Below are 143251 nucleotides of genomic sequence, written 5' to 3'. Positions count from 1 at the left end.
CGAACCTTTGAACCAGCTACATTCTTACAAAATGCAAAAAAACTTTCAACCCCCCCAAACCTCAAAAGTTAAAATCACCACCACCACCAAAACCCCAGAAAAGGTTCTTTGTTTGTTTTTAATCAATTCCTACACTAAGAACATGAGAATTTTGATAGGCATGGGAGGTGGGAAAAAATAATTTTGGGTATGGGAAGACTGAAAAAAGGGTCTAGAGCTGGAAGGGATCTCAGATAGCATCTGTCCCTTTATTTTATTTTATTTTATTTTATTTTATTTTATTTTATTTTTGTCTCAGTAACAACTCTAAGACAAAAGGGCAAAAGCTAAGCAAATGAGATTAAGTGACTCTCAGGGTCACATTACTTGGAAGATCTGAAGTCATATTTGGAACCAGCCCTTCTAACTTCAGGTCTGGTTCTCTATCTACTAAACCACCTGGCTGCTCCTAGCCTCCTTGTTTTACAGAGTAAACTGAGACCCAATAAGGCTAAATGATTTGCCCAAAGACACATGGGTAGTAAGAAGCAGAGCTAGTATTCACACCCAAGTCCCCTGATGGCACATTCTTTGTGGGTGGACTGCTACAACGGGTAGCTTAAGGTAGTGAGAAGGAGTATGAGGAGGAGAGTGAAAGTATCAGGAGCCCCAAGAGGAAATAAAGAGAGAAGGAGGAAGATAGCCAAGGAAGTATTTGACAACTTTGAAATTTTGCTGAGGATTAACTCTGAATACACACACACACACACACACACACACACACACACACACACACACACACACACACACACACACACACAGTAAATTGCCTCTTTTCCCCATCCTCTAGGTTTCTTCTTGTCCCTAACTTACCTGCATCATTGAACATGAGCCTGACAGAGGTTTTTGATTCTTACCTTCTGCTTTCCATGGGTTCCAGCTTGGGCTGGCCTGGATTTGTATCCATGCTCAACATCTCCCTGCCTCTGGAAAGGTCTACTGAAATTGCATCTGTGAGTTCTTACATTTTCATGCCAAATAAGGAAGATTTACTGCTAATTCCTGAACCAGACTTCCTTGCCAACTGACACACCCATCTCTTTTTTTCGGATGGGGTGGAGAGAGTTGGGTGATGGAGGTCATCTGGTTATCGCCTGTTTTTTTCCCCATCTATAAATCAGAATCCCCGCTCTGGATTGACAATGATTAGAACTGATCCTGAGAATTTTTAAACAAATTATTTTCTTTAGATCCTGTGTCCAGCCAAGGTCACTCCAGGGATCATCAGAATTTCACTAATTTGGCCCTAACCTAGACTGTCTCCTAGGAACATAAGAACACACACACACACACACACACACACACACAAATACACATATATACAACTAGTAAGTAGAATCTTAATTTATTGTATACAATGCCTATATACAGTTATGCACACATGTGTAGACATATACACATACGTATGTATATATAATGAGAGAGAAAGGGAGGTGGGGAGGGAGAGGAAGAGAGAAAGGGGGGAGAGCAAGGAGAGGGAGAAAGAGAAGGAGAGAAAGAAGGAGATGGAGAAGAAGAAGGAGAGAGATGGAGAAGAAGAGGAAAAAGGGAGAAGGAGAGAGAATGAGAGGGAGAAGAGGAAGGAGAGAGAGGGAGAAGGAGAGGGAGAATGCAAAGAGGAAGAAGGAAAGAAAGAGGGAGGAAAGGGAGAGAGAGAGTTCACATCTAGGTCTCTATAGAAAAGCAAAAAGGTCCTTCGCTCCCAAGCAAGCACTCAGGCTAACAACACATCAAAGATATTGATGGATTTGATTTTACCTGACAGAAAATGCAAAACAAAGACAACCAAACCCAAGAACTTTGAAGGCAATTCTCCCTCATGGACTCACAAATTCAAGGCTGGAAGGGAACTTAGAAGTCATCCAGTCAAACTCCCTCATTTTAAAGATGGAGAAAGTTGATGTCAGAGAGGTTAAATTATTTACCCAATATCATACAGATAGTAAAGGGGCAGAATTAGTATTTGAACTCAGATCCTATGGCTCTTTTTTCTATAACCCTTTACACTGACCATGCTGCCTTCTCGTGAGCCCTGTTTTCCCCAGCGATCTATATGATCCTCTAGCCTTATAGTATTACTCAAATGTCTAAACTTCTCTAGAAAATGAAAGTCTTGAAATTGTTACCTTTGACTCCCCCAAACCTGTCGGTCTACCTAAACTTCAAATAACAATATTAATAAATATTCATATGGCACTTTAAAGTTTAAAAAGTACTTTATACACAGAATCTTATTGGATCTTCACAACAACACAGGGAGGCAAGTGCTAATATTTTCCTTATCTAATAAATTGGGATATTGAGAGTAAGAGAAGTGAAATGACTTGCCTAGTAAATAAGTAGAATCTGAATTAGGATCTTCTTGACTCCAAGTCCAGTACTAATGAAAAACAAGATTTTAGTCCTTTTCTCTACTCAGGCAACATCAAGTGAGGCTGAAGAAGATTAAAATGTAAGTGAGAAATATTTAATAAAATAGAATCACAATAGAACATAATATGTTTTTCTAAGTCAATATGCACCTACAGGGATCCTTAGGTACAATCTGTTGTCCTTTAGTCTTTTTCAGTGGTGTCTTACTCTTCATGGCCCCATTTGGGGTTTTCTTGGCAAAGACACAGTAGGGGTTTGCTATTTCCTTCTCCAGATCATTTAAGAGACAAGAAAATCAAGATAGTGTAAGTGACTTGCCCAGAGTCACACAGCTACTGTCAGAAGCTGGATAACTTAAGCCTTCCTGACTCCAAGCCCAGTGCTTTATTCACTGTACCACCTCACTACCCCAAGTACAGTTTAGAGGCTCATCACTACTCCAAATCATAGCTCTATCTCTTGTTCCTCTGGTTCTAGTTCTTACACAGTCCTTGAATTCCTCTACTTGGTCCCAGAAATCTTCCTCTTTTCTATGATCACTGTACTAATGACGGACAAAGTCCGGGTTTGTACTGCCAGATTGAGGTTCCATCTTTTGCTGTTCCTCAAATTCCACTCTTGGGTGGACTTCAAGGTTCCCTTCATCCGTCCCGCAACTTGTCCAACTGATGAGGTGAAGAGGGATGAAGAGATTTGCCCCATGTCTCACAGCCCGAGATCGGCAAAGCGCCGTCTCAGACTAAGACTGGCTGGCTCCAAGTGCAGCGTTCTCAGCCCTGTGTCCCTAACAGAGCGGACACTTCCTCAGGTGCTTCTCAATTACTGGCTTTAGAAGAGGGGGAAGGGGACCCGATACAAATAGTTATGTAGTAGAGATAACACCAAAACATTTATGTTGATTCAAAGCCGTGGTATTCCCTATTCTTCTCTGCAATTACGCCCCACACTCCCCTCTCACGGACATAAAGACCCATGCGCGCACGCGCACGCGCACGCACATGCACATTCTTTGTTCTGAGCCTCTCCTAACTAAGCTCACCCAGCTGGATGGTCCCGCAGGGAGTTCTAGACCAGCTGCAGGTACAGTCTATGGCAGCTGGGCTCTGGAAAGAATTGCCCCAGAGCCCCAAGTCCTTCAAGCAGACTAGGAATAGTATAATCAGACTGGATTGTTACAGCAGTATTTCATGAGACTAACAAGAAACAGAGGCAGGCTTTGAAAGAGAATCTTGGGGAGATAATAATGAAATTGGTGATGAATCAGGCTCAAAGACTCTATTGTTTGCAGTCTTGCTAGTCTTCCAGAATAAAGGCGGCTTGTCCTTTGAGCCCATCCACTAGTCCTTCGTGGTTCCCGGTAGCTACTAGTTCCCACTTAGAGGCATGGCTTTCACCCTTCTCCTTATCTCTAGTCTCATTTCTCTATGATGCAGCAACAAAAGAGTTGTGGTTAGCCCATCCCTTTTAGAAATGCACACCTAACTGGATTATCTTTTCCTTAGTTAATTTTTAAAAACAGCATGGGATTAGCCTTTTGTTCCCTGGCTGAGTTCAACACACTTTCCCCTTGAGTGCTCCCATTTAGCTCTGGTAATGTTCTCTACCTGAATATGTTTCCTTATTGAGAGCAAAGGCCCAAATAAGAATTGGGATAAACAGGGTTTATTGGCAGAGGTGGAGTCTATGAGTGGGGAACATTATCGGACTTGAATAATATATGGGTTAATTTTACTGAACTGATTTTCTTTCTTTTTTCTTCATTTCAGAGGAAAGCTTATTGGGTAGGGAAATAAGGAAGAATATATTTGGAAATAAATGGGATGTAAAGGCATATTTAAAAATTGGGTCGATAACTGCTTGATCACATGTGTCAATGGAAATATGATTGGGATTAGAGACCCTAAATGATCACCCTAGTGCAAATATCAATAATATGGAAATAGGACTTGACCAAAGACACATATAAAACCCATTGGAATTTTATGTCGGATATGGGAGGGAGTAGAGGGGAGGGGAGGGAAAGAACATGATTTTTGTAATCCTGGGAAAATGCTCTAAATTAATCAGTTAAATAAAATTAAAAAAATAAATAAAATAAAAATTGGGTATATACTGATGCAGAATGAAATAAGCAGAACCAGGAGATCATTATACTCAGTAACTGCAATATTCTGGGATGATCAAATGTTATAGACTTCTCTACTAACAGCAATATAATGATTCAGGACACTTCTGAGGGATCTATGAAGAAGACTGCTCTCCACCTCCAGAGAAAGAACTGTGGGAGGAAAAATGTGAAGAGAACATATGATTTATCATTTATTTGGACATATGTTTTGAGAGTTTGGTTCTGTAAGATTATTCTCTTACAAAAAATAAAAAATATGGAAATATGTTTTGTGTGATAACACATGCATAACCCAGAAAAATAAAGAATGAAATGAAATAGCATAAAAGAAAACTAAGAAGCAAGAATTATAAATTCTGAATAACTCCTACCTCATCTGCTTATAGCCACCCTACAAGTTTACATAATAACTCGGGAAATATTCTAAGAATTACAGTTACCCAAAATTGTACCTCCTGGTGATTCAGTTAGACTTTATAGCTTCTACAATGCCTACCACAATGCTATACAAATAGTAGTAATTTAATTAATATTTGCTAAATTGAATTGATTTGAGCCAGTGGAGGGGACCCTGGGATATGGACACACCTAACTTTTTGGAAGAGGCGTGGCACTTGAGAAGCAGAAACACTTCATCTCACAAATAAACATTGAATTCCAACTTCTAGACCTTTTATGAGCCTCTTTCAGGGTTTCTTAACTTGAGATTCATGTATTTTTTTAATAAAAAATATTTTGATTTTTTCCCCAGGAACTCAGCTGATGGTTTATGGTCATGAATGCAACCATACAAAAACATACGTTATGAAAAACACCACACTGATACAGAGTAATGTATTTCAATAAAATCCACATTCCCTCTAAAGTATTATTGAAGGAAGAATATCTCTGAGTTGAATAGCCCTATGTAGAGTATCTTTGGGAGCGCGGAGACTCTCTGGGCTGAGCAGAAGAAGCTGGGAGCTTCATGCCTAATCACATTGATAGGAAATGAGGTCTCTGGTCACAGGCTGGGACAACTAAGAGCTGAGATCCTCCCTGCAAGTAAAAAATTCAGGAGGAAAGAAAGGATCTAGGGATTTATTTTTTTTAGTCTTAAAATTTTTTTTATTTAATTAATTAATTCAAATTATTTTTCCATGGTTCCATGATTCATGTTCTTTCTCTCCCCTCCTCCCACCCCCTCCCATAGCCAATGAGCAATTCCACTAGGTTTTACATGTGTCATTGAGGATCTAGGAATTTATCAAGATTCCATAGCCTACTAATTACCTCAGAGAATGGCTGTGAGAGACCAACTCTGACAACCAGAAAGCACTGTGAAACTTGAGTCATTGTGATGAGATGTGACAGGGTGATGGAGGATGCAAAGTATTCCAGCCCAGAGGCCTTGGATTTGACACTTACTCCATCTGTCATCTTGGGTGAGTCACCTAATTTCTCTTAGATCTGCTTTCCTCATCTGATTGAAAACAAAACAAAACAAAAAACCAATCTGAGAAAAAAGTTTCTTTTCTCTCCACTTCATAGAGTTATTGTAAGAAGAATGCTTTATAAATCTCAATGGGCTTTATTTTATAAACCTTAGGAACATTTCCATAGGAAAACAAAGCATCAACACTGTCTCCAAATCATGAAGTTCATTCTTGGTGGCCCCTTCTCTACTTTTCTTTCTGCTTTAGGACATCCCTTCTGTCATTGGCCCCCAATACACCACAGGTTAGGAGTGGCCCAAACAATGGCTTGTGTTCTGTGTTTCCTCAGCATTCCAATATTTCTTCTCAGAAAAAATCATTTATTCCTGAGTGTGGCATTTTGCCTGATCTGGACTTGGGAAATAATTTCTGTCCCTTGACTAAAAAAAGATGTGGGGAGGGTAGCTGGGTAGCTCAGTGGATTGAGATCCAGGTGTAGAGATGGGAGGTCCTAGGTTCAAATCTTGCCTCAGCCACTTGCTAACTGTGTGACCCTGGGCAAGTAAGTTAACTCCCATTGCCTAGCCCTTACCACTCGTCTGTCTTGGAGCCAATACACAGTATTGATTCCAAGATGGAAGGTAAGGGTTTAAAAAAATTTTTTTTGCTGAATTCAGCCAGTAAGTTGTAGTAGGTTCAAGAACTCCAGCTAGGGCCTCTGAAATTATACCCTGCTTTGACCCTGAATAAATATTGAAGATGTTAGCACAGATCAGCAGTCAGTTTAGTCCTTAAGGACAGGTGCATTTTGTTTCCTTCCTTCTTCAAGTTTTTTCATTGTACAGGCCAAATACCAAGCATCACCTCTATGGAGTTGACAACACTCATCTAAATTCTTAGGTTATCCAGTTCCCTGAATTCTATGGCTAGGGCTTGGGTTTGAATTCCAGGACTAAAATTCTAAAAGGCAAGACCTACTCCTGATACCAGTGGTTGATAAACTGATAGTGGATTCTTCCCAGTCAAAAAGTGAAAATATAAAATTTTTAATCTAAAAAATGGAAAAGTACCAAATTTATCCCAGAAAAAAAGATTTCTTCCTCTGCAAATGGATTTTTAAGTGCTTATCTTGTTATATTATTTGTGTTCTTAAGGCAATCAAGTTTTTTCCCATTAGGGTTTAGTCAGCTGAATATAAAAGTAAAAAAAAATATATCCTTGAATTCATATATTGACAAATTAGGGAGAGCAGAGGTCAATTAATTGGGCACTAGAAAGTGAATAAATTAAAAATCCTCAAATGAAAACTAAATTAGAGATCCTAAAAATCAAAGGAGAAAATAATAAAATTAAAAGTCAAAGAACTATTGAACTAATAAATAAGACTAGAAACTGGTACTTTGAAAAAACAAATAAAATAGACAAAGTACTGGTCAATCTAATTTAAAAAAGGAAAGAAGAAAAGCAAATTAACAGTACCATAGATGAAAAGGGGGATCTCACCTCCAATGAAGAGGAAATTAAGGTAATCATTAAAAACTACTTTGCCCAATTATATGGCAATAAATAAGCCAATCTAAGCAATATGGATGAATATTACAAAAATGTAAATTGCCTAGACTAACAGAAGAAGAAATAGAATTCTTAAATAATCCCATATCAGAAAATGAAATCCAACAAGCCATCAAAGAACTTCCTAAGAAAAAATCCCCAAGGCCTGACGGATTCACCAGTGAATTCTATCAAACATTCAAAGAACAATTAATCCAAATATTATACAATTTGACACTATTTGATACTATTTGACAATTTGATACTATTTGACAGAATAAGCAAAGAAGGAGTTTTACCAAATTCCTTTTATGACACAAACATGGTACTGATTCCAAAGCCAGTCAGGGCAAAATAAGAGAAAGAAAACTACAGACAAATCTCCTTAATGAATATAGATCCAAAAATCTTAAATAGGATACTAGCAAAAAGACTCCAGCAAGTGATCACAAGGGTTATTCACTATGACCAGGTAGGATTCATAGGAATGCAAGGATGGTTCAATATTAGGAAAACCATCCACATAATTGACCATATCAACAAGCAAACCAACACAAATCACATTATTATATCAATAGATGCAGAAAAAGCCTTTGACAAAATGCAACATTCATTCCTACTGAAAACACTAGAAAGCATAGGAATAGAAGGGCCTTTCCTAAAAATAATAAACAGTATATATCTAAAACCATCAGCAAACATCATCTGCAATGGGGACAAACTAGAATTCTTCCCAATAAGATCAGGAGTGAAACAAGGATGCCCATTATCACCACTATTATTTAACATTGTACTAGAAACACTAACAGTAGCAATTGGGGGGGGGGGAGAAATTGAAGGTATTAAAATAGGCAATGAGGAGACCAAGCTATCACTCTTTGCAGATGATATCATGGTCCAATTAAAGAATCCTAGAGAATCAACTAAAAAGCTAGTCAAAATAACCAATAACTTGAGCAAAGTTGTGGGATACAAAATAAACCCAACTAAGTTATCAGCATTTCTATATATTTCCAACACATCTCAGCAGCAAGAATTAGAAAGAAAAATTCCATTTAAAACCACCCTAGATAATATAAAATACTTAGGAATCTATCTGCTGAGACAAACACAGGAACTATATGAACACAACTGTAAAACACTCTCCACACAATTAAAACTAGATCTAAACAATTGGAAAAACATTGATTGCTCATGGGTGGGATGAGCTAACATAATAAAAATGATAATCTTACCCAAATTAATTTACTTATTTAGTGCCATACCCATTGAACTACAAAAAAACTTTTTTACTGAATTAGAAAAGAACATAACAAAGTTCATTTAGAAGAACAAAAGATCAAGGATATCCAGGGAAATCATGAAAAAAAAATGAAAAGGAAGGAGGACTTGCAGTCCCAGATCTCAAACTATACTATAAAATGGTGGTTATCAAAACAATTTGGTACTGGCTAAGAGACAGAAAGGAGGATCAGTGGAATAGACTTGGGGTAAGTGACCTCAGTAAGACTATCTATGATAAGCCCAAAGATCTCAGTTTTTAGGACCAAAATCCACTATTTGATAAAAACTGCTGAGAAAATTAGAAGATTGTATGGGAGAGATTGGGTTTGGATCCAAATCTCACACCCTACACCAAAATAAACTCAGAATGGGTGAATGACCTGAATATAAAGAAGGAAACTATAAGCAAATTAGGTGAATACAGAATAGTATACATGTCAGATCTTTGGGAAAGAAAAGGCTTTAAAACCAAGCAAGAGTTAGAAAAAAATTACAAAATGTAAAATAAATAATTTTGATTACATTTAATTAAAAAGGTTTTGTACAAACAAAATCAATGCAACCAAAATTAGAAGGGAAGCAACAAATTGAGAAAAAAATCTTCATAACAAAAATCTCTGACAAAGGTCTAATTACTCAGATTTATAAAGAACTAAATCAATTGTACAAAAAAAATCAAGCCAATCTCCAATAGATAAATGGGCATGGGATATGAATAGGCAATTTTCAAATAAAGAAATCAAAACTATTAATAAGCACATGAAAAAGTGTTCTAAATCTCTGATAATCAGAGAAATGCAAATCAAAACAACTCTGAGGTATCACCTCACACCTAGCAGATTGGCTAACATGACAGCAAAAGAAAGTAATGAATGTTGGAGGGGATGTGGCAAAGTTGGGGCATTAATTTATTGCTGGTGGAGTTGTGAATTGATCCAACCATTCTGGAGAGCAATTTGGAACTATGCCCAAAGGGCGATAAAAGACTGTTTTTCTTTTGACCCAGCCATAGCACTGCTAGGTTTGTACCCCAAAGAGATAATAAGGAAAAAGACTTGTACAAGAATATTCATAGCTACGCTCTTTGTGGTGGTCAAAAATTGGGAAATGAGGGGATGCCCTTCAATTGGGGAATGGCTGAACAAATTGTGGTATATGTTGGTGATGGAATACTATTGTGCTCAAAGGAATAATAAAGTGGAGGAATTCCATGTGAACTGGTACAACCTCCAGGAAGTGATGCAGAGCGAAAGGAGCAGAACCAGGAAAACATTGTAAGCAGAGACTGATAGTACAATTGAATGTAATGGACTTCTCCATTAGTGGCAATGCAGTGATCCTTAACACTCTGGAGGGATCTACAAGAAAGAACACTATCCACATTCAGAGGAAAAACTGTGGGAGCAGAAACACGGAAGAAAAACAACTGCTCGATTACATGGGTTGAGGGGAATATGACTGTAGACTCTAAATGATCATCCTAGTGCAATCATCAACAACATGGAAATTGGTTTTGATCAAGGACACATATAAAACCCAGTGGAATTGTGCGTCAGTTATGGGAAGGAGTGGGGGGAGGGGGGAGAGAGGGAAAGAATATGATTCTTGTAACCAAGGAATAATGTTCTAAATTGACTAAATACATTTTTCAAAAAAAGTAAAAAAAAATGTTTTTCCTTCTGAAAGAAAGTTTTTCTGTCCTTTAGCTCTAGACAAATTAGAAGGCAGACAAGACAGACAGATAAAAGAGAATCTTCTTTCCCATTTTGCAAAAATTTGTCATTATAAAACAAACACTAAATTTATTACCTAAATGTAATTTTTGGATGTGAATTTCTGAAATGTGTTTGAATGTTTTCTATAAAAACTGAAGTATTTTAGTAAAATTTGAGGTAATTCTGAGGAATTTGTTTTAAGAAAAGAATGAGATTAGAATTGTAAAAGTTACAGGAAAACAACACTTAGATTTTTTTATCAGACTATAAAAGAAGAATAAGAAAGATCCATTTTTAAAAAAGGTTTAATAAAAGTACGCTGTAGGAATTAATAGAGAAAGAAGAAGTAGGTTTTAAGCAATTATAGTTTGAAAGTAAAAGGTATTTGGAGTTTTCCAAAGAAAAGTTTGAGGGATTCTTTTGATCTCTTGAGATGAGAAAGATATGAGAAACATTATGTGATTAATCTTTATTATATGGAAACTATAGTAATAAAATTGCAGCAGGAAATCGCCAGGCTTCAAAGCAGGGGGCTGGGAATACAAGACTGCCATGGAGAGTCTATCCCTCTCTCTTGCTTAGGCTTAAATCTAAAAAGCCTGAGGAACAAGTGAGAGTTGGGGCTATCTGGTGAACATAAAAGAAATTGGTATGAGGTTTTTGGTAGTGATGCAAAAGGAAATAAAGAGAACGATATGGAGAGCCCACAATCTTTGAAACTAAGTTAATTTATAACAATAGGTTTTAAATTTTAGAGCTCTGTCAACTTTCTGCCTTTGGGGGAATTTTTTTTTCTTGAAATTTTTAAATGTTACAATTAGTGATTAAAGATCCAGGTTTGCTTTAGATGGAATTTTGTTCTGAAACTAAATAGGACAGCCACGGTAAATTAGAAACTAATGCAAACTACATTTACTATTTGGCATTAAGACAATCATAGCTCAGAAAAAGCCAAGTTTAAAATCTGCTCTCAGATATTTGTTAATTGTATGATCTTAAGCAAATTATCTTACCTCTATTTATCTCAGTTTCCTGATCTGTAAATGGGTTGGTGACCCATCTCCCAGGGTCTTTGTACAAATCAAAATGATGTAATTATCCTGAAATGCTTAACACAAATGCTTGGTATGTGGTAAGTACTATGTAAGTGTTAACTTTTCTTATTGTTATTATTTTTTATTTAATTGAATTGAATTACTACATGTGAGGTAACTACACTGAGTTTTTAATGTGATTAGTATAATACTAAAGATGACAGAATCTATGTTTTTTATGTATGATAATTTAGAAATTCATTCAACTGAAGTAATGTCATTCAATGGTTAATAAGTTTTGTTCATTGATAATTGTGTCTTGCTGTGTTTCTAAATTTTCTTATATTGCAATTTTTGGAAATCCATTATATAAGAAATGCTGTTAAAAGATACTGCAATTGTACCATTGAAAAATTCTATTCTTTTAATCTGGATATTATGAAATTATTAAATTTTAAGCTTTTAGAGGTAATTGTTATGTTAAAACATTAAATATTTGAGTATATTTTAAAAGAAAAGAATAATAATTACTTTATGGGAGAGAGACAGAGACAGAAAGTGAGAAAGAGAAAAAGTTTGAAAAACCCTGAAAAAAATCTTATTTGTAAATTTGCTAGGTTTTCTTGGGACTATCTCTTTGGGGAAAATAACATCTTATCAGCCTATAAAAGAACTTGTGAATTGGTTACTGAGAAAGTAAGATGCCCTCATCCATTACAATACTCTTATAATGACTCGTACTGTGATTAACAAATCGTGTTGTTCTTAAATTAACTAATCAGGAGAAATTTTTACCAACCTTCACAAAATCCAAAAAGTTATAGCAGAGACACAACTACCAGGGCCAGGTGACCACTAGGGAAATCCCTCATCTTGGTTCACTTGGTTGCAGGGAAACAGCCTCTTTGTTACCCTTGGTAAATGGACACTTATTATCCTTTGCCTTACTCTCTTCAGGCTTTGCCTTAGTTGCACTAGACTTGATCTTAGCCAAAAGGCTAAGAAAAGTTTATGGCAGTATATATTACTGATATTGATTATAGTATAAATCTTATAGAATTAGTTTATAGGTAAGTGTTCTATAGGAGATGTGCTTCCAATGATCAAAGAGGAGGGAATTGAGAAAATCAAATTGATATCATCTCTATTTTTCTAATTGATTCTGTTCTGTATTACCACTGATATTTTGCATACTGCCTAAGTTACTTTTCTTTGTCTTTGAGTTAAGTTCAGAAACTTACCTTCCTTCTCCAAGTTAATTAAGTTTATAAATTCAGTTTTCCTGCTAATCACAGTTCTATTCTTGTGTCAAGCAGATCTGTTATCCCTGAAGGATGCAAGTGGATGCCGGGGAGGATGGTCTGTTATCTCTATTCTGGCTATTCTTCAAGAATGTCTGGTCTGGTATTGCTGTGATACTAATTAGCCATGTAGGTGGACACTACCAATAAACCTTCCATAATAACAAGAGAGCAGGGGGGTTGATGCTAGTCCTGTATTCTAAACTACCAACCATCTTGTTTCCCCATCTATGATGCTGCCTTCTAGCTTTTCGATGCTCCCCCTTTTGTTTGTAAAAATGACCTGTCTGCCTTTATTTAAGAATGTGTTTCTTGCTAAAGAGCTAAAGACTCCTTCCTTTCATTGATAAATTGAGTGTGCTCAGAGTTTTGTGTCTCAATTTACCTTAATTTTGATGTTAACAAAAATCTTACCAGGAATTTGGTGGGGGGCTAAGTAGTCATTGTGTATCTTTAGCTTTCCCTTTCTCTCCTGGGTCATTCTCCCTGTTTTCATCACCACCTCCCGTCCTCCCACACCATGGTCAGGCATCTGGTCCTTCTGACTTGAGAAGTTCCCTTCTGTTAGTGAGAAAAGCTATTAGATAATCTGACTCATGCTGAGTTGCTAGAGGCTTCCTTGCAAAGAGAAAGAACATGGAGGTACCACCAGCTTTGTGAAATGTTAGCAGTGGTATACTGTGCAAGTTTCTTAACATTTTGGGATCTGTTTTCTATCTCTTGGGTTCCTTCCAGAATCTAAAATTCAATCATCATTAATAAATATATAGTGTCTATTATGTGCTGTGAGGAGTGATAAAAGTAGAAAGATGTTTTATTCTAAGGGCATTGGGGAACCACTGAAGCTTTTTTAGCAAAGAAATTTCAAAGTCAAAGCTACAGGAATAATTACATTAGTAACTCTGTGGAGTATGGATTAGAGAAAAAAGAGCCTAGAGGCAGGAAGACTAGTAACTATTGTGATTATTGTGAATAGATTATTGTGATAGTCCAGGCGAAAGGAGATGAAAGCCTACACAAAGGTGGTGGCCATTTGAATGAAGAGACATGGACAGACATGAGAGAAGTTTAGTACATTAGTACAGCTAATGAGATTTGGTAACTGATTGTATATTGGGGTTCAAGGAGTGAGGATCAGACTGAAAAAAGGAAAACTCCTTATCTAATGTCACATTTTATTTACTGTACTATTTTAAACATTAAGATTTCAAATCACAGGGGGCAGCTGGGTAGCTCAGTGGATTGAGAACCAGGCCTAGAGATGGGAGATCCTAGGTTCAAATCTGGCCTCAGCCACTTCCTAGCTGTGTGACCCTGGGCAAGTCACTTGACCCCCATTGCCTAGCCCTTACCACTCTTCTGCCTTGGAGCCAATACACAGTATTGACTCCAAGATGGAAGGTAAGGGTTTAAAAAAAAAAAAGATTTCAAATCATAAATGAGGTTTATGTTTTCCTCTGCCTCTAATATTGATTTTTAAATATTTTAGCATTTTCCTGTTTTTGATATAAACTCCATACTATATTCCTTCAGTTACTTTATTCTTCTTTTTTGTGTCCTAATTTCCCCATATTCCCTCTAACATGTCATTTCTCTTTTCTATCATTTTAATCAATTTGAGAGGTTTGTGATGATATTTTAGAAATGCTTTAATTTGCATTTCTCTAACTGATAATGATTTAGAACATTTTTCATACCTTTGATTTCTTCTTCTGAAAACTGCCTGGTTATATCCTTTGACTATTTATTAATCAAATAATGACTCAAATTCTCATTATACTTGAGAGATGAAGCATTTATCAGAAAAACTGACTATATTTCTCCCCCAATATTCTGCTTTCCTTCTAATCTTGGCTACATCAGATTTATTTGTAAAACAATTAAAAAAATAAAAATCCAACTTTTTAGTTTAATGCAATCAAAATTATCCAATTGACATCTCACAATGTTATCTCATCTATTTATAAATTCTCATCCTTAAGTCTGACAAGTAATATGTTCTATGCCCTTCTAATTTATTTACTCTCTTTATGTCTAGCTCATGTATCTATTTTGACCTAATCATTGTTAACAGTGAAAAATATTGGTCTATACCTAGTTTCTGCCAGTCTGATTTCCAGTTTTCCCAGCGATTTTTACTACATAGTAAGTTCTTATGCTAAAAACTTAGATTTTGCAACACGAGGTCACTATAATAATTTGTGGTCATTTTTTTATCAGCAGTCATTTTGAAACTCCATTCTTAGGTAGAAATACTATGATGTAATATGATGGCAATTTGAAATGTTAAATAATTTTCACATCTCAGTCCTGGTTGACAGATGGAAAGTATTCATTCTTTTTTAAAAATATTTTTAAAATTCAGTTCTTCCCTTCCCACCTCACATCATCGAAGGTGTCATCTGGCAAAATATATAGATCATGCCTTTCACATCTCCATTTCTCAATTCCTTCTTTGTTGATGAACATTCACAAGTTATTCTACAAATATTAAATCTGTAGCTGCATATAATGTACTTTTGGTTCTGTTCATTTCACTCTGTTACCTCATGTAGTTGTTTCCAAGTTTTTAACAAATTAATCTACTCATTGTTTCTTAGGGCATAGTAGTATTCCATCACAATAATTTTAGCCAATTTCTAATTGATAGATATCCCCTTAATTTCCAGTTTTTTTGCCAACTACAAGGAGAGCTGCCATCATCTTTTGGAATATAGAGATTATTTTCCTTTTTACCTGATCTCCTAGGGAAATAGTATTTCTGAGCATAAGGAAATACACAGTTTTATAGTTCTCTGAGCATAATTCCAAAATGCTCTCCAAAATGGTTGGATCAGTTCACAGTTCCACCAACAGTATATTCGTGTCTCCACTTTTCCACAATCCTTCCAACATTTGTCATTTTGCCCTTTTGTTATTTTAAGCAATCTGATGGGTGTGACATGATACCTCAGAATTATTTTGTCTTGCCTTTTCTCAATCTGTAGTGATTTAGAACATTTTTCATGTACCCATATAAAGCTTTGATGTCTTTATTAAAAAACCATCTGTTTATATCTTTAGCCCCTCATTCTCTTATTCATGACCCCTATGATTATCTTATGTCTATATACAATCAAAATTTCCAAGGTGTCTATTCCAGGCTCTCTCATCTAGTCAGTTTTTGACACTGCCTCTAGAGTTTGTCCAGGGGATTCCTCTTTTGCATTGTGTTTCATTCCCAGAACAATGACAATTATTGCAAGTATCAAAAAAGACACTGTCCTGGTAGGGCTCTTCTCCCGCCACATTCCTGATTATGTAGTCCACCATTGATCTATATCCTCCCCTGATTACTTTCTCTCATCCCAATTGCCTCAAAATCCCTCCCTATTGCTGGTACCAATTGCCCCAAGAATTCTAACTCCACTTCTCTGGAGGTAGGAGTGGTGGATTTTTCAAGTACCAAATCCCCCAGGCCATTCCCAGCACAAAGTCTTCATCTCTCTTCACAGATCATCTCATTTCACTTATATGGGCATTCATCAGTAGAACCTTCTCCTGCCATTAAAGTAATATCTCCTCTCCCCACTTTTCAAATCCTTCCCTCCTCCTCATTCACTCTCCTAAAGACTCTTTTTCTGAAGCCATGGGGATCATCTTCACCTCATTGCTAGTCCTAGATTTGTCCTTGGCATATCACACATTCCTCTCTATTCCACTCCTCCTCTTGTTCCTTTCATGTGCACTCCCAGATTGTAATGTAATCCTACAAAGAAAATCATTTGATTCACCTAAAGGCAGTGTTGCCAGATAATGTTTTAGGTCCATTTTTTAAAAAGTTTATTTATTTAATTAATTAATTTTGAATATTTTTCCATGGTTACATAAATCATGTTCTTCCCTTTCCCTCCTCCCCCCCTCTCATAGCCAACAAGCAATTCCACTGGGTTTTACGTGTGTCATTGATCAAGACTTATTTCCATATTATTAGTATTTGCACTAGAGTGATCATTTAGAGTCTACATCTCCAATCTCCCCATCAAACCATGTGACCAAGCAGTTGTTTTTCTTCTGTGTTTCTACTCCCACAGTTCTTCCTCTGGATATGGATAGTGTTCTTTCTCATAAGTCCCTCCAAATTGTTCTGGATCACTGCATTGCTGCTAGTCCATTATATTTGATTATGCCACAGTGTGTTCGTCTCTGTGTATAATGTTCTCCTGGTTCTGCTCCTCTCACTCTGCATCAGTTCCTGGGGGTTGTTCCTGTTCACATGGGATTCCTCCAATTCATCATTTTTTATAGCACCATAATATTCCATCACCAACAGATACCACAATTTGCATTTTCCAATTTTTTGCCACCACAAAGAACGCATAGGCCCATTTCTTCACTTTTACTTCCACAGGTCTTCTGCCTTCACCTCTGTTTCTTGTGTACATTTAGAAAGAAATTTCTTTTTTTTTTTTAATATATTTTATTTGATCATTTCCAAGCATTATTCTTTAAAGACATAGATCATTTTCTTTTCCTCCCCCCACCCCCCATAGCCGACGCGTAAGTCCACTGGGCATTAGATGTTTTCTTGATTTGAACCCATTGCTTTGTTGATAGTATTTGCATTAGAGTGTTCATTTAGAGTCCATCCTCTGTCATGTCCCCTCAACCTCTGTATTCAGGCAGTTGCTTTTTCTCGGTGTTTCCACTCCCATAGTTTATCCTTTGCTTATGAATGGTGTTTTTTTCTCCTGGATCCCTGCAAGTTGCTCAGGGACATTACACCGCCACTAATGGAGAAGTCCATTACGTTCGATTATACCACAGTGTATTAGTCTCTGTGTACAATGTTCTCCTGGTTCTGCTCCTCTCGCTCTGCATCACTTCTTGGAGGTTGTTCCAGTCTCCATGGAACTTCTCCACTTTATTATTCCTTTTAGCACAATAGTATTCCATCACCAACATATACCACAGTTTGTTCAGCCATTCCCCAATTGATGGGCATCCCCTCGTTTTCCAGTTTTGGGCCACCACAAAGAGCGCAGCTATGAATATTTTTGTACAAGTCTTTGTGTCCATTATCTCTTTGGGGTACAGACCCAGCAGTGCTATGGCTGGGTCAAAGGGTAGATATTCTTTTGTCGCCCTTTGGGCATAGTTCCAAATTGCCCTCCAGAATGGTTGGATCATTTCACAGCTCCACCAGCAATGAATTAATGTCCCTATTTTGCCACATCCCCTCCAGCATTCATTACTTTCCTTTGCTGTTATGTTAGCCAATCTGCTAGGTGTGAGGTGATACCTCAGAGTTGTTTTGATTTGCATCTCTCTGATTATAAGAGATGTAGAACACTTCTTCATGTGCTTGTTAATAGTTTTGATTTCTTTATCTGAGAACTGCCTATCCATTTCCCTTGCCCATTTATCAATTGGAGAATGGCTTGATTTTTTGTACAATTGATTTAGCTCATTATAAATATGAGTAATTAAACCTTTGTCAGAGGTTTCTATGAAGATTTTTTCCCAATTTGTTGTTTCCCTTCTGATTTTAGTTATATTGGTTTTGTTTGTACAAAAGCTTTTTAGTTTGATGTAGTCAAAATTATTTATTTTACATTTTGTGATTCTTTCTATATCTTGCTTGGTTTTAAAGCCTTTCCCCTCCCAAAGGTCTGACATGTATACTATTCTATGTTTACCCAATTTACTTATGGTTTCCTTCTTTATGTTTAAGTCACTCACCCATTTTGAATTTATCTTGGTGTAGGGTGTGAGGTGTTGATCTATTCCTAGTCTCTCCCACACTGTCTTCCAATTTTCCCAGCAGTTTTTATCGAATAGTGGATTTTTGTCCCAAAAGCTGGGATCTTTGGGTTTATCGTATACTGTCTTGCTGAGGTCGCTTTCCCCCAGTCTATTCCACTGATCTTCCTTTCTGTTTCTTAGCCAGTACGAAATTGTTTTGATGACTGCTGCTTTGTAATATAGTTTTAGGTCAGGGACTGCAAGGCCCCCATCGTATGTGTTTTTTTTCATTATTTCCCTGGATATCCTTGATCTTTTGTTCTTCCAAATGAACTTTGTTATGGTTTTTTCTAAATCAGCGAAGAAGTATTTTGGTAGTTCAATGGGTATGGCACTAAATAGATAAATAAGTTTGGGTAGGATGGTCATTTTTATTATATTGGCTCGTCCTATCCATGAGCAGTTAATGTTTTTCCATTTGTTCAAGTCTAGTTTTAGTTGTGTGGCGAGTGTTTTGTAGTTGTGTTCATATAGTTCCTGTGTTTGTCTTGGGAGGTAGATTCCTAGGTATTTTATTTTGTCTAAGGTGATTTTGAATGGGATTTCTCTTTCTAGTTCTTGCTGCTGAGCTGTGTTGGAGATATATAGAAAAGCTGATGATTTATGTGGGTTTATTTTGTATCCTGCAACTTTGCTAAAGTTGTTGATTATTTCAATTAGCTTTTTGGTTGAATCTCTAGGATTCTTTAAGTAGACCATCATGTCATCCGCAAAGAGTGACAACTTGGTCTCCTCCTTGCCTATTTCGATGCCTTCAATTCCTTTATCTTCTCTAATTGCTACTGCTAGTGTTTCTAGTACAATGTCAAATAGTAGAGGTGATAATGGGCATCCTTGTTTCACTCCTGATCTTATTGGGAATGCATCTAGTTTATCCCCATTGCAGATGATATTAGCTGTTGGTTTTAGATATATACTGTTTATTATTTTTAGGAATGACCCTTCTATTCCTATGCTTTCTAGTGTTTTTAATAGGAATGGGTGTTGTATTTTATCAAAGGCTTTTTCTGCATCTATTGAGATAATCATGTGGTTCTTGCTAGTTTGCTTGTTGATGTGGTCAATTATGTGGATGGTTTTCCTAATGTTGAACCAGCCCTGCATCCCTGGTATGAATCCTACTTGATCATGGTGAATGATCCTTCTGATCACTTGCTGGAGTCTTTTTGCTAGTATCCTATTTAAGATTTTTGCATCTATATTCATTAGGGAGATTGGCCTATAGTTTTCTTTCTCTGTTTTTGACCTGCCTGGTTTTGGAATCAGTACCATGTTTGTGTCGTAAAAGGAGTTTGGTAGAACTCCCTCTTTGCTTATTATGTCAAATAGTTTGTGTAGTATTGGGATTAACTGTTCTCTGAATGATTGATAGAATTCACAGGTGAATCCATCAGGCCCTGGGGATTTTTTCTTAGGAACTTCTTTGATGGCTTGTTGGATTTCAATTTCTGATATGCGATTATTTAAGAATTCTATTTCCTCTTCTGTTAGTCTAGGCAGTTTGTATTTTTGTATATATTCATCCATTTCTCCTAAATTGGTGTATTTATTGCCATATAATTGGGCAAAGTAATTTCTAATGATTGCCGTAATTTCCTCTTCATCGGAGGTGCTGTCCCCCTTTTCATCTTTGATGCTGTGAATTTGCTTTTCTTCCTTCCTTTTTTTAATTAGATTGACCAGTACTTTGTCTATTTTGTTTGTTTTTTCAAAGTACCAGCTTCTTGTCTTATTTATTAAATCAATAGTTCTATCACTTTCAATTTTATTAATTTCTCCCTTAATTTTTAGGATTTCTAGTTTGGTTTTCTGCTGGGGGTTTTTAATTTGATCGCTTTTGAGTTTTTTCATTTGCATTTCCAATTGATTGATCTCTGCTCTCCCTTGTTTGTTAATATAAGCATTCAGGGATATGAATTTACCTCTGATTACCGCTTTGGCTGCATCCCAAAAGGTTTGAAAGGATGTTTCGCCATTGTCATTTTCCTCGATGAAATTATTAATTGTTTCTATGATTTCTTCTTTAACTAAACGGTTTTGGAGTATCATATTGTTTAATTTCCAATTGGTTTTAGATTTGGTTTTCCATGTACCATTACTAATCATTATTTTTATTGCCTTGTGATCTGAGAAGGCTGCATTCATTATTTCTGCTTTTTTGCATTTGTGTGCTATGTTTCTGTGACCTAATGTATGGTCAATTTTTGTGAATGTGCCATGTGGTGCTGAGAAGAAGGTGTATTCCTTTTTATCCCTATTTATTTTTCTCCATATGTCTATTAATTCTAATTTTTCTAAGATTTCATTCACTTCTTTTACCTCTTTCTTATTTATTTTTTGATTTGATTTATCTAAATTTGATAATGGTTGGTTTAAGTCTCCCACTAGTATGGTTTTATTGTCTATTTCTTCCTTCAATTCTCCTAGTTTCTCCATTAGAAATTTGGGTGCTATATTATTTGGTGCATACATGTTGATTAATGATATTTCCTCATTGTCTAGAGTCCCTTTTAACAAAATATAATTACCTTCCCTATCCCTTTTGATCAGGTCTATTTTTGCATTGGCTTTATCAGATATCATGATTACCACTCCTGCCTTCTTTCTATCAGTTGAGGCCCAGAAGGTCTTACTCCATCCTTTAATTCTGACCTTGTGGGTGTCAACCCGCCTCATGTGTGTTTCTTGAAGACAACATATGGTAGGGTTTTGGATTCTAATCCATTCTGCTATTCGTCTACGTTTTATGGGTGAGTTCATCCCATTCACGTTCAAAGTTATGATTGTCATTTGTGGACTCCCTGGCATTTTGATATCCTTCCCTAATTCTAACCTTTTCTTCTTCGGCTCTACCTTTTAGTCCAGTGATTTACTTTGAATCAGTCCCCCTTGTCCCCTCCCTTGATGTTTCCCTTTTTAGTCCCTCCCTTTTTGTTCCCTCCCCCTCCCCCCTCTCTTTCCCTCCCTTTTTTGTTCTCCCTCTCCCCCTCCCCCCCTTGGTTTTCCCTTCTCCTTACCCTTCTTGGGTAAGATAGAATTCAAGATCCCAATGGATCTGGATGTTTTTTCCCTCTCAGAGTTGATTTCTCTGAGATTGAGGTTTAAGTAAACCGCCCCCCTCTCTTCCTCTCCTTCTTATAGGAGTTTTCTTCCCCTCCCCTTCCCATGTGAATCTTTGTGTGAGAATGATTATTCTATTTGGTCTTTCTTTACCCCCTATTTATACATTACATTTTCCCCACATATTAGTATACATAGATTGATATAAATGTAGTCCTTATAGAAGAGAGTTTGAGTAAAAGAAGAAGATAACATTTTTCCCCTTTCCTTAATATTTACCTTTTCAGGTATTCCTTGCTCTTTGATATTCAGTATCAAACTTTCCACAGAGCTCTGGTCTTTTCTTTGCAAAAAGTTGGAAGTCTTCTATTTTGTTGAATGCCCATACTTTCCCTTGGAAGTATATAGTCAGTTTTGCTGGGTAGCTGATTCTTGGTTGGAGACCCAGCTCTCTTGCCTTTCTGAAGATCATGTTCCATGCCTTACGATCATTCAGAGTAGAACTTGCAAGGTCTTGTGTGACCCTGATTGGCATTCCTTTATATCTAAATTGTCTTTTTCTGGCTTCCTGTAGGATTTTTTCTTTTGTTTGATAGCTTTGGAATTTGGCAATTACATTCCTGGGAGTTGTCTTTTGGGGGTTTAGTGTAGAAGGTGTTCTGTGAGCTCTGTCAGTGACTGTATTGCCCCCTTGTTCTAGAATCTCTGGGCAATTTTCTTTGATTATATCTTGTATCACCATGTCCAGTTTGGTGTTTATTTCTGGCTTTTCTGGGAGTCCAATTATTCTTAAATTATCCCTTCTCCCTCTATTTTCCAGATCTATCACCTTGTCGGTGAGATATTTTATGTTCTCTTCTAATTTCTTGGTATTTTGGCTTTGCTTTATTAATTCTTGCTCTTTTACACGATCGTTGTCTTCCAGCTGCCTGATTCTGGCCTTTAAAGCCTGGTTTTCCTTTTCAGTTTCATCATACCGGTTTTGTAGATGCGTGAATTTCTTTTGCATTATTTCCAACTTTACCTCCCAGAAGGCTTCCATCTTTTTGGTCATTTCTGATTCAAATTCTTCATAGGTTTGTGGAGAGTTTCCATTTCCTTTGGAAGGTTTTGGAGCATTTTCTTGTATATTACCTTCTATCTGCTCTGTATTTTGTATTTTGGCTCCATAGAATGTGTCCAAAGTTGCCCCTTTCTTCTTATTTTTCTTGGTATTTGGGGGCTTCTGTGCTTCTGTGGAGTTTGCCATCTCTGAATGTGGAGGATTAGCTTTTCTTATCTCTGTCTGGTGTTCAGAGGCTTTAGTCCTGGGCAGATTGTCAGTTCTATGAGCTTTCCCTGGGTTAAACTGAATATGCCTCACTGGAACTGGAATGGAAGGGTCGGACCACGTTGCTTTCCGGAAGTTGCCTTCAGAATCGCTGTTTCATTGGCCTGTGGGGGGATGGGCTGCAGCTTCCCCAAGCTCCGAGGGCAGGGACTTTCACTGAGACTTGGATAGCAGGATCCAGCCCGTGAGGCTGTCTTGCTCCAGGCAGTGACTTTCACTGGGACTTGGATAGAAGGCCCTGAGGGTTGTTGTTCCAAGGACCCTGCTCTCTGAGCCAGGCCGGGCTGCGGCTTCCCGGAGCCTTGGACTCTGCGCTCCTACCCCTTAGGTCCGAGTGATCTCGGGTTCTGGCTTTTGAGGGGAGCCGTACCTTTTGATCTGCGTCCAGGTCCAGGAGGAGGGTTCCCAGGGTCTGTGCTGTTGATCGTTTTGAATTTCGGCGCCTTAGGAGCTTATAGTTTGAGATCGGTCGGGAAGGGTTTTCCGGAGATCTGAACTTTAACTTTCTCTAAGCCGCCATCTTAACCGGCAAGGGGAAGGAGAAAGAAATTTCTTATTGGTCTCTTTGCTATTAGTCTGTTGCTACTGCTATTGCTGTCCTTGACTACTGTATTTATTAACTTCTCTTGCCTTTCTGTTGTTTGGGGTATTCAAGCAACAAATAATCTCTTCAATTCAGGTTTTTTTTCTTAAAATGTTTCAAAAACCCTTTATTATTAAACATTCATATTTTCGCATTCATAATTAAACTCAGATTTGTACAGTAGATCACCCTGAGCTGTACCTTGAGCTCCATTGCTCTTTAGTACATATTATTCCATTCTTTCTTGAGTTTCCTAGTGGGTGTAAAATAGTCTTGCATTATTCAAATGTCCCTGTCTTTGTTTTTGAAGGTCTTTCTCCTGCTCCTTTACCAAACTTTTTGGTTTTGATGTAAGTTTTAATACTTAACTAGTCTCATTTTTTTTTTCTGGAGGAGATCTGTGAATTCTTTCAATTGGTATTTAATTTTCTACATTAAGAAGTTCTGGGAAGTTTTCTTTTATTATTTCCTGCATTAAGAAGTTAAAAGTTTTTTTTTTTCTCTGTTGTGTTCTGTGAGACTTGGTCCTTAGTTTGTTTATACATAGTCTGGCTTCAGGATAAGTATGTTGTATTTTTTTTGGCAGAATAATCACATTTTCTTTGAATGTTTTTATTTATGTTTCTCTTCCTCTGGAATACCTCATTTTTTTCACTCACTCACACACACACACACACACACACACACAGAGGAACACACATGTGCTGTCCTGTCCCATTCTCTTTGAGCAATTCAAAAAGATGTTATGCCGGTGCTATAGGTTTGTCCACCCAGCCTGAACTGAGGTACAAGTGCTCTGAAGTTGTCTGTCCTATCTGGCAGTTCAGAACTTTGTCTTACTGGTGCAATGGAGTTATTTGCCCTGGTACTAGCATTTAAGAGACTTGCTATGTTGGAACTATGGGGCTGTGGCTCCCAACAGGCTTTTGCTCCTAAAAAGTTACCACCTGCCACATTGTCTTGCTGTTGCTAACCCAGCTAATTGGATATAGTCTGTGTCCAAAATCTCCACTGCACTAGAAAAAGGAATGGAGCCTGGAATGTTGGCTTGGGTTTGTTGCAAGCTATATCCTGTGTGCCTGGTCCTTGATTCTGCTAGTATATAGTCTTATTCTTGGAAGTTTGGAAAGTGGGAGAAGAGGTGCTAAGTGAGCTCAAAGTCACTGAATGTCCAGTGATGGGATTTGTTTTTTTAACATTCTTAAGGAGACAGTCAAAATTGCTTTATATTTGGCAAATAATTTATGTTTTAGAGTAACTTGAGAGGTCAAGAAGATAAGAGAAAATATCTAATCATCAGTCCTACTATTCATGTGACCTGGGCAATTGACCTCTAATGAAGATGTCCATGTGAAAGGTCATAGGCTCCAGTGAAGTAATAACAATAAAATCAAATTAAAAACACTATGAAATTCCTCTCTCTGGGTCAGAACTGCATTTAAAAAATGGCCAGAAATCTGTGGAAATTCAGTGCCTAGGAATTCTGAAATCAGGTCAATTTCCAATAACTGTGCCTGGAAACAGTGAATCTCAGTCCTACTCTGTTGGACTTGTAGCAGGGGACAAAACCAGCATCCCCATTGGTCACTGTGTGAATAAATGTGACAGAAGTCCAACAATACATGTAGTCCACTCCATCCTAATAACCTGTCAAAGATAGCATTGGACCACATAGCTGCCCCATTAGGTTTTCTTTCTTAGATGGGATAATTATAGATAGACGATAATGCTATTTTGGTGAACAAATATGAGGATTCAGGCCTTTTTTAAATTTTCAGAATAGCTGATACCTGATATCTATCTAGCACTATGTAAGGTCCGGGGGTGGGGTGGGGCCCAGAGAGGAAGTAAGCAGGGGTTAGAAAAAGATTCACAAAACTATACAACACAATCTCTGTTCTCAGGATCTCTTCTTTAGGTGGAGACAAACCACATACAACCAAAAAGATAACAGTACTAGGGAGGAAATGCTAAGAGCCAAAGAGTAATTTTAATAAGTTTGGATAGGGATTTGGATTGTGGGTTGGTAAGAGAGAACTTTGTTGAGGAGATGATAATTAACCAACTCCTTTCTTTTACAGAGAAAGAAACTGAGGCTGCTAGTGGCCAAGTCAAGGCTAGAATTGTCTCACAGTTGGATGTTCTTTCCATCCTATCTCTGGTTTTATATTTTAACTGACACATTTCTAAATATTTGTAAAGACGGGTCTTCTGAAATACTCTGTTACCACTCCTAGATGTTCTTTTGGGATAGTGTCCTCATTTACTCTCTCTCTCCCTAACATTCCACTCTTAACCTATTTATGTTAGTAATATCACTCAAGAAATGCTAAGGAATTCAGTGTCAGAATAAAAGTAATCAATTCTTACATCCATAAAGCCCTTTAAGGTTTACCAAAAAAAAATATTCACAATAACTCTATTATGTCAATAGCTGAAGTATTATTATCTTCATATTTAGTGTTGAGGAAACTTCAGCTGTGAGAGATATCACACTATTTGTCCAGGGCCAAAAACTAGTATCAGAGGCAGCATTTGGATTAGGTCTTCTGATCCAAGTCTAAGACAACCACATTTAACTCTCTTGAAAACTAATTAGAGTGGACATCATTGTCCATTAAATACCTGATTCTTTCCATGGCATTCTATAGATCATTTGTTGGTCAGGCAAAATTCTTAAAGAGTAGGAACAGATGATTATAATAATCCATCAGGAAAAAACTTATCATCTATAACAAGACTGCTTAACTTTTTTCTTTTTTTGTGGCATAGATTCCTCTAGTAAAGCCCATGGATCTCTCTCTCTTTTATTTTGGTCTTAAAATTTTTTTATTTAATTAATTTAGAATATTTTTCTATGGTTAGATGATTCATGTTCTTTCCCTCCCTTCCTCCTACCCACCTCCAATAGCCAATGCACAATTCCATTGGATTTTACATGTGTCATTAATCAAGACTTATTTCCATATTATTACTTTTTGCATTAGGGTGATCATTTAGAGTCTACATCCCCAATCAACCCATGTACTTCCACAGTTCTTTCTCTGGATGTGGATAGTGTTCTTTCTCATAAGTCCCTCAGAATTGTCCTGGATCATTGCATTGCTGCTAGTAGAGAAGTTCACTACATTTGATTGTACCACAGTGTATTCATCTCTGTGTATAAGGTTCTCTTGGCTCTGCTCCTTTCACTCTGCATCACTTCCTGGAGGTTGTACCAGTCCCCATGGAATTCCTCCAGTGCATTATTCCTTTGAGCACAATAGTATCCCATCACCAATATATACCACAATTTGTTCAGCCATTCCCCAATCGAAGGACAGCCCCTCATTTTCCAGTTTTTTGCCACCACAAAGAGCATGGCTGTAAATATTTTTGTACAAGTCTTTTTCCTTACTATTTCTTTGGGGTATAAACCCAGCAATGGTATGGCTGGATCATAGGATAGAAAGTCTTTTACAGTCCTTTGGGCATAGCTCCAAATTGCCACCATGGATCTCTTCTTGAAGCGTTGACCAAGTGCCTTATCATCAATCCTCCCTGATATTTTTTTTCCCCTTGAACTCCTAGAACTTAGTGTATCAGTGATTTGTGAAGGGCCACCTAGGTGGCACAATGGATAGAGTACTGAGCCTGGAGTTGAGAGGACCTGAGTTCAAATTTGACCTCAGACACAGACAATTCCTAACTGTGGCTCTAGGCAAGTCACTGAACCTTATTTGCCTAGCCTTTGCTCTTCTGTCTCAAGAGTTGTTACCAGGAAAGAAGGTAAAGATTTTTTTAAAATCAGTGATTGTGAAAATGTGGAATATCTTGCTGTGCTGGACAATCTACCTTAACAGCTCTGAAACTAAACTTAAGAAAATGATAAATAGGAAGGCTAATAATGTAGATTAAACTTTAAAGTGTCTCATGGGTGCATCCCTCCCCCTCCTACCCCCAGGAGAGTTGGCTGTTAAACAATTTACCAGTATACCTTTAGAGTAACCATCCCATAAAGACTTTGAGGATGAGCTCATTAAATCATTCTGGAAGAGCCCCAAGAGGTCTTCTAGATCTCTCTGAACAACATCGCTGATAAATGGTGCTCCAGGTCTGTTTAAATATTCCCAGTGATGGGAAGTTCACTTCTTTGTGAGAAAAGCCATTCAGTCTAATGTTGAACAGCTCTAATTATTAGATAAGCTTTTCTCACATTGCAGGATGCCGGTGGTGTATACCCATTGGAAGTAAAAAACACCAACATTTGCCTCCTTGAACTCTGTGGTGCTGACCTGAAATGGTAATTAACTGGGGTAAAGCTAGGCTGTCAGTGAGTCTAGCCCTTGTTAGTCATGAGGTGAAGACAGCTCTCTAGGGGACCAAGGAGAGAGATGTTATTCCCCCACTGAACATCCATTTCCAGTGTTCTGCTATATCTATTTTGAGCTAAAATTCTTCCTCGCAATAATTTCTACCCACTGATCCTTATTCTGTCCTCTGGAACCACAGTGAATAAATCAACTCCCTTTTCTACAAGACTGAACATTCAGAATGTAAGAGAGAGTCAATAAGGGAGATGAATTTGTTTTCAAAAAAAATTTTTTTTGAATGTTGAATCATATCAGTCCTTTACAACTCTTTGACCCCAGGAAAGCTATCCTTCTGAACCTAATATAAAATACATTTCCTCCAATTGTCCCAGGACAGCCAGCAGTGTAGAAACAGGAGGTCCCCTTGAAATGGGGAGGGCCACTTTCCAAATAGATAACATTTCTCTTTAAATACAGGTTTCCTGTAGATGATAAGGGTGATCTCTAAAAGAAGGAAGATCTCATGCAAATGGAAGAATGTTCGTTATATATGAGAAAAAGTCCCTAACATACAACCTCTCCACATGAGGGAGGGTCTCTTACAGATAGAGGAGGGTCTCCTACAGATGAGGAGAATCCCTTCTAAATGATGGTCCTTTGTGGAGAGAAGGGAAAGGAACTATAATGTTCTAAAAATATTTATAGCAGCTCTTTGAAACAAACAAAAAAAAAACAAACTGGAAATTGAAGGGATGTCCATCAATTGGGGAATGGCTGAACAAGTTGTGATACATGATTGTAATGGAATACTATTGTGCCGTAAGAAGTGATAAACAAGATTATCACACACACACACATACACACACACACACACACACACACACACACACACACACACACATACATACAAATCCTAGAAAGACTTAGATGAAGTGATACAAAGTGAAGTGAACAGAACCTGGAGAAGGTTATACACAGTAACAGTAATAATGTATGATGATCAGCTATGAATGATTTAACTGTTATCAACAAGGTGAGGATCTAGAATAACTCCATGAAACTCAACAAAAAAGAATATCCACCACCATAGAAGGAATGTGTGAAGTGCAAATGCAAATTGAAACATACCTCTCTTCACTTTATTTCTTCCATGAATTATCTCTAGTGTAAGCAACATCTATCTTTTTTTCACATGATGAACAGAGAAACATGTATTATATAATAAAATACATACAACATACAAAATATGTATAAGCCTGTCTTCTTGGGGAGTGAGAAGAGGAAGAGGGAAGGAAAAATTCTTTTTTAAAAGTTTATTAATTTCTTGTTGAAAGGGAAGGTTTTAAAAAAGAAAGAGGGTTAAAGGTAATTATATTTAAAAAGAAAGCAAGAAAAGAACATTGATGAATCCCTTAAAAATGCAAAAGAGAGCAAAAGAAAATGTAGAATGGTATCCAGATAATTGAAGAAGTGTTGGAACTACCATTTTAAAATTGAAATATATATACATATATATATAGATATAGATATATATACATGTTTTTGAAACTGTAAAGAAAAAATAAAAAACAAGCTTCCTTCAATTAAAAGTGATTTATAGGGAAAATTCTTAAATTTAAGAGAGCAGACTTCTTTTAATTATATTGTTGTTTTTTTTAAACCCTTACCTTCTATCTTGGAATCAATACTGTGTATTGGCTCCAAGGCAGAAGAGTGGTAAGGGCTAGGCAATGGGGGTCAAGTGACTTGCCCAGGGTCACACAGCTGGGAAGTGTCTGAGGTCAAATTATATTGTTTTAATAGGGAAACTTGGAGCATCAAGGGGCACAGTGGATAGAGTGCTGGGCCTAGAATAAGAAAGATTCATTTTCCTAAGTTCAAATCTGGCCTCAGGTAAGTTACTTACTAACTATGTGATCCTGGGCCTGTCACTTAACTTTGCCTTAGTTTCCTCCTCATACAATAAGCTGGAAAAGGAAATGGCAAACCACTCCAGTATCTCTGCCAAGAAAATCCCAAATGGGGTCATGAAAAGTGTACAAATAGAAATTTGATACACCTGAACTACAATTACCCAGCAAACCTTTCCTATATGTCCTCACTTTGCATCCTTATGTTTTGGGAAATAAATTTGCTGAAAACCCCACCTTGGGGGCTTCTCTTGAGCTCTGCCTGCTCTCCCAGGTGTGTGGTCTGGGAAGCTTTTCTCTTTACTGAGGCTATTCTTTCCTGTGCTTCAAGTTATTATCATTAAATCTTATAAAAATAATACTTGGAGTATTTGGATATTAATTTTTAATCTTACAAGAGTTAGGTACAACTGAAATGACTGAATAGCAACAACAACAAAATTTAGGAAGACAACTTTTTTTAAAAACCCTGACCTTCCATCTTAGAATTGTTACTAAGTATTGGTTTCAAAGCAGAAGAGAGGTAAAGGCTGGACACTGGGGATTAAGTGAATTGTCCAGGGTCATACAGCAAGGAAGAATCTAAGGTAGACTGACTTTTTGAACCTATGAATTTCTGAACTGAACTTAAAGACAAAGAAATGGGATTTGGGGTAGTTATACAAAATATCAGTGATGACACAATGCAATTGATTAAAAAATTGAATCAGAATAAAAGTGTTTTTCTAAAAATCTTAATTTGTCTCCCTAACTAAATTTGAAAAAGGTCTTCTAACTAGCCAAGGGAGATGGAACTTAAGTTTTAACATTAAATAAAATCATGTAGTTTTACTAAAAGGATAACTTGAAGATGTTTTTTCAATTCCTATTAGTCAGGATTCAAACAAGCTGGTTATCTGGCCTTTTAGCCCAGGAGAAATAAGAGCCAGCAAATGGAGGAGGCGGGTGTAGGGGAAGGGGGAGCAAAAAGAAGGGTAGTCCTGCAGATGAAAAGTAACATCTGAAAAAGAATTCTTAAAGGACAGTATTTAAACAAAGGACAGTGTAATTATAATGCCAACCTTGGATCTGGAGGAGAGAGAAAAAAAATGCAATCCTTTTTCTACCTGGAAAGATGGAGGACTCTAGATGTGGGATGTTATAAACTACTGTCTGATGCCAAAATTACTATACCAGTTGGTTTTGCTTAACTTTTTTTCCTTGTTCTAAGGGAAGGCTTTCTGAGCCAAAGTTAGAAAGGGCAGTCAGAGTAAATACAGAAAAGATGGTGGTGTTAAAACAAAATAAATTTTTTGAAAGTTGATAGCTAGCATCAAGAGAAATAATTTTCTCAGGCAGAAGGCAGAAGATGGTCCTCTAAAATAAATATTAGTTAAATAAATCTCAGAGTTTTTGGCAATACCTACACTATCATCTCAAAAAAACAAAAATATTTTATCAGGCTAGCTGCTTAAGGTCCAATTATGTTCATTTTTTAATGGCAAAAAGATATGGAAAAACTATTAAAAACAGGCACTTGGACTTAAAAAAGAAAGGCAGGAACAATTATTACAGGGGAAAATAATCTTAACCTACATAATTCCTAAGGGCATCATTCTAAATTCAGCAAAAATAATCACTGAGGATCATAATTTATCAACAATTGAGAAGCTTTAATAAGTGCCTACTATGTGCCAAGAACTGTACACGTCTCTCTAAATCATTAAGAAAATGTTAACTATATTTTAGAAAGATTTTCATCACCCCTTCACCCTGTTTGGACATTTAAAAGGATACACTCAAGTTATCTAGATAATTCACCTGTGTAAAACTGGCAATTTTCCTGAATAATCAAAGGGCTGTTATAAATCTTGTTGATTCTTGAATTTCCTCATAACCTGTATGTCTGAATTACACTAGAAAAGGTGAGAGCTTGGTGCATGGATATTACCACTTATTTTTATCTCTGTATATACATCTTTTTTACCACTCCAGAATTTTTCATCTTATATATGAACATAAAGTTGAAAATCATTGGACTTACCAAAGTTAATAAAATTATTAAATTATAAGTTAATTGTTTAAATTACCATCCCTACTAGTATTTGAGATACCTCCTCTAATTCATTCAATCGTAATTCTAAACAATTGCCCCACACCAGCAAAACTACTCATTGGGAATGAAACCTACCTTGTCTTTTGGCCTTCCAAAAACTTGTTCTTCTTTGAGGAAAGAGAAATCCTTGCTCTTAACTGTTTTTTGAAGCTAATAGTTCGTTTTCAAATGGAATTACAAGGATATTTAGACAGTCTAAAATAATAAATTCTGGTTTGCCATTGGAACAAGTCATTTGCCCTATAAAAGAGATCCATTTACTGAATAAGAAGAATATCCAAAGAGCCCCTGTCAACATCTGTTGTTGACATCTTGATAATACTACAGCACCATTTTAAAGTGGCATGCAGATTATGTATATATTCTAAAGTCCACTCCATTGTTTGTGAATGGAAGTCCAAAGAAGCCTGATCAGAAGACCCTTAATCCATTTCAAAGATGCATATTATAATCACAGACCTCTTTACTGATTATTTATGTATTGTGAATACACTGCTAAAAATGTTTTAAAAGGATGGAAATCTGTTTTGTAAAACCAGTATTTGAAAAATAACATTTATATTTCAGGAGGATGAGAATAATCTTACCTATCTCAAAGAGGTGCTGTTTCCTGGTGCTTATGAAATCTATTATAAATCTTTTCAGGAAGAATATATGGAATCTGAAAATATGGAAAACACTGAGTGATGCTGTTATAGCCTGGGGGGAAAAAGTATGTTTTTATAATTAAAAAAACTAACATAGTCATGACTTGAGCATTTTGCCTGACAACATTTTTAATGATTTTGATATGATTATATATTAGTTAAAATTGTGTTATTTTAATGCAAATTTATTTTAGAGTACTGCCTTTTGGTTTTGTCATTATTGAGAAAATTATCTTATAAAAATTATTTCAGCTATTATTATGGATGAAAAATTCTGACAAATTAAGTTAGAATTTTGATCAAAACTAGAAATACAGAGTCCTGGTATTATAACTTTTCAAGGTAACTGACATACATTGTCATTATATATTACTATGGCTTTGGGAATTAAAGAAAAATTGGGCAATATTGTCAGATACTAAAAAAGCTTTGAAGGCCTTACACAGGTCAGGTAGTTGGCTCAGTAGATGGAGATATGGGCTTGGACTTGGAAAAACTCCTCTTTGTGAGTTCAAATTTGACCTCAGACACTTAATAACAGTGTGACCCTGGACAAATTGCTTAATCCTGTTTGCCTAATTTTCTTCATCTATAAGAGGAGCTGAAGAGGAAATGGAAAACCACTCCAGTATATTTGCCAAGAAAACACCCAAAAAGAGTCACAAAGAGTTAGAGATGGCTGAACAACAACTAAAATTCTAGGTAAATTATATTTACATCATTCCCTTGATTTACTAGTTTAGAAACTTTTTCAAAAGAGGAAATAAAGTTAGGATGGTATGAGCTTTTCTTGATTTTGCCATGGTTATTTTCTAAATCATAGATTTAGAACTAGAAGAGACTTTAAAAGTTTGATTCATCTCCCCTCCATGTATAACCTATATTGAATTGCTTACCAGCTCTGGGAAAGGGGAGGGAAGGAGACAATTTAGAATTGTATAACTTCAGAAAACTTATGTGGAAATTTGTTATTACATGTAATTGGTAAAAATTAAATATCTTTACAAATAATTCATGCCCTTCATTTTATGATAAATTCACTAACGATCTGAGAGATTAAACAATTAACCCAAGGTTACATAGATAATAAGGAGTAGAGTTGGGATTTGGTTCTTTTCCCATTAAACTGGCAAAAATAAACAAAAAGAGAAAAGCTCAGACATTTAGTAGCTATCCAAGAATTTTTAGCAGGAATTGAAGTCATGTCCAATGACCGACCTAGAGTTTACAGGTTCCATTTACCTTCTTTGAAAATCTGGGCATGTTCCCTTCTCTAATCCTACAACATATTCTCTATTCTCTGTGCTATTTCAATAATTACTGACCTCATCTGCCAGCTCTTTCAATATTGTATCATGAATTGTGCCTCATCTACAAGAGCAGATAGGTATTCTCTTTTTCTTTCACTATTATTTTTTTTTACCTTCCACCTTAGAATAAGTACTGTGTATTGGCTCCAAGGCAGAAGAGTGGTAAGGGCTAGGCAATGAGGGTTAAGTGACTTGCCCAGGGTCACACAGGAAGTGTCTGAGGCCAGATTTGAACCTAGGATCTCCTGTCTCTAGGTTTGGCTCTCAATTCGCTGAGCTACCCAGCTTCTCCCATGTCACTACGGTTAACATTCTGTCTTGGGTATAACTCTCTGTTATCCATTTTTGTTTTCTCCTCTGCCATCCCTAAGGCTCTGTTTTATCTTTGATAAACAGAGAAATAAAATTAATTGAGCATATCTTATCTGAAACAAAAGTTCTTTTCCTTCTTTGATCCTTTTTTCTTCAATGTAACTTTTCTCTAAAGCATATAATATTTGTTGTATTTTGTTTTCTTCACCAGCCTTAGTTCATTCTGAACTTGAGAATTTATGACACTATTTTTACAGGACTGAGCCACACATTCATATTTTTCCTCTGTTGCCTGTTTTTTCTTTTATCTCATATACTTGTTATTTTCAAATCTAAATTGATAAATGAATTCTTTGTACATCTACCATAGCCTTTAAGCAAATCTTACCTTTCCTCCTGACTCTGAATGATTTCTCTTTATAGGTTCAGAATTTTATTCTTGAGCATTTTCCACCTTTCCTGGACTGGCTTTCTTTCTATAATTTCAGCTCATTTGCAATCTTCTCCACTTATTTAGGAGTCCTGTTTAGTCTATTATTGGATTTTCTCTTCTTTTTTTAATCACAAAGTCTAAGAAGTAGTCTCTTCCCCAAAAGATTGCTTTCATCTCTGTCCAAGCAACCAGTCTCCTCATATGGGTAAGAATTAAATTAAGAATACAATTTCCCTTCATTGGTTCCTCCTCCTTTTAGGATTCCTAATTAAAATCCTTAACTGAAATACAATCAAAGAATGTCACACCTGGAAGTGATAGAAAATGGAGGCATTAGTAATTTGTCATGGTCAGTAAGTGATAGAGCTGGTTTCAAAACCAGGTCTTCCAAAGAGTAGTGGGAGTCCAATAGTCTTCCATTTACCTCTATCATAATATTCAAAGGTACAGCCTAATTAAAAGACATCTTGCAAGATTTGGAGACATGACATGAGTTCAAATCCTGTCTTAGATACTGAATAACTGTGTAACCTTGCAAAAATCACTTAAACTCTCAGGATCTGTTTCCTTATCCATAAAATAAGACTTTTACTCTCTTCCTCACAAAATAGTGAGGAAAGTGCTATATAAAATGTGAATTATTATCACTCTGTTAGTAGCTACAAGGTGTTGTCAGCTTCCCTGCTTTCCTTGTCCCCATCATAGTCAACCACTTGCAGTTATGTTCTCAGTTCCTTCTGTTTAGGGTAATTTACTGCTTGATAACTAATACCTTTTATCTGTTTGAACAGTGATGAAGGAAAAACCAATTGATGGATTATTGGACCACTCACTACTGGAAATCTTTGAGAAGTAAGGATAAATTGGAGGGTTTTTTTTTTCATTTGAATAAGTTTATTTAGTCAATTTAGAACATTATTCCTTCCTTACAATAAACACATTATTTCTCTCCCTCCCCTCCACCCACTCTTCCCACAGCTAATGTGCAATTTCATTGAGTATTACTCGTGTCCTTGAACAGAACCTATTTCCATGTTGTTGTTTACACTAGGATGTTCATTTAGAGTCTACATCCCCAACTATAACCTTTCGATCCATGTATTCAAGCAATTGTTTTTCTTCAGTGTTTTTACTCCCACAGTGTTTCCTCTGGATGTGGATAGTGGTTTTTCTTGTAGGTTCCTCCAAGTTGTTCAGGGTCATTGCATTGCCACTAATGGAGAAGTCCATTACATTCGATTGTACCACAGTGTATCAGTCTCTGTGTACAATGTTTTCCTGGTTCTGCTCCTTTCGCTCTGCATCACTTCCTGGAGGTTGTACCAGTCCCCATGGAATTCCTCCACTTTATTATTCCTTTGAGCACAATAGTATTCCATTACCAACATATGCCACAATTTGTTCAGCCATTCCCCAATTGAAGGGCATCCCCTCATTTTCCAATTTTTTGCCACCACAAAGAGCGCAGCTATGAATATTCTTGTACATGCCTTTTTCTTTATTACCTCTTTGGGGTAAAAACCCAGCAGTGCTATAGCTGGATCAAAGGGCAGACAGTCTTTTGTCGCCCTTTGGGCATAGTTCCAAATTTCCCTCCAGAATGGTTGGATCAATTCACAACTCCACCAGCAATGAATTAGTGTCCCTACTTTGCCACATCCCCTCCAGCATTCATTACTTTCCATAGCTGTCATGTTATCCAATCTGCTAGGTGTGAGGTGATACCTCAGAGTTGTTTTGATTTGCATCTCTCTGATTATAAGAGATTTAGAACACTTTTTCATGTGTTTATTAATGGTTTTGATTTCTTTGACTGAAAACTGCCTATTCATATCCCTTGCCCATTTATCAATTGGAAAATGGCTTAATTTTTTGTACAACTGGTTTAGCTCTTTATAAATTTGAATAATTAGACCTTTGTCAGAGGTTTTTGTAATGAAGATTGTTTCCCAATTTGTTGCTTCCCTTCTAATTTTGGATGCATTAGTTTCATTTGTGCAAAACCTTTTTGATTTGATGTAATCAAAATTATTGATTTTATATTTTGAGATTTTTTTCTAGCTCTTGCTTTGTTTTAAAGTCTTTCCTTTCCTAAAGATCTGACAGGTATACTATTCTGTGTTCACCTAATTTGCTTATAGTTTCCTTCTTTATATTCAGGTCATTCACCCATTCTGAGTTTATCTTGGTGTAGGGTGTGAGGTGTTGATTGAAACCTAATGTCTCCCATACTGTCTTCCAATTTCCCCAGCAGTTTTTATGAAATAGTGGGTTTTGGTCCAAAAAAACTGGGATCTTTGGGCCTATTATAGTCTTACTGAGGTCACTTACCCCAGGTCTATTCCCCTGATCCTCCTTTCTGTCTCTTAGCCAGTACCAAATTGTTTTGGTAACCATCATTTTATAATATAGTTTCAGATCTGGGACTGCAAGTCCTCCTTCCTTTTCATTTCTCTTTCATGATTTCCCTGGATATCCTTGATCTTTTGTTCTTCCAAATGAACTTTGTTATGTTTTTTTTTTTCTAATTCAGTAAAAAAGTTTTTTGGTAGTTCAATGGGTATGGCACTAAATAAATTAATTTGGGTAAGATTGTCATTTTTATTATGTTAGCTCGTCCCACTCATGAGCAATAAATGTTTTTCCAATTGTTTAGATCTAGTTTTAATTGTGTGGAGAGTGTTTTACAGTTGTGTTCATATAGTTCCTGTGTTTGTCTCGGCAGATAGATTCCTAAGCATTTTATATTGTCTAGGGTGATTTTAAGTGGAATTTCTCTTTCTAATTCTTGCTGCTGAAATGGATTGGAGATACACAGAAATGCTGATGACTTATTTGGGTTTATTTTGTATCCTGCAACTTTGCTAAAATTGTTGATTGTTTAGATTGGCTTTTTGGTTGATTCTGTAGGATTCTTTAATTGGACCATCATATCATCTGCTGTAAAGGGTGAAATTATGGCTGAGACTGAATGTATAATTAATTTAGGCACCAAGGATTTTATTTATAAAATTCCAATGAAAAACCCAAATAATAAAATACCCAAGTCAGCTGCCAAATTTTATGGTGATTTAATTGATATAGTGGAAAAGATTAAGAAGAAGGGAGAAGGAAAGAGTGAAGAATTTCTCCCCCTGCCTGGCTGGTACTAGGCGGAAAGATTTGAAGATCTAGAAAGTAAGGGTTTGGAGTGTGAAGGAGGAAAAAATCAACCTGAACTCCAAAAGGGGCTCAGCTGAGATGCCTGAACCTGAATCAGGTCAAGTACAAAACTCACCACCAAAACCCAGACACTAACTGCCACCACTCCCAAGATGTCGGAATGCCTAGCATGCTGCCAGCCATAGTCACCTCTCCAGGGAAAGAGGAAGGGACAGGAAGTGCTGTCCCTTATATGGAGGTTTTACACCATTTTTCTGCATCTCATCTGTACCAATGAGGACTTAGCTTGACTTAGGACAGCCCAGAGGTCTGTCCTTTATTCTGCACATGTCTGTTGAAGGCCATTCCTTAGATAATTAAATCTTGAGTTTGATGCAGACCTTCAAAATCTTGTTAAACTAAGAAGGGAGGAGAAATATGGTTTCCAAGACCTGATTCTGTAATTCCAAGTATCTCCATTGTTACTGATCAGGAAATAGCTAATCATATCTTCTAAAGAATGGTCTGATTAGGGTGGAATATTTTTAAAATTCACACTGCAAAGAATGATAGCCTGGTCTCCTCATTGTCTATTTTAATACCTTCAATTTCATTTTCTTCTCTAATTGCTCCTGCTAGTGTTTCTAGTACAATGTTAAATAATAAAGGTGATAATGGGCATCCTTGTTTCACTCCTGATCTTATTGGGAAGGCTTCTAGTTTATCCCCTTTGCAGATGATGTTGGCTGATGGTTTTAGATATATACTGCTTATTATTTTTAGGAAAGGTCCTTCTAATCCTATACTTTCTAGTGTTGTCGATAAGAATGGCTGTTGTATTTTATCAAAGGCTTTTTGTGCATCTATTGAGATAATCATGTGATTTTTGTCAGTTTGCTTGTTAATATGGTCAATTATGTGGATGATTTTCCTAATATGGAACCATCCTTGCATTCCTGGTATGAATCCTACCTGGTCATAGTGAATAACCCTTGTGATCACTTGCTGGAGTCATTTACTAGTATACTATTTAAGATTTTTGCATCTTTATTCATTAAGGAGATTGGTCTATAGTTTTCTTTCTCTGTTTTTGACCTGCCTGGCTTTCGGATCAGTACAATCTTTGTCATAAAATGAATTTGGTAGAACTCCTTCTTTTCTTATTCTGTCAAATAGTTTGTATACTATTGGGATTAATTGTTCTTTGAATGTTTGATAGAATTCATATTTGAATCCATCTGGACCTGGGGATTTTTTCTTAGGGAGTTCTTTGATGGCTTGTTCAATTTCTTTTTCTGATATGGGATTGTTTAGGTAATTTATTTCTTCCTCTGTTAGTCTAGGCAATTTATATTTTTGTAAATATTCATCCATATCACCTATATTGCCATATTTGTTGCCATATAATTGGGCATAGTAGTTTTTAATGATTGCCTTAATTTCCTCTTCATTAGAGGCGAGGTCTCCCTTTTCATCTTGGATACTGTCAGTTTGGTTTTCTTCTTTCCTTTTTTTTTTTAATTAGACTGACTAGTACTTTGTGTATTTTATTTGTTTTTCAAAGTACCAGCTTCTAGTCTTATTTATTAAATCAATAGTTCTTTGACTTTCAATTTTATTAATTTCTCCTTTGATTTTTAGGGTCTCTAATTTAATCTTCATCTGAGGATTTTATTTGTTCGCTTTCTAGTTTTTTAATTTGCATGCCCAATTCATTGACCTCTGCCCTTCTTAATTTGTTAATATATGAACTCAAGGATATAAATTTCCCCGAGTACTGCTTTGGCTGCATCCCATAGGTTTTGAAAGAATGTCTCATCATTGTCATTTTCTTCAATGAAGTTATGATTTCTATGATTTGTTCTTTAACCAGTTTTGGAGAATCATATTGTTTAATTTCCAGTTAATTTTTTATTTACCTCTCCATGTACCCTTACTAATTATTATTTTCATTGCATTGTAATCTGAGAAGGTTGCATTTATTATTTCTGCTCTTTTGCACTTGTTTGCAATATTTTTATACCCTAATACATGGTCAATTTTTGTGAATGTACCATGTGCTGCTGAAAAGGTATATTCTTTTTTGTCCCTATTTATTTTTCTCCACATATCTACTAACTCTAATTTTTCTAAGATTTCATTCACTTCTTACCTCTTTCTTATTTATTTTTGGTTTGATTTATCTAGTTTGTATAGAGGAAGGTTCAGGTCTCCCACTAGTATAGTTTTTCTATGTATTTCATCCTTGAGCTCCACTTTACAAATCTCCTTTACAAATTCGGATGCTATGTCATTTGATGCATACATGTTGAGTACAGATATTTCCTCGTTGTCTATACTGCCTTTTATCAGGATGTAATTACCTTCCCTATCTCTTTTAACTAGATTTATTTTTACTTTGGCCTTGTCAAATATCATGATTGCGACTCCTGCCTTCTTTTTATCAGTTGATGCCCAATATATTTGGCTCTATACTCTTACTTTCACCCTATGCATATCTACTTTCCTCATGTGTGTTTCTTATAGACAGCATATGGTAGGGTTTTGGATTCTAATTCACTCTGCTATTCACTTGCATTTTATGGGTGATTTCATTCCATTCACATTCAGAGTTATGATTACTAACTGTGTATTTCCCAACATTTTGATTTCTAATCATGGTCCTGCCTTTTCTTCTTTCACTATTTCCTTCTACACCAATGTTTGTTTTTAATCAGTCCCTCTAGTTTCCACCCTTATTTTATTTCCCTTTCTATGCCCTCACTTCTTATTCCCCCCCTAATTTTCCCTGTAGTTTTTCTAAAATTACCCCCCCACCCTCTCCCTCCCTTGTACTGCTTCCCTCCCCACCAGTCCATTTGTTACCCTTCTATTCCCATATAGGGCGCAAATCTTTTCTCTGCACTAATGGATTGGATTGTTCTTCCCTCTTTGGGTCAATTTTAGTGCATGTAAGAGTTGAGTATTTTCTATCTCCAACCTCTTTACCCTTCCAGTGTATTGATGTTTGCCCCCCTTCCACCATGAGCTTATTTGTGACATATAAATTTACCCCCTTTTGTTTCTTTTCCCATTTCTTTTGGTATTAACCTCTTTTTTTAGCTGCACTTGTATATATACACACATGTATATGTATTTATGCAGCCATATATCTATATAATTATTTATGTCTTGTCCTTTCATCCTATACAGTTTTTCACTGTTCCCTCTAAGTGTAATTCTTCTAGCTGCCCAGGTGATAACAACAGTTTTTAAGAGTTACCAATGACCTCTCTTCTTATAGGGATACATATCATTTTAACTTATTGAATCTTTAAAAAAGGGGGGGGCTGTTTATTTTGTTTTGTTTTTCTTTTTTCCCTTTTTAAAAAATTACCTTTTGATGATTCTCTTGAGTTCTGTGCTTGGGCATCAAATTTTCTGTTCAGGTCTGGTCTTTTCTTTACAAATTCTTGGAATTCTTCTATTTTGTTGAATGACCATACTTTCCCCTGTAAGAATATAGTCAGTTTTGTTGGCTAGTTGATTCTTGGTTGTAGACCTAATTCTCTTGCTTTCTGGAATATCATATTCCATGACTTTCAGTCCTTCAGTGTGGATGTAGCCAGATCCTGCATTATCCTCACTGTGGTTCCATGGTATCTGAACAACTTCTTCTTGGAAGCTTGTAATATCTTTTCTTTGGTCTGATAGTTCTTGAATTTGGCTATAACATTCCTGGGTGTTGTCCATTGGAGATTAAGTACAGGAGGTGATCTGTGGATTCTTTCAATCTCCACTTTTCCCTCTTGTTCTAGAATATTGGGGCAGTTTTCTTGAATAATTTCCTGTAGTATTGTCCATTGTGTCCTTTTTTTATGGTCTTCTGGTAGACCAATGATCCTTAAATTGTCTCTCCTCGAACGATTTTCTAAATCCTCTGTTTTGTGAATGAGATGTTTCATATTTTCCTCAATATTTTTATTCTTTTGGTTTTGTTTTATAGTGTCCTGCTGCCTTGTGAAGTTACTTAATTCTAGTTGTTGTATTCTGGTTCTTAAAGACAGGATTTCATCCCTGGCTTTTTGGTCATCCTTCTCTTTCTGGTCTGATTTTCTATGGAGGTCATCTTTCATCCTCTTTACCTCATCTTTCATCTCCTTTGCCTCATTTTCCAGCTGATTGATTTTGGCTTTCAAGACACTATTTTCTTGTTTTAGTTCAAGTGCCTCTGTTTCCAGAGGACTTATCTTAGTTTTCAAGTTCTTTTCCAAATTGCCTTCAGCCTCTCTTAATTGTGTTTTGAATTGCATTTTGAGTTCTTCCAAAGCCTGTATCCAATTTGCTGGGATTTCTGATTCATCATTTGCTGATCCCTCTCTCTCTGTTCCGTTCGCTGTATAGAAGCTGTCTGTTGCAATTTCTTTCTTCTTTTTCTGTTTTTTGCTCATATTTACCTCTTCTTTGTTCCCCCTATTTTTCTTTGCTCTTGTTCCTCTCATTTTTTTGGTTTTGGGGGCTTCTGTCAGTCTCCCATCTTGGAGTTTGACAGAAGATCTCTCAGTTCAGTCTGTGGGGGAGCGTTGTTGGAGTTTGAGATTCCCTATCATCTGGAGGCTTTTGATTGGATTAAAGTCCAGCAGTCAGTGAGGGAGGGGTGTGGAGCCTGGGCTTCCCTGGGTTCTGAAGACTTTTGATGGGATTAAGTTCAGCTGGGTTGGGCTGGATGTGCTCTGAGGCCAAAACCTCCTGGAAGGCTGGAGCAAATATCAAGGATCTCCACAGCTCTGGCCAGACTGCCAGCTCTATGCTCCATCTCCAGCTCCTTCCCCTCCATCTGTGTTCAACACTCTGAGCTTGGCACAGCCCGGCCCAGAAGGTACACCCTCCAGACCAACACCTTTGCCTGCCCAGTGGTTCCCGCTGCTGCTGGAGGCTCAGAGCTCTTGGTGGGTGGGGGGAGGTGTCCTGGGACCTTCCTTCTGCCTTCCCTGTAAACCCAAGTGTTCTTGAATTCCAGGTTTTTGGGGGGGCATACCTTTCAAATTGAGTCCAGCAGGAGGGTTCCTTGGTTCTGTCTTATTTTTAGGTTTGATTTTCAGTCCCCTAGAAGCATTCAGTTTGTAATCGGTAAGGAAGGGTATTCAGAGGTCTGAACTTCTGCTCCTTCTAGGCTGCCATCTTGACTCTGCCTCTGGAGGGTTTTTCTTTTTAAAGAAGACAGACAAATATTTTTCTGATTTCAAAAATGAGAAAGAAATCATTCTAATAGGGGGCTATTAAGCATGTTGTGGCTTGAAAGTGATGTATGTTGAGTCCATTTCAAGAATGAAAAACTCAGATACTGTCTATGGAAGGAAGTACAGTTTTGTTTTTGTTTTTAAACCCTTACCTTCCATCTTAGAATCATATATATATATATATATATATATATATATATATATATATATATATATATATCCATCTTAGAATCAATACTATATATTGGTTCCAAGGCAGAAGATTGGTAAGGGCTAGACAATGGGAGTTAAATGACTTGCCCAGGGTCACACAGCTGGGAAGTATCTGAGGTCAAATTTGAACCCAGGATCTCCCATCTCATTCCACTGAGCCACCCAGCTGCCCCCAGGAAGTATAGTTTTATTGGGTGCAACAGTTAAGTTTGGAATGGCCAGAGTGGTGGAAGAAAAACTGCTCTGGGGAAAAAAGCTGCACTATTCCTCCCCCAATCCCTGAGGTACACCCCCAGCCCCACCAAAATGAAGGGAGAGGGCATGGGGAAGCAGAATGTCTACAAATGTTTAGCATCAGGAGCCCCATAAACATGAACTGCTGGAATGGCTACAGCAGGGATCAAATTGCAAATCCCATAAGGATTCAGATTGCTCGATTTTACTGAGGGTCTGGGGGATTCCTTCATTCCATCATTGGGAATTTTCCTCCTTTCCTCAGCTTATTCCTCTCCTAGGTGATCCAGGGCCATTCCAGACTGAGAGTGAACATTTCCAGGAAGGGAGGTTTTTTCATGGCAGACACATCATGAGGTGAATTTTCAGGCATGTAAAGAAGAAGGGGGCATGCACAGGGCATGGAAGAGTGCACCAAATCAAAGATCTTCCCTAAATTGTGAAGATCCCCAGGGTACATGTGTGATGTTCTCTTCCATGTTTTTTTTTTTACCTTTAAGGTTGTTTGCATGTCCTTTCTCAGTCTCTTATCAATTAGGAGAAAATCATAACATCATCAGGTTAGTTCAGGTGCCTCCTACCCCCTTCAGGGTTTGGATGTTGGGCAGGGTTGGAATGGAATCTACTTCCTAACTGGCAAGATCTGCTAACTAGTAAAGGCATAAGATCTCAAAGCACCATTTAAAAGAGGGTTTCAATGCACTATTTAAAGCACCATTCCTCATTCTTTCCTACTGCAAAACCACATCAAGCTTGCCTTTGATTCTAGAACAAATTGGTTTTGTAATGATTGAAATTCTTGAGAGGCAATATTCTTCATTTTAAGTCAATTTATTAATAGGCTGAGGAGAGTGAACAGAGCAAAAAAGCAGGGCAAAAGGGCAGGGTCCCAATAGAGTGGGACAAAAGAGAGAGCTGGGCAAAAGAGAACTGAGGTCAAAGAGCCCACTCAACCAGGAGAGAGTGAGAGAGACCCCCTAGGAACCTCCTGGGCATGCCAGTGTCTACACTTCATGACCTCATCACTCTGTCTTCCACTGGATATCCCCAAACATCTGTGATTAGTAAACAAGATGGTGGACTTAGAGACCCCAACTCTTCCCTCATTACTTTATCACAGGAAGAGACCAGTTTCAAGGATGCCAACAGGCTCCTTTCTTCCCTGCCACATTCTGTTATTCTTTCAAGATCTAAACAAAAGGAAGGGGGACCCAGGCCAGTTTCTTAGTCTGGAGGAGAAACTATTTCAGCCTTCAAATCAAAATGTTCTTGAGGGGCTAAATCAGAAATTATTTCATAATTTAATATTAGTTTTCCCTAGTTTTTTAAAAGTTATATTGATTCCTTTTGTTTTTATCTCAATGAGCTTTTCCTTGTAATAAAGAAAAAGCAGTTAAGCAAAATTAACCAACCATCCACTTGGTCTGACTGTGTAGATACCATAAAGAGGACTATTGAAAATGATTTTGTGAGTACTTAGAGGAAGCGATGCAGAGGTAGAATAACCTCAATAATTAATCATGCCAGGCTAATATTTTCTAGTTTAATTAGGATTGGTAGATAAGACAGATGGTATAAATGAACCTTTTAAAATTTCTTAAAAGTTACTATGTGCTAAGCCTTGGAGCTACAAATAGAAAAGAGTTCTTGTACTCAAGGAGCTTGCTTTTTTTTTTTAAACCCTTACCTTCCTTCCATCTTGGAATCAATACTATGTGTTGGTTCCAAGGCAGAAGAGTGGTAAGGACTGGGCAATGGGGGTTAAGTGACTTGCTCAGGGTCACACAGCTAGGAAGTGTCTGAGGCCAGATTTGAACCTAAGATCTCCCATCTCTAGGCCTGGCTCTCAATTCACTGAGCTACCCAGCTGTCCCCAAGGAGCTCGCTTTTTAATGGAGGAGACAAAAAGATCCCATGGTCCTTAGGATGTTGCTGTTCATCCTTTGTTTTCAAAAAGGATCAATGACACCAGAAAGGTAATGTATTGTCTTGTGTGTGAATTGGGTTTAAGTGAAACAGAGTTGCACAAAGTCATCAGCCTCACTCTATTCCAGAATCATCAAATTACAATGTCAAAACCAAAAGTCAAGATAATTGACGATGGCTTGGGATACAATGGATACCACCTTGGTGCCTTCGATGTCTGACCCAGCTCTAAGTCTCTCTGCTTCTGCCTTCATGGCAGTAACTGAGTTTACTACTGGGTTAATAACCAAGGACACCAGGCTGTCTTGACAACCAAGGCACTTCAATTCAGAGTCCAGAGATGTCTTCTGCAGGATTGGGGCTATTACCATCTCAAGGCCCTGAAGTTTATCTGCCTGTGGGTGGCAGCTCGTCAGCAGCTGCTACTAGTAGTAATGAGGAAGGTGGTGGCTGTTGGGGGCTAAGTTGGAAGCAGGTTTACTGCTTTGAGGAAAACTGCAATTCCTAAGGCTTTGGGGTTTAGGGCTATCTCCACTAGGGTCTGAGGGGGAGATCATGGTCAAGGTGGTGGTGGTGGTTTAACTTTTACTGGCATATGCTGCTTCCTGACTCTCCCTCAGGGTGTTGTGCTATCTCAGCTGGATATGTTTTCCTTCCCTGCTGGTGGGAGTTGGTTGGCATTTGATAATGGATGGTCCCTTCTCCACAAGCACTGATTCCTTGAATAAGGGCTGGGGTGGAAGCAAGTACGGCAACTGCTAGACGAAATTGTCAGATATAAATGTTGCTTTATTGCATTCCAGAAAGACGTCTTACAAAATCTCTCGTGATATTCTTAGGAGCAAAGTGGAGAGATGTGGACTCATGGTATTCTTGGGAACAAGTTGGAGACATGAGGACTGGATAACATCCCAGTTATGCAAGTCTAGAAATGGTTCCCTGACAAGGTTCCGAGTCTTAAATACCCGATCAATGTCAATCTGAAAGACAATGTCTCTGATGCAGTGCTGTTTGCCATGGCCCAATTCTATTCAACATCATTATCAATGACCTGAAAACAGAGATGGCATTCTTATCAAATTTGAGGATGACATGACCTAGTGATTATGACCACTTAGGCTCCTGTTATGGAGAATAATGAGGTCTGCAGATGAAGGGAATTCAGGGGAAGCTGGAGAGTGGAGCTGAACACATACATTCAGGCATAAACACACACACACACACACACACACACACACACACACACACACTCAAAACATCTGGATATGAAAAAATGGAAGACAGAGAAAGCTGTTTGTTGAGCTCAGAATCTTATTCCTTACCTTAGCACCAAACTTCTTTAGTGCAATTCCAGATCCAACATCTTGCTAGCCCACTTGTATTTGTCATTCAAGTTTTGACCCTGCCTTTATTTGGGGCATTAATTTTAGTTTTTGGTCCTTTAGATCCACTACCTGCATTCCTGGTAATTGATTCGGGAGTTTGTATGTCTTAGGTGGCATAGTGGAAAGAGCACCAAATCTGGAGTCAGGATGACTCCTCTTCATGGGTTTAAATCTGACCTCACACTTACTGTTTGACCTTGGACAAGTTGGTTTTCCTCGGTTTCTTTATCTATAAAATGAGATGGAGAAGAAAATGACAAATCACTCCAGAATCTCTGCCAAGAAAACCTCAAATGGGGTCACAAAGAATTGAACAAGACTGTAAACAATTAAACAATAGTATATAACCTATCCAACCTATTTCAAGAGAGAGTGCTAAGGATTCTAAAGATACCTGATTTAAAGGGGAATTAATACATCTTAAAAGGACGTCCTTTGCTCTGATACAAAGTTGATTATTTTTTTAATGTTCTATGATTTATTACAAAATAAGGTTGTTGTTTATTTTTTTATAAAGGTTTTCCAGCTGCAATGCCGCTGTCCATTTTTCCTAATTTTGGACATGAATTAATACCAGAAAATCCTCTGGGCTACAGTCCATGAAATGTTCCCATTTCATCCACACCCATGAATATAACTAATATAACCTTGCCATAGTCCAAGGAAGAACCCCAACTCTAGGTATGAAGGACTGGATAGCTAAAATCCCCAAATAGTTATTGTAAGAATCACAGATGCTGGAGCAGCTGGGTAGCTCAGTGGATTGAGAGCCAGGCCTAGAGATGAGAGGTCCTGGGTTCAAATCTGGCCTCAAACACTTCCCAGTTGTGTGAGCCTGGGCAAGTCATTTGACCCCCATTGCCTAGCTCTTACCATTCTTCTGCCTTAGAACCAATACACAGTATAGACTCCAAGATAGAAGGTAAGGGTTTAATAAAAAAGAAAAAAAAAGAAAAAAAGAGTCACAGGTGCCTTTCTCCTTCCCCATCCTAACCTAAAGGAAATAGGTAGTAGTAAGCATCATAAAACTTACCTTAGTCAGAGAAGCTAGGGAGATGAAGGTAGATCAAATTGCTGTAAAACTATTAGAAATGATGAATACAATGGATGAAAAAAACAAAGTCCAAAAGTATCTCAGGCTAGGATAAAAGGCTGATGTTAATAATGTTGAATTTAATAGGGATAAACATATTAGTTAGGTTTGAAAAGTCAAATGCATAAATTTGGACGAGGGTGAAAATGTGGCCAGAAAAGAGTTTATGTGAGCACGGCCTAGGGATTCCAGTGGATTGCTACATCAAGTGGAATCAGTAGTATGATGTGATAACCAAAAGAGCTATTGTGTTACATAAATTGTGAGTGAGATTAAGCTACATTAACAGAGGCACAATATCTACCACAAGGAGGCTGGCACTGCCACTCTACTGGCTTGATCAGAATATATGCTCAGTCTGGGGCATGAAACTTTATAGAAGATACACTGACAACCTAGAGTAAGGAAGCCACCAAAACATGGAAGGCACACTAGATTCATGTTGGTGAATCTATGGCACACATGCTGGAGGAACTGCTCCCCTCCCCCTCTCCATGCCCACCTGAGGACATTTCCCCATCACCCACCCCTCTGCCCAGCTGCCCAATGGGAGCACTTCCTCCCTCCCCTGCCTGGGGTAAGGCGGGGGACTCACAGGCAGTGTGAGGGTTAGGTGCTTAGTCTTTAAAAGGTTCACCATCACTGCACTAGATCATGCCATACAAAGATAAATTCAAGGAACTGGGATTGTTGCCATGCACAGAATGGGTGGAGAAACTCAAAAGCAAGCTCCAAATATTTCATTGTAATCTAACTATGAATTAAGTATCTATTCTATGCAAAGTATTTAAAGAATTAGAAGAGGGATTAGGTTTATATTTCCTACTCTTAGAGGTAACAATTAAATTAATAAGTGAAAATCAATGGCAGATTCTGGCTTAACATAAAGAAAAGCTTCATTTTACAATTAGAAGTATCCAGAAATAGAATGATCTGTCTAAGGATAATAAGTTCTCTTCATGAGAACACTTCCAGGGGAGGGGGGGTATAGAAGCTCGATTGTAACAATGATGATGAAGTTAGTACAGTCCCTTCCACATCATGGGGGTTAAGCGTGCAAAGCCTTCATGATCTGGGAAATCTGCATCAAATTTTTTGACCCTCCCTTCATACCAGAGAAGAAGTCTATTTTTTTTTCTTTCATGGGGTATTTACAGTACCTTATTGTAAAATCTGGGTTAAGTATTTGGTTGTAGGCTACATAGTTTCTGTGTCATCTACTGGCCATCAGGTGTTGCCTGTGGCTTCTGCAAAATTCTCCCCAAATTCCCTTTTAATTTCTTACGCTTATTCCTTATGTTGAAATCGTAATGGGGAAAGTTGCAATGTGGGAGGATATCCATACTTTACATTAACATGACACTTTAAAGATTACAAAGTATTTTCCACCAACAGTCTGTGTAGTGTTGGCCTTTTCATGCATATTTAGCACATAAGGAAACTTAGGGGGCTACAAAAGGGTTAAGGACTTGTCCATGAGTCACATGGTTATTCAGTGGTAAATCTGGAAGTCCCCATCTTCTGAACTCCAGTCCAATGCTCCTTCCATTAAAGATGGCTTTTCACTGGAGATAGCACAGATGGATTTCATGGGTTAGGCTACCATTAGGAAATTTCTACAGTTTCTCCCAACCCTAAACTTCTATGATTCCCAAACTGTGTATATGTAAGCAGGAAGCATTATGTTCATAAAATCATAGAATCTAAGTCCTGGGGAAGAAGGAATGAGGAACATCAGAGATCATCTGGTCCAACCTATCCCAAAACAGAATTGCCCTGGATCTTCCTTATGTTTACTGCTACCATTACTGTATTATTATAATCATCATAGATGTCACTCCTGCCCCCTTGTGGAAAAATTCTACAATGCAGTTCTTGCCATGGTAACAGAATTATGCTTATACAATTGATTTTTTTCTTTTTCTTAAAGGTCTGGAGATGGGTCAGGGGGTTGTTGAAGCTTATCCAAGGTGCTTCTGGGTGGCCAAATTAAAATTAGGAACTCCATTTTTTAAGTGTTCAGGAAAAACCTCCATTTTAGAATTTCAATTTGAAATTGACTTTGGTTTCAATCTTCATCTAGTAGTTGCCTGTTATTGTTTTGGTGTTGTTGTTCAGCCAAGCCTGACTCAGTGTGACCTCACGCATTTTTTCCCATGGAGTTTTGTTAGCAAAGATCCATTTTACAAATGAGGAACTAAGGCAAAGAGAAGTTAGGTGATTTGCCCAGGGATACACAGTTAGTGTCTGAGGCTGAGTTTGCGGCTCTTCCTGACTCCAAGCCTAAAATTTATCTACTGCACCACCTGGCTGCCCCGGTGGTTAGCTAGCCACTACTTAAAGATCTCTAATAATGGTTGGCCAGCTCACTTTTGGATAATTTTAATAATAGTTGGCACTTTGGGACATCTAAGTGGCATAAGAGATAGAATGCTACATCTTGAATCTGTAGGATTTGAACTCAAATCCAGGCTTAGAATCTTTACTAGTTGTGTGACTCTTGGGCAAATCATTTAATCCTGTTTGCTCCATTTCCTTGTGTATAAAATGAGGTAAAGAAGGAAATGGCAAACCATTCTACTGTCTTTGCCAAGTGTGACAAGGAAATCACTTTAAATCACTTTAAATCACTTTAAAAGACTGATATATATATATTAATTTAAGGTCGCCAAGGAATTCAACTATGTAATTCCTAAATGAAAACTCAAGTCAGCAGTCAACCTTTTATGGAGTTTAATTAAAAACAGGATGAAGAAAGGTATTAGAGATAGAGAGAGAGGGGGAGAGAGAAAGGGGAGAGAAGGGAATAGGGCTTAAATACCCCTTCTGTTTAGGCTGGGCCAAAAGGCCCAAACCCTTAGATAGCTGGGGCAAAGAAAGGAGATCAGTCCCTATTACTCATGTGACCAAAATGGAGAAACAGTCTCAGGGGCCTCCACCTCCAGCTTCCTTCAGAGCAAGCTTCTCAGAGCACCACCTCTCCAACCAACCACCACAGTCCTCAGACCCCTCTATCTTTAAGGAAACCATCCAAGTTCCCTCCCCTCAGTTCTCACATCTACCAATCACTGTCCATGTCTTCCCTGTGCCAATGGTGGCTCTACCCCTAGAAAGAAAGAGAGAGAGAGAGAGAGAGAGAGAGAGAGAGAGAGAGAGAGAGAGAGAGAAAGAAAGTTCTGGCTTCCTCTGAGCCAGGTAGAAATTCTAAGGCACCAGTCATAGGAAAGGAGTCTCAAGATGACGGGCCTTCTTAGAGGTTCACATCTCCAGAAAGGGCAAGCAAAGAAGTCAGCCTTTTCACTCACCAGCGTGACTATCTAAAAGAAAGCAGTCTGAGGTCTCCTGCACGAGCTCCTCCAGGGGTCCAGTTCCACAGCTAAGTGTCTTCACTCCAAGTCTAAGTGTCTGTCTTCCAGTCCAACTTCAAGTCCTGTTCTTCACTCTCTTCCGAGTGACTGATTGATCTGTGTGTCTCTGTTTCCACTATTTTAAAGACCTTTTTCTCTTGTGTCACCTCCCCTAAATTTTATGTCTACCAATCACAGCAGATGCTTTTCTCCAGGTCTGCCCACTCTTTCACACATGGGTCAAAGACCTCCCACTTAATGCATGAAATAAGTGTTCATACCTTTTTGTGGTTAGTTCACACCTTTTTGTAGTTAGTTTGTACCTTTTTGTGGTTAAAATGGGTAGATCTACTTTAAGTACTGGGTTTACACTTTGGGGATTAAAATCTAAAAATAGACAGGGGATTACAATTTAATCTTCACAATAAAGGAAGAGCTAAATACCTTCATTGTTACAATTAAGGGAGAGCCAAATCCAATCTTCACACCATTTAAGAGGTGATGAAATTAAAACAATCTGGATCATACATTTAGTGTTTAAAGCCAAATCTGACTCAGGTCTTAATGACTCCATGTCCAGCGCTCTATCCACTGTGCTACCTAACCACCTCTATATTTCTACATCATTAAGCACAAGACAATGAGACAAGTCTCAGACTGCCTATCTTGAGGGCTAGGAAAACTCAAAATTCCAGAATCTTTCAGTGACTTAATCTCATGATGAAGGCAGTCAATCTAAGACCTGCCTAAAGAGATTATTACATATGTATGTCTTTTATTCCTTCTATGGGCAGTTAGGTCATACAGTGGATAGAGTTCCCAGCCTGGAATGAGGAAAACTCATCTTCCTGAATTCAAATTTGGCCTCAGATACTAACTAGCTGTGTGACCTGCGCAAATCACTTAACCCTGTTTACCTCTATTTCCTCATCTATAAAATAAGCTGAAGAAGGAAATGACAAACCATTCCAGGGGGGCCAAGAAAACTTCAAATGGGGTCATGAACAACACCAAACAAAATCACCTAAATCCTTTTTCCATACAACAGAATGGAAAATACTTGAAGAAAGCCATCATTGCTCTCTTTTCCCCCCTCTCTTTTCTTTTCCCTTTTTCCCATTCAAACTTTCCTCTTCTGTATCTTATTTGGGCAGAATACTGCTCTCAAGTGAACCATCATTCTGGAAATGACCTGATGAATTAACTCACAGTACTAATGACTCAATTTAATGTGTATCCCTTCTGCAGATTTTAACAAGGCATAATGGCTCACCTACCTCCAAATAAGAATCTTTAGTGGAGTACCTTGTTGTTGTTGTTTTTAAACCCTTACCTTATGGAACCTTCAGGGAGTCTTAGAATCAATACTGTGTATTGGTTCCAAGCTAGGAGTGGTAAGGGCTAGGCAACTGGAATTAAATAACTTGCCCAACATCACATAGCCAGGAAGTGTCTGAGGTCACATTTGAACCCAGAACCTCCTTTCTCCAGGCCTGGCTTTCTATCCACTGACCCATCTTCCTGAGAGTGGCAGGAATATTTTGAGTGTACCCAAATCACATTATTTAGCCAACTGCCTCCTCTTAAGGTCAATCCTGTATATATGCCCACCATCATCTGTATTGTCATGAGTGATCTCTCCTATTATTCCTTACTTTAAATCTTTAAGGAGCTGTGATTTTGTAGAGGTACAGATGCTCCTTCTACGCCTTAGTAGGGTTGCCTTCAAAAGTTTCTGTAGCTGAAAACTTCATCACCTTACTGGTCATCTCATAGATAATCTCACTGAACTTAGACTGGTCCTTGAATTAGAGACATAGAGCTCATTGTCAATTTTATATTTAAAGCCCTTCCAGCTTGGCAGGACCAGTCAAAGTGGACTCCACAACATGATTAAGTTTCCAAACACAACTAATGAGGTCTTGGTGATTACTACAAAGAAAACAGTTCAAAATAAAAAATCGGAAACTCAGATGAACACTTTTAAACTTTTAAAGCTGGAATATTCCTACAATAATGTAAACCTCTCTAAATTTAAATTAAAGTTCAATTAAAATTTAACTAAGCATTTACATAAATTAATTAAATTTTAATTTAAAATTTTTTGAAAAGTAAAAGTTTTCTAGCTGTTTGTTTAGTTCTAAGAATTTTTTTTTGCTTTTATTCATATTAAATTTTGAACCAAGCTGTTCTAATAATATGTTTTAATCAAATCTTCTTTCTTTAAAGAGACAATGATGCTTATATTTAACAGAATGCATGAAGACATAGGTATTTGAAATATCAACTTTCTATTTGTTAATGGGAATACATGTTATTACTAATAGCCAAACTTTGGCTAATTGGCAACATATGGCAAATAATCATATTATTAACTACAGAGGGAGGCAGAACAAAGAGAAATTCATCACACCATTAGCCACCACATCAGCACCATGAAAGAATAGCAATTATTATCAATTCACATTTGAATGACCTCTTTTTAAGACCTGCTAATGAGAAAATAATTTTTTATAGGATTTAACATTTTCCAAATATTTCTTACAGTTAAATTCCAGCTTGTGTTTGGAATTTAACTAAAGCATTCATCTCTACTTATAAATGGTTATAAATGGTTTCTGAAATTATCATTGAACTGTGTACTACTCCCAAAGCAAATGTTAAGCAACATGTTCAAAATAGAATTTCACATGAAAGCTATTTTAGTTTTTAATAAAATATTAACATGATAAATATTATTCTTATTGAAACAAAAGAATATTTCATTGCAAACATTATTTAAAATTTTCTGCACAGTGTCTTGAACTCATGACTTCGGCTTTACTTAGCAAATGCAGCTAACCCCTGAGTTATGGAATCCACCTAACATCATTAGCATTATTCCTTTCAAGGAATAAAGGCCTCCTCATTGCAAACATTTAAGATGATGTGAAAGGTAGAAAAAAGAATTTTTAAAAATTTAAGAACATTGAGGTCAGTAAGATGTCTAAGGCCAAGAATTCATTTGATATAAACATTTTCTAGGTAAATATGGGAGAAGACTCAATTCTCAGTTATTTATTGCTGTTCAGTCAGGTTCTATTCTTCATGACCTCATTTGAGATTTTCTTGCCAAAGGTACTAGAGTGATTTGCCATTTCCTTCTCCAGCTCATCTTACAGATGAGGAAACTGAGGCAAACAGGGTTAAGAGACTTGTCCAGAGTCCCATAGCTAGAAAGTGTCTGAGGATGGATTTAAACTCAAGTCTTCCTGACATCAAGCCTGCCACTCTATCCACTACCCACCTAGCTGCCCCAAAGTGTCAGCTAACTTCAATATAAAGTCACTGTTGAATAACTCCATTGCTGTTCTGGCCTTTGAGAGGCCTGATAGACCCACCATCCTCACCTAATTTCTCTGCCATAAATAGGCAGTCAGCTGAATGATATTCCCAGAGTTAGAGATGCGGATAACATTTGTGCTTAGTCCAACCAGAGTGATAAGTTGTTGAGGTTTTTTAAAACCTTTACCCTCCATCTTAGAATCAGTACTAAATATATCAGCTCTAAGGCAGAAGACCAGTAAGGGCAGGCAAATGGGGATACGTGACTTGCCCAGGATCACATAGCTGGGAAGTGTCTGAGGCTAGATTTGGACCCAAGACCCCCCCCCCCAATTTATAAGGCTGGCTCTCTATCCACTGAACCACCTAGCTACTCCCAAAGCATTAAATTCTTAACCATGTTAGGTACACCAAGGAGGAAAGAAAGATGTAAAGATTCACCACATGGCTGATTGAGGCTTTTTCTTGGCAAGGATACCCAATCAGAATTTATGTGTTTCCCTCAAGAGTCACCTCTGGCTCCCAGGTTCCTGTACTCCCTGTAGTACGATGTAGGCTACTCATTTTGGGGGTTAATAGTCTTTCCCAGGCAAAATACATAAATCAGATGGGCTGGACCCTGTGTCACAACTCTAAGTTTTCCAGGCAGTGTAAAACTGGGATCATATTTGTAAAGTGCTTAGCACTGCTCCTGGTACCTAATCGGTGCTGCTGAATGAATGCTAGCTAAGATTCTTTTTAATCTGGACTTTGTGTTTGTCTGGGATTCTTCTCTGGCTTTGATACCCAGCTTGAGAAGATGCTGTCCAAGGTGAGATTCAGTAAGGGACCAGCTGAATGTGTAGATTTTTACAATATTAATCAATAATACAAATTAATTAAACAATACAATAATTTACAAAATTAATCAAAACAAAAAGTAACAGTCCCCAATCATCCTTTATCATCATGAGACAAAACCTTTTAGCATGACAGAGCAAAACATTACAAAGCATTCGAACCACAAAATCTACAGTATTCTTTAACATGTTCTCTCAGACGAACACGTTACAAACAAACCAGAGAAAAATGTCATAAATGAAGTTTCATAATTATATTCCTCTCACACTAATGGTCATGTAGGTGTTAGATTGAGTGCTAAATGTCTTTTGGTGGAGGTAAAAGAGACTAACCTGGGCCAGATGTCATATACAAGCACTGAAAAGTGCAGTTCTAGAAAGTGGCAAAGTGGTTGACTATCCATGGGGATATGCTGTCACAAAACCAAGAAAGTCTGTCAAAGATGTATTTTATAGGTCTATGATACCTAGGTCTTCCAGGCTGCCATAATGTTTAAACAAAGTTAAAGGAATTTTATTATGAAATCTAAAATGGTTTGGAAAGTTCTTATCCTCATGTTTAGAACATTAATAAGCATTTATCACTGTCTTGGTTCAAGCTCCCATTGCCTTTCACCTGGACTAAGGCAAAAGTCTTCTAATTGATCTCCCACCTTCAAGTCTTTTCCCTCTACTTCCCACACAACATCAAAATTTTTATTCCTAGAAGCATAGATCTAATAATAAGCCCACCTGCTAAAGATGCATCTTCTTACTCAGTTGTTTGTATGTATGTGTATAGAATATGTTCCCTCTCTTCCTTTGGGCTATGGAAGGTAAGTGATGAAAGGGGCATCCTTAGGACCTTTTAGTAAAGGAGAATGAGAGTGTGATATTGAAAAGATTCCCAATTTACTAGAAATATCTAAGAAGGGAGATAGACGGGTCTCATCTAAGACAAAAGGTTCTATGGGGCTCTTTGAGTCTTGATGGACAATTATCTAGAAAGCAGAAATTGCCTTCCCTCCAAATCCTTCGAAAGTAAAAACTGGGGAGAGAGAAAACCTCAGTGGGATTTAGGGGTGAAAGCAAAATCAATCAAGAAACAATGAATGCAGATACTAGCTGGACTGATGAGGGCATGAATCTTCCAGCAAAATTCAGGAGTATCCAGAGAATGCCCTTGGGGTATTCTCTCAGAGTGAGGATTAAAGGCTTTGGGGAACTTATTAGGGCCCCTGCCCTCTTGGGATCCTATTTATGAATACTAACTCAGATTCCATAAAGAGGAGAAATAAACTTCCAATCCACAAAGATCCTCTCAAGAGGAAAAAGGCCTTAATTATTACTTTATTTGTGTTTAAGTGTAGGCATGGATGTATCTGTTTTCTAGCATGTAGTATCAATTCATTTACATTCATTCCACAGAGCAAGAAATGACAGGACATAAGAAAAGATTATAGAAACCATAAACTATAAAATGAATGTGGCAAGTGAATTTCAAGGGGCCTTAAAACACCTTTCCTGATGTAGTTTGTTACTTCTCCAAATATGTTCAGTGCTTCATACAAACTGCCTTCCCTCTGGCTCCCCCTATAAAACATTGCCTCTCCTACAGCACAGGCAATCCATTCAGAATCTTTACCTCCTTTCAAGGGCTCAATGAAAGTCACATCTTCTTACCCAAGACCACCACTCCCAATCACTTTACAAAGCGTACCCCATACAAAATGTAAGCTCCTTGAGGGAGGGAACTATTGCTCAGTTGTCTTTGTATACCCAAACATCGCTGACATTTAATGGATTCTTGATGAATGGAATTGAACTTTTGTTATACCAAACCTAATTACTCTGTGGATTGAGGTATAACAGGTTATATAAACTCTGTAACATAACAATAACATAAAGAGAATACCTAACAGTTAGCTTTGATGATGGGCATTAACTGGTCCCCCTATAAGAGTTTTATATAGGACATTCTACTATATAGTTTCATGCCTAAATAATAATTAGGAAATTAGAAAGGTCCTCAGCATAAAGCCAGATTTCAAACTTTCACGCAAATACTTCCTAATAATTAAAAGAACAGAAGACTATATATAATTCTCACTAGATTACTTACATCTCAAGAAGAGCCAATGTATACTAAATATATTTCTGATATATAACTAAGCAAGAAATCAGACAAAATCTCAAGATTTTCTTAGACAGCAATAGACTAAGCACTAAAAATGTTAATCTCTGAGCAATTATTTAGTACTAGATATATATGTGTATATGTATTCATATATGTGTATACATACAATCCACACAAAACATGCCTTTTCTATAAAATAAATTTATAAAATGTTAATCTAGATAAATGTATATTTTAAACTAAGCAAATCTACTCATGCATAAAATAAAGGAAATATTTTAAACACAAAAGGCAACAAATTTGGGAGGTATGGAAATGACATCACAAACTCTACTAAAAACAAATTGTATTCAAATTAGTATGTTTTAATTATTTGTTTGAAATCTTTCAAATTACATGACAAATTATAGATGTTAATAGACACAATACAAAATCCAGTTATAAAATTTTAGCGAATAAATTTAAATGTTTCTCTTAGAAATGAATAGGTCACTGAAAACCTAGTCATTAATGCAATAGAGAGTTAAGTATGTTTAACATTCTTAAATTATCTTTTAATAATATCTTAATTATTCTTCTTCTTTGTTCATTTTTACAAAATATATCTCCCATAATGGTGAATAAAGTAGCAGCCTTATCACGAATATCTAATGGAATATTATTGATATTTAAATATATACTTAGTTCTGCCTTAATATCATATAAAAAATTAATAAACAATGCAATGTCTTTATTATCATCACTTTCTCTTATTTTCTGTGGTTTATTTAATTTCTTCTGTGATAAATCTGCTGCTTCTGAAAAAAGGTTTGGAACTAGAGATTCTTTAGTAGAATCCACATTATTTTTTAATTCAGTGTTCTGTTTAGTATTCACAAGAGCATGTTTTATCAACTTGTTAGTCTCTAAAACACTTTTCAAAATTTGATCTTCAATCATATTTTTATACCCTAATTGGTTTTTCAATGGTTCATATTTCCCTGTTGCCAAAGAGTTTGACTGTGACTTTGAATTGTTCTTTGTTAATGTGTCTACCATCATAAGTTGTGCTCTTACAACTTGTTTAAGTTGGAATACAGAGTTATCTATTTCTGCAAATACTTTCAATTTCCCATGGTTTTCCAGAGGCAGGTTTAGCTCTTTAATTGGTTTCATAGACGTTGGCTCCTTAGGTAGCTCTGGTGTGGGTTTCAACGTCACTGTCCCACTTGGCCTCTGAGTTGGTTTCATAGATGTTGGCTCTCTACGTAACTCTCCAGTGGGTTTTAGCTTCACTCTCTCACCTGGCCCCACCTTTGGCTTAATAGACGTTTGCTCTCCAGGTATCTCTAAAGTGAATTTTAGCCCCAGTTCCCCACTTGGTTCAGGAGTTGTTTTCATAGACATTGACTTCGTAGATGTTGACTCTCCAGGTATCTCTCGAGTGGGTTTTATCACCAGTCTCCCACCTGACCCCACAATTGACTGCATAGAGGTTGACACTCCAGGTATTTCTCTAGTGGGTTTTAGTATCACTCTCCCACCTAGCCCCTGAGTTGATTTCATAGACGTTGACTCTCCAGGTATCTTTCGAGTGGGTATCACCACCAGTGTCTGATGTGATTTTGTAGTTTGTGTTACAGGTGGTCTTCCCTTCCCACATGGTGTTGTAGCTTGCTTCTTTATGATTGGTTCTGAGCCTGAGTCCAGGGCTTTCAAGAATGATGGCATAGCTGGATTCTTAAGTGGTCTCGGTTGTTTTATAGCTGATATCATTGGTTTTGCCTCTGGCTCCAGAGATTTCACATCTAGCATCAGAACTGGTTCTAGATCCAGCTTCACTGCTAGCTCCATATCTGGACCTATAGCTGATATCACAGCTGGAGCAGATGATTCTCCTTCAGTGTAAGGTTCCTTTGCATCTAAAACAACAGAAACATTTAAGTTTGATGTTCCAGAAGGATATTATAATAGTCATTATATGATACCTCTCTCTCTCTGTCTCTGTCTCTCTGTCTCTGTGTGTGTGTCTGTCTGTCTGTCTGTCTCTCTCTCTCCTAGATAGGTGTATGGGGCTATCAAGACCCATAACCCATCAAAAGAGAAATTAACTATATTGTCTAATTTGGTTTGAACTTTTCCAAATAGTGTAGGGGTACCTATCTTATGAGATTTTGAGGTTATATTTTTCCTAGGTGGCTGGTCCACATTTATCATTTTTCATATATACTTATTTAATTTCTCTCCCAATAGATCTGATTCATATTCTGGCATCCCCTCCACTAGGGACACTTTTGACAATCTCCTTTAAAATATTTACAAAGTCTTTCAAAATATTTTCTTTCTGAGAACTGGAAAGACTTATGTGAATTGATGCAGAGCAAAATATACAGAACTAGGAGAATGTTAAACACAGTAACTTAAATATTGTGGGACGATCAAATGTGATAGGCTTTGCTACTAACATCACTACAATGATCCAGGACAATTCTGAGGGACTTGTGGAAAAAATCCTATCCACCTCTAGAGAAAGAACTGTTGGAGTAGAAATGCAGATGAAAATATTATCATATATCACTTGTTCATTTGGATATATGATTTGGGGTTTGGGTTCTATAAGAGTATTCTCTTACAAAAATGAATATGTGAATATATTTTGAGTGACAATCTATGAATAATCCACTGGAATTGCTTGTCAACTCCTGGAGGGGAAAGGAAGAGAGTAGGGAGACAACAGGAATCATGTAACTTTAGAAAACTTATGTGTAAATTTGTTATTGGAATAAAACAAAGATAACACTTAAAATTTTTCTTTATGCTTATAGGAGGTATAACTTGAGAGTTAGAAAAGAATCATAGAACCATCATAAAGTTATATAGTCAGATTATAAATATACAAGTATTATTTCATATGTCATTACTTAAAAATTAGAAAAAAACTTAGTATTCAAAAGCTTAGTTCTCTTTAGTTGAATTCTCTGAAGCAAATCTTGCTTTCAGCTTATTAACAAAGTCAATCAGAATTGTAATAAAATCCTTTTTGTTGATACCATTCTCTAAAGCTTGTTTGCTTTTGCTTTTTCAAGATTGCATATAGAATAGCTAGAAAACTGTTGCTAAAATTTCTAAGTATCCTTTCCAGCCTGAGAAAGGGGCCTGTTAAATCAGGACCATAGGACTGTCCTTCAGTTGAACTTAGTAAGCATTTGACATCATTACAAAGGACTATAGGTCCTATAAAAATCAGATATTGGTCATTTGAATAAACTATGAATAAGGGAAATTTTATATTCCAAGGTAAACTTTGCCTTCTTCAGAACAATGGAAATACTTTTACTACTTGCTGTAATAAATATTCTGTTAATATTTTACCTCTTTCTCTGAACCATATCAACACTTAGCCAACTATCAACCACTGGGCCAAGGTTTCCATTTTGTGTATCTCCATTAAGGTCCCAATCCTGTACACCTCCATTTTAACTTCTCAGAGATATTATTTGATTTTTTTCCCTTCAAAAAGTACTAAAAATGTTTGGCCTCACACACTTGGGTGAGAATCTTCTCAGTCTCCCTCTCTGTGATAAAATACTTCCTCGCTACATAAGAAATAAAATTATGCTTTTACTAAACTGAAAATCACCTGCTCTGGGTTGGTATTTAATACACTAAATTACACAACTCACCTCAAACTGGTAAATTTTGCAGCTAACCAAGAATGCTACCTTTCTATAGTGTGGGAAAGAAGCAGGAAGTCTGTCCCAGTAAAGGGGCAAGATGGAAATAATGGTCAATTTTCTAGTTTTTCATGGGGTAGCTAGGTGACACAGTAGATAGAGTGTTAGGTCTTAAGTCAGGAAGACTCATCTTCCTGAGTTTAAATCTGGCCTCAGACAATCTCTACATGTGTAACCAAGTCACTTCATCCTGTTCACCTCAATTTTCTCATCTTTCAAATGAGCTGGAGAAGGGAATTGCAAACCACTGCAATATTTCTGCCAAGAAAACCTCAAATGAGGTCACAAAGAGTAAGATACAACTGAACAACAATCACAGCAATTCAAGTTCTTCCAAGTTGGGTTTTCCACCTTACTCACTCACTGCTATCGTGATTTTTAAATTATAGGCCATTTTGAAATAATCCTATCACTTCTCCCTTCCTGGATTTATACTCAAGGATCTATCATTGGTTCAGGAACCACAATTCAAGAGTTTCTATCTTACCTAATAAAAATAATAATAGTTACCATTTTTAAGTATTTTATAATTATTATATCATTAAATCTTCATAGCAATCCTGGGAGGAATGTATTATTATTATTGTTTTACACATAAGGAAACTGAAGCAAACAGAGATTAAATGACTTGCCCAGGGTCACATAGCTTGGTTCGTATCTAAGGCCAGATTTCAACTTCGGTCCTTCCGACTCCAAGATTGGCAATCTACCTACCTCTCTACCTAGAATACTTCTTGAATCCCACACTGGCTAAATGACGAAACTTCAAGTTTGAAGTATTTTTATATAGTAGCCCTGGGAGTACAAATCACTTAAAAGGTATCTTGAACTCTAGAGGCTTCCTCTTCCCAGAACCTTTCAGAACACAAAAGAATAAAAGAGAAATTCTCTTCCAAAGTAAAGGTAAGGGGGCATCTGGGTGGCTCAGTGGATTGAGAGCCAGGCCCAGAGATGGGAGGTCCTCGGTTCAAATCTGGCCTCAGGCACTTCCCAGCTGTGTGACCCTGGGCAAGTCACTTGACCCCCATTGCCTAGCCCTTACCACTCTTCTGCCTTGGCACCAATACACAGTATTGATTTCAAGATGGAAGGTAAGGGTTTTATTTAAAAAACAACAACAACAACAACAAAGTAAAGGCAAAATGTTCATAACTTTTTAAAGTGCCTAATATACCCTCTGGGAAGTATTAATTACAATTGGATAAATCAAAGAGTTCACAGGGATAAGCAGACAGATATGATCCAAAGCAATCGAACCCAGTATAGGGAAAGGATGGGTTCCATGCTTCAAAACTGGCAGGACTTGCTAAAAGGAGACCTTACTTCCACAGCCCACTTCTCCCAAAACATTTTCCCAATTTTACTAGTGGATTTGCTGAGATAATGAACTATATGCGACATTTTCATTAATGTGGAATTTTAATTTGCAGCCAAATTTGCTAAAACACATCTATTATATATATATATATATATATACATATGTGTGTGTGTATGTGTGTGTGTGTGTGTGTGTGTGTATATCAAAGGAGAGCTATATTATATGCCTTTAAGAAATTCTTATACAAAAATATGGATTTGCACAAAAGATATGTGAGGTGGGTGACTATTCACTATTGAAAAGTTCTCCATGTTATTAAATAATGGTAATTAATATTAGAATTATTTTAAATAGTACATTTGCCTAGTATGTGTAAAATGTTTTTTAAAACATTACTCAGACACAACTTTTTAATAATTCCAGAATTTCACAGTTCAAAGAGATGTCAAGGGTCACCTAATGCAATTCATGTCTTAACTACATACCTGCCTTTTTGCTTGCAGATCACTAGTGAGAAGCAGTAGAACATTGCCTGTGGTGTCAAAGTTCACATCTTGTTTCTGATACCACTTGTGGGACCTCAGACAAGTTGCTTAACCTCTCTGGTCTTCTGTTATCTTATAGAACTGGACAAAATGTTCTCTAAGGTTTCTTTCTATCTCTAGACCTGTGATGCTATGACCCCATAAGGTAGCTCATTTAACTTCTGGATAACCCTAATCAATGTGTTTTGTGTTATATATTTTGATTTTGTTATTTTTAGTTTTGTTGCATTTTATCCTGCAAGTAGAATGTGTTAAGTGTGTGTATTTGTAGATGATCTACTCTAAAAATGGATAATCCTAACCATTAAGATGTTTATCTTTTAGCCTAAATTTGCCTAGTTGTGCCAACTAGCAGAACAAATCTAATCTCTTTCAAATGAAGACCACTCAAACACCTAAAAACAACTATCACAGATCCCCTAAGTCTTCTCTTCTCCAGACTCAACAACTTTAGTTCCTTCAACTGATCCTCATATGCCATATATTCCAGTCCTTTTAATAGACCCTTTCTCTCTTGCCAATGTCTTTCTTTAAGGGAAACAGGGAAACCAGAACTGAACCCAATACTGTAGGTGTGGGCAGACCAGGATAAAGTACAGTGGGAGGATCCTCTTCCTAATTCCAGAGACTGTGCCTTTCCCTAGGCAGTCTAAAATCCTCTGTCATTTTTAGCTGCCTTTTTACTCTACTGCTGCATAAATATTGACTTTCCAGTTTACTAAAAACCCTAGGTCTTTTTTTCAAGCAAATTGCTGCCTAGTCCAGCCTCTTCCAATCAGTCAGTCACCAAGCATTTATTAAATGCCAACTCTGTGCCAGGTACTATGCATCTTACACTTGCAAAGTTGATTTTTTGGTCCAGGTGTTAAATTTTACATTGATAATTATTAATGCTCTAATTTAATCCTGCTCCATATTCTCCTTTTTAAGATCTTTTTTTTAAACCTTAACTTCCCTCTTAGAATCCATACTGAGTACCAGTTCCAAGGCAGAAGAGTCGTAAGGACTAGGCATTTGGGGTAAAGTGACTTGCCTGAGTCATACAGCTAGGGAATGTCTGAGGCCAGATTTCAACCCAAGACCTCCCCTTTCTAGCCTGCCTCTCTATCCACTAAGTCACCTAGCTGCCCCCCTTCTCTAAGATGCCTCAAAGATCACTGTCCAAACAGAATCTCCATGTCATGATTTTAACAGAAACACATTTTGGGCATTGTTCGCTTCTGTTCTATGTGGTATTTCAGAAACTGCTGACTGGAAAGGAGACCTGTCTCCATGATTTTAACAACAAGGCATGATAGTCTATTACAATTTTCAAGTATTTTTGTGACAAGTGAATTTTATATTGATATAGCTTTACTGTTAAATGTGATACTTTGTATGTATCTGCAACAACTTGATCTTGCTTCAAATGGATATTTTCTCCAATTTGTCAGTCTCTATGTCAAAGTATATATTTATAAAATTTAACACTGTGGAAAGGACTTGGGAGATCAACTAGTCCCAATGCATTCATTTATAATAGAGATGAGGTAACTGAGGCTTAGTCAGTAAATCAAGTCCACAAGCTTTTAGTAAGCTCAAGTGCACTTTACTAAGTGCTAGATTATATTATTACATAACGGGAGCAGAGTTTGGATGGGAACTCTAGTCCCCGGACTCTAGAGCTGAAGCTGGTACTCTTTACCAAAACCACTCTGACAGCTCAACTGAAAATAGCAACACATGAACATTTAATAAGCATATTCCAAATTCTTCCATTTGAGTCAATGAAGATATTGGTCTGTTATCCTTCATGCATGAAACTCTAACTTCTAGTGATACCAGTGACCTGGTTAACAACATAACAGCCATCTTTCTTGGTTCCATAGTAACTGATGATATCAACTTAAGACAGATGACTATAGCTGAGGAGAGCAAAGGTAACTGTCTAAATAAAAGATTCAACTTGGAAACTTGGGCAGGTAAATACTATATTCCAATCAATTTAAGTTTGAATTTTTAGTTAGTAATTAGTTAGATTTTTTAAAGCCAGGATTAATCCATTAGGGACATCATTGGAAATATATCAAATTAAGGGTGAGTTATTGATAACTAACCCTCAGTCAAATCTCTTAACAAAACCATTATTTGATTATGGTTTGGCCTTCTGGCTTGTTATTTTGATCCACTAAGTTTGGGTTTGGAATCAAAAGTTCTGCTCATGTTCACATACAATAAAAACTTTTGTCATCTACAATTTATGATTCCATATTAGAAAAATAAGAGTGTGTTAGCTGACAAAAACTCCAGCTTACTCAGTAATAACCCTTTTGCTCTCTATTAATATCCCAAATTATTGCTTTATCATGGTACAGTAAGACCCATGAGCCCACAAGGGTTATGTCAAAACTTTGGCAGGTCCTGCCAAGATGAAAAGACTTCAAGTCCAACAATAGATCTGTGCCTATTTGAAAGATTAATCTGGCTAACTAGTCTAACATTAAAAGACTGGTACCCCAGACAAGGAATTGTGCTTGGACAAAACAATTCATGAAGAATATCTAAAGCATAGAGAAACTGAAATCTGCATTAGTGAAGGTAGTATTCATACCAATAAAATTATGGACCTTTTGAAGTAATCTTTTAGGAAGCCTACCAGAGATAACTTCTTTTAACATCAATTCCAGATATTAAATTTATTTGTTGAAAGATATAAGAAACATTCATTTTTTGAGCTTTCTAGTTGGTAAAGTATTGGCTAATATAGCATATAGATTACATCCATTAATTCTCCTTGCATTTACATAGTTTGTCACTTCAAAAGGGAGGAAGGAAAACTTCAATTAGTATGATGCATACTTCTTACATTTCATGCTGTTTCTTTGGACTTTTCAAGATATATACAAACTTTAAAATGTCCTAGTTCTAGTATCTTTTTTAGTTATTATAGTTGGACTAACTGATCTCCTACCATATTTAAAACAAAATAAAACAAAAGGCTCACATCTTCTATTTTTGGTCCAATACACCTAAAGCTTGGTGTACTTATATACGGCTCACAAAACATTTATTAAATATGCTTTGTGGGCCTATGTGATCACAAATTGAGAACAGCATGAAAAAATACAACAAAATCTTATTAATTCAATTCAATAAACATTTAATTAAGAAAGCATTCATAGGTTTGGAGGCAGGAGGTCCTGGATTCAAATCTGGTTTCAGATACTTCCTAGCTGTGTTACCATGGGCAAGTCCCCAATTACCTAGGCCTTACCACTCTTTTGCCTTCAAACCAATACACAGTATTAATTCTAAGATGGAAGGTAAGGGTTTTCTTTAAGCATTTATTGAATATTTTTTTAGTAGAATGACCTACTCATGGTACTGAAAGATAAAAGGGTGAATAAGATAGTGTCTGTCTTCCAAGAACTTATACTTTGGTATGAAACATATACAACATACAAAGAAGATAACTTAAGTTTTTAGAATTGAAGGAAATTCTAGAGATCATCTAGTCCTATTCTCTTATTTTACAAATGAGGAAATTGAGACTCATAGAGATTATGATCTGCCTAAAGTTAGGTTTTGAACTCAGGTGTCTTTATGCCAAATGTAGTATACTTTTTATTGTCATATTGTCACTCTATTATACAGGATAGAATCCAATAGCTACATAGAAGGAGCACCTAGGGCTATAAAAAGTGAAGGGAAGGACAAATCACTTGAGATAAATTAAGATTTATTGAAGAGAAGCCTGCTCTAACTTAGATAATACTTTTTAAAAAGTTTTAAAAAACTTAAAATTTAAAAATATGTTAAAAAATAAAAGCTTCAATTCTTTTGAAAGAGTTCGTTTTTCTGTTTGCTTTTTCTTTATTATAAGAATTACTTTCTGGGAGGGGAAAGATAAAGGTACACTTGAAAATATAGGAGGTATAAAAACAAAAGATATCAATAAATATTTATTTTTTAAAAAGGCAGAAAAAACTAATTATATTATGCTATTTTCCACACTATGATACAAACTAGGCTTATAAAGTATTGAATTAATTCAGTGAATAGATATGACTGATTTACTATTAACATATCAAAGCATCTTCCAACCCTAGCTAGGTGATAGTCGTTATATTTAATATTGCAAATATATTGTAAATAAATGGAGTTTTCTAAAGAATCTGGAAATACTTTGATCTTTAAAGTAGATTAGCATTACTCTTATAGTTGTATTATACTTTAATTGTTCAAATTAGTAAGATGAATGAATTTGGTTTAATGTAACTAAAGCTTTAAAAGTTAAATTCCCTTTTATTTGGCTATATGAATGTTACTTTCACAAGTATAAAACCCTAAGAAATGGTCTAAATGAATATATCTGCCCATATTAAAACACTTATTCATTAAGTGACTACTAGGTACAATCTACTAAAACCAAGAGCCAAAAAAAAATGTGACAGAATAATCTAGTCACTTGATAAAAGTATTCATCCCTGGCACAAAAGATTACTGTTTAAAATGAAAACATTTTAAAATCTGGCCACAGGCATGTCTAGCTGGGTGACCCTGAGCAAGGTACTTTATTCCCATTGCCTAGCATTTCTGGCTCTTCTACCTTGGAACAGATACTTTGTATTGTAAAAATAAATGGCAAGTTATAAAAAATAAAATATTTATATGTAAAAACTGTTCAATATAGGTTCAAAAACTGTTCTGATACTTTTGATAGATATAATCAAAAGTCTTCAGTGATGAAGTAAAGCTCAAAATGTGAACTTCTTTTCAACACCAAGTGTAAGGACGCTATAGAGAGTCTTATTATAAATATAAAGTATTTATTGAAATATATAAGGATAATAAAGAATTTCTAATTCTAAGGGATTCTAAATCCACCCAAATAAGTTCCCTAATTCCACAAGGAACCACTTCTCCTGTGATTCACAGGCTACACTTAACCTCCCTAATCTGACTAACCCAAATTTATACTATCTAAATGAAACTACCGATATTATCCTTATCATTCTTAACTTCACCTTCAAATATTAAAATAACAAAGGCTAGCTGATGGAGTCTCAACAAGAAACAAGTTAGGGCTCTGAGCTTTAACAGAGTCAAAGTCCATACCAATGATCAGGTTTTTCTTTGATCTTCTCAGAATTAAATCAATCTATAAAAAAATACAACAGATAGTAAATATTGTTTCCCAAGTTGGGAAAGGAAAATACTAAGCTCCTTCAGATCTTTCCCTCAGACAGAAAGAGAGGCAAAGATGTTACCTCCCCCAGCCCTGAGAGAGAGTCTCTGAGTGTGTGTCTCTGCTAATTGCCAGAGACCAACTCCCAACTGCCAGAGAGAGAAAAATGGTTATAACTGTCAACATCTGATATCAACACTCTCTCAGCTCTGCTTCAAACTCCAATTCTTTCTCAAGCCAGCACTCTACTTTTTATTCCTAAACCAATAAAACAATACCTATTTTCTAATATTATCCTTACAATTTCCCCCCTTCAAACATATGGAGAGATGAAAAAAATCTCTCCCTTATGCTCACTATTCTATGTAATTCTAAAGCTATATCTAACCTTATTATTATATTTCCTAAAAATAGTCTTAATATCACACTTATCTTATCCTATTCTTATTGCTACATTTTATCTATGCTAACCTGTACTAGGTATATAAATTAAGGAAAAGAAAATTTCAATGAAAACAAATAATCAACAAAAACATATTTACACAAATACAAGTGCAAAACATACAATTACAGAAATTCAAAATGCAAAATACAAAATGTAAACTTTTGAAAAGCTTTTAGAATAGTAAAATACAGTTAGAAACTAACTTATGTTTTACAAAAAACTAAAGTCTATCTAAAATAGTAACTATGCAAAACTCATGCAAATTTCATTTTACAAAGTCTATTTGAACAATTCAAATGAAACGTTTTACTATGCTAAGACCTTATTCTATCACTAACACAAAAAAATTAAAACTACATTAAAACTCAAAATCAACTTACTATATTAATAAAATCAATACTTTGTAATAATTTAACTATATATGCAGCTATATAAATATTTGTATTTGTAAACAGATTTGTATACTTTCTTCCCTTATCTATGTTATATATAAACTACATATTATAGGAAGAAAATAAACTTCCCCCCTTAAGATATTCTAAGAAAAACTTAAAGATTTTCTTTAGAAAGATATGTATGGAGAGGCGGAGTCAAGATGGCAGTCTAGAAGGAGCAGAAGTTCAGACCTCTGAATGCCCTTCCTTACCAATCACAAACTGAATGCTCCTAGGGGGCTGAAAATCAAACCTAACAACAAGACAGAGCCAAGGAACCCTTCTTCTGGACTCAATTCAAAAGGTACGCCCCCCAAAAGTCGGAATTTGAGAATACTTGGGTTTAAGGGGAAGGAAGAAGGAAGGTCCCAGGACACCCCCCCCCCACCTAGAGCACTAAGCCTCCAACATCAACTGGAACCTCTGGGAAAGCAAAGGCACTGGTCTGAAGGGTATATTTCTGGACAGGGCTGTGCCAGGCTCAGAGCTTCAAACACAAATGGTGGGGAAGGAGTTGGAGAGGGAGTGTAGAGCAGGCAGCATAGTCACAGTGGCGAAAACCCTACATATTGCTCCAGCATTCCGGGAGGTTTTGGCCTCAGAGCACATCCAGACCAACCCAGCTGAACTTAATTCCATCAAAAGCCTCCAGAGGACAAGGAAGCTCAAGCTCCAACACTCTTCCCCCACAGACTGCACTGGGAGATTTGCTGACAGTTCCAAGAGGGGAGCCTGACAGAAAACCCCAAAACCAAAAAAATGAGAGGAACAACAGCACAGACAACTGTGGGGAGTAAAGAAGGGATAAATATGAGCAAACAACAAAAAAAGAAAAAAGAAATTACAACCGATAGCTTCTATGCAGGCAATGAACAAAGAGGAAATGGAACAGAGGAGTAGGGATCATCAAGCATTAAAACAGAAATCCCAGCAAATTGGATACAGGCTTGGGAAGAACTCAATTTGGAAGAATGCAATTCAAAACACAATTAAGAGAGGCTGAAGACAATTGGGAAAAGAACTTAAAAACTAAGATAAGTCATCTGGAAACAGAAAATAGTGTCTTGAAAGCCAAAATCAACCAACTTGAAAATGAGGCAAAGGAGATGAAAGATGAGGCAAAAGAGATGAGAGATGAGGTTAAGAGAATGAAAGATGACCTCCAAAGAAAATCAAACCAGAAGGAGAAGGATGATGAAAAAGCCAGGGACGAAATCCAGTCTTTAAGAACCAGAATACAACAACTAGAATTAAGTGACCTCACAAGGCAGCAGGACACTATTAAACAAAGCCAAAAGAATGAAAAAAATTGAGGAAAATATGAAGCATCTCACTCATAAAACAGAAGATTTAGAAAATCTTTCCAGGAGAGACAACTTGAGAATCATTGCTCTACAAGAAAACCATGACAAAAGAAAAAGGCTGGACATAATACTACAGGAAATTATACAAGAAAACTGCCCCAATATTCTAGAACAAGAGGGAAAAGTGGAGATTGAAAGAATCCACAGATCACATCCTGTACTTAATCCCCAAATGATAACACCCAGGAATAATATAGCCAAATTCAAGAACTATCAGACCAAAGAAAAGATATTACAAGCTTCCAAGAAGAAGTCATTCAGATACCATGGAACCACAGTGAGGATAATGCAGGATCTGGCTGCATCTACACTGAAGGACCAAAAGGCATGGACTATGATATTCCAGAAAGCAAGGGAAATAGGTCTACAACCAAGAATCAACTACCCAGCAAAACTGACTATATTCTTATAGAGGAAAGTATGGTCATTCAACAAAATAGAAGAATTCCAAGAATTTGTAAAGAAAAGACCAGACCTGATCAGAAAATTTGATGCCCAAGCACAGAACTCAAGAGAATCATCAAAAGGTAATTAAAAAAGAGGGAAAAAATAAAACAAAAAAACAAAAAATACTTTTTTAAGTGACTCAATAAGTTAAAATATGTATCCCTATAAGAAAAGAGGTCACTGGTAACTCTTAAAAATTGTTATCACCTGGGCAGCTAGTACAGCAGTTCTCAACCTCTCAATTTGTAGCAATGAGAATACATAATGCATGTCAGGTATTTACATTCTGAATCATAACTGTAGCAAAATTATAGTTTTGAAGTAGCCACCAAAATAATTTTTTGGTTTGGGGTCACTGCAACATGAGGAACTATATTGCGGGGTTACAGCATTAGAAAGGTTGAGAACCACTGAGCTAGAAGAATTACACTTAGAGGGAACAGTGACAAATTGTATAGGATGAAATGACAAGACAAAAATAAATATATAGATATATGTATGCATAAATACATATACATGTGTACATATATATGTACAACTAGAGCTAAAAAAGAAATTAATACTAAAAGAAATTGGAAAAGAAACAAAAGGGGGTAAATTTATATGTCACAAAGAAGCTCGTGGCGGGAGGGGAGGAGAATATCAATACACTGGATGGGTAAAGAGGTTGAAGATAGGAAATACTCAACTCTTACATGCACTGAAATTGACCCAAAGAGGGAAGAACAATCCAATCCATTAGTGCAGAGAAAAGATTTGCGCCCTATAGGGGAGTAGAAGGATAACAAACAGACTGGTAGGGAGGGAGAGGGTGGGGGTAGTTTTAAAAACACTGCAAAGAAATAAGGGGGGGTGAGAAGGGATGGGGTAGAAAGGGAAGTAAAATAAGGGTGGGAACTAGGGGGACTGATTAAAAACAAACATTGGTGTAGTAGGAAATAGTGAAAGAAGAAAAGGCAAGACCATGATTAGAAATCAAAATGCTGGGAAATACACAGTTAGTAATCATAACTTTGAATGTGAATGGAATGAAATCACCCATAAAACGCAAGTGAATACTAGAGTGGATTAGAATCCAAAACCCTACCATATGCTGTCTACAAGAAACACGCATGAGGAAGGTAGATATGCATAGGGTGAAAGTAGGAGGATGGAGTCAAATTTTGGGGCATCAACTGATAAAAAGAAGGCAGGAGTCACAATCATGATATCTGACAAAGCCAAAGTAAAAATAAATATAGTTAAAAGAGATAGGGAAGGTAATTACATCCTGATAAAAGGCAGTATAGACAATGAGGAAATATCAGTACTCAGCATGTATGCACCAAATGGCATAGCATCCAGATTTCTAAAGGAGAAACTAGTGGAGCTCAAGGATGAAACGCATAGAAAAACTATACTAGTGGGAGACCTGAACCTTCCTCTATCCAAACTAGATAAATCAAACAAAAAATAAGAAAGAGGTAAGAGAAGTGAATGAAATCTTAGAAAAATTAGAGTTAGTATATAGGTGGAGAAAAATAATAGGGACAAAAAGGAATACACCTTCTTTTCAGCAGCACATGGTACATTCACAAAAATTGAACATGTATTAGGGTATAAAAACATTGCAAAAAATGCAAAAGAGCAGAAATAATAAATGCAAACTTCTCAGATCACAATGCAATGAAAATAATAATTAGTAAGGGTACATGGAGAGGAAATCAAAAATTAATTGGAAATTAAATAATATGATTCTCCAAAACCAATTAGTTAAAGAACAAATCATAGAAACAATGATTTCATTGAAGAAAATGACAATGATGAGAGATCCTTTCAAAACCTATGGGATGCAGCCAAATCAGTACTCAGGGGGAAATTTATATCCTTGAGTTCATATATTAACAAGTTAGGGAGGGCAGAGGTCAATGAGTTGGGCATGCAAATTAAAAAACTAGAAAGTGAAAAAATTAAAAATCCTCAGATGAAGACTAAATTAGAGACACTAAAAATCAAAGGAGAAATTAATAAAATTGAAAGTCAAAGAACTATTGATTTAATAAATCATTTAAATAGATTTAATAGAAGCTGGAACTTTGGGGGGGAAAACAAATAAAATAGACAAAGTACTGGTCAGTCTAATTAAAAAAAGGAAAGAAGAAAACCAAATTGACAGTATTCAAGATGTGTGAACCTTAAAAATTCTTAAACCCTACTTCATAAGGTTAGGATTGTAAACCTTAAAAAAATTCTCAAACCCTACTTCATAAGGTTGGGTTAAGACCATACCCCATTGGGACCATTCCCCATTGGGACCATTCTCCATTTGGGCAGTGAAGGTACTTAAATCAGGGATGTGAGAACTCTACTTAGATCAGGAATGTAAGACCTCTACTCCACCCCTACTTAAGTCTGCCCTAGGGGAAGATAAAGTTGTAAACTCTTTACTGAACAATGAAAAGTACGTAAACCCATACTTATAGTAAGACAAAAAGTTCTTTAAGCCATGCCTATTTTAGGACTAATACAAAAGGGGGCTAAGTACCTATAAAGGTCAAGCAACTTGTGAATTTACAAGGAACAAAGAGGTGAAAAACTTACTCAGAGCTTTCCCGGTGTGAATTACCCAAAAATTTACAGCTTCTTAGGTGTGAATTAAGAATGGTCTGTCCTTTGAAAAATGTATACTGTGATTGGTAGATGAGAGAACTTAGGGGAGGTGACATAGGAGAAAATTCCCTATATAAGGAGATGACAGTCTCCTAAAAAGGACAGTCTCTTGAGGACAGTCTCTAAGGAGGCTGTTGGGAGAGAGCTCTGGAAACAGGCTCTTGGGACAGTCTCCAAGGAGTCTCTTGGGAAAGGCTCTTGAGAGAGTCAGAAAAATCCCTCTCTGGAGAAGGATGGCTGGATGAACTGGTGTCTATATTCTTGCTTGGACAGATCTTGTAGAGAGTGATTAAAGACTGACTGATCTCTCTCTTAAGACTCAGGTCTAGACCTTTTGGCTAAGGCCCTTCATACTTATTCCTTTCTTATTCTCTCTCATTTTCTCAATTCCTCATTTGTATTAATTAAAATCTCTATAAAACCCAGTTGACTTGGGTATATTTCATAATTGGGAATATTTCCCTGGTGACCACCTTATATATTTGATTTCAAAACAAGACACTGTCTTGAAAACATATTTTCTGCAGTCACAATTTACTCATCCACTCTTATATCTACAACAATTTAAGTCTTCCACTATTTTAATCACTACAGTTTATGACCTCAACTATTTTAATTATTACAGATGAAAAGGGAGACCTCACCTCTAACAAAGAGGAAATTAAGGCAATAATTAAAAACTATTGTGCCCAATTATATGGCAACAAATATGGCAATATAGGTGATATGGATGAATACTTACAAAAATATAAGTTGCCTAGACTAACAGAGGAAGGAAAAGATTACCTAAACAACCCCATAGCAGAAAAAGAAATTGAACAAGCCATCAAAGAACTCCCTAAGAAAAAACCCCCAGGTCCAGATGGATTTACAAATGAATTCTATCAAACACTCAAAGAACAACTATTCTCAATATTATACAAACTATTTGACAGAATAAGCCAAGAAGGGGTTCTACCAAAGTCACACAATTAAAACTAGATCTAAACAATTGGAAAAACATCACTCATGGGAAGGACGAACTAACATAATAAAAATGAGAGTCCTGCCTCAATTTGGGAAATAATCTTCATTACAAAAACCTCTGACAAAGGTCTAATTACTGAAATTTATAAAGAGCTAAACCAATTATACAAAAAATCAAGCCATTCTCCAATTGATAAATGGGCAAGGGACATGAATAGACAATTTTCAGTTAAAGAAATCAAAATTATTAATAAGCACATGAAAAAGTGTTCTAAATCTCTTATAATCAGAGAAATGCAAATCAAAACAACTCTGAAGTATCACCTCACACTTAGCAGATTGGCTAACATGACAGCAAAGGAAAGTAATGAATGTTGGAGGGGATGTGGCAAAGTTGGGGCATTAATGCACTGATGGTGGAGTTGTGAATTGATCCAACCATTCTGGAGGGCAATTTGGAACTAGGCCCAAAGGGAGATAAAAGACTGTCTGCCCTTTGATACAGCCATAGCACTGCTGGGTTTGTACCCCAAAGAGATAATAAGGAAAAAGACATGTACAAAAATATTCATAGCTGCGCTCTTTGTGGTGGCAAAAAAAAGTGGGAAATGAGACCTTCAATTGGGAAATGGCTGAACAAATTGTGGTATATGCTGGTGATGGAATACTATTGTGCTCAAAGGAATGATAAAGTGGAGGAATTCCATGGGAACTGGAACAACCTCCAGGAAGTGATGCAGAGTGAGAGGAGCAAAACCAGGAAAACATTGTACACAGCAACTGATACACTGTGATACAATCGAATATAATGGACTTCTCCATTAGTGGCAATGCAGTGATCCTGAACAACTTGGAGGAATCTAGGAAAAAAACCACTATCCATATTCAGAGGAAAAACTGTGGGAGAAGAAACACCAAAGAAAAACAACTGCTTGAATACATGGATTGAGGGGATATGGTTGGGGATGTAGACTAAATGAACATCCTAAGGCAAACATCAACAACATAGAAATGGGTTCTGATCAAGGACACAAGTAATACCCAATGAAATTGCACATTGGCTGTGGGAAGGGTGGGTGGAGGGGAGGGAGGGAAATAATGTGATTATTGTAACCAAGGAATAATGTTCTAAATTGACTAAATAAATTAATTCAAATGGAAAAATAAAATAAAATACAATAAAATGGAAGGTGAGGCTTAAAGAAAAAAAGATATGTATGCTTTCTTGATTTTGTCTCCTAGAAACACATAAAGTCTCCCTGTGAGATAAGATCTTATCATTTTAATGTATACTATTATTATTTTCCCAAGGTGATTTAACTGAATTTATTTCTATGGATAGTCATCACCTGGTTATGATGTCTCGGAGTTTGTAAGAAATGTGTCCTATATGTGTGTGTTATTTTGTATTGAATACTTACCAAATCTTTAAAGTCACCACTTCTGCTAATCTTCTGTCTTCGTGTTGTTACTATGTAGTGTTTGTTTGCAACTATAGTGAAAGTGTGTAATGTTAGAATGGCACAAAAATCTTACAGTTCATGTCCATAATTAGTCTCTGTTCCTCTTTTCTGTATTGATTTTTTCAATGTCTTTGTTACAGTTCAATTGTCCTTTCTGTGTGATCTATGTTCCTTCCATGTTGTCTTCTCCTTTGTCTTGATCTTGATCTCTGTCTTTATTTCATTCTTTTTCTTTTTCTTCTGATTTTTTTTAACTGTAGCCATGTTATCTGATGGAATCTCTTCTTTTGCTATTGATTTTTTCACATGCGAGCAATGCAGCCACATTTCTTTTTCTAATACACGAATAGCTAATGGTGTTGTCAAAATAACATGGAAAGGGCCTACCTATAATGGTTGTGTTGTGCTAGTTCTATTAAAATTTTTTTGGGTAAACAGAATCTCCAGGTTTTATCGAATGGAGTGCATAATATAACAGACCCCCTTGATTTAAAATTCCCATTTCTTGTAATTCTCTAACCCTGTTTTGTAACTCTGTAATGTATTCAGCAAGTGCAAGATCCCCTCCAAGCATAGATACATAAGCTGTTTTAAAACTTTTTGCCTGCAATGGTGAATATCCAAATAACATTTCATATTGTGAGATATGCACATCTCCTCTTGATCTACTACACAGATAGAACAGTGAGAGGCAAAATCTCTGGCCACTTCAAATGAGTTTCCATGCATAATTTCCCAACCATAGTTTTGATTTCTCTGTTGAGTCTCTCCACTTGCCCAGAACTTTGAGGATGATATGGGACATGAACTTTTGGCATGATACCCACATTCTCATAAACTTGTTTCAGAAACGAATCTGTAAAATGGCTCCCTTTGTCGGAATTTACTCAGTTAAATTAATCCCCCCAGTTGATTTGCTGAGAACAAGTATTTAAGGAGAATGGGAAAATTAATACATTAAAAAAAGATATTGACAACAAGGATCATTTATTAGGTGCCTAATATTTTCCAGGGCACTAGAAATACAAAACTCCCAAATAAATAGCTCTTGCTCTCAAGGAACCTACATACTATGCAATTAGATATAAAAGTAACAACAAATTGATATGATACTCAAAGTAAGAGCCCAAAAGGATCAGAAAAACTAGTATGTGGGTATTGCTATTTTAAAGTCAAAATATGTATCATTTGGGGGGGTTTAGTGATGTGTAAGAGATGCAAATTAGGAACACAATCATTTACAATTCCATATTTTGTTGCAATTGCGTGTATGATCATTTTTCTTCTGTTCATGTCCCTATATATTTATATCACTACTTTTCAGTGGATGTAAAAATAAAATATGCTTAAAATTTTTTTTAATTAAAAAAAAAAGAGTCTACTCTTAGTGGTATACCATAGCTTGGAATGATTTCTTTCAACAATATTTTGACTACGAAGCTTAATGCATTTTTACTAGATGGAAAAGCTTCTGGCCATCTAGTTAGCTGTACTTTCATGAGATGACCAGGTCTGTTACAAAGAAAACATATTGAGGTTTTTCTGTATTGTCTGGGTTGTAATTATTTCTGGGTTGTTTATAAGTTCTTAGTGCAGCTACTGTTTTGTTTTGTTTTTCCTGCACTTCACTGGATTTCAGTTTTTGTTTAAGGTCTCTGATTTCTTTGGTTATCAATTATGTCATTTTTCTCTTCTGATTGCCTATCTTTCTCATCTTAGAAAACATAATTAGCAATTCTAATTTCATCAAGACCCATGTCAAACCAATTTGGACAGTTACTCTGAAAATAATTTCAGACCACAGGGCATCATTTTTTACAAACTGCCTGTGAATCTGATTTACATTCTCATCTGTTAAAACCCAATCCATTTTTCTGCACAATCAATAATACTACTGAGGAAAGTGGAAGGAGTCTCTCCCACTTCCTGCTTTAGGCACTCAAATTTAGACCAGGTTCCTGGGTGTCTAGAATTTTGCCTCATAGTTTCAATTATTGCCTCCCTGGCTGTAGTTAAGTCTCTATACCCCGCAAAAGCGTTAACTTCCCAACCAGGATCCTGAATTGCAATTGAGTTGCAATCCTGAATTGGCAATTCAGGGGTTATTATTTAGTGTCCTGTATAATCTACCATTTCTCCCTTTTTGTTAATAATTCATCCATAAGGATGTCAAAGTCTAAATAAGAAGGACTGTAAAGCTTAATTAAATGCTTGAAGTGCTTTACAACTGCCATGGGTTCTTCTTCATATGTTGGGAGTATTTTTCTTAAAACTGTCTATATCAGCTTGTGTAAACTTTTTGTGGCACATGAGATTCACTATACCACACTCTGGGGACACATAGGTACCTCCCTTAAAGGGAACATATGAGCTGTTTTGCTTTCTAATGCTTCAGTTTCCATTTCTAATTTAGTTGGATTATCTGATTTAGTTGCACCCTCTAATTTACTTGCATCATGTTCTTTAGTTTCTGCCATTGACCCTTTAGCCTTGAGTAATTCCTCATATTGAGTTTGCATTCTATCTAGTTTAGTCTCTAGATAGTTCACTTTTAACATTAGATCACTCTTTGCAGTAGCTTGCTTGATGCTTGCTTTTAAATGTTTAAACACAACTGCCAAAGATTTGATCATCATGTAAAAGCATATGATAAACAATAGTAGCACAGGAACATAAGAGATTAGTTGTAGGAGTGTCAATGAGAGTAATGGAATTAGAAAGTCATAGGCAAGTACATTTTGTATATATTCGGGTATAATAGTGAAAATGAGAGAAGTCATATCTAATAGAGAAAATCCCATGGTAATTTTTCATAGTTAATTCACCAGGTTTTCTGAGAGAACAGAGTCCTTATATCAAATTGACTGGGAGATGGATTTTGTAGCCAACTAGAGTGCAGCTCACTGTTAACAGAGCTCACAGTGAAACTCTAAGCTCTAACTGTTTCCACAGACCTCCTGCTAAGACAACGGCTCCAACTGCCTAAGTTGACAGTTAGACCTTTAAAATCAGATTACTAGGCTCTTTGTCCTATTTAGCTCACCAAACTATAAAAATAATAAATGGCAAGTTATTAAAAATAAAATATTTATATGGAAAAACTGTTCAGTATAGGTTCAAAACTGTTCTGATACTAATCAAAAGTATCTTCAGTGATGAAGTGAAGCTCAAATGTGAACTTCCCTTCAGGGCCAAGCACAAGGATGCTATAGAGACTCTTATTATAAAAATAAAATATTTATTGAAATATATATAAGGATAATAAAGGATTTCTAATTCTAAGGGATTCTAAATCCACCCAAATAAATTCCCTGGTTCCACAAGGAACCACTTCTCCTGTGATTCACAGGCTACACTTAACCTCCCTGATCTGACTAACCCAAATTTATACTACCTAAATAATACTACTACTACTATCCTTATAATTCTTAACTTCACCTTCAAATTATAAAATAGCAAAGGCTAGCTGATTGAGTCTTAACAAGAATCAAATTAGGGCTCTGAGTCTTAATAGATTCAGAGTCCAAACCAAAGACCAGGTTTTTCTCTGGTCTTCTCAGAGTTAAATCAATCTATAAAAACCACAATAGATAGTCAATAGTGTTTCCCAAGTTGGGAAAGGAAAATACTAAGCTCCTTCAGATCTTTCCCTCAGACAGAGAGGCAAAGATGTAACCTCCTCCAGCCCTGAGAGAGAATCTCTGAGTGTGTGTCTCTGCCAATTGCTAGAGACCAACTGCCAGAGAGAGAAAAATGTCAACATCTGAAATCAACACACTCAGCTCTGCTTCAAACTCCAATTCTTTTTCAAGCCAGCACTCTACTTTTTATCCCTAAACTAATAAAACAATACTTATTTTCTAATATTATCCTTTCAGTATTGATTCTAAGACAGAAGGTAAGGTTATTATTGTTTTGTTTTCTTTTTTAATAGGAAATGGGTAGGATTCAGAGATTGTATATACTTCCTGGTTTTCAAGTTACCTCCCTTGCTTACAATTTATACTTTCAAAAAAGTCCCCTCTGTGATGTATCCTATAAATACTCATTCTTCTTCTGTTTTAGCAGATACTGAGGCAGACCATTCTACTTTTGGACTAAAGCTCTCTTTACAATGATACACAGATGATAAAATAGAAATTTTACACAGATGATAAAATATAAAAATATTTTTATATACAATTGAAAAATGCACAAAGAAAATCAATGCATTTGAAACTTAAAGGAAAACAGTTAAATGGGAAGAGGGGAAATCTTTGCAACAAGTTTCTCTAATAAAGATCTGCTATCCAACATATATAAGGAAGTGATTCAAATATATCTATTCCCTAATAGATAAATGCTCAAAGATATGAATAAGCTATTCTCAAAGGAAGACATCTAAATGAGTCATATAAAAATGCTCCAAATAACTAATAATGAAATATAAATTAAAACAACTCTGAGGCTCCACCTCACTATCTGATTAATAAGTATGACAAAGAAGGAAAAATGATAATTGTTAGAAGAATCATGAGATGATAGATATCACTACTGAAAGAACTTTGAACTGGTCTACCTATTCTGGAAAACAATATGGAACTATGCCCATAATATCACTAAACTTATGAACTTACTCTGACCCAATTATAGCATTATGATGTCTACACTTCAAAGATTTAAAGAAGAGACTGCCCAAAATTTTATAATGATAACAAAAATCTGTAAATATTTTTGTATATTTAGATATTTTATATATATTGTTATAAAGTTATATATTATTAATAATTATACTTATAATATATATTACATATAATTACAATAATTATAAAAAATTTAAACTAGAAACAAAAGGGCTGCCACTCAAAATGGGAATAGATGAACAAATTATGGTATATAAATATTATTGGAATATCATTGGTCCTTATTTGTTATCGTTTAGGCCTGTCTGACTCTTCACAATCTCTTTTGGGGTTTTTCTTCCCAAAGATATTGGAGTGGTTGTGATTTCAAGGTAATGGGGGTTATAATTGTGCTTTAGGAAGATGATTTTAGGATGAATAAGAGTGGGGGGATTCTTGAGGCAGACAGAGGTACAAAAAGGTTATTGTAATGGTTCCGGAATGAGGTTATGAGGGCCTGGGCTAGGCTACAGGCAATTGGGAAAGTAGAAATGGCAGATCTTAGCAACAGAAGGGATGGCAGGGATTGATTGGGGATTTGGACTTTAAATGATCACTCTAGTGCAAATAGGAATTACATGGAAATGGGTTTTGAACAATAATACTTGTAAAACCCAGTGGAATTGCTTGTCAGCTCCAGAAGAGGGGAGGGAGGAAGAGAGAGAAGGAATTTGAATCATGTAACCATGGAAAAAATATTCTAAATTAATTAATCAATTATAAATAAAATAAAATAATTTCTTAAAAAAAGGAGGGATGGCAAGATGGGAGGTGAGAAAGGGTGAGGTGCTACACTCGCCTCAGTAAAGGGGTAGGATATGTTACTGCAGTAGGAAGCTGTGTTTTTGGAAGAAAACTCGACAAAAACTTGGGAAGTTCTCTTGGCTAGCAGTAGCCTTTCACTCCTGTGCCATGTTATCTTTTGACTGTGTGCTTCCTTGGTTTCTGTACGACAAGGTTTGAGCCCCCAGGAAAGGAGTCCTGCTCAAAGGTTTCCAGGACATTGGACACCACCAAGCATTGATGCTCCTAGGCTGTGTCAGGTTGGGTTCTGCATTGTGCATTCTGCCTGTCTATATCTGGCAAACAAGTCTGGGCTGATCAAATCACTTCAGGAGGCAGCTGCTGATTAAAATTAGCCTCAAAGAAAGCCAACTGAGCTCATCTGAAAATATGTCCCTGTGGCTCCCTCTGGCTCCACATTAAAGGAACAACAGCCAGATAAGGAGAGCATGTTTGCCCTCGGGAAATCTGTAGTGGCAAGAGGTATTGCCTATCTGGCCTCAGAAGCCACTGGAAAAGAAGAGAATATTCCCTAAAGTTTATTATAAGTGTAACTTGTTCTTAGGCCAGTTGTTTGTGTGTCAAATATTCTTTGTACTGGCATAGGTTAGGGCATCTCCAATCTTATAAAATTAAAAAAAAAAAGGAGACAAGCATCCCATAGTTTGTTTAAGGCTCTGATCTACTTGGAATTGAAAGAGTACAAGGACAATTCTATTGATTTATTATTTTGTGAATTAGAAATGCAGAAAGAAGGGTATCCTTGAATGGAAGAAGTGTCTAGTCATTGTTAGATGACCATGAAGACTGCATTTGTTTTTGAAATAGCTTCATAGACATCCTTCAACTTCTGCTTTGCTTTTCTGAGTTACCTCAAGGATCCTGATACTCAGGTCACTCAAATATATATAACCTTATCTCCTTTTAATTTTTTGAATTATAGAAAATTGACAATTCTAGGACACTTCATCAAATACAGAGCTCTCAAGTTTTACAAATTAAATTTATGTGAATAGTGATAATAGTAAAAATTTCTACCAATGAAAAAAATTTAATTTCTACTAAAGTGTCATATTTTCTGGACTACAAATAAGCAAAGTTAAATGCTGATCATTCTAGCAAGCAAAAAAGTAACTACAATTGAAATTATTACAACATCATTCAAAATCATGTTTTCAATCCTGGTTCTAAGATAATTACACACTGTTATAATTTTCTTTTTAGTTTCTTAGTTCTTTTGTTAGATAAAACAGAAATACTGGGTTAATATCTATAATTACATTAATATGTTTTTAATAGGATAAATGCTTCTAATTTAATATTTTCAGTTGTCTGTCTGGGTTTCAGCTCTAGACTGAAATGGTCCATTCTGCATGAACCCTTCAAAGACAGCACCTACAAGTCCCATCTAGGATAGAGTATTAAAATGAGACAGGATGCTCCTGGGTTTTGATTCTGGTTCCAACTCTTTGTTGGCTCTGTGGGCACTAGACTGAACACTTCTACATTTTCCTGACTATTTCTCCTGTCCTTTAAAAACATATAGTAAATTTAGATAGGTCTGTATTTACTATGTTAATTAGGTATGGCTTTTGAAGCCAGAGCAGTATATATCTTTTCATCCAACAGTATCAATCAACAAGTTACTCTTTGTTCTATACTCCACTTCTATTATTTTGTGTAAGCAATTTCTCACTCCAAACTCCATCCCAATGTTTCTTCTATCTTGAATCTTCACCCATCCCTTCCATCATCATTTTCCTATAACTTTCTTTTATCCTCTGTTCCTATAACATGCCTATCTTTTCTTCCAGGGTACACTATATGTTTCCAGTCCCATCTATCTGCCATTCGTTTGCACACTTTTATTCAATTAACCTCCTTTATTACTTCTCTGTGAGGATTGCACTTTAACTCCAGATATAACTAATCATCACTCTCAGGAGCTTGGAGGACAAATCAGGCTCCAACAATTAGCATCAGCTTTGTTCTATTTTTATACTTCTTGGCCTTAATATCTCTCCTCTAAGGAGCAAAAAAGGGTATGGCTAGCATGTGCTTAAGCTTCTACAAGAAGGCACTAAGCAAAGCACAGCAAACAGCCAGTGATGATTCTGATTCTGGTTCTGTTTGTCATCCTTGGCTGCCCTAAAGCTTTGCCTTCAACACAGCTACTTTTCCTGTTTGGCTACTCTGATATATCTCAGCAGGTCTGAATTTGTATTGCAGCTATCTCTATTGTCATGGTGACTCCATTTCTCCAATACTTTACCTCAACTTGAATACTATTTTGCATTCTTAGTTCCTGATTATAGTGCCATTGCCCTCCCTCAAGCAGTAAAACCTACCCTATCCTTCTGTTGTTGATCAGTCATTTTTAGTCATGTCCAACTCTTTATGATCCAGTTTTGGAATACTGGAATGGTTTACCATTCCCTCTCCAGCTCATTTTACAGATGAGGAAAGTGAGACAAATTTGGAGTAAGAGATTTGCCCTGGATCTGGGGTAAATATCTAGGGCTGGATTTGAACTCATGAAGATGAGTCTTCTTAATTCCAAACCCAGTGCTCTATCTACTGTGCCACTTAGCTGCCCCAATTCCAACCTACTAGGAGTCAACCATTAAGTTCTCTCCTAGCTAATATCAGCTAGCTCTATGAGACACTGTCTAAAATAACCAAAAGATATGGTTATTCTGGATGCTGTAATCTAGTTCAACCTACCAGCAATTCAAATAGTAAGTTCATTCCTATCTAACACCAGCTGACTGTGTGTGACATTGTCCAACATAATGTGATTCTGGATACCATCTTCTATATGATTTGGGTTGCACCATTAAAAATAGAAAGCTACCCTTCAAAGTCAATTTAGGTACACTATCAGGGGAAAAATCCTAGCTAGTGGGTCTAGGTAGCATCTTTGACTAAAGAGTCCTGGAGATTCCATAAGTATGCAATAAAATTTCACCATGTATCAATCCTCTGGATATACATAACACTCTGGGTAGACTGATGAGTATCCTGAATATCTCAGGCAGAGATGTTTATTCATGCATTTGTTTTTGAAAGTTCACAGCCAATATGCAAGTTGGTTTCTTAGGACAGGTGGATTAATGGACCACCTCCAATACTCTGAAACATTCCTATTTGTATGATATATGAACTACCTTAGAAAATTCTGGTATCTATTTAACAAGCTCCTTATCCCTACATTAGTCAAACATCAGTTTACTAGTAGCACCAGCAAGATATCAGAATCAAAAGTTCTCATTTCAGGTTATCAACTGAACTTTGGTTTGGGATAATTTGGTTAGGAAAAGTTTACAGAAAGATGGCAGTTCCCACCTGGGATATTATGGCCCAGGTTTAAAAAAAAAAGGCAGCAATCCTCTTTAAAATCTTTCCATGATGCTAATAATTCAAGGAAGCAGTTCAGTCCCATGTTGAACCCGAGTTGGAGATGGCAAGTCCAGTCTCAAAATGGAGGGTCATGATCCAAAGGAACCAGAGCAGTTGAGAAAACTGTTTATTGGTAGCTTGAGCTTTGAAACTATGGATGATAGTTTAAGAGAACACTTTGAAAATGGGGCACTCTCTCAGATTTTGCGGTGATGAGAGATCCCCAAACAAAACATTCCAGAGGCTTTGGCTTTGTGACTTATTCTTGTGTAGAAGAGGTAGATGCAGCTATGTGTGCTCAGCCACATAAGGTTGATGGACATGTAGTAGAACCAAAGAGATCCATTTCTAGAGAGGATTCTGTAAAACCTGGTGCACATCTAACCATGAAGAAAATTTTTGTTGGTGGTATTAAAGAAGATGCAGAAGAATATAATTTAAGAGACTACTTTGAAAAGTATGGCAAGATCAAAACTATAGAAGTTATGGAAGATCAACAGAGTGGAAAGAAGAGAGGATTTGCATTTGTAACTTTTGATGATCATGATACAGTCGACAAAATTTTTGTTTAGAAATATCATACTATTAATGGGCATAACTGTGAGGTGAAAAAAAAGCCCTTTTTTTAAAATATATTTTATTTGATCATTTCCAAGCATTATTCGTTAAAGACATAGATCATTTTCTTTTCCTCCCCCCCACCCCCCATAGCTGACGCGTAAGTCCACTGGGCATTAGATGTTTTCTTGATTTGAACCCATTGCTTTGTTGATAGTATTTGCATTAGAGTGTTCATTTAGAGTCTATCCTCTGTCATGTCCCCTCAACCTCTGTATTCAGGCAGTTGCTTTTCCTCGGTGTTTCCACTCCCATAGTTTATCCTTTGCTTATGAATGGTGTTTTTTTCTCCTGGATCCCTGCAAATTGTTCAGGGACATTACACCACCATTTATGGAGAACTCCATTACGTTTGATTATACCACAGTGTATTAGTCTCTGTGTACAATGTTCTCCTGGTTCTGCTCCTCTCGCTCTGCATCACTTCCTGGAGGTTGTTCCAGTCTCCATGGAACTCCTCCACTTTATTATTCCTTTTAGCACAATAGTATTCCATCACCAACATATACCACAGTTTGTTCAGCCATTCCCCAATTGATGGGCATCCCCTCGTTTTCCAGTTTTTGGTCACCACAAAGAGCGCAGCTATGAATATTTTTGTACAAGTCAAAAAAAGCCCTTTTTAAGCAAGAGATGCAATCTTCTGGGTCACAAAGAGGTTGTGGAGGTGGCTCAGGCAATTTTATGGGACAAGGAGGAAACTTTGAAGGTGGTGGTGGAAACTTTGATGGAAGAGGTGGTTATGGTGATGGTGGTGGTGGCAGCAGAGGCAGTTATGGAGGTGGAGATGGTGGATATAATGGATTTGGTGGAGATGGTGGCAACTATGGAGGTGGTCCTGGTTACAGTAGTAGAGGGGGTTATGGTGGTGGTGGTGGACCTGGATACGGAAACCAAGGTGGTGAATATGGTGGTGGTGGTGGAGGCTAGGATGGTTACAATGAAGGTGGAAATTTTGGTGGTGGTAACTATGATGACAGCGGGAACTATAATGATTTTGGAAATTATAGTGGGCAGAAGCAATCAAATTATGGACCCATGAAAGGAGGCAGTTTTGGTGGAAGGAGCTCAGGCAGTCCTTATGGTGGTGGTTATGGATCTGGTGGTGGAAGTGGTGGATATGGTAGCAGAAGGTTCTAAAAACTCATCAGAAAAGGGCTACAGTTCTTGGCAGGAGAGAGAGCAAGGAGTTGTCCGGAAAGCTGCAGGTTACTTTGAGACAATCATTCCAAATGCATTAGAGGAACTGTAAAAATCTGCCACAGAAGGAACCATGATCCAAGTCAGAAAAGTTACTGCAGCTTAAACAGGAAACCCTTCTTGTTCAAGATTGTCATAGTCATAGTTTGCAAAAAAGTGCAGCTATTGATTAATGCAATATAGTGTCAATTAGATGCACATTCCTGAGGTCTTTTACCTGTGGTAGCTTTGTCTTTTCCTTTTCATTACATCAGGTATATTGCCCTGTAAATTGTGGTAGTGGTACCAGGAATAAAAAATTAAGGAATTTTTAACTTTTCAATATTTGTGCAGTTCAGTTTTTCTACATTTTAGTACAGAAACTTTAATGAAATGCTGTTTTGAAGGTGTTTCCTTGTTAGTTAATGAGTAGAGAAGATCATTGTTAATTACTATTTTGTATGAATTTTGCTAAAGTTAACTGTAAAGAAACACCTGCTGACTTGCAGTCTAAGGGGAATCTATTTACCCCAAACCAAACCATAATACCCATTGATATGAATGGGAGTTGACAAGTGGAGAGAATAGATCATTTGTATGTTTGCAACATGTGTTTTAGATGACAACTAGGATTGGGTATTTAAATTATTATATTTGTGAATTGATAGCATCAAGCTTTACCTTTCAAATGAAAATTTCAAATTACCTTTTGGGTTGTGTATATATTTTTATTGTAATTCTCTATGATTTAGTGTGTTAGCTCTGCCAAGTTCTAGCTGTGTTTATTAAAAAGGAAAAAAATCCATTCTTGAGTTACCTTGGCCACCTTTGAAACTGCTATTATAACATAATGTTGGTTTAGGAGATATCTATAGTTTCCTGATTAAGTTCTGGATGATGGAGGGGTGGGAGTAGTAGAAGTAGTTTTATTTTTTCTTTCCCTCTCTTTTGAAAGATTTTTCTTAATGAATTTAAAGAAATAGCCCACTACAAAGTCTGCTGTATTCAAACAAGTAATGGATACTTGGGTTTTTTGTTTGGTTTTTAGTTTGTGTTAATTGGTTTAGGGGGGAAAAGAGGCCCAAAGATCCTCAAATACTTGTCTTGGTTAATATCTTTTTAATTTATACAAGCTGTCAGAACAAGAGAATAAAAAGCATGCATTGTGAAACACACACACACAAAAAAGGAAGCAGATAAAATCACTAAGGATGGAGCTGATGACAGAGAATTGATATACTTCAACATCTAGCGCAAAGATTTTTAACCGGGAGTGCAGGGGTCTATAAACTTGGATGGAAAAAAATTTTACACCTTTGTTTTTAATAGTATTTAGTTTCCTTCATAATTTTATATATTTTATTTTATGCACTTGTAATTCTGAGGAGTCCCCAGACTTCATCAGATTCCAAAGGCATCCATCCATGACACTAAAAAAGTTAAGAACCCCTGGCTGGGAGAAGCAAAAAAAATCAGTATATGGGAGATGTAAAAGGAATGGTCAGAAAGTAACAAAATGAACCATGAGAATATAGTATTATAGAAACCTAGAGAAGAGAAAATTTGACAAAGTAGAGGGTAGTTGATACTGTCAAACGTTATTGACAGGTCAAGGAGACTGAAGATCAAGAAAATCTCACTGGATTTGGCAATGAGGAGGTCACTAATGACTTAGGTATGCCTAAATTTTGCAAAAAAATTAACAAATTCTTACATTCTATTCTTTTGAACAAAATGGAGAGCTATAAAACAATAGTTAGGTAGACTAAGAATGGTTTAAATTCTCAGACCAAAAGAATGACTATTAATGGCTTAAGGTCAACTTGGGAAAAGGCCTCTTAGAAAAGTGCTCAAGGAATCTGTCTTGAGCTTTGTGCTATATAAAAAATTTTATCATTGTCATAAATAGCATGATTATCAAGTTATTAATGAAATGAAACTGGGTGAAGTGACAGAATCAAAATCTCCAAAAAGGGTCTAGGCAATAGAGTATACAAGTATATTGACTTAGAAAACCTTATTTCATTTTAATTTGGTTTGGGGCCCCAGAAGTGTTGTGGGTTGCAAAGTGGCCTTCAGGCAATATGTTTGACATCTCTAGACTAGAAAAATGAGACAAATCCAATAATATGAAATTTAGTGGAGATAATTTAAAAGCCCTATTTTGGGGTTAAAAAAATAAACTATATAAGATGTGGGAATAATAGGCAACAACCTGGGTGACAAAGACTTGGGAGCTTTAGTGCACTGTAGACATAATATGAGTTAACAAGAAAACAGGTTGACTCCCACAAAAGCTCATGTCATCTTGGCTTACGTGAATAGAGGTACAGGTTCTAGGATAAGTGACTTGATAGATCCAATTATATATTCTTTGCTTTGATCAGTTTTGGATGACATATTTCTTTAAAAGAGTTTGAAAACTCAGGGCCAATATTGATTTTCTGATTTGTACTGATCTAGCCTTTCCATTTAGCACCCTCCATCTTTGTTTACTAACTTCCTGGCTCACCATAACCCCCAGAGCCTTTGGCCCTTCTCTGATAAATATTTGTATAGCACACAAACATCAAACTATACAATGATAGAACATTTTTAAAGCAATATTTAAAACTTGATAGCATGAGGAGAGATGGGACAGCACCAAAATGCCATGTGAAGCCCATGGACTAAAGCAGGTATGTGGCACAATGGAAAGAGATCTGGGCCTGAAGTCAAGAAGATAGGTCTTCCTGAGTTCAAATCTGGCCTCACTGATCCTGGGCAAGACACTTAACCCTGTTTGTCTCAAGTTTCCTCATCCATAAAATGAACTAGAGAAGGAAATAGCAAAGTACTCTAGTATCTTTGCCAAGAAAATCACAAATGAAGTCATGAAGATTCAGATATGACTGAAACAAGTGAACAATAAGAATTTTAACCATTTAACCAAGTGAAGGATCTGAAGGCCCTTTTGACTTTTCTGTAAATATTTGCAAATTCTTAGGTACTTAGGGAAGGAAAGAGTCTGATGCAATGAAAAGAAGTAGTCTGAGACTCTGGGTTTAGAGCTCTTCCTCTAATACCTACTACTTACTGTATTTCCCAGGACCTCACTGACTTCATATCATTATGTACTTCCTGTATACCGGGAGATATATTGAGTGGGGTTCACTCTTTTTGCTTCCTGTCAGAGACTGTGGTAGAGCATGGGTCTTGTGAACAGGTAACTTAGCCATGAGCATGTGTTTTTTTTTATTCCTTTATTTCTAATGATCATTAATACATCTTTTAAAATATAATATTTTAATTATTGGACATTAATTTTAATTTTCACAATGATTTTTAGCAATATTTTATAAAATATAGAAAGAGTGAAAGTAAGAAAAATCAGAAAGAGGATAGAGTAAGAAATATAACCTAAACACACTAAGTATTTTGCTTTGACTCCTGGCTCAACCTAATCAGGGCTAATTAGTCCTTACCCAGAGAGGTCTCAGCCTTGAGTCAAGGACCTGGGGATGTGGAGGCCTCTCCTGAGGCTAGTACCTTCAGAAAAATCCAGGAAAGGAGTCAGCCTTTTTCATTCACCCCATGTGGTAGTTCTAAGAGAAAATTCCAAGAATAGTCCAAGGTCTCAAGTTAGAGCTCCTTCAAGAACAAGTTCAAGGCAAAAAACCTCTTCACAGGAAGTTCTTGGCATTTTTAAAGACTTTTCATCACTTCCTATGACTTCCTTCCATTTTATGTGTACCAATTACAGCTAAAATTTTGCTTAGGACTGCCCAGGGGGCAGTCAGTCAATTCTGATTCAACACCCACTATTGCACATATGGGTCACAGACCTCCCCCACTCAAACTTAAGTGGGGTGTCTACACTTCTGGTGATTGAGTCTAAAAATGGGCAGGGGAGAGTTAATCCCATCTTCACAATCCCCACTGTGATCACTTAGGAAACTAGTCTCCTCAACTGATCATTTGGCACAATCATCTTGTACCCCTAAAAAAATTGCATACAGTATTGCACCTTCTAAAAGGAAACTATAATAGTTAGAGATAGGAGGGAAATAGAAGAGAAAGTAAAACCAATGTTGGCAACCACTGAAATTGGAGAAAAAATTCTCAATTTTTTAAGATAGCCTAGATAAAATTTTTAAGCCATGTTTCTCCTGTCATGGCTTTTTGCCCCCTAACCCCCACCCTCAAGAACTCTGAGAGAACTTCAAACTCTCTTTGGAGTTGCTGCCCTGCTCATGCCAGTTTTTTTTCCCATTTTCTGCCAGCTGTCCCACCCACCCAGCTGTTTTAGTTTGAGGGACTTAGCAGGGGACTCTTGGCAGAGAAGAGATAAGCCAGAGAAGAGATAAGCCACTTCTTGAGCCCATCTGCTTGAGCCAGAGTTCCTCAACGCTGCCTCTGGCATTACTGCTGCCAATCCAGCCTCCTGGGTTGTCCTAGCCAACCATTCCTGATCCTCCTGATCTTCCTGATCCTGCTTGCTTCTACTTCTGCTGCTGTTGTTGTTCCTGTTTCTTTTGTTGTTTGCTGTGCCACATCTTTAGAACACACAAGCTAGGAGTCCTTGGAGCTGCTGGGGTAAAAGTTGGGGTATATTTCTCTTAGCTAATAATTGCGAATGAAGACATTTAGGCAAAGATGAAAAGTTGGATCTGCAAAGCAACGAGGGCTCAGAACATTTGGCACACACAAATCATTGGAGGAGGGGAGAGATTGTTCCAATGTAAGCTTGAGGGAGAGGCAGTTAAGGGGCTCCAGCTGCCTGGGAATTCACTTAGCTGTTTCTGACTGAATGTGGAATACAGACCCCCTTCATCTCCTCTCTGGCCATTGACTTCTAATTATACTGTGAACTGAAGAGATATTTGGTTTTTCCCAGAAGAGACTTGTTAGCAGTGTTGTTATTATCTACCCTTATGGGGAGATATGTTTTGTTTTCTGAAGATACTTTTATTCAAAAATCCTTCAATCAACAAGATAATTTAGAAATTTCCCTCTTTCCCCAGCTTCATCTTATCCCCTTCTCCCCAAAGAATAAAAGATCCTTTAGTTAAAATACCAGCTTGTAGGACTGGTTATTAGAGGGAAATTTTACAACTTACCATCTGTGAGAAAATCTCCATCAAGACAGTTGGGAAGGAAGAAACAGGAAGTAGTATAGGGGAGGGGTTCAAGATTCAGTCTCTTTCTTTTGCTTACTTCCTGGTGCAACATCTCTAAATTTCACCCACTATAATTCACCAAGTTTCCATCTCTAGTACAATTTGGCATCCCATGAAATGTCTGACCCACCACAGGCTACTGGATATTGAAATAGAATAAAGGGAAACTGAAGGGAAACTGGTACTTATTGAAATAGAGAAATAAACTGAGGGGAACCTGTTTCTCTAGAATAAAAGTAAACTGATAGAAAATATTACTTGTTGAAATAGAGAAATAAACTGAGGGGAACCTGTTTCTCTTGCAATGACTGCTGTCCGCTGGCTTATGACTAGAGAGCTGCTACAGGAACCTGAGGCTGCTTATTGGTAATGGAGGTAGGAATGAGAAATACTGAGGGATGCTGCCACACAGGGATGCTGGTACACAGGGGACTGCTCTGGGGTTTACTCTGGGGTTTGTCTACTGATCCCTACTGATGGCTAATGGACAAATCTATTTCTGAACCTCCTTCCTCCCTCACCCTCTCCCTTAACCACCTCCTTCTGGAAGCCTTTGACTTCCTCCCTCCCCCCCCCCCTTGAGTGGACTATAAAATACTCTAGTTTTCTTTCTCAGGTAAGGGGTTTATTGTGATAACAGGATGGGAAACAGAGGGAAACAGGATGGGAAAGAGAAGGATGAGGATTTCCCTAAACTACAAGGACAATTTTTAGGAGGGTTTGAGGAAGTAGTCCAGTCACAAACTGTGACTCTAAGACAGTTAGGAAGATGGAGGACAACAGCAGTTCAAAATCTTTCTTCTTCACAAAATAAGCCTGGCTTGTCTCCTTTCTCAGCTTCAACCCCAGAGAGAAACAAAATTCAAAGTCTCTCAGTTTCTCCTGGCCAGCTCAATTCTCAAATAGACCACCAACTCAAAAGCCAAGTTTCTCCTTCTTATCAACTTCAACTTTCCAAAACCAGAGAACCCCAAAAACTAGTCAGCCCCACAAGGGTCTTTCAGCCAGCTTTTCAACCTCCAGAGAGAGAGAGAGTGACTCCAAGTCCAGTTCCCTCCCCCTGGTCAACTCAACTGCCAATTCCTAGGAACATTCCATTTTGGAACCCTGGTTCTTGCATCTTGGTTTACAAGTTCTCTCAGTTTCTCTCCATGCCTCTGCAACAATATAGATCAACAGAAAAAAATGATGCTACAAATATTATTTGGAATAACTGTTAGCCATCATTGCATGCTAGTGGATATACAACATCATATATAGTGCCTTTACTGGAGTGGTGATGGAAATCATAGGTTTGATAGCCAACTCCACAGCATTTATAATGACAATGCCTTTTACAGACAACAAAGTAGTATGGCAAATAATTACCCAAATTTACATATTTGCCAGGGCTTTTTTGCCAAACTTTTACATATATTAGAAACATTCTTAAATTCTTTACACCCAAAAAGGCAGCCCAGATTTTATTACTAGATAATACCTTGGAACAACTGGTCAGGAAGATGTGTGATGAATATTTACACAAGCAAGGACAAGGACGGGTTCAAGAAGGGAATGGGAAAAAGACAAAAGTACTGGCAGATACAGAGAATAAGGACAAAAAAGGGGGCAGAGAGAAAATATAAGGATAATATAGAAACCAAAAAGATTTTGCCATTGAGAGATAGTACAAAAATTTCTAATGCAGTTGGCATTATTCATTCAAAGGTACATAAACCATTCTCTACCCAGGAATTGGATTCAATAAAACACAGATTCCCAAAATTTCTATTAGAACCTTACAGAGCACTCAAAGAGCTTAAAAGGGCTTTTAAAATTTTCAAACCAAACCAGGAGAACATTGTACAGAGACTGATACACTGTGGTACAATGGTACGTAATGGACTTCTCCATGAGTGTCAATGCAATGTCCCTGAACAATCTGCAGGGATCTATGAGAAAAAACACTATCCACAAACAGAGGACAAACTGTGGGAGTAAAAACACCAAGGAAAGACAACTGCTTGACTATAGGGGTTGAGGGGATATGATTGAGGAGATACTCTAAATGAACACCCTAATGCAAATACCAAAAACATGGAAATGGGTTCAGATCAAGGACACATGTGATACCCAGTGGAAGTGCACATCAGCTATGGGAGGGGTGGGGGTGGGGGGAGAAAATGATCCTTTTTTTTCCAATGAATAATGTTTGAAAATGACCAAATACAATAATGTTTAAAAGGAAAAAAATTTTTTTTCAAACCAGATTTTGAAGATTCTGATCTTCTTTTATCCGAATTATTTAGCCCCCATGAATATAGGCAGTTTATTGATAAGACCAGACAAGACAATTTCCTGATAAGTTGGCCTATTGTGGAGGAAAGAGAAGACTTTGATTTTGCTAACCCTACGAGCTTAGCATACCTTAGGAAATGCAGGGAAGACCTCTTGCAGGCAATCAAGTCATTTTGTTCCAAGTCCAATGCTTGGAGCAAATTTGACAAATTGAGCCAGGAAAAAGATGAATATCCTGCTGTATTTACAGACAAACTGGCTGAGATGGTTGAATCCATCATGGGTCTGAATCAAGACTCATTAGAATCAGTGGCTCATGTTAGGAGACAATTCTTGAGAGGTGGTAACTCTCATCTTAAAAATTTCTAAAGGAATTATTTCCCAAAATATGATAGCATTACAATCAATGAACTGAGACGATGCCTCCACTTATTTGTTTAACATAAATACGAAACAAGAACAGGAAAAATGAGAATTCAAACAAAATCTACAGCATACAGAAGAATCTCTTGAGCAAAAAGGGATTGAACAAATCAAAAACTTGCAAACAATTAAAACATATTCTAGACCCTCATACCAACAACAAAGAGGTAAAAAAGAGACCATAAAATGTTTTTTTATGCCATAAAGTGGACCACTTGGTGAAAGATTGCTATCTAAAAAGGAAATATGAGCAAAGCAAATAAAAAGCAACAAAACACAGGAAAGAACATATTATAGATCAAAAATAAGCTATTGCTGTGGGCACTGTAATCTTAAAGAGTAAGAAACCCCAGACCTTGACAGCATGAAACTGATTATAAAGACAGGAACAAAACCTATATATTCAGAGGTTTTGACCAAGGGAAGACATTCGTTATGAAGCCAAGATTTTAAAATACTTGAAAATAAGAAAGGGCATGGAAGAAAGGAATGTCAGAGTGTGACACTTAATAAGGGACTTGAAGGATTGAAACATAAAAATACAAAGGGAGAAGAAATTCCATGAGTGGTACCTAAAGATGAATTTATAGAGTCTGTGAGAATTTGTGATGAAGAATCAAATCAAAACTTAAGTTAAAAGCAGAGACAAGTAAAGGAGATAGACCAAGAGATCAAATATATGATAGCACAGATGCAAACTGATATTGGAGACTCATACAGAAGTGTATGGTAACTAGTCAAATGAAAAGCAAAGAACATCTCAAAACATATCTAGAAAACTTCTTTGAGTGCAGATGGGGTTCAGAGATTGAAAAGGAGAGAAAGGGAATTCATGAAAACTTACATAAACAAAATCATAAGTTGATGGAAGGAACAGAGAAACAATATTTCAATTCCCTGCAACAAGATAACCATATAAATGCACAGACTAAGGTTACTATTGCAGATATATCTTTAGAAGATAAAAGCAATATAAATAATCTCACAGACATGGATAAAACCCCAATTGGACCAATTAGAAATTCAAAAAGCTCTTTGGTACAGACTTCCTTAGAAAAAATATCTAACATGAATCCAGAAGTTGTAAATTTTCCATCTAATAACCAATCCTACAAGCTAGTACTTTAAATAAAGGATCTTTTATTCTTTGGGGAGAAGGGGATAAAATGAGGTTGGGAAAGAGGGAAATTAGGTTCACCATAATTTCTAAATTATCTTGTTGATTGAAGGATTTTTGAAATAAAAGTGTCTTCAGAAAACAAAATCTACCCCTAAGGGCAGATAATAACAGCACACTGCTAACAAGTCTCTTCTGGGCAAAACCAAATATCTCTTCAGTTCACAGTATAAGTAGAAGTCAATGGCCAGAGAGGAGATGAAGGGGGTCTATCTTCCACAATCAGGCAGAAACAGCCAAGTGAATTCCCAGGCAGCTGGAGCCCCTTAATTGCCTCTCCCTCAAGCTTTCATTGGAATAGTCTCTCCCCTCCTCCAATGATTTGTGTGTGCCAAATGTTCTGAGCTCTCATTGCTTTGCAGATCCAACTTTTCATCTTTGGCCAAATATCTTCATTCGCATAATTAGCCTCCTAACTCCCTGTCCATGTGGCAGGGGAAGCAAGCTGCTCCCTAGTTTTTACTCCAAGGGGAATGGGGGAAAGAAGGTTACTCTTCCAAACAGGAAGTAAAATTGCAATCATGGCTCACTCTATGAAAGAGCAGTACATTACCTACTTCAAACAGCTCCCAGTTTTAGGGTGTTTTTTCTTCCTACCATTCCTTGGTGCTCTGGTCCTTGCAATTATCTTGCCTGAAATTCAGGGGAGAAATTCATCTCCCTACAAACCCTTGCCATTTGGGCCTGCCCAGGCTATAATATTCATCCAATTTGGGATTCCTCCACACTGTTCTCAGCAAGGGATTCTCCCTCACTATGGGAGATCCCATACATGTAAGAAAAGGAACCTGAATGGATTGAGAAGGAACTTTAAAGAGTCTGGAGGTGAAAATTTTAAACCTTTTCAGACTCCATTGTTTTATGAAAATCTCTGTATCTTATTGTATTTCACTGATTGTCTGCTTTAAGATTGAATTTTGTTGTTTTAAGTTCACATATTAATCTGATCAATAGTATTCTATTACACTGAATCATTTTAAGCTACTATGTTTTGCTTATATTGATCTTTATTTTTTTCCTTTGCTGAAGAACAAAATATCATTGTAAAAGCCCATGAACATCTTGTCTAAACCCTTGTCACTAGATCCATCAATGCCTTAAAAGTCTTTTCTGCCTTTTTGCCTTTGTTAATTGTCGCATAGATAGTGGATGGACTCCATCAACCTGGTTAACAACCTTTGGAGAATTTAATGAGTTAAATATCTCAAATTGATTTGAAGGGGTCTTCAGATATGATTTTTAGATTTTTTTTGCAATAACTCTGACTGATCATCTTGCCTGAATCTGAGCTATTTGTAACAAGAGGTAAAGGGTCCATTTAGTAGCTGAAATGAAGTGCAATTATAATCCCCACCTCCACATTGGTAAAAATGTAAATGGATAAGACATATCACAGTCTCATACCAGAGGAGCTGGGAAGCTGTTCCTAGGGTGTGGTACCTCTGGATGAAGCATCTCCCATTTGTAACTCTTCAACTTACTCTCCCCTACCACCAGAACAATCTAGATTTCTTGGTGATGTTCCAGACCCAAATATCTCAGCCAAGGTTAAAAGATTTGCTACCTGAAAAACTTGTGGCAATATCCATCAGTTCATAGATTTTTAAAAATGTGCCACAACAAATCATGTGACATATGATAGTGGGTTTGTTTTCTATTGTAATTAACTAGGCTATTGTGAAATTTGGGGGATTTTGTTACTTTTTTCTCTTTTATTTGGATTTTTTTGATGTTTCTGATTTTCTTTTGCTAATTGATTCATACACCTCATAACTTAGCCATGCATCCCTAGGTGATCACTATTTTGTTACCATCCTCCTCAGAGGGGAATGTATTATTATTCTAAAATGCAAAGTTAAATTCTTTTTGAGAGTAATTTTAGGATAAGAAACATGCTACCTCTCCAAATCCAGAAAGTGAACTGTTTGGAAAAGGTGCCATGCAGATGCCAGCACAGACCATATGGCTGCACCAGAAGATCCACAGTGAACTTTGGGATGTGGTGATTTGAACTGTGTGGGGTTGAATGCATTTGTTTTGTACATATACTCTTATGCTGAAGGAGACTGGCCCCTAATTGGCTTTTTGTCAACACACATAGCAATCATTGGTTTTGTTCTTTTTCCCTTTTATCCCCAAATTAATATAATTTAAAAGTTGGTTATGTTTACAAGATCCATTGGAAAGACCAATCTTCTACCAGTTCTCAGGGGGGAATGTATAAATGGAAATCTGTTACCCTAAAAGTTGCATTTCCCAGGAGCCTACTGTCTTCCTGTTGTTATATGCTTCCTGTGACAGAGGGATATATTTAATGGGGTTCCTGGTCTCACTCTTTTTGCTTCTTGTTGGTGCTGTGGTGGAACATGGGACTTTTGAGCAGGTGACAGTCATGGGCACGTGGTTTTTTATTTTGTTACTTTTTTATCTTTTATTTCTAATGATCACTAATAAATGTTTTAATATAACATTCTAATTATTGTACATTAATTTTAATTTTTACATTACATGGTCTTGAGTAAGTTACACCTTCCCTAGGACTCTATTTTCTCATCTGTAAAATAAGGAGAATGGCCTTTAAGAGTTCTTCCAACTCTAGAACTTTGATCTCATGAGTCTAAGGCCCTGAGTGAACACAAATCAAAAAATAATTTCTGAAAAACCACTCAAGATAGTCCCACACCAACCCATAAGTGAGGTTCTGGACAACTAGCCACAGAGAAAGAATATATTAGTAGAACAATGCCACCACAATCCAAATCACCTGGAATTCATTGCATATGGTTCATGGAGTCAAGCAAAGAACTAGCTCCTATTCTAGTAAGCAAAAGAAAATCTCATGAGTGATAGGGTCCACCATCAGGAAGTACTCACTGATGGTTTCCACTAGCATTGGACAGAAGTATCATCTTGTAGTGGAAAGAGCATAGGATTTGGAGGCATCAGAGACCTGGTTTGAAAGCCACTTGTGGTACTATGTAACTATGAACTTCCATTTCCTATTCTCTGCAATGGGGATAATATGCATAGAATCTATGTAATGAGCAAAAGATGAAATGACTGAGGAAACAATGGCTTGATCATCTAAAATTATGGATTTATTAAGCAATACATGCCAATTGTCTAACAAAACAGAACCAAACACCTTCCCCAATTTAGGATATACATGGGGGGACACAAACTTTTATACATTAAAAACAATTAATGAAATAAAACCAATTGCCTTACATCGATCTTAGGATCTGACTGCCTTTCTGGTCAATATAGCCTAGGTCCTTGGTTAAGGGTCTGTGAACAGCACCTACAAGTGCTCCAGTATTCTAGCCATACAGAGGTAGGCTCAAAAATGCAATAAGATTTTTAGCCAATTCCCATAATAATAATTTTTTCTTACAAGACAGAATTTGGACTAGGTCCATAATTGAATAGAAAGGTAACTACATTAGCTCCAGAACTGAGTCACAAGATGGAGTCAGTGTGATTCACTCAGTTCCCACAATTAACCATTTGCTGTTCTAATCTCCTCAATTCCTTCACACCTACTTCACAAGGCTATTGTAAAGGTCAAATGAGATAGTGTACCCAAAGTGTTTTTTAAACCCTAAAGCACTATATAAATGTTAGCTGTACTATCATTATTGGCTGAGGAGCCCCTTCTGTTAGTTTATCCATAGACCCCAAAAAATAAGAGAACCCAGAGTTTGTCCAAACTCAGAAGACCTTCAGATCTTCAGAAGAAGATCTTCAGAATGTAAAGTTCAGGTTAGGATATCCATCCATAGTGAAATTAAATATTCTGGTTTAGCTACATGCTAGTTTCTAAAGTCTGCTTTGAAAAATATTATCTAGGAATAAAATCTTAAGTGGAGCTTTGGAAAGTTCCAAGTGCTATTGTTTCTCACTGACTAGATAAAAATAAACAAACTTTTACAAATACTGCAAAACAGGAAGTTTTGTTTAATCTGTCATCTTTTTGATCAATAAATATCATTGCTTGATTTTTCCTAGGGGTTCACCCTCCAATTAAGTTCTATATATTCTAGGGATTGCTGTACTCCATTGACATCTGTTTTTCCAAATATGAGGTTGTATGCTCTAAAATGAACCAATTTTCAATTGTCAGATAGATACAGAGATATGTAGAAAGGGATAGATAGATTGGCCATTTTCAAGGAGGGAGGGAAGAAAGGAAAAATGGTCTCTTAAAATAGGATCCATGTTATACAAATGTGGAACAGCTGGTCTCACATTAAGCTTTTTGTCCTCAAGACACATATGAAGTTTAGCTATATTGTCCATTTCCTAAAGGTCAAGCAGGGTCACAGGCTTTCTAGTTGACAAAATTCTTTCAGGTAAGCCATGGAAAGGTAAAGAGTTGAGAAGGGAGAGGATCTATATAATTGGAAATATGAAACAATCAGTCAGAGATTCAACAGAGCAGGTCTAAAACTAGGTGTTAATAAGGAGACTACTGGGAGACTTCTGGGGGTGGAGCCAAGATGGCCAAGTAATCTTCATTAGCTCTGTGCCTCCATGAGAATCCTCTCTGATCAAGATTAAAATATTGCCATAAAATGAATACAGGAGTGAAAGAACCAACAAGGAGACAGAATGAAACAACTTTCAAGAAAAAGAAAACCCAAAAGGTAGGCAATGAAGCTCTGGAGTACTGGGATAAAAGGAGAACAGACCCAGCAAGAAGCAGTAGCAAGTAGGGAAGAACAAGTCACGAGCGAGCCACATACCCCCACCATACATCTGCTGTCTGAGGTTCCTATGCCCTGGCCAACATTCAGACTCTAAGACTCTGCCTAAGCAAATAAAGGTACAAGCCAAATCATACCCCCTTGAAATTTCAAATCTGTGGAGAAGTCTGGAGACAAAGGTCAGGGAATTCTAGTTTGGGCTTGGGAGCAGGACTTAATTTACACTTTGGGGTGGATGATAGTACTAAGTACCAATCTTTTTGCCTAAAGCTCAAGGTGGAGCTCCAAGACAGGATGATCAAGGGTGTGCCTAATTAGATCAAGTACAGAGTTAAATCAAAAACATGAGACTAAGCCTGAATTTGATCAGTCCCTGACATAATCAAGATCAGACTGAGATCAAAAGCTTACACCTAAGCCTGAGGAGAGTCTTTAAGCTATCAGTATCATAAGGGTCAACTGAATCAGCAGGAGAAGGGGGATCTCAGATTTGTAAGCCATCAGACCATCACATCATCCCCTCAAGCCTACCTATAATTAGATAGAAAATATGAGCAAATAACAAAAAAGCACCTAACTCTAAAGAATTTATATGGAGACAAAAAGCAAGGTATAGGCACAGAAATGGACAGTGAAAGCAAAGGAAACACACCAGAGTCAAAAGGAAAATACGAATTGGACACAGATTCTGGAAGAACTCAAAAAGGACTTCAAAAACCAATTAAGAGAGGCAGAAGAAAAATGGGAAAGAGAAACAAAAGTGGTGCAAGGAGAAAGGAAAGTAATGCAAGAAGAAATGAAAGTAGTAAAAGAAGAAATGAGCCAATTGAAAAAGAAGAACCAAAAACTGACAGAGGAAAATCATGCCTTAAAAAACAGAATTGACCATCTAGACACTAATGGTTTCATGAGAAATCAAGAAACAATAAAGCAGAATCAAAGGAATGAAAAAAAAAGGAAAACATGAAATATCTTACTGAAAAAAAAAATGACCTAGAAAATAGATCTAGGAGAGAGACTACCTAACTGGCATGATCAAGAAAAAACCTTGGATATCATATAGTAGTAGTAGTCTCTTGGTAGCCGAGGATGACGATTGTCTTTGTGCGTTTTCATCTATGGTGTATAGATGAGTGTGCACAAAGACACATGCATGAAGGAGATTTAAGTGGAAAAGTCAATGCACAGAGACAGTCCCATTCTCTCGGCTTTGGAAGCCTGGGTCCATTGGCACGAAAAGTCGTTACACCTGGAGACTTCCTCAGATGCATTAGATGGCCATGTTGTCCTTTGTGCTCCAACACTCCCTAAGCATTCCACCGTGCTTTGCTGTGTCGCCATCTCAGCCGTTGAACCTTCTTATTGGTTTCTTCCATCTGTTCAGCCGAAGCAGTCTTCACATCCTGGGTGAGCAAAGCCCTGGTTCACCAGGGGTCGACAACCCGATGGCTACCCTCACAAAGTTTAGCCGGCCTGTCGAAGCCGTTGCCTGGAGTGTGGCCACTGACGCATGCTAGCAGCTACTAGGAGCCACAAGTGAGAGCTGGGTGTCAGGTGAGGGTCAGAGACTAGAGAGCTGCCCTAGGAGGGCACGACAAGCCCTCCATACTTGATCACGCCCTTCATGTAGTCCAATAATTCTCAAATTCTCTCTCCTAGATCTATTTTCTAGTTCATTTTTTTCAGTAAGATATTTCATGCTTTCCTTTTTTTTTCATTCCTTTGATTCTGCTTTATTGTTACTTGATTTCTCATGAAATCATTAGTGTCTAGATGGTCAATTCTATTTTTTAAGGCATGATTTTCCTCTGTCAGTTTTTGGTTCTTCTTTTTCAATTGGCCCATTTCTTCTTTTATTACTTTCATTTCTTCTTGCATCACATTTGTTTCTCTTTCCCATTATTGGACTACCTGAAGGGCATGATCAAGAAAAAACCTTGGATATAATATAACAAGAAATTAAAATTGAAATAATTCACAGATCACCTCCAGAAAGAAATCCTCAAATGACAACTTCCAGGAACATAATAGCTAAATTAAAGAGCCACCAAGTCAAGGAAAAAATACTTCAAACAGCCAAAAAGTAGCCATTCAAATACCATGGAGGTACAATCAGGATCGCACAGGACCTAGTAGCTTCTACATTAAAGGAGAAAAGGGCATGAAATATGATATTTAGGAAGGCAAAAGATTTGGTTTACAGCTCAGAGTCACCTATCCATCAAAACTGAGTATATTCTTTCAGGGGGGAAAATAGACCTTCAATAAGATAGAAGATTTACAAACATTCCTAAGGAAAAGGCAGACCTTAACAAAAGAACATTGAAGTCCAAATATGAGACATAAGAGAAGTCCAAAAAGGTAAATAAAAAAGAGAAAATTTAAAGGACTCATTAAGGTCAAAATGCTTATATGTATACATGGAAGGGAAATTTCTGAAATTCTCAAAAATTACTCTTAGTAGTAGAATAGATAGAAGGAATTTACTCAGAAAGAGGGTGGAGAGGGAAACTAATTATGATGATATGATGTATATGTAAATGTGATAATATGGAACAATAGGCATGTATGATATGATATATATGCATATGAATGATATGTAAAAATATCAATCAAGGGCTGAAAGGGAGGGTTACACTGAGAGAAAAGGGCAGAGAGAAATAGAATGGGGGTAAATTATATAACATAAAGAGGCATGAAAAATCATTATAGAGAGGGGAGGATGAGGGTGGTGACACGTAATTCTTAAACTTTTCTCTCATTGTAAAGGGCTCAGAGAGAGTAAAACATGTATACTCAGTGGGGTATAGAATTCTATCTTACCCTACTCATTGGGATATAGAATTATATATTACCGCACAGAGAAGTAGAAGGGGAAAAAGACAAGGGATGAGTGAGCTGATTGGAGAGAGGGGGAATTGGGAAGTGACAAAAAGAAAAACATTAGTGAGGCGGAACAAAGAGAAAGGCAATAGAGCAGGATTTAAAGGGGATAACATGATGGACACTAATACACAGTGAGTAATCATAACTCTGAATGTGAATGGGATGAACTCACCCATTAAATGGAAGGAGATAGCAGAGTGGATTAAAAACCAGAATCCTACTGTATGTTATTTACAAGAAACACATTTGAAGCAGGGTGGCACCCACAGATTCAAAGTAAAAGGCTGGAGCAGAATTTTTATTATGCATCATCTAAAGTAAAAGAAGCAAGAGTAGCAATCATGATCCCAGGCAAAGCTAAAATAGAAATTGATCTGATTAAAAGAGATAAGGAAGGAATTTACATTCTGTTAAAGGGTACTATAAACAATGAAAAAATTTCATTACTAAAAATGTATGTACCAAATAGCATAGTATCTAGATTTTTAAAGGAAAAATTAAAGGAGCTCAAGGAAGAAATAAATAGTAATACCATATTAGTAGGGGATCTCAACCTTCCCCTTTCAGAACTAGATAAATCCAAACAAAAAAAAATAAATAAGAAAGAAGTAAGGGAAGTGATTAAAATGTTAGAAAGATTAGAGCTAATAGATATCTGAAGAAAACTGAATAGGAATAAAAAGGAATATACCTTCTTCTGAGTACTACATGGTACATATACAAAGATCAACCTTGATTAGTGCATAGAAATATTGTAAACAAATGTAGGAAAGCAAAAATAATAAAGATACCCTTTTTTATCATAATGCAATAAAAATTATACTTAACAAGGGTCCATTGAAAGGCAAATTTAAAATTAATTGGAAACTAAATAATCTAATTCTTCAAAATTGGTGGGTCAAAAAAGAAATCACAGAAACAATTACAGACTTCATTAAAGAGAATGACAGTGAAGAGACATCATATCAAAACCTATGGGATATTGCCAAAGCAGTACTCAGGGGAAAATTTATATCACTGAGTGCTTATACTCTCTCAAAATAGAGAGGGAGGAGACCAACGAATTGAGCTTACAACTTAAAAAATTAGAAAAAGAACAAATTAAAAATCCCTAGATAAAAACTAAATTGGAAATCCTAAAAAGTAAAGGAAAAATTAATAAATGGAAAGTAAAAGAATTATTGAACTAATAAATAAGACTAGGAGCTGGTACTTTGAAAAACAAAATAGATTAAGTACTGGTTAATCTAATAAAAAAAAAGAAAGAAGAGAATCAAATTAACAGAATCAAAGATGAAAAGGGATATCTCACCTCTAATGAAGAGGAAATTAAAGTAATTATTAAGAACTATTTTGCCCCATTATATGGCAATAAATATGACAATCTAGGTGAAATGGGTGAATATTTACAAAAATATAAATTGCCTAGATTAACAAAAGAGGAAATAGAATACTTAAATAATTCCATCTCAGAAAAAGAAATTGAACAAGCCATCAAGAAACTTCCTAAGAAAAAATCCCTAGAGCCAAATGAATTCACAAGTGAATTCTATCAAACATTTAAAGAACAACTAATTACAATACTATACAAAGTATTTGACAAATGTAAGGGGGAGAAAAGGGGTTTGTATAAAAGGTTGGACTGGATTATTTAAGAATAGGGTCACCAGGAATTTAATTAATTCCAAAGAGATTTAGTTACAAAATATAGAAAGATTGAAATAAGAAATAAAAGAATATAGGTTAAGACATCTAGTCTACTCACTAAGTATTTGCTCCAACCCCTGACTCAACCCAGATAGGACTTAGCTAGAGAAGCTTTGGCCTTGAGCCGAAGACCTGGGGATGCAGGGAACCTCCCTCAAGAGGGTAGGTCTCTCCTGAGGCTAGTCTCTTCAGAAAATCCAGGAAAAGAGTCAGCTCTTTCACTCACCACGTGTCAGTCCAAAGGGAGAGATTCAAGGACAGTCTCACCAGGAAAGGTCTAAGGTCCAGTCAGCAGATTCTTCACCAGCCTCCCACTCAAACTCAGAACTCCAGAAGAAGTCTGAAGTTGAAAGCACAAAGAACTCGAGAAGAAGCCCCACAGGAAGTTGTAGCTCCCTTTTAAAGACACTTTCTTTTTGTGTCACTTCCTGTGTCTTCCTCCACTTTTACGTTTACCAATTACAGTTGAAGCTTTGATTAGGACTGCCCAAGGGGCAGTCAGTTTGATTCTCATTCATCACACACGATTGTACACATGGGTCACAGACCTCTCCCACTTATTGATTAAGTGGGATGTTTACACTTTTAGTGATTAAATATAAATGGGCAGGAGAGTTAATTAATTTCACTTTCATAATCAGAGGAGAGTTAAATTTAATCTTTACACAAAATAAGCAAAGAAGGAATCTTACCAAATTCTTTTTATGACACAAATGTGGTATTGAATCCAAAGCCAGGCAGACCAAAAATAGAGAAAGAAAACTACAGGCCAATCTCCTTAATGAACAGAGATGCAAAAATCTCAAATAAAACACTAGCAAAAAGACTATAGCAGGTTATCACAAGGATTATCCACTATGACTAGGTGGGATTTATACCAGGAATGTTAAGATGGTTTAATATTAGGAAAACTATCTACATAATTGACCATATCAATAATCAAACCAAAAGAGATTCCATGATTATCTCAATAGATGCAGAAAAAGCCTTTGACAAAATACAACACCCATTCCTACTGAAAACACTAATAAGTATAGGAACAGAAGGGCCATTCATCAAAACAATAAACAGTATATATTTAAAACCATAAGCAAGTATCATTTGCAATGGGGACAAGTTAGAAGTCTTCCCAATAAGATTAGGAGTAAAGCAAGGATGCCCATTATCACCTCTATTATTTAATATTGTAGTAGAATGCTAAGTATAGCAATTAGAAATGAAAAAAGGAATTGAAGGTATTCAAGTAGGCAGGGAGGAAACTAAACTATCACTCTTTGCAGATGATATTATGGTATACTTAAAGAATCCTACAAAATCAACTAAAAAGCAAGTGGAAATAATTAACATCTTTAACAAAGCTTCAGGGTACAAGATAAACCCACATAAATCATTAGCATTTCTATATATTTCCAACAAAATTCAGCAGCAAGAGTTAGGGAAAGTCCATTTGAAATCACTCTAGATGACAACTCATACCTTGAGAGTGGGAGGTGGAGGGAGGACTTCCTCACAAATCAACATAAATAAAGGATCACTAAAGGCAACCCAGAAATTCAACAGCTGCTTAAGTGCTTAATACTACATTCATAATGTTCCACTACCAAAGAAGAAGCCAGTCTTGCTTTGCCGTCCCACCAGAGCACTGACTTCCACTTGAGTGCATCCAATCATGATTTTTATTGTAAAGCAAACTGATGGAATTCCATCCAAGGAGAGCAGCTCTGAGGATGGATGGTTATTCTCTTTGGGATCACACTGCTGATTAAAGTAAGCTGGATTCTCCTGCCTACCTCTCTTACAAAACTCAGTCACTCCAGGCAGTTGAATTATCTGTTATGTGAACCTTAAAAATTCTCAGACCCTACTTCATAAGGTTAGGATTGTAAACCTTAAAAAATTCCCAAACCCTACTTCATAAGGTTGGGTTAAGACCATTCCCCATTTTAAACAATGAAGGAACTTAGATCAGGAATGTGAGACTTCTACTTAGATCAGGAATGTGAAGACCTCTACTCCACCCCTACTTAAACATACTTTAGGGGAAGATAAAGTTGTAAACTCTTTGCTGAACAATGAAAAGTACTTAAACCCATACTTAAAATAAGGCAAAAGTTCTTAAGCTGTGCATATTTTTAGAACTAATACAAAAGGGTGCTAAGTACCTATAAAGGTCAGGCAACTTGTGAACTTGCAAAAGGCAAAGAGGTGAGAACTTACTCAGGCATGAATTACTCAAAAGTTTAGACTTCTTAGGTGTGAATTAAGAATGGTCTGTCCTTTGAAAACATCTACTGTAATTGGTAGATGTAAGAATTTAGGGGAGGTGACATAGGAGAAAATTCCCTTTAAATAGGAGCTCAGATGAAGGGACATTCACATTCGGATTCGGATTCAAATTCATTCAGATTCAGGATTGAGCTGGTGGAGTCAGCTGAGATGAAGCTGGTCTGGTGTCACTAGAATCCTTGCTTAGACAGATCTTGTGGTGAGTGATTAAGGACTGACTGATCTTTCTCTTAGGACTTAGGCCTGGGTTGGCCAGGGCTGCCCTGGGCCAGCCTATCCTTTTCTCATTATTTCCTTTTTCTCTCTTTCATTAATTCCTCATTTGTATTAATTAAAATCTCTATAAAACCCAGTTGACTTGGGTATATTTAATAATTGGGAATTTTTCCCTGGCGACCACCTTATATTTGATTTAAAACAAGACACTGTCTTGAAAACATATTTTCTGTGGTCACAATTTAAACCATCCACTCTTTTATCTACTACAATTTATGGCCTCAACTATTTTAATCATTACAGTTAAAACCTTGTAAGTTGATTAATAGTCAAAGTATAAAGGATATTCATCTCCACCAACTTAAAAAAATAATAAAATATAAAATATTTAAGAATCTATCTACCAAGACAAACATGGGATTTATGTGAATACAACTGCAATCCACTGTACACAGAGAGTGATACACTGTGGCACAATCGAATGTAACAGACTTCTCTACTAACAGCAATGTAATTACTCAGGACAATTAAGAGGAATTTGTGAGAACAAATGCTATCCTCATCCAGAGAAAGAACTGTGGGAAAAGAAATGCAGAAGAAATACATATGATCAATAACTTGGCTCAGCAGGGATATGATTAGGGTTTTGATGTTAACAGATCACTCTACTGAAAATATTAATAACATGGAAATGTGTAACTCAGGGGAATTGCTTGTCAGATCTGGGGAGGTGGAGAGGGGTGGGGATCACGAATTATGTAACCTTGGAAAAATATTCTAAATAAAAAATAAAATAAAATAAATAGGGAGACTAATCAGGGTAGCCAATAATGAGGCCAAAGGATCAGTAGAAGAAACTAAGTATGTTTAACTTGGAGAAGAGAAGATTTTTATGTGGGAGAATGAGGTAGGTGGGAAGTTGTTTATAAGCTATTTACAAGCATCTAAAAGGCTAGTTACAGTATGCAGAACCAGTACCTATAATAGAAACAGTAGGTGCCTAATACACTCTTGTTGACTGACTGAATTGAAATTGAATAAAGACAGATTTTAGAGTATATTTAAGGAAAATTTTTCCAATTAGAGATACAATGAAAAGATTAGACTAGGTTATATCTAAGATCCTTTCCATTTCTATATCTTTGAAATGAAAAATGGTTGTAATAGAGATAAAAAAGCTTAAGGGAACATAATATTTGAAGGACGATACTAACATATGGAAATGGGAGGCAATTCATTCTAAACAGACCCAGAAGACAAAATTAGAACCAATGTCTTACAATTACTGAGAGGTATATTTCAATTCAATATAAAGAAAACTAATAAGAGTTGGACAATAATAAAATGGAAAACTTCTCACCACTGTACATATCCAAGTACCTGTATAAGCATTTGTCTTAGATGCTACAGAAGAACTTCCTACAAATAATGGGAGATTGGATGAAAAAACTCTAAGATTCTTTCCAACTCTTAAGATTTCATTGCTTTAATTTGTGCTGTATGTAAAGCAAGGGATAAACTCCAATCTCTCTCCAAACTATAATAAATCCCTAATTAATGAGAGATCAAAGAAGTTTTGCTCTAACAGTTTAGAGAAAATTTTTGCCAAACAAATGAGAGATATTTCAAAATTCTCTGCTAAAAAATGAAGAATTTAATTCCATAAATGTTAAGATTTGTTTTATATTAAATACCTACAAACTAATAAATGTGAGATTAAATTGGTCATTGATAAGTAAATGTCCTATACACCCCTAGATGAATGAAATAAAGCAATCAGATTCTCTTAAGATTCAATAATTATTGGTTAAGTCCTCAGAAAAATCACTTATTTTGAGTGAGATACAGTAATTTAAAAAGAGACAGTTCAAGTTATCAAGTATAGGAATAAAGATGGGTTAGTAGAAATTATGTTTCACAATCAACTTAATCATTTAAAAGATAAATTAAAGAAACTAAGTAATATCAATGAAATTAAAACAACCTGACTGTAGCATGGCCAGCTAAGTTATTTTGGCTACTTTTAAAATCTATTTGGGGCTGTCACATAATTGATCTGATTCATTTTGTAGCACTCATTACAGCTAAAAAGAAAAATCAATAAAAGCTGATAGCTTTATATTGACATAGTTTGTCTGTTTAGCCTATGGTAATAATGAACATGAGGAGGGGAAGTTACCAATAGATGATAGATTACCTGCCACCAAGAAGCTCTAGGGTTCTTAAGGCCAATCAAAGAGGAAGCTAATGGAATTACAAAAGCGATGTCAAACTCAGAGACTGAAAAACTTGTTAGCAACTAAATTGAAATACATCAAAGCCCTCCTTTTTCCTTTCCCCCTAAAAAAAAAAGTAAAAATTAGCAAATGGGAAATAAAAGATTAATTTTATTCCTAAAGAGGTCATTAAGTTATCTTTCAGTTGACTAATTACTAAGATACACAGTTCCTGCTTTATGTAAATTCACATTAGCAAATTAGATTTTCTGTAAAGAATTCTGAAAGAATTCTGCATTCCCAAAAGATATCTCTATTAACTTGAACAGTGCTAAGCGTTCTCACTGGTCAAGGAGCTTGTCTTGAGATCTCCCACACTCACACAGGAGACTTGAACTGTGTGACTGCCCCAGCCTGTCCTCTTTCCTGATCCCTCATTCCCTCCTCTCACTTCCCCAAATGGGTAGCAAATCAGTATCACATAAAAATTAATTTCTATAAAGAGAGAACTATTGCTTACTGAAATAAAGCAAGAACCATATTCAAGAAAAATTCAATGAACTCTATTACAAATTATCTGAACATTTTAGAACTGGGGAATTATCTTCTTTGTGAATGCTGATATTATTTATGCAAAAATTCATGGAAATCACATATCCAAATTGTATGAGGGAATGCCTTAATAAAGGCAAGTCCATTGGACTCTAAGTTTCTTGAAAGGTTGTACAATAACTAATGTTTTGTTGTTACTGCCTAACATGGGGCCTCATATATAGACAGTTTTTAATAAGTATTTGCTGAATTGGCTAGAAAAAGGAAAGTATGTAAACAAAAAAAAAAATGCATTCCTGAACTCCTACTTCCCAGTTAGAGAAGGAGCCTTGGGAGTCTGGTGTCTGGATTTATGGCCAGGGAAGGGGAGTATCCCTCATGAGAGTAAAGAAATCACTCACATAACTCTTACAACTGAAGAAATCAAGAAAGGACTATAATTATGACATAGGGGAGCAAAATAATTTGACTCATGCAAGGCAATGTAGATATAAATGGAAGGAGATTGCCAGGCTAGTAACTTCAAAATGTGTTGCCTTTCCAGTGGGAATCCAAATCACATACCACATACCACTGTACTATCAGTCCAGAAGGGACATTACACAACCCTGTGGAACTAAGGGGTCTATCAGCCTGTCAGGATATTGTTTCAATGGCAACTCCATGCTCAACTTCCTTCTAAACCATGGGGTAAAGCTGGGATAGAAGCATTCCAGGATCCTTTGGAAAAGTGCTACTTACCAAAAAGGGAGAAAATATTTTGAATCCCAATGTGTTTTTCTACCTTTACTTAAAGTCCTTCATGCATCTTGAGCATTTTCTGTATTTTCAACCCTCAGCACAATAAGGAACCCTAATAACCACCTTTATGGAAAACTGATATTCTGGACTGGGCCTGACTCAGGCCAGTCCTATGGTAGTTTTAAGTTTTATACCAGAACAAAGTGAGCCATTCATAGGCCATTCATCAGTCAACAAAAAGAGATTTACTTTGCCATAGCAAGAGAAAGCTATTCGACAAGTATAGACCTTGAGGACATTTTGAGGTGATTCAGTAGAGTGACATTTCTTTGCCTAAGGTGCCCATGATAATCCACCAGACAAACATCAGAAAGTGGGCTTGAAACTCTCATCAAATCAATTACTCCTCCATCCAGCATAAGCTATATATAAGCAATGTTCAAAAAAGTGTTGGTTTTGGGGTTTTTTAGCAAACTAGGAGTAAAGGCATAATAAGGTAGAGAAAATGATCTAGGGTCCCCTTCCAAGACTGGAACCTAGTTTCATGTAAGCCTAGATCTTGAGGGTCCCTAGACTCTGGGTACTTCAGTTCTTTGAACCTTACAGAACAGTCACCTTAAGCTAGAATTTTTGTATTAGAAAATAACCAAAAAAGCTTGTGAGTATACTCAACAACAAAAATAGCCCAGGTCTCCTGTTCTCAGAGATAAAATGAGGTGACTCATCAGTTGACTGTCCATCCAGATCAGAGCATGTTCTCAGGCTTTCAATAGTTGTAAAAGTTAAGCTCTACTAGGCCCATATTTTGAAATGAGTTGTGGTAGGGAGATTAAGAGATTTATAGAGAAGGGAGAAGTGAAGAGAAAGGGTATAGATCTGAAAGAAAAAATACATAGAAAAGAAAAATGTGGAAAAAAGCAGAAAGAGTAACAATTAGAAATGACAGAATGGATAGCAATAAGGAAATCAAAGAATCATAAAATTTTACAAGAAGAACCCTAGAGATCACTTAGTTTAATCCTTTCATTTAACAAATCCATTAAAAATATAGAACAAGCCAGACAAGCGGGCACTTCCATTGAGAAAGAAAAAGGATTCCAACCAAGTAAAACAATTCAGTTGGGAAGTCAGAAACAAGTACGGGGACAATTAATAAAAGGGGAAATTAAGCTCTATACAACTAGGTATGTCCTGTGAGCATCACCTTGCTATTTCAATGGCAAACTAATGAATGCAGTATGGCAGTCTTTAGTGAAAGGTCCATTCAACTTAATAGCCACATTGGGTACCACTACATTTAGTATCACACTGAAGGTATATAAAAAAACAGAATGAAGGTATATTTAAAAATGTGTCTGGTAACTTCTAGTTAAGCATGGCGGCAGTCTAGATGCAGGACACTTCCCTTCCTGAGCAATCACCAATATAGACTACCTCAAAAGAACCCAAAAAAACTCATTTTCATGAAAACAAAGGGACTCTACAGTAGGGCACAGCATTGAAGGTATGTGGGATTTGGACATTTCCACACAATAAGGGGGTGAAAAAGCTCCCACCCAAACATGAGCTGATCTACCCTCCCCCACCCCACCTATGGAGCCAGAGTCAGAGCTAGCATGCGCCAGAATAAGAGAGTGAGCGAGGGGCACCTCTAGAGCAAGCAAGGGGCACCTCTAGGTCCTTGGGAGCTGACTAAGACCACCAAAGTCCTACCCCTGAAAGAAGCTACACCCGAAACCCTGGCAGGCGGGGGGAGCGCAGACCGTGGGCGCTCCCGGGAAGGTTGCACCCAGGGCATCATGGACTCTGTTAAGAGAGTATGGATAACTCCTGGTATAACTACTATAGCCTCTAAAGTGTGTTCAGCCTGCTCTACCTGCCAAGCATATAACCAATATGCCTTTCATGGCAAAGCCTTTGGTGGGCATCCTCTGGTTTACACACCTTTTGAGAATCTACAGATAGATTTCATAACAATGCCAAAGGCTGGACGTTATAAATTTTGTCTAGTCATAGTAGATCAATTAACCAGATGGCTAGAGGCATTTCCTGCAACCCAAGCCACAGCAGCTTTTGTTGCTAAGGTACTTTTAAAAGAAATTATTCCTCACTTTAGCCTGCCAGCACATATTGATTCAGATAGGGGAAGTCATTTTACTAATTCTGTCTTAAATCAGATATATTCTTGCTTGGGGATAACTCCCAAATTCCATGTTCCATATCATCCCCAGAGCTCAGGCCAAGTTGAGAGGATGAACAAAGAACTTAAAACTATGATTGGAAAATTATTCACTGAGACACATTTAAAATGGCCTGAAATTCTCTCTCTGGCCCTATTTTATCTTAGAAGCAGGCCTAGAGGAAACCTATACATCTCACCATTTGAGATGCTATTTGGACATCCACCTATACAGGCTAAACCTTCCTCCCCTGCATATACATCACTATTGGGGGGAGATACTACTATTGATTCCTATATACAGGAATTACAGCACAAATTGCATGAACTTCATGAATCCAGAGCTGCAGTACAAGCCAGACCACTAGACTTTTCTCTTCATGACCTGAACCGAGGAGACAAAGTGTATATTAAGAATTTCAAGTGTACTGGAGCAACTCAGTCTTCCTGGGAAGGACCATTCCAAATATTGTTAACTACTCCAACATCTATAAAGGTTGGAGAGAAGGACTCTTGGATTCATTGCTCACATGTAAAGAGAGCATCTTCTGTTGAGAATTATTGACTGTCTCCTATCACATGCATTGGAGATAATAATCCATTGACAAGTGGATGCTGTTTTTTGAGGACACATTGAATTACTGATTTTTTCCTTATTTTTATTATTGCTTTTCTTTTATTTTGATTAGAATATTTGAATATTTTTCCTTTTTTCTCATTTCTTGTTCTAAAGGTACATACAATTAATATTTTTTCTGCAGCAATATAAGTTTTATATATATAAATATATATATATACACATGTATATATATATATTCTTGCTATAATATCAATGCATACCCAAAAGCTTTAAGCTATGGGAACCTGCCATTTATTGATAAAATGTTATGGGACTATGATTAATGTTTGTGTCTGATTCTAGAAAAAGGGATAAAAACAAGGAGCACAGATTTAACCTGAATAGTGCCAAAAAGAGCACACAGGAAATACTAATGTGGGCTCGAGGTTGCGATGCTTGACATATGTTAAGTTGTAGGACTTCCTTGTATCTACACTCTTTCTGAAGTACTCAGACGAGTACCAAAATTTGACTATCATGCTGGCATCCTATATCCCGGAGAATGACAAAAATCAGAACTTCCCTATCAAAATAAAAACTCTAGTTCTTTTTCTTCTTATAGTATGGCAAATTCCTGAAGTCTTGGCTGCAAATGAGTAAGTGACATCCTACAGATTTGTAGGATAGAAATTATTTTAAATTGGACCTATACAAGGGCCTGTTAGAAATTTATTAAACTCAAATAAGGGCCTATTTTGAATTTTTTTTCATCTCTTATGTTTTGGGTTGTTTTTCAATTCTTTTGATAATTGACTCATACACCCCCATAACTCAACATTGCATCCTGAGCTGAACTGGATATTTTTAACACCCACTTCGGGGGGGGGGGGTATTTTAACAAAAATCCAAGATTTTGATTTTTTTTTTGTTTGAGAAAGATCTTCAAGGAAGAAGCTTGGTAACTCCTAAATCCAGACTCTGTTGCAGAAAGATGCCAGAAAACCCACACTACATCAAGAAGATCCAGAATGAACTTTGGGTGTGATTGATTGAACTGAAGTTTGATTGAACATTTATTTGTAAATGTATATTTTTATGCCAAGGGGACTGCCCCTAATTTGGCTTTTTGTCAATGCATCTAGCAAAACATTGATTTTGCTTTCTCTCTTTTCTATTCCTTCCTAACTACTGTAATTTCTTCTTAGAAAATTGAATATTGTATACATTTGTAGTTAGAAGTGCTTTAGGACTACAAGATGATTATGTTAAATGATCAATGGGGAGACTAGTCTCCCAATGATCATCAGGGGGGATTGTGAACTTGGAAACTACTCCACCCTAATTAGACATACTTAAGGGGAAGATAAAGTTGTAAACTCCTGATTGAACAATGAGGGTACTTACCTCATACCTTATAGTGAAGCTATAACCTTAAGCTAGGTCTATTTTTAGATCTAATACAAAAAGGTGTTAAGTACCTTTAAAGCTTAAATTAATCACAAAAAGGTCAAGTAACTCACAAAGGGTGATCTTAACAAAGAAGTGTGAAGTACTCAGAAGATATAATCTAACCAGAGAAGGTGAGAACTAAAGAGTGGTGAGAACTAAGAATGGGCAGTCTTGGAAAAAAGTGTCAACTGTGATTGGTAGGAGTGAAAATTTAGGGGAAGTGACATAAGATAAAATTTCTTTAAAAGGAAGGGGTAAAAAGTCAGGGAGGGAGAATTCAGCTCAGAGTGGATATTCTGAACTCAGTTCAGGAGACTGAGTTCAGTGGAGGACTGGAACCCAGCTTGGAGACAGTCTTGTGGTGAGTGATAAGACTGACTCCCTTACCCTTAGGCTCAGGGAGGCGACTTTGGCCAAGGCCTTTAACTACTGCCTGGCTCAGCCTGAGCCAGAGCAGTTTAAATTAATTCTCTCTCTCTCTCTCTCTCTCTCTCTCTCTCTCTCTCTCTCTCTCTCTCTCTCTCTCTCTCTCTCTCTCTCTCTCTCTCTTCTTTCCTTAATTCCTTCTCTCTATATTGATTAAAATCTCCATGATTTCTCAGACTGACTTGGGAATTTTATTTGGTAACCATTTAAATCTAGATTTTAAGTCAAAACACTAAAATTATCCTTACAGAATAAACTTGGGGTAAATGACCTCAACAAGACAGTGTATGATAAACCCAAAGATCCCAGCTTTTAAGACAAAAATCCTTTAGTTAACACCCCTTAAACTAATCCTGGGCATCCTTCTAGGCTATGGATTAGAGTTAGGGGCTCCCTGGGGCAGTAGAGAAGGGAAAGGATGCTTTTTGCACAGATGGGACCTGGGCCTGACTTTTCCAGCCCAGTCTCTGGGACTCTTGACTCAAAGCCCTACCACTGCACCTGGCACAGAATGGCCCTTGCAGACTGGAGGAGCAGCACATGGAGGTGGCCCCCTAGAAATTGGTGTAAGACCCCCCCACCCCAACTTTTGACTCTGGCAGTGATGGGCTAGAGCAGAAAACTCATGTGCTTGGTAGTCAGACCAAGAAGGTGGAATTCCTGGGTTTAAAAAAAAACTATCACTGATTGAGTGGGTCCCTAGCAGATACCAGCATCCCCCAACTTTTAAAAGGAACATGGCTGTTAACTACAGGAAAGGGAAGGGATTTAACTCCATTTTTCTTTCCCTTCTCCCTTCTCCCCTCAAACAGTCCTTAGAACTGGGCTAAGAGGAAGTGCTTCAGGGAGTTATTTTCTTTCTCCTCTCCACTCCTTGACACTTTCTTTAGATTTCATTTTTACAAAGAAGTTCTCTTTGAATTTTTCTCTCCCTTCCCCACCTTCAAACTTTCCTTGCAGACTGCTTGCCTTCTTTAGCATATCAAAAAGCCACATTTTCTTTCTCTTCCTTTTGGTCTCTCCCTTCCCCCTCACACACATTTCTTTCTCCCTTCTTATTTAGATAGGCCTACCCACAAGTGCCTTCCACTCTACATGCATTTATAGCACTACCTGCTGTCAAGAATTAAAACTGTAGGAAAATAAATAGAATTCCTTAGCTACCTCCAGTAGTGATCCAAAAAATGCTATTAAATTGAATATATTTAAATAAAAGGATAATTAATGGGAAATATTAATAATATTGCATTTAAATAACCAACCAAATTTCAAAAATTGAACAAAGCCAACATTAAATGAAATTAATTACATACAATATTAATGAATAATTTTAGAACACAATAGTATTAATAATACTATCAATAACAATAATTATTCATTTTAATAACTAAATTACTAATAGTTATTTTTGATGGTTGATACTTATTGTTTCTGGTTATTAATTATTAATATCAATAATTATAATAAATGCATATTATTAATTGCTGATAACATTATCAATAATTATAATAAATGTGTGTTACTAATTATTAATAATACTATCAATAATTACAACAAATGCATATTGTTATCAATTATTAATCGCAATAATAACTGCAACAAATTCATTATTGATACTATTGCTGAGCAACAATTACTTACTTCTTTATATTAGCCTTTGGTTTGAAACTTCCTCTTATTGTCTTTCACAATAACATTGAGGAAATTTGTATCTCCATTTTTTTTTTTGTTTAAGGAACTTTTCATTGTTTAAGCTGACCATTTATAAATATTCAAACTAGCTTTAAAAGGACACACAGACATGACAATATGGGAAATACTGCAACACATCAAGAGAAATCAGGAAATATTCCTCCTGATTCACCTATGCATAAATTTCTTAAATCTTGGGCTAATCCCAATTTACCTAAGGAGAATTGGATGACAAAGAAAGAAGCTAGAAAGCTTTGTAAGGCATGGATGGACATATCTTTTACCTGGCCAAAATATGGCTCTTTTGCCTTCAAGATCTTAAAAGATTTGAAGTTAGCCATTAAATACAAAGATTCAAAGATTATAAATACTGGTACTTGTGGGCATATCGTGTTAATAAATCAACCATCCCCTCCAGTGAGGAAACCATTTCTTTGGAACCAAACCATTCTAGCTTAACTCCTTCAGTTAAATCTAGCAAGAAACACACTCTATCATCCCACCTGGTCTGTGATGAGGTTTTTCCTCATACTGACCCAAACAAGGGCTTGAACCCCTCAGCTCCTCTCCCTTTCAGTCTTTGCTCATCCTCTCCTCCTCCCATTCCCTTTCCCCTGTGAAGTTTAGATTACTCCACCCTACTTAGTCTAACAAAATCAGGAATGTCTACACCCATACTTAAGGATTAAGTATCTACGAGGATGGCCTCTGATAGACATGTGCTAGCGAATGACAAATCGGAAACAGCTGACAGACCCCTGGGCTGTCCTAAGTCAAGCTTAATCTACCATTGGTACAGGTGAGACGCAGGAAAGTGGTGTAAAACTGGCTATATATTTCACATCACTTCCTCTCTCCAGGCTCTTTTTTGTGGCAGAGAAGTGGCTGGCGGCAGCTTGCTGAGCACCTTGGCATCTTGGTGTGGTGGCAGCTATTGTCTGATTTAACAGTGAGTTTCCCTTGATACCATACTGGAGGAAGCCTAGTAACCTAGTTCAGGTGAGGGTCTTCTCTGAGCTCTCTTGGAGTTTAGGCTGATTTTTCCTCCTTTACCTTCCAAACACTATCCACTTGGAAGCCTCTAATCTTCTTCAGAAACCTTGTGGTGGAGGACTTTGAACTCCCCCTGGAACAGGTCAGGTGGGTGAAATCCTATACCCTTTCCCTCTCTCTTCTCCTTAATTTCTTCCCTCTATATTGATTAAACCACCATAGATTTCCAAACTAACTTGGATATTTTAGTTGGGATATCCCCTGGTGACCAAAAATCAAACTTAGATTAGGTCACAACCCTAAATTATCCTTACACCCCCCCAATATACCTCTCTACCCTCCCTTAACATCCTACTACTTGTACCCTCCTTTTAACTATGCTCACCTGTACCATCCCTACTTCAATCCTTTTCCATACCCTCCTTCCCACCCACCTTACTATGACTCCTCTAGACTTCACCCCTCCTACTCCTCTCCTCCCCATACCCAGTCCCACCTCTCTGTTCCTCTCCACCTCACCCCCAGTCCTTCCCTGTTCCTCTCCACCACACACCCAGCCCCTCCCCCAATCCTTTTGCTCTGCCTCCCCACCTGTTGACCAGCTCCATTCCACCACCCCATCCCCTTCCCCTACCAGTCTCACTACAACCCATTCCATTGAACTCCAGAACACAGGTCAAGCAACAGTTGTCACAGATGATTCAAATAAATGTCTTTTCCCTCTAAGACAGTGGTTCTCAACTTTTCTAATGCTGTGACCCCACAATACAGTTCCTCATGTTGCAATGACCCCAAACCAAAAAATTATTTTGGTGGCTACTTCAAAACTGTAATTTTGCTACAGTTATGATTTGGAATGTAAATACCTGATATGCATTATGTATTCTCGTTGCTACAAATTGAGAGATTGAGAACCGCTGCTCTAAGAGATGTCCCTACATATAACAGGCATGGAGATTTAGTAAACATTAGACATCATACACCTTTTTCTCCACAGTACATTAAGAGATTCAAAGAAAAAACACCTCACTATGAAGCTGAGCCTGTAATGATGATAAATAAGTTTGAAAGAATTTTCCACACATATAATCTCACATGGCTTGATGTAGAAGATTTGCTCCAGGCCTTACTAACAGAAAGGGAAAGGAATAAGATTCTTTCTCTTGTTAATCAGGCCTAAAGAGAGGGAACAACTCATTGGCCAACTGAAGATCCCAAATGCGACCCAAATTCAGATCAAGATTACTTACAACTATGCCAGGCTAGAAATACATTGCTAAAGACCATGGGAGCCTGTTCTGATAGGCCTGGTACATGGGATAAATTTGAAAATCTTAAGCAAGAAGACAGTGAAAATGCCTCCCAGTTTATGGATAGACTTATGGAGCTGGGAGGCAGATATGTTGAGCTCAATCTGGGTAGAGAAAGGGATGTTAGACAAATCAGAATACAATTTGTAAAAAACATTTGTAAGGTAGTTAGGAATTATTTTATGACTTGCTGTCCAAACTGGCCTACTATGGATCTTGAAGACTTAAAAAGAGTGGCAGTTTATGCTTTTGAGGGACATAAGGAAAAGGAGAAGGAGAACATTGATTTAGTGGAAGCATTAAGGAAGTAAATAAAGGAATTGACTTCTAAACAGGGTGAGAAGGATAAGGAGAATATTACTTTAGTAGAGACATTGAGGAAGGAAGTAAAAGAATTAACTGAAACAGTTGGAAAGGTAAAGCAAAGAGAGATCATAGCTCCCTTACAAGAATCCACAAAACAACTACTAACATGTTACTTTTGTGGAAAAGTTGAACATGTAATTATGAAATTAGTATTAATTTTGTTTGCCTTGAAGCATATAGTCTACAGTATAAGCTTACAGTATCTATTAGCCCTAGTAATATGCATATCCAAAAGCTTTTGACTATGGAAACCTGCCATTTATTCATAAATGTTATGGTATTTTGTTAAATGATTGTGTCTGATTCCAGGAGAAGGGAACAAAAGAGCCACTATACAGTGCCAAGTAGCACAAAGTCAAAATAGATCAAATTCCAATCCAGGGAGGATTGTTGAACTTCTTTGCCAATACAAAAGGACTTGAACCTAGTGTTAGAATTGAGGTTGAAGCACTTGACATATATTAAGATGCAGGACTCCCTTGAACCATACTCCATGTGCAATATTCTGAGTCAAGTACCTCAGGTTGACTATCATCCTGGCTCCCCTTATCTCTGATAGTGACGGTAAAATCAGACCCAGGAATGATTTTCCCATTTGCTGCTGAAACTTAGTCCTTTCTCTCCTATAGTTTGGCAATTTTCTGTAGTCCTGGCTGCAAATGGGTAAAGTGCTGTATTGCTGCTATTGTCCTACAGGCTTGTGGGACATAAGTCACTTAACTGGTCCTTGTGATTCAAAAACCTGTTACAAGTTTATTTTTTTACTCAGAATTTTATACATGTAAGATTTTTATTTTGTTTTTTATCATTTCTATATTTCTTATTTTTATACAGAATTTCTTTTTTAACTCTTTTATTTGAGATTTTTTTGGGGGATGGTTTGTTTTTGTTTTCATTTTGATGATTGTTTCATATACCTCTTAACTCAGTCATGTATCCCAGTGTGATTCTGGTGTTGGTCAACACACTCCTCAGGGGGATTGTGTAATTATCCTAAAAATCCAAGATTTAAATATTTTTTTTAATTTTTACCTCTTTATTCCCAGAAATTGTTTCTTTCTTTTTTCCCATTTGAATTAGTTTATTTAGTCAATTTAGAACATTATTCCTTGGTTACAATAATCACATTATTTCCCTCCCTCCCCTCCACCTACCCTTCCCACAGCCAACACGCAATTTCATTGGGTATTACTTGCATCCTTGATCAGAACCTATTTCCATGTTGTTGTTTGCACTAGGATGTTCATTTAGAGTCTACATCCTCAACCACACCCCTTTGACCCATGTATTCAAGCAGTTGTTTTTCTTTGGTGTTTTTACTCCCGCAGTGTTTCCTCTGGAGAAATTTCGGGAAAAGAAACTTGACAACACCCAAAATCAGGAAAGAGGATCCTTTTGGAGAAGGTGCTGAAAAGATGCCTGAAGAATCCACACACCACATCAAAAGATCCAGAATGAACTTTGGGATATAATGAACTGAATTGAAGGGGATTGAACATACTTATTCTGAATGTAAACTCTTATGCCAAAGGGGACAGCCCCCTAATTGGCATTTTGTCAATGTGTCTATAAATCAGTTTTTGTATTTTACTCTCATCTCTAACTTTCTCATCTCTAACACTTGTAACTTCCTCTTAGAAAAATGCAATATTGTATATACTTTTAGCTAAAAGGTATTTAGAGTTATAAAATAGTTATATTTAAATGATCCATTGGGGAGATGGGTCTTCCAAAGGATCATAGGGGAGATTGTGAAAAGGAAATTCATTCCCTCCCCCTCCTAAGTAACTTGACCTGTCTGTCAAACTTTCCTGACATAGCACAGTTGCACCAGGTTTTGCATTCAGTGCATGTTGTACATCAATAAAAGTCAAGGTTTTTGGCTTCTTGGGAAGAAGGGAATAGAAAAGAGATGGGAGAACGGAGCAGGAGGGTAAGGGGGAAGGAGGAAGAGGCTTGCAGGCTAGGGACCACATGGTCAGGTTACTTATAGGAATGATGAGATTTAAACTGATTGTCTAGCCTTTCTAATAAACTTTATAAACTATATATCTGTGTAGAAATATTATTTCAATTCTTACAGGTAACTAGAAGAAGTGTACTTAGAGAGTACAGTGACAAACTATATAGGATAATATATCAAAAACTATATTAAAAACTAGGGATAAAAAGAAAGGATAATATTCAAAGAAATGGGAAAAGAGGAAAAGGGATAAATATATATTTCATAAAGAAGTGCATGGGGGGAGGGAGGGAGAAGATCAATACAATGGAAGGGTGGAAGATGTTGGCAACAGGTAATACTTAAATCTTATACTCACTGGAAATGACTCAGTGAGGGAAGAACAATCAGATCCATTGAGGCAGAGAATTGTATCATGCCCTATAGAGAAGTAGAAGGGTAATAAACAAGCTGGTGGGGAGGGGGAACAATACAAGGGAATGAGAAGTTGTGGAGTCATTTAAAAGGCACTATAGTAAGAGGGGAATAATAAGAGGGGAAGGTGTAGGAAGGGGAGTAACATTAGGGAGGGAAAAGGGAGGAGACTGACTAAAAGTGAAAAGTTGGAGGGGAGGGTAACAAGAATAAGAAAAAAGGCAGAATCAAAGGAGGAAGTCAAAATGGAAGGGAATCCACAGATAGTAATCATAACTGTGAATGTGAATAGGATGAACTCACCCATAGAAAGGAAGTAGCAGATTGAATTAAAAAACCAGAATCCTACCATATGTTGTCTACAAGAAACACACTTGTGGCAGGTAGACATACAGAGGATAAAGATAAATGGGTGGAGCAGAATGTACTGGGCTACAACTGAGACAAAGAAGGCAGGAGTAGCAATTGTGATCTTAGACAAAACTAAAGCAAAAATAGATCTAATTAAAAGATATAAGGAAGATAATTATATCCTGATGAAAGGTAGTATAAATAATGAAAAAAATAGCAGTACTCAACATATATGCACCAAATGGTACAGCATTCAGATTTCTAAAGGAGAAACCAAAGGAGCTTAAGGAGGAAATAAAAAATAAAACCATACTAATGGGGGGACTCAATCTTCCCCTATCAGAACTAGATAAATTGAACCATATATATATATATATATATATATATACATATATATATATGTATATAAAACAAAAGAAGTAAGGGAAGTGAATGAAATGTTTTAAAAAATAGAGCTAATAGATATCTGGAGAAAAATGGAGATAAAAAAGAATATATCTTCTTTTTAGCAGTATATGACATATATAGAAAGACTGACCATGTACTAGGGCATAGAAACATTGTAAACAAATATAGGAAAGAAGAAATAATAAATGCAATGTTTTCAGACCATGAAGCAATAAAAATCATAATCAATAAGGGCTTATAGAAAGGCAGATTTAAAATTAATTGGAAACTAAATAATCTAATTCTTCAAAAATGGTGGGTCAAAGAACAAATCAAAGAAACAATTACTGATTTATTGAAGATGATGACAATGAGGAAACAACACATCAAAATCTATGGGATACAGCCAAAGCAGTACTCAGGGGAAAATTTCTATTCCTGAGTGCATATATCAACAAATCAAAGAGGGAAGAGGTCAATGAATTATATATGCAACTTAAAAAACTTGAAAGAAAAATTAAAAATCTCCAGAAAAAAATTAAATTGGAAATCCTAAAAATCAAAAGAGAAATTAATAAAATTGAAAGTAAAGGAACTGTTGAACTAATAAATAAGACTAGGAGCTGGTACTTTGAAAAAACAAATAAAATAAAGTATTGGTTAATCTAATAAAAAAAGAAAGAAGAAAATCAAATTAACAGTATCAGAGATGAAAAGGGTCACCTCACCTCTAATGAAGAGGAAATTAAGGTAATTACTAAGAATCAATTTGCCCAATTATATGGAAAAAATATGTAGGTTAAATGGGTGCATACTTACAAAAATATAAATTGCCTAGATTAATTAAAGAGGAAATAGAATACTTAAACAACCCCATCTCAGAAAAAGAAATTGAACAAGCCATCAAGGAACTCCCTAAGGAAAAAACCCCCAGGGCCTGATGGATTCACAAGTGAATTCTATCAAACATTATATAAACTATGACAAAATAAGCAAAGAAGTTTTACCAAATTCCTTTTATGACACAAATACTGTACTGATTCTAAAGCCAGGCATACCAAAAACAGAAAGAAAACTACAGACCAATTTCCTTAATGAACATAGATGCAAAATCTTAAATAGAATACTAGCAAAAAGACTCCAGTAAGTGATCATGAGGATTATTCACTATGATCAGGTGAGATTTATACTAGGAATGCAAGGACGGTTTAATATTAGGAAAACCAACCATATAATTGACCATATCAACAACCAAACCAACAGAAATCATATGATTATCTTAATAGATGCAGAAAAAGCCTTTGAAAAAATCCAACTCTTATTCCTATTGGAAACACTAGAAAGGAAGCAGTTGGGTGGCTCAGTGGATTGAGAGCCAGGCCTAGAGAAGGGAGGTCCTAGGTTCAAATCTGGTTTCAAACGCTTCCAAGCTCTGTGACCCTGGGTATTAACCCCCATTGCCTAGCCCTTACTACTCTTCTGCCTTGGAACCAATACATAGTATTGATTCCAAGAGAGAAGGTAAGGGTTTAAGAAAAAACACTAGAAAGTATAGGAATGGGCCTTTCCTAAAAACAATAAACAGTATATATTTTAAAACCATCAACAAGCATCATCTGCAATGGGGATAAATTAGAAGCCTTCCCCAAAAGATCAGGAATTAAGCAAAGATGACCATGATCATCTCTATTATTTAACATTGTACTAGAAACTAGAAAATAGCAATTAGAGAAGAAAAAAATTGAAGGGATTAAAGTAGGCAATGAGGAGACTAAACTCTCTCTCTTTACAGATGATATAATGGTCTACTTAAAGATTCCAAGAGCATCAACTAAAAAGCAAGTGGAAATAATCAGCAACTTTAGCAAAGTTGTAGGATACAAAATAAACCCATATAAATCATCAGCATTTCTATGTATTTCCAACACAATTTAGCAGCAAGAGTTAGAAAGATTCACATTCAGAAAACAGTATGGGAGAGATTAGGTTTACATCAACATCTCACACCCTATACCAAGATAAATTCAGAATGGGTAAATGACTTAAACATAAAGAAGGAAATTATAAGAAAATTAGGGGAACATAAAATAGTATGCCTGACAGATCTATGGGAAAGGAAAGAATTTATGATGAAGCAAGTGATAGAGAATATTACAAAATGTAAAATGAATAATTTTGATGACATTAAATTTTAAAGGTTTTGTACAAACAAAACCAATGCAACTAAAATTAGAAGGAAAGCAACAAATTGGGGGAGTTCTCAAATTTATAAGGAGCTAAATCAATTGTACAAAAAAAGCCATTTCCCCAATTGATAAATGGGTAATGAACATGAATAGATAGTTTTCAGATAAAACAATCAAAATCATCAATAAGCACATGAAAAAGTGTTCTAAATCCTTCCTGATTAGAGAAATGCAAATTAAAACAATTCTGAGGTACCACCTCATACCTAGCAGATTGGCCAATATGGCAGCAAAGGAAAGTGATAAATGTTGAAGGGTATGTGGCAAAATTGGGCCACTAATACATTGCTGATAGAATTGTGAATTGATCCAACTATTCTGGAAGGCAATTTGGAACTATGTCCAAAGGGCTTTCAAAGACTGCCTGCCCTTTGATCCAGACATACCACTGCTGGGTTTGTACCCCAAATTGATAATAGAGAAGAATACATGTACAAAAATATTTATAGCCACACTCTTTGTAGTGGTAAAAAACTGGAAAATGAGGGAGTGCCCATCAATTGGGGAATGGCTGAACAAATTGTGATATCTGATGGTTGGTGATGGAATACTATGGTGCTAAAAGGAATAATGAACTAGAGGAATTCCATGTGAACTGGAATGACCTCCAGGAATTGATGTAGAACAAAAGGAGCAGAACCAGGGGAACACTGTACAGAGACTGATACATTGTGGCATAATTGAATGTAATGGACTTCTCTACTAGCAGCAATGCAATGATCCATGACAATTCTGAGAGACTTATGAAAAAGAACACAATCTATAGCCAAAGAAAGAATTGTGGGAGTAGAAATGCAGAAGAAAAACATATGATTTAGCACATGGTTTGAGGGCTATTTGATTGGGGATGTTGACTTTAATTAATCCCTCTATTGCAAATGTTAATATGGAAATAGGTTTTGAACAATGATACATGTAAAACCCAGTGGATTTGCTCATCACCTCCAGGAGGAGGGTTAGGGTTAGGGTTACACTGAATAATATGAAATATTTTTTTAAAAAAAGAAAAGAAAAAAGGTCTAAAATTGGTTCAGTACGTTCTATGAAAATTTATAGGAAATCATAGATGAGAAACAACACAGTGGCACGGTATGTAAGGATTGTGACTTGTGTAGTAAATTTCCAACTCAATGAATCATAGTTCTTCAAAGGAGAAATCTTATCAATTTCATTCATGTCAGTTCAGGTCAATAAAATTATAATATCAAATTTAAAACTGAATTATCATCACAGTATAAAAATACTTCACACGAATCTAAAAAGGAAACAAATATTATTTTTTCTTTGGTAGCATTTTAAATGAGTTGGATTATGTATATAAATTCCTCAATCCTTCAATTTACTTTGCCAATATGCTGTTAATTTGTTCAATGCATTTAAACTGGTTGTGCTGTATGAATTTACAACACAGAGCAACAGAGCAGTAGATAGGCATGACTTTATTTCTTTTGTATTCATAATTTTTATGCAATAATAATTAAAATCACTATGTTAATTTGTGTTAGAGATAAGTTACAAAACAAAAGTTAGAACTTTTAAAAAGCCAGGAAGTTAAATTTTTTACCCAGCACTATGTTAAAATATACTGCAAACATTCACAATGGCTGTGTAAAAATTATCTCATATTTTTATGTAATTTTTAAACTGTAAACTACAAGCAAAAAAATACAGAAAGAAATCATTTAAATCTTTTCTGTAAGTTGAAGATTTCTTGAAATTTTAAGTAAGCAAATTGAACCGTCCACTTTCCCTAAAAAAAAAATCCTAAGAAATTAGAACTATAGATCTTGAAATCACAAATACATACAAATTATCTAATCGGCTCTTAGTGAGAGGAGTGTGGTATTAGAAATGTTAACATTTGCCTTACTATCATTTTGATAGTGAAAAAAAATAGGTTAAGTTTCTTAAAAGAATATTTAATAAGACTGAGGAGAGACTCTAAATGAACACTATAATGCAAATTCCAACAACAGGGAAATGGGTTCGAGTCAAGAACACATGTGATAACCAGTGGAATCATGCGTCGGCTATGGGAGAGGGAAAGGCGGGGGGGGGGGGGGGGGGGGGGGGGGGGAGGCGAGGAAAAGAAAACGATCTTTGTTTCCAGTGAATAATGTATGAAAACGACCAAATAAAATAATATTTTAAAAAAAAAAGAATATTTAAGACAAGCTGGAAATTACCCAAAGCTCCTACTGTCTGCTTCGTCCTTGAAACAGGACTGGATGTTTAGGCACTGATTTGGGAGTATCGATTATATACGAGAATTTCATAGGGAAGGGAGTTGTTTTAGTACCAGCATAGCAAGTACCTAGTACCCAGCTAACCAAGTTCCTAAGTAGTTGGGTATTGGAAAGGGTTGAATTTGGATTTAAAGGAAATCAGTAAACACCTACTGTCTTCCCTCCATGCAGAGTAAGGTTTGCAGGGTCAGTTTTGGTGCAGAAAAGAAACGTGTCAACTATAGTGGTTGTAGGTGGGCATGAACGATGTAATCCATGCGTGCCCCAGGCTCCCGGAGCTAGAGATTTTGAGGGAGAAGGGAGTGAGAAAAATTAGATTTCCAAAACTGGGAGGGTTCAGAAGTGTGCAAAGTACCTAGGAAGGAGAGAGATGACATAGATCAGAGGTAGTAGACAAAGGACAAGGCTAGGGAAAGGAATGTAGTGAAACAAAAAGGAGGAAGGACAGAAAGAAGAAAGTGGGCTCAAGGGGGCAAAAGACAATGATGGTACACGAGAAACAGAAGTCATAGCTGGGAATCTTTGAAAAGGGTTGTGTCTAATGATGGGGCGAGGCCATGCCAAGGCGGGGACGAGGCGGAGCCAGGTTAGGGCGGGGCGGGGGAATCTATGGCTACACCTTACTATTCGAGCCAATCACTCACAGGGGTGTACCCGGGTAGGTATAGGCCAGAGCAGCAGCGTGGCGGCAAGAAGGACGGCGGGTTTCAGAGGCATCTTCTGGAGCACACCGCCATGCGACTGGGAAGCCCGGGGGACACTTGAGGGCGAAGCCGGGAGACCGAGACAACGGAGCTCCCAGCAACCGTGGAAGCCCATGTGGAGGGCTGGGCTCCGCCCACCGTTAGGGGCCCCACTGCGCAGGCGTATGGAACTCCATTCCAGGCACGCTGCCCAGCGGTTTTTCTGCCTGAGATTGCCTACATTTTGCCAAGCCACGTTAGTTGCAGTTGCATCCTTAATGGATCGACTAGGTTGGAAAGGAAATCAGCAAATCACTTTCCCCTGTATCCCTCCATGTGGATTTGCAGGATTAGTTTTTGTGCAGAAAGGAAATTTGTCAACTCTGCTCGTTTTAGGTGAACTTAACCAATATAACCCACAAACGTCTCATAGTCTTATTTAATAATAAACATGCTCATGTATATACGTGTACATATGTGTTTTATACGTATAAAATCGTATATAAGAATGTGTATCTATAAACATGAGCAAGTTTTATATACAAGCATTTTATTATATTTATGATATATTTGTAAATATATAACATCATGCACATATACATATGCATATATATGATAATAAATATTATAAACTTCAGTATGGTGCAAAGGAAGAGCACTAATTCTGAAGTCAAAGGACTGGGATTCAAATAATGCCTCCCGCACTTATTACCTATATGATCTGAGCAAAAAATCATTCAACCTCCCCGGTCCTCGGTTTTTCATCTGTAAAATTAAAGAAATAGGCAGGTGGTGAAGCACAGAAATAATTGGTTTCAAGGCAACACCCTTCTTCCAAGCATCTCAGGTTCATATTCTTGGCACTACGCTCAACTCCTCTCTCTCTTTCACCCCATAAATGCAACCCACTGCCAAATCTTGCCATTCCTAAAGTTACAATATCTCTCACATTTGAATCCTTCTCTCCATTTACACAATTACCATGTTAGTTTAGGTTCTAATTAATCTCTCCACTACATTATCAGGCTCTCATCATCTCTCCCCTACATTATTGCAACACCATCCTAATTAGTGGCCCTGACTCAAGTTTGTCACCACTCCGTTCTAGAACTGCAGCCAAGGTAATTTGCCTAATGCATAGATCTGACCTTGTGGGTCCCCTACTCAACCAGCTCTACTTTTTTTTTCTCTCTCTCTTCAATTGATTCCTTTTTTATATTTTATTTTTCCAATTACAAGTAAAACCATCTTTTGACATTTGCTTTTTTGGTTACTTTTTATTTTATTATGTATATAACAACAATATAATACATATGATTTTTATAAATATGTAATAAATATGCTTATCCAAGAGAAACTATTCTCACATTAGCTCTGTCCAAAACTCTGTCTCATTCTTTTTGCTTTTCCTCTCTCTCCCATCTCTCTTCCTTCCACAAAAAAAAAAAACAGATAATAGAATAGATTGTACATATATTATCAAACAATACATATTTCCCTGTTCTTCATATTGTGAAACAAGACACATTGCTTACACTAGAGAAAAATTCATGGAGAAAATAAAATAAAGAATGTTATGTTTCAATCTACACTCAGTCTCCATCTATTCTTTCTGTGGTAGTAGATATCCTTTTTCATCATGAACTTCTTGAAGTTTTTTGTTTTTTTTTTAATAACCTTAACTTCTGTCTTGGAATCAATACTGTTGATTCCAAGGCAGAAGAGTGGTAAGGGCTAGGCAAATGGGGGTTAAGTGACTTGCCCAGGGTCACACAGCTGGGAAATGTCTGAGGCCAGGTTTGAACTTATGACCTCCCAACTCTAGACCTGGCTCTCAATCCACTGAGATACCCAGCTTTACCATTGCAGTTGTCTTGAGACCTTGCCTTGTTGATAATAATTAAGTCACTAATAACTGACCATCATATATTATCATTGTTGTTACTTTGTACAATGTTCTCCTGGTTCTATTCACTTCACTTTGGATTACTTCATATAAGTCTTTCCAGGTTTTTTTTTTCTAATCTTCTTTTTTCATTTCTTATAGCACAATTGCATTCCATTATAATCATATACCACAACTTGTTTGGCTATGCCACAATTAATAGATATTTCAGTTTCTACTTCTCTACTACCAAAATATTTTAGAACACATAGATTATTTTCCTTTTTTCTTGATCACCTTAGGAAATAAACCTAATAGTGATATTACTGTATCAAAAGGTATGCACAGTTCTATAACTCTGAGTATAATTACAGATTGCTCTCCAAAATGGTGAATCAGTTCACAGTTCCACCAATAGTGTATTAGTGTCCACATTTCCCCATATCCCTTCCACCATTTGTCATATTGCCCTTTTATCATTTTAGCCAGTGTGATAAGTGTAAGATGATATCTCAGAGCTGTTTTAATTTGCATTTCTCTAATCAATAATGATTTAAAGTCATTTTTCATATAGTTATATACTGCGGTGTGTGGGTCCAGCCCTCCCACTGGGATTGGGGGTCCCTGGAGGTGTGGTGGCATTGACGTAATGAAGAAGACAGGAAATAGTTAACGTTTCATCCCGTAGTCAGGCATCATTTAAAAAACAAAAAACAAAAAAAACTGTTCCACCTTGGCTCAGGCTTGACTTTATTTTTATACCCTCAGTGATTACACATGTTCTTGGCACACATTACATGTTTTATACCCTCAGTGATTACATGTTCTTGACTTCCTTACAAATAATGGAGTAGGTCATACATTAACTTTTAACAAATTGTTTAACATTCTATGGTTATCCTACATAGGACTCTAACAACAAATGCAAAGCTTTTTCAGAAGATGGATATTTTCTCATCACAGGGGTAGCACTTCTAGAGGTCAGTTCTTCATTAACCCGTGAGGTGCTCAGACTTGCAGTTAAATCAAAAGTGATTATTCATTACTTTAATCAAATACACAATCAATCAGATTTCTAAGGAGTGCACAACACTGTTGTCAAGTCTATGTTAATCAACATAACCCAGTTTTAAGTATTCCAATATCAGACTTTCATTTTCTAATGCTTCACTAAGGTATCCAAGACATTTTACCTTTACTACAGAGTTAACAAAACAATTCCAGTGAGGTGGAACATACCAGCCTCTGCATGAAAGGCAATTAATATACCAGATCAGGGAGTCTTGTCCCTGGCCTGTGTAGGGGTGGAGAATCTAAATACAGTTTTGTTAGGGAGTTTATACCTAGAAGTCCCACCTCATCTAAGTGGGTACATAGGAATCCTTAGGTTTGATTTTGTAAGTAGAATCTTTTGGCAATATTTTAGGGGGATAGAGTGGGACATCTATTTCAACCCTGCGGGCATTTTGCTCTCATTTATATTTTCCTGGGACTGGGTAAAATTAATAATCATAACAATTCCAATAATAGGCAATGTTAGTGAGAGAGAAGTCACACAGGGGGTCTGAGTGGATGTTTCCATCCTTCCTTGGTGCCTCCATACAGTCCCTGGTTTCCCCTGTGACTGTATCAGACAACATGGACTTGATGGCTCCCAACAATTATACTTAGCTTTCATTTTTTCATCCAAAATCTGTTTGTTCATATCTTGTGACCATTTATTAATTAGGGAATTTCTCCTATCCATAAATCCAATAGGTAATATGTTTCCCATTTTAATTTGTTGGTAATATCTTCCTTTATACCTAGCTAATGTATCCCTTTTGATCTTATCTTGGTAAAAGTGTAAAATATTGTTTTATATCTGTTTCTGCCAGGTTGTTTTCCTGTTTCCCCAACAATTTTTGCCAAATAGTAAGTTCTTATTCCAAAAACCTAGAACTTTACTATAAAGATTACTATAATCTTTTATGACTATTTGTTCTATGTCTATTATTTTCACTGATCTACTTTTCTTTTTCTTAACCAGTACCAGATAGTTTTGATAATTTGTACTTTATAATATATTTTTGAAATCTGGTACAGCCAGATCTCCTTCTTTAACATTTTTCATTCTTTCCTTTGATATTCTTGGCCTTTTTGTTTGGCTAAATGAATTTTGTTATTATTTTTTCTAATTCAATAAAATAATTTTGGGCAATTTAATTAGGATGGTATTGAATAAGTAGATTGGGTAAGATTTTCATTTTAATTATATTGGCTCTGCCGCCTAAGAACAATTAATATTTCTCCAATTATTTAAATCTGGCTTTATTTGTATAAAAAGCATTTTATATTTATGTTCACATAGTTTCTGGATTTGTTTAGGAAGACATACGCCTAGGTATTTTATTTGATCTATTACTAATTTAAATAGGTTATCCCTTACTATCTCTTCTTGCAGGACATTGTTAGTGATAAAATAATAACAGTCAAAATAATAAAATAAATCACATAAATCATCAAGATTTATAATATTAATATTTGCTTTAAAATTTTTTAATTCAAAATTACCTTCCTCCTTCCCTTTCTTCTCCCCCCATTGAAAAGGCAAGCAATTTGATATAGATTGTACATGTACAGTCCCGCAAAACATATTTCCATATTAGTCATGTTGTAAAAGAAAACACAAAATGAAACACGGGAAAAAATAAAATTAAAAATAGTAAGCTTTGATCCGGATTCAGATTCCATCAGTTCTTTCTCTGGAGGTGCCTCCAGAGTTGTCTTAGATCTTTGTCTTGCTGAGAATAGCTCAGTCATTCATAGTTGATCATCTTATACATTGCTATTACTGTGTACAGTGTTCTAGCTCTGTTCATTTCACTTTGTATCAGTTTGTGTCTTTCCAGGTTTTACTGAAAGCATCCTGCTTATCAATTCTTAAAGCACAACAATATTCCAACCCTATCATATATCACGACTTGTTCAGCCATTCCACAATTAATGGGCATCCTCTCAGTGTTTTCCAGTTGCTTCTTACTGACTCTAAAGATAAAATAAAAATTATTTTGTGTGGCTTTTAAAGCCCTTCACAGCCTGGCCTCAACCTGCCTTTCCACTCCCAGGTTAGCTTGGAATCCAGAAAAAATTAGTTTTCTCTCAGTTGTTTTTTCAGACTTTCAAGGTCAGCTGTTGTAAATGGTTTATGTGTTTGAATATGAATTATGCCGCTATCTGGTTGTAGGCTTGTTTGATCTCTTAGTGGCAATATTGGTATTCCACTTTCAGTCCCATTTGTATTTTCTTGCTTAACTACATTGTTATTTTTAGGTATGTCATGTTGCGTGTTAATATCTTTGACACATTGTTTCTCTACAGTCAGTTACTTAATCATTTGCTTTAGATGTATCATCTCCTCCCTCATGGCTAAAAATCATCACAGCCATTTCATTCTTTTGCTTTTTTCCCACAAATTAGATGCACATCTTTTTTTTAGGGTATATTATAATTGGGTCAAAAAGAATAATGCTCCAGCATATGTAGGAATGAATGAAATCAAACAATATATACTTATATTCAGCCATTGCAAACTTTCATAGATCCTAAGCAGAAAATAAATATAATCTGGAATCGTGACAAAAAATAAGTTGTAAAACATATAAAAGAAATGTCCAATCCAGGCTAGATAACCCATGGCAAGTAATAGTTTCTTTGCCATCTTGTACCTTGAAAAGCCTTTTCAAACTGAAAAAAATGTTTTTAAGTCTGGCTCTTTAAGAGTTGCTTCCTCCCTTCAAAAGGAGTGGTTTCTTTTGGGTGTGGTGTCACTAGGCAGATTAGTTGCACTCAACACTGCTCTCAAAATGACTGCTTTCCACAGTCACACAGACTTTTGAAATGTATGTAGGCCCAAATTCTCTGAAACTTCTCTACACCTCCAACTGACATCTTTTCCCCAAATTCTTGACAAAATAGGTTGGAAAACCTAGCTGGCTCTGCCAAAAACTGTTATATTTATTGGGAAAGATTGAGGGAATAGGAAAAACAGGGGATATGGAAGATTTGTAGCAGTTTATGGAGGAGTTGAGAGGAGAGAGGGAATATTGCTTGATGAGGCAAAGGAGAGAGATGCCCCCTGCCGAGAGGAAGCAGCAGGGGTCCGATAAGGACTGTTTGTCATTGAACAACTGAACTGATGTTCAGCTCCCTCTGTGCCCCAGAAAGGATAGTCCACTTATCTGAATGCAAATTCAAATAAGATAAAGTTTAATAGCCAGTTTGGATTTTAGACATATCAGGAAAGAGGGATGAGGGATGTCCCTAAATAAGGCTGGAGTCTTCCTCAGCTTGGAGCCGAGTCCCAATCTCACAGGCTGGTGGAGTGTTTCTCCCATGCTCGTCTATTCTATATCTGTGTTAGCTTTGTCAAATTCAGAAACTTAGCAGTAGACAGCAAGCAACCAAGGAAAGTTCTAACTTTCAGAGCTGATTGGGACTGTGTCTTTGGGTTGAACAGAGAAGAGGCACTCCAAATCCAGACTGGGAAGCCAACACTCCTCCCACCTCCAACACCAGGAAGGAAGTAAAACCTGGCAGGAAGGAAGTGTTAGTCACAAGACCCAACTGCCACTCCCAGTTGCCTCTTCCCCCACCAACTGTCAGTCTTGTTTCCTTTCCACACAGTTCCTCACTCAAGATACCCCATCACCCATTTTCATTCCTTTGTGATGGCATTTCCCCATTCCTAGAATATACTCCCTCCTTACCTCTGCCTCATGGAGTTCCTCTTGTCCTTTAAGATGCAATTTACACACCATCTTCTGCCTGAAATCTTTACTTATCCCTTGATTGGTAGTGTACTCCTTCCTCTCAGACTACCTTGGCTTTATGTAAATATTTTGTATTATATTATATATTATATAAAATTATATATATATATATATATATATATATATATATAAACTTTGTTGTTGTTGTTTTCTGTACTTCTCTCCCCATTAGAATATAAGCTCATTGCAAGTAAGAATTTTTTTCCCTTTGTACTTGCATTCCAAGGACGTAGACCGTACCTAGCACATTAATGTATATTGATAGATTGGTTGATATTGTAGTTTCTCACATGGGTAGACTCCACAGGTTCTTGGCTGCCCAGGGTTTGCTTTCAGTTTATTGACCTAGAAAATGGAACTTAGAAAACACACACACACACACACACACACACACACACACACACACACTATTCTACTTTATTAAGGAAAAGACTAGAAAAAAAATTGATCATCCATGCCAATACTAAGTGAAATGAAGGAATATTTATAAAAATATAAAATATTTTGACAGAATAAGCAATGGAGAATTTAAATATTTTCATCTTAGAAAAAAGAAATTGAACCAACCACAAATAAAATACACAAAGTAAAATACGCTAGAACCAAATGAATTTAGAAGTAAATTCTCTCAAAAACACAAAGAACAATTATTTCTAATATTACAAAAAAGTATGCAAAAACAAAAAGAAAGAAAAATAAGAGGCCCTGCAAAATTACTTTTATAATACAACTGTGGTCTTAACACCTAAGCCAGAGATAAAAACTAGATCTGTGTCCTTAGTGAATATAATGGTAAAAATATGGAATGAAATATTTTAAAAGGTTAAAGCAACATATTCAAAAGATCATATACCATGAGCAGATTTTATTTATAACAGGAATGCAGAGTTACTTCAATGTTAGGAAAACATTAAACATAATAGACTGTGAATAATAAAAATTTTAAAATATGAGGATTTCAGTAATAGATCTAAAAAAACTTTTGACAAATTTCTTAGTCAAAAAAATTAAAAGGCATAGGAATAATGGGCCTTTCATTAATATTATAAATAGTATCTAAGACTAAGAGCCAATATTATATTTAGGCTATGCCAAAAATCTTAGTAAAATTTTATGGTATAATTTATCCTAGAAAATGAAAAAAAACACTGAAGACCTTTCCAGTATAACTAGGGGTAAAGACATCCAGTATCATCACTACTATTTGATATAGTTTCAGAAATGCTTGCTTTACCAAGAAAGCAAGAAAAAAATTAAAGGCCTAGGCCTAAAATAAAGATGAAACAAAATTGCCATTTTTTGCAGATGGTATTGTAATTTACTTAAAATTCAACTAAAATTAACTAAAATAGTTTCTAGCTTTTGTAAAGTAGGAAGATATAAGGTAAACCTACACAAATCATTAGTCTTTATAAATTACCCACAAAATACAACAGGGTTCAGTTCAATACTACAACAGGATATATATAATTTTTGAAAGTCAAAACACACTGAAGGACTATTTGAATATAACTACAAACTAATCTTTGCAGAAATAAAAACAAAGCTAAAGGGAGAAATATGATTTGCTTATACTTGGTATCAGGCAATATAATAAAAATTATGATACCACCTAAATTAATTGACATATACTACTCAGATCCATCAAACTATCCAAGAATCACTTTATGCATTTGGGGCGGGGGGGAGATTATAAAATTCATCTAATATCAAGAATCTTAAAAGTAATCATAAAAAAAAGGAAGAAAGGAGGTTTACCATCCTTTCCATGATGTCTGGTGTATGTAATTTCTTTGACTCCTTATTATGTATGTAAGAATATTATTTTTGCTTCATAGAATGCTATCCTTCCTCACTAAGAAATGTAAATGAATTCATATTGCTTGCCACAGGATATATGTGAACACATATATACATTCATACACATATATGCACCTTATATAGCTATATTAATAAGCGAGGTCTTGTTAGGATTTTTGTATATTAAAAGTTATCTACCCTTTGATTGTGGAATAAGTTTTCATACCCATAAATACCTCCAGGAGGCATTTACTCTTCATTTGAAGAAGAAAAACCAAGGTCAGTCTCCTGGTACTTTCCAAATAATTGGCAAATATCCAATAAATATTAATCATCTCTTGTTTTCTCTTTTACCCTTAAAAGGAGCCATCAAGGTCTTCCCCTCTTTGCCCAAAAATATCTTCATAGATGTGTCCATCTGAACCCAGATTGCCCCATAGCTTCTGGTGCCATGGATGAAACCCTCCATATCCCCATTGTTAACTAATCTTGAATAAATAAAGGAATGTTGATACTCTCATTGACCCTCGAACCATTTACTGCAGTGACCGATTCCAAAGCATAAATATGGACGCTGAAGTAAAGAGAACAAACACCATGCTTTATGAACCAACATATTGAATTCCCCAAAAGGAGGGTTTAACCTCTTACAGATATCATATGGGGGATTTCTAGTGCAAAAAAATGAAATCTGGGAAGCCGTCTTTAGAAATATCACACTACCTCAATCTAAAGGGTAGTTACATCATCAACCTAGTCGACACAGAATTGCAGACCTGCACTATTTCATTCCTATCTCTAGCTGGCTATAATAAATTTCCTTTTAGACATAAATTTTGTGCATGTTTCCTTTCCCCCTCCTTCATGAGGACTCTGGGCTACCATATAGAATCACTTATTTGGAGAGGCATTAAATTGGGTAGGAAAAATTGAAAATTGGGTAGGAGCTCATTTCAGTTATGATGATGAAAAGCTCTAATTGAAGTAGTATCCGGAGCAGGGTGATTTTGTGGTATCTCATTGTCCCTGTGAGTGAAAAAGTGCAAGTCCAGGCTCAGTAGCAAGAATTTCCCCTCCTTGACCTTTTTACCTGCCATTTTTATATTCATAACTTTAATCCAAAATTATTATTGCATGCTGTACTTAGAATCAGGTATGAGCAGGAATAGATTTCTGGGGAGACTCTCAGGGCTTAATAAAAATCAAAGGGGAGGTCATACACAGGACCCGCCAAAATACCAGCTAGACTTAGACTAAAAAATCCATCTCCCTCGCATCATGTTTTCTTATTCTAGATACTACTTTCTTGTCAAGAGATAGTCCTCTCCTTAATGGGACTAACATGTCAACCTGCTAAATCTCATATGTTGGGCATCTTTGAATTAAGATCTATACACATTCAAACAAATCCAGCCCTAGAAACTTCCAGTAAGGCTCTGGAGGTAATGTAGTCTTAAGTCACAAGTGTTAAGTGAAAAGAACATGAGAGGGCCCCCGGGTGGATCTAAACTTAGCACAAAACTTTAAGCCAGGAATTCCATTTTGAATTTTCCTTAAGCATGTCTACCTCAGATGCTCAGCTTATGACTTCAGAGAGAAATTCAAGTATCTAGGAAGTTAATTTTATCAACCAACAGTAATTTAGCCAGAGCTAACCTAACAAAAAAACTTTGTATTTAACCTGACTAAACAAAAAGGTAGATGTTTCTCTACATGAGCTGTATAGGTCCCTAGAAGTGAGAACACTAGAAGTCGCTTTAAGCAGTATCAATATATTTCACTAGGGAAATCTTTTAAAAAGTCTAGGAACAGGAGAAGTCTAGGCAAATAGTTCTGAGCCCACTTTGACCAAGACTAAATGTTTGCTTTTAAGAACTCTCCCTGCAATAACACTACTAGTCTATATCGCAAAAATATTTTTTAAAGGAAAAGGACTTATGTGTACAAAAATATTTATAACAGTTCTTTTTCATGGTGACAAATAATTTAAAATTGAGGGGATGCCTTTGACTTGAAAAATGGCTGAACAAGTTGTGATATAGGATTGAGATGGAATTCTATAGTGCTATAAGAAATGATGAACAGGATGATTTCAGAAAGAGCTGGGAAGATTTATATGAACTGATGCAAAGTAAAATGAGCAGAACCAAGAGAACATTGTATATGGTAGCAGCAATATTATAAGATGATCAACTGTGAATGACTTAGTGTTTTCTCAGCAATACAAAGATTCAAGATAATTCTGAAGGACTTGAGATGAAAAATGATATCCATCTCCAGAAAAAAAGAACAGTGAAGTCTGAATGCACATTAAAGCATACTTTTTCTTACTTTATTTTTCTGGAGGTTAGGGGTTGGTCTATTTTCTTTTACAATATGACTAACATGGAAATATGTTTTGTATTATTGAGCATATATGACCTATATCAAATTGCTTGCCTTCTCAATGAGGAGAAGGAGAAAAAGCCAGGGATAAAATTTCAAACTCAAAATTTTTAAAAATAAATGTTAATAGCTGTTTTTACATGTAATTGGAAAAATCGAATATTTTTAAAAATAAGCCTAATGATAAGAACAACTGTAGTCCTAAAATATAGAAATATAATTTTAAAATATCAATGAGCCTAATGGAGGAAAGGACATATACAAAGAACTCCCCCCCCCCAGTTATATGAAGAATAAAATATGTTTTTGATTAAAACAAAAACAAGTGAAAATGTTCTGCTTGTGTTTGTGATAGACATCCCAGTTCCCAGAACAAAGTTTACCTTTCTCCTTCCAGCCTCTGAGCTTGTGAGTGACAGAGTACCTCAAAGGTTTTAGAGAGAGAAAACATCTCCCCCTAGCCATTGGAAACAGAGCTTTCTCTTTTTGCAATAGGAATAGCTCAATCCATCATTAATTTACTGCTTAGAGATTGAGGTCAACATTGGAATGCTGAAACAAATATACAAGATACCCCTCCCCACCTTCTTCTGAAGGAGAAGAGAATAGATTTCAGACAAGTTAAATATTTCATTTGGGGGTTTCATTGGATAGAATGAATCAATGACAGCAAAAGTGTTAGCTCTCATTTGTATTTATATTTTTCCTACATGATAAGACTTGGACATTCTCAGTATAAAAAGAGTAAAAGCTAGGGACATGCTGGTAAGTGTTTAACAGCCATCTGTTTGTTTGTTTGTTTGTTTGTGGGGGGTGGGGTGGGATGATGCACAATATATGTTCAAATTTAATCTGCATTACTAACATTTTTCACCATTTTATTAGGTCCACAAATCAACAAAACATAAATCAAGCCCTTATTTGTTGTGTTTCCTTTCTACCAAAATGTGAATGTTTACACTGAAAATTTAACAATAAGCTCTTCCAAGCCACTTGAACTGACTCCATCAAAAAATAAAATAAAGTCATCTTAATTAAATTTAAGCTTTTTTTTTAAAGAAGAGGGATTTTTCAGCAATGAAACTGCCCTAAATTATCTGATTAAACCCTGAGTACAATTCTTTCTCTACTTCTTGAAATAGCCAATCATGGAAAAGACAAAAGCTGGAAGAATAAAATGTACTATAACTACAAAGAATAGAATGTAACTGCAAAGAAAAAAGGTCTTGTTTGTTCCTGCTATTTGTTGCCTTGAAAATAAAAGGGACCAAACTGATAACCAATTAGATATGGACTTTTGAATATAAATTTACATTTTGTAATGGAGATGAGTTTTGAGTATTTTTACATGCTGAAATACTCTAATGCGGTTATAATTGCCACCTCCCCCCTCCAAGGGATTGTCATGTTGGGAATCTTATAGAATTTCTGTTGAAATGCACTTTAACTTGAGAACACTTGAGTCCTTAATTCCCCATTCTTTTCTCCCTCTCCAAACATCCCTGCTGTAACAGGGATAGGGTTTATAGCAGATGAAGATTTTGTTAAGCCTTCTTCAGCCTAAATTTATGTCCTTTATAACAGAAGAACATTCATGTCTTCAGCATACTTCCTTTCTTTTGGGTCGAGTTTATTATCGACTACATCAATATGCAATCTATGTCTTATAAGAATGTCATCTACCAAAATTCATATGTAATTGTAGATAAGATGGCATTTTACATGCAGACTGTAACTGTCCATTTTTAATAGGAGCAGACATAAAAAAGAGAAATAATGGGATTATTCTCAAAGCAATACTATATTATTATGTGACTGATGTTTACAACCTGTTTAACTCCTTCATACTAGTACCTATCAGATTGAATTGATTGTCATTGTTCAAACCATGTTTGGTATGTGTTACTTACATAAAATGTCTTACTTAGTCTGGGGTTAATTTTCTATTCTCTTTTACTTGACTTGATTTTCAATTATTGTTTCAGAACCTATTCTTTTGAGCCCAACATAGCCTCTGTGCTAAAGTAATTCCCACCCAGACCAGTTATTTGCTTTGCTTTTTTTTTTAATTTGCTTAATATCTCAGATATTATAATTCTTAAATTCTTCTTTGGGAGAACTCATGATTTTTAAAACGTGCTATCCAAACTCTGAGTGCAGATTGAATCACATTTTCTAAACTTTGTTTTTTTAGTGTGTTTCCATTTTCAACATGGCTAATATGTACATATGCTTTGCATAACTTCACATTTATTTATTTTTATTATTTATTTTTAATATTTTATTTTCCCAATTACATGTAATAACAATTTTCAAATATATTTCTCATTATTATTCTTTTTAAATTTAATTTATTTAATAAATTTAGAATATTTTCCCATGATTCATATTCTTATCCTCCCCCTCCCATAGCCAATGAGCAATTCGACTGGGTTTTACATGTATCATTTATCAAGACCAGTTATGTGGTCCCCCAAATATGACCATTAGAAAATTAATTTCTGTATTTTCAAAGTTTTTTGTTAATTGTGATGGAAAGACTCCATGAGTTTTGAACACCTCTTACATCAGGTTATAAGTATGATTTTTTAAAACAATTTTGTTCTTTACAAAAGACCTGAGAGTATCTGACACATAATCTCCCTCCCCACCCCCACAGCAAATATGGAACAACAAACCACACATTCTCAAAACTCTGGGACCCCCTTTTTTTCTAATGATCAATGCTAAGCTAGCCATCCCCTCCCAAAATTCAATATGGGATCAGCTCCCCAGAAGAGTTGGGAATCCAAAGCATGGTACAATGTGCAGTGATTTTCATGCATAGACTACATTCTATATTACTTTTCTTGAAGGATTTTCTCTTCTGGATTACACAATGCTGGAACTGTCAGTCAGAGACCCAGATGCTTATATATCTATATGCCAACCCTGATAGAAACAGTCAGAAGGAATGGAAATCTTTGAGGGGAAGAAAATGTGACACATTTAATCTCCCTTATAGTGGTCTGAAGTAGCGTGGCTTCTCTCCATCCTTGATGCCTGCTCCCCTTATCAGCATTAGAGTAATTCTCTGTTTTTTCCCCCGATAGATATAAGCCTTGCTAAAATCTGACTGCACTTTATGCTGAAATGAAAATTATTTATGATATAACCCTTTCAAAAAGCTGAAACTTACTGCTATTACCCAAAATACTTAAGTCAATTATTTTTTTTAATTAACCCTTACTTTCCATCTGAGATGATGAGTTCTAAGATAAAAGAGTGGTAAGGGCTAGGCAACTGGGGCTAAGTGACTTGCACAGAGTCACACAGCTAAGATGTATCTAAGGCCAAATTTGAATCTAGGTCCTCTCAAATCTAAACCTGACTCTCTATCCACTGTGCTACCTAGTTGTCTCTTTGGCTCAATCATTTTTAACAAAAAGATCTCATAATATCAGTGTCAATTTAAAATCACTTATTTGCAATATTCTTGCCTGCATCAGAATGCATTTTGGGTTAGGGTTAAGGTAAGGGTTAACCCTAACCCTAACCCTAAATAAAAAAGCATCTATGAATGGGCTTCCTTTGTGCCAAGCAATGTGCTAAGTACTAGGGATACAAATAGAAAAGGCTAGTGGACATATCCTGTTCTCAAGGAAGATGTACTCTAATTGGGGGAGATAGCACATAAAAGATAATTCAGCTGCAGGGTAGATGGAAAGGCTAGAAGACTTGACAATACTGTGGTGAGGCTAATGGAAAGATCCAGAGATCCTTAAGTTACTTAAATAACTAAAATGACAGCTATAACTTCTCAGAACCACAGGTGAGTGGGGGAAAGTGGACACCAAAGATGTATGAGCAGCCCTGAAAAAGGCTCGGTAAGCCCTTACATCAGAGGTGCTAGTGCTAAACCAGTCAAAGTCTAGTCTATCACTAGACTATCAAATAGTCTGTGATGCCAAAGGAGTTAAAGTACTCAAGATATCTAAAGAACTTAAAATATTTGAAATTTTTATTACTATTAGGGCAGGAAGAAGGAAGTAAAGGTAAGAAAAGGAATAAGTAGAAAGAAGGGAGTAAATTGAATAGGATGGGATGATATGCAAAAGGAGTTCCATTCTTGGCTTAGTGTCAGGAAGACCTATGTTCAAATTCTGCCTCTTGCATTCTTTACTTACTTTGGACAAA

General features: G+C 36.5%; 1 protein-coding gene and 1 pseudogene across 1 annotated transcript; one reads left to right on the top strand and one right to left on the bottom strand.

The window, feature by feature from the left end:
* Positions 1-57779: 57779 nt before the first annotated feature.
* On the bottom strand, positions 57780-128338 carry LOC103096441 (sperm equatorial segment protein 1-like). Its single transcript, XM_007479625.1, has 2 exons — positions 128156-128338; positions 57780-59334 (listed from the first exon to the last, which is right to left on the bottom strand). The coding sequence occupies exons 1-2, from the start codon at positions 128328-128330 to the stop codon at positions 57941-57943; spliced, it is 1569 nt and encodes a 522-aa protein (XP_007479687.1). The 5' UTR covers positions 128331-128338; the 3' UTR covers positions 57780-57940.
* On the top strand, positions 84831-86548 carry LOC100026213 (heterogeneous nuclear ribonucleoprotein A3-like; annotated as a pseudogene).
* Positions 128339-143251: the final 14913 nt, after the last annotated feature.

The sequence above is a fragment of the Monodelphis domestica genome, chromosome 1, assembly GCF_027887165.1.
Source record: "Monodelphis domestica isolate mMonDom1 chromosome 1, mMonDom1.pri, whole genome shotgun sequence".
Taxonomy (NCBI): domain Eukaryota; kingdom Metazoa; phylum Chordata; class Mammalia; order Didelphimorphia; family Didelphidae; genus Monodelphis; species Monodelphis domestica.
Note: the sequence above shows the minus strand (reverse complement) of the source record. Positions and strands in the feature narration are given on the sequence as shown.

Bases quoted from the DNA above. Each gene is read 5' to 3' on its own strand.
- LOC103096441 (XM_007479625.1), bottom strand. From the start codon at position 128,330: ATGGGCTTCCACGGTTGCTGGGAGCTCCGTTGTCTCGGTCTCCCGGCT. The intron at 59,335-128,155 runs GTGAGTGATTGG...CTGTTGTTTTAG, and splicing joins ACCTACCCGGGTACACCCCT to ATGCAAAGGAACCTTACACT.